The sequence below is a fragment of the Diceros bicornis genome, chromosome 7 (assembly GCF_020826845.1).
Source record: "Diceros bicornis minor isolate mBicDic1 chromosome 7, mDicBic1.mat.cur, whole genome shotgun sequence".
In the NCBI taxonomy this organism is placed as follows: domain Eukaryota; kingdom Metazoa; phylum Chordata; class Mammalia; order Perissodactyla; family Rhinocerotidae; genus Diceros; species Diceros bicornis.
In genome coordinates this window covers 83,150,963-83,295,141 of record NC_080746.1, presented here as the reverse complement: position 1 = coordinate 83,295,141, position 144,179 = coordinate 83,150,963, and the positions used below count along the sequence as shown (strand labels likewise).

Here is a 144,179-nt window from a genome sequence, read left to right as displayed (position 1 = left end):
CAAGGTGCAGGCTCAGATTGTGTGTTCCTAACCATCCCTCTCCTTACCCCTTTAGTGGGAGAAATATTTACTGCAAAGGGTATCATGAGGATTGAATGAGAGTTCATGGATAGTGCCAAAGCAGAGCTTGATCCATCCACATGCTTCACGTTTCTTTAAAAAGTTCTTAGAAAGCTTTCCTTTCTAAATTTTATCATCCTTGTCCTTCCATTATTTTTTTCTTTTTTTTTTGGTGAGGAAGATTAGCCCTGTGCTAAAATTTGCCAATCCTCCTCTTTTTGCTGAGGAAGACTAGCCTTAGGCTAACATCGAAGCCCATCTTTCTCTACTGTATATGGGATGCCTGTCACAGCATGGCCTGACAAGCAATGTGTAAGCCCACACCCAGGATCCGAACCTGCGAACCCTGGGCCACCAAAGTGGAGTGCACGAACTTGACCACTATGTCACCGGGCCGGCCCCTGTCCTTCCTTTTTTCGGGTAGGAAGTGCAAAAACTGGAATTTTAGGAATGCAAATGGTCTGTAAATTTTTAATGGCTGGGTCATAAAAACAATTGTAGAGTACATTTACTGTGTTCCTGGACTGTGCTAAGATCTCCCAGGAATGATCTTCCTAGTCCTCATGGTAGCCCGTGAGGTATGCACCGCAGGGGCCTCACCCTGTGGGTGCTAGGGTTCTGCTTGGTGATGTTAGGTGACCTGGCCAGGGTCACACAGGTGCTGATGGAGCCAGGGTTCAAACTGAGGCTGCTTTTCTTCAGAGCCTGGACGCTTAATCCCTCTTGCTAAAGGCTGTCATTCTTTGTGGTGTTAATGCCTTTCTTAGGGTGGAGGGTGGAGTCGGGCAGAGACAAAGGGGATCCTCTTTGGAAGAATGAGACATGGTCATCCAAAGAGGGACCCTGGGACAATGGCTCTGGCGCCTGTGGGTGGGGGGCACATTGCATAGCCTGAGTCATGGTGACATCAGGTCTAGAGCAGCCGAAGGGCCATGTGGGCTGGAAGCATCAGCAGACACTTGGCAGGGTGGGTCCCCGGCTTTCGCCTTGTGTCCACTGCAGAGCCCCTGAGAGACATGGGAGGAGAAGACCTTCAGACGCCCTGTCTCAGCATGGAGGCCGGAGTGGGGGCTTTAGGGCACAGCTGTGAGATGAGGAAATGACGGTGGAATCACACTAAATCTTGAGGGGTTTGAGCTGCATGGTTTTTCTTTTCTTTCCTTTCTTTTGTCTTTCATTAATTTAGGATTTCGTCTGTCGGGTGTGAGAAGGTGGAAGGAATTAAATATATAGAGCGCCTGCTATGTGTGAGATTCTTTCTACAGGTGTTATCTCTCTTGAGCCTTATAACCTTTTTCTAGATGGATGGTACTAGTCCCATTTTGCAGATGGGAAAACCAAGGCCCAGGAAGCGTAGGCAGCTTGTTTAGGATTGTGAAGAAATGAAATGGCTGAGCTGGGATGTGAAATTGGACCCTTGTGACTCCAAAGCCGGCTGTGTCTCCCGGGCCCGGAATGAACCTGTGAGTGTGAGTGAAGCCAATGAGTGGGTACCGGGCGATGTCCAGCTGTGTTGCAGGACAGTCGAGCCAACGCTTGGTGACCAGTGCAGCCCAAAACACACGGTGTGGGCTCAAGACTCATCCTCCTGCTGGCAAGAAATGGAACTCTTGCCAGGTCCACACTGTGAAAGTGGTTTCGTCCTCGAAGTTACTGTTTGTTTTAAATTTCAGTTGATAGAGTAAAGAAGGCTCTAAATGAATGTTGGAAACTGTTTTCAGGCAGCGAAGCCCAGAGCCATGTGGGGAACTTGGCGGTAGTGAGCGACCTCACAGAAAGGCATTCTTATTGGAAGGTTCTCCAGCTCCAATTCTGCTGACTTCCGGATGCTTCCCCCAAGAGCGTCCCTCAGCAGCTCTCCCTGATGGAGTCATGCTGGATTCCTGTCCTCTGATGGGGAGGAGTTCCATCCCTGGTCCTCTCTGCCATCAGCGGGGAGTACAGCCCGGAGGATTAGTGGGGTTTGTGCCCGGGCCAGCGCGCTCTGCCCTGGCGCGCAGGGCAGTGACTTCTGGATGACCCAGCGCCCTGAGACAAAGGGCCCCGGCCTCCAAAGCCTCTCCCTCCTCCCTGGAGAAGCCGGCTCCTCAGGCCAGGACTGCTTCCCACGGTTTCTCGGTTTCCCTGGTTTGGGGGAGAGCGGGGAGAGGACAGTTGGGCAGCTTGCAGGTTACCCGAGGAGAAAGCACTTGGGGTCACACAGTCCTTCACTGCAGGCCACCACCCGGGGAACTTCCTTGGAGTCTGCCTCCTCAAGTTTCCCAACCTGGTCACGCTGAGCGCTAGGAGTTGGCTTTTCAGCTCAGAGAAAACACTTGGGGCTGCCAGGCTGCCAGTTAAGCCTGGGGCTATGACTAAATAAATATAGGGGGCCCCTCCCTGACCTCAGTTTATTTTGAAAAATAGGGCTTTCTGCAATGTCACCATGGAGCCAACAGGAGGGACACTGGAGGCAGGGGGGAGCCCTCTCCTGACCTGGGTAAGTCACACGGTGACTGATGAGTGGGATGGAAGAAGCAGACGGACGGTGGGATAAGAGAAGACAGCAGAGCTGTTCCTGGGCCCGTCCCTGCTGAGGCAGAGGAGGCGCTGTCGGGAGGCCGCGGTGGGAAGCGTGGGCTTTGGAGTCAGATAAGTTGGGTTCAAATCCCGCCGACATCACTGATGGCCAGGTGACTTTGGGTGAGTTTGTATCACTGTTCGCAGTCCCAGTTCCCCGGAAGGGGGAGGGACTAGTAATCCCTGTCTCTCTGGCTTGTTCCGAGGAGTAAATGAGATAATACAGGGGAAAGTAGTTGCAGTGGAGCCCGGCAAGCAGCCAGTGCCCCATGAGCGTTAGCGGGGATGACGGTGGTTATGTAAAACGCTGGGCCCCGTACCTGGCACGGGAAATGCACACTAAATGGTAGCAGTTCATGGGATCCTGGAATGGTAGCGTTGGGAGGGATCTCGTCTGAAGCCAAATTAATTTTATCTTCTTCTTTTATAGGTGAGGATCCTGAGGACCAGAGAGGGACACTGGCCAGTCCCAGACCACACTCCCAGCTTGTGGCAAAGAGAGGGCCAACCACGCGGCCCTTCCTGCCTCCTCTCCCTTTGAAGAGCACCAGGCCCCTGCTTTGCTCGTCAGGCTTAGTTCGGGGTTTTAAAAGTTGGGCTTGCTGGGGGAAATGCCGTTTTGCAGTGTTGCTCTGAAAAAGTCCAGGCTGCCAGTTTTGTTTGGTGTGGGAGTCGGTGGCATGATAGGAGAACAAAAACCACTGGACTTGGCAGCTACAGAAATGGGTTCAAATTTTGCCTGCAACTCATCAATTCTGTGACCTTGGGCTAGCAACTAAACACTCAGAGACTCAGTTTCCACAGCCGCCACCGAGGTCTGCCTGCCTGTGCATTTTCAGCTGTACAGGTGGGCGAGAGTTCTTCTGGGTCCCTTGGCGTATGGTGCTGGGTCCCACAACTCGCAGAGGCACTCCTGTTGATGGGAGATGTGTAATTAGTTGTTTAAAAGATGGAATGTCTTATGTCACCGTGATGTTGATGTCACTCCCCCTGAGACTCAGTTTCTTCTTTTGTAAGATGGGGATATAAACACTATCTACCTCAAAGTATGTTGGTGAAGATTAAATGAGTTAATATAAAGATCTTTGAACAGTGCTGGGCACATGATACTCAATAAATGTCACTTATTGTTATTATTATTATTAAAGTTCAGGGACTAGGTACCTGGAAACTCTTCCCTGCTCCCAACCAATTTTGTGCCTTGGTGGCTGGGTTGGTGGCCTTGGTCACGAGATAAGGGGGTGGCAGAGCTGCTGCCAGGTGGAGGGTGGCATGGGAGTTCCCCAGGGTTCGTGGGAGCAGGAGGGTATTAGTTTGCAATCCTGGTGTGGATTTGGGGTAGAGATCTGGAAGCCCGGACTTTCCCCACGGCTGGTGGCCGTGAGAGACACATATTGCGTCATTCTTGTTACTGTTTGTGACTGCAGCAGAGCAGAGGCTTTTCTTGCTTCAAACCGGAGTCATGGGCAAGGCCGAGCCGAGAAGCAGAGCAGCTGTCCGGGGAATTCAGGCTGGAGCGGGCTCAGTGCCCAGGGAGCCAGAGGAATGCGGCGAAACAGGACATCTGCTGCCCAGCCACGTCCCCGCGCTGCCCTCCCCGCGCTGCCCTCCCTGTCCAGCTGCTTAGGAGGAAGGAAACCGGCATTTTCCCACCGCCATTGTGTACCTGACAGGTTCATCAATCTTAGCTCAGCCCATCCTCACCCTACAAGCTGGCTATCGCCCCCCTTTTAGGGGAGAGGAAGAGGAAGAGGAGATTCGAGGGCGCGGGGAGGGGCGGGCGCAGGGCCAGCCTGCGGGCCGGGGTCTCCGCTCTGAAGCCCAGCTCCTTTCCCGGCCCCCAGAGCTCTTGCTGGCCCAGCCGGGATCCCGGCTGGCCGCGGCTGGCTTCTCTCTCATCACCGCCCTGCTCGGCCAGGGCGACAGGCGGTAACCCAGAGGCAGGAGCTCCGGCACTAAGGGCCTGAGGGAAGGAGAAGCTCGGGCCCAGGGCTCGGCCTGGTTCTTGTGTCCCTCCTGACCCCCGCCTCTCACCTTCCTGCCCCAGTGCCCTGGACAGACCCTTGGCCTGGAGGGGCGGCCTGTCCCGGTGCCAGCCCAGCGGGCTCGGCTCTGACAACAATAGCTGGAAGGGCCTCTTGGAGCAAGTACTTCCTGAAGTGCCCAGGACAGCCAGTGTCCCCGCGGCTCAGGAACAATCACAGCTCACGCCAGCTTCCGTGCTCCGGCAGGGCCTCGGCACCCCCGGCAGAGCCCCCGGGCCTGCTGCGTGGCGCTCCCGGCTCCAAGAGGGCCAGGCCCCGCCTGCTCAAATGCCTGAGGGTCCAGGACAGAGCGACGGCTATATGGATGTCTTTTCACACTGAAGCCAGAGGAAAACTGGATTCTCACTTTTCTTCACCCTTTCTGTAAGGCAACGGCCTCATCCTTCATCTTTGTACTTCTGTCATCTTTCTTCAGGCTTTGTAAACAAAGAGGGAGAAAAAGAAAAAAAAAGCCAAAAGGAAAAATAAATTCTGGAATCAGAAGATACACTCAGTTAATCATTCAGCAACGTTGAATGAGGCCTGCTATGTGCCAGGCACAATGGGGTACAAAAAAGAATGATTCAGTCTCCACTCACTCACTCACATATTTATCTCCTCACTTCGTCATGATGATAGAGCTCCTGCCAAGTTCCAGGCATTGTGGATGTGGCGGTGCCTGGGTAGCGTGGGCCCTGCCACTGTGGGAGGGAGACAGCGGCCCAGCAGCTGAAACGCCCGGGTGATGTTGTGGGTGCCTGGAAGGGGAGTCCAGGACGATGAGGGCCATGCCCAGGAGAGCAGCCGACCCCACCAGGAGGCCTGGAGGGTGGAAGGAGGGAGCCTGAGGGAAGAGGAAGTCAGGGGCTGGGGTGATGAAGAGAGATGCACGTTTTCCACAAACGCAAATGAGGTCCAAGTGGCTAGATAGCGAAAGGGGTCATAGTCTCTAGTGTCACCACTCCAGCCTGCCTGTGTCCTCGCTGTGCCGCTTATTACTGTGTTCTTGGCCAAGCTATCAACCTTTCTGAAACCCATTTTTCTTGTCTGTAAAGTGGAGAGGATGAGAAGGACAGTGCCTCCTTCACAGGCTGTGGTGAAGATGAAAATGAGCCCGTACACGGGAAGTGCTGCAACAGCCCTGCGGCGGTAGGTGCTGTAGGAATGTCACTATGCGGGACGGGACGGGAAGCCCGCAGAAGGAAGCAGTTCCATCACCTGTAATGAGCTCGATCCTGGGCGGGTACCAGCAAACCAAGTGGAGTCAGAAAAACCCAGCTCCTGCTCGCGGGCAACTTAGAGTATTGAGTTGTTGCTAAAAACTTGGAATCAGAGACACCTGGGTTCCAATCCCGTCTCATCTGTGTGACCTTGGAGAAATTGTTTGTCCTCTTTGAGCCCCAATCTTCTCATCTATAAAATGGACATAAAGACAGGGTGAGGATTAACTGAGATACTGTACGTAAAGTAAATAGTATAGGAGACACAGCACTAGGAAAGAGGCAGCTAGTAGGACGGTCGGTAAAAAATGAAAGAGAGGGAGAATATTTTATAATAACCAGGAGGACAATGCCCTTGGATCCTCTGGCTACACCTCTTAGTGGCCTCCCCTTGCTCTAGAATGAAGATGTGCTTAGTTCACTGGGTCTCTCTTTACTCCACGTGTCCTGTTTGTATATACCCTGCCTAGAAGGTTCTGACCACAGGAGGGACGTCATTTGCTAGAGGAAGGCTTCCCCCACCCCAGACATGGTCAAGTTCACGTCTGCCTGCCTCACACTCTCACAACTCCCTTTATTGTGGTCAGTGTCTGTTACCCCATCTGAACTATCAGCTCCATGAAGCCAGAGGACGTATCTGTTTTAAGACCTGTTCCTAAGGACCAGGCACCACTCCGAGAGCAACTTTTCGGGGGCCCCTCTGCCTTCTCTGTCAAAGCAGTGGACTGAGACCCCATTCCTCCGCCTGCACAGCAGTGTGATGTATGTCACGCTGTAATGAACCGGAGGGCTCATTAAGAGCTTATGTAAATGTTGAAACCTTTGGCAATTCTTTTCCCTCAGATTTTGCCATGGGCCAAAACACAGGAATTTTTCAAAAGAGAGAGCTTTCTGAGAGTGCCCACGCCCAAGGGTGGAAACTTTAGGAGAATGGGGCGCAAGGAGGGGAAGGTCCCTCGGTGAGGGATTTTGCAGAGGCATATGCAGACAAGATGTCAGCGTGAGCTTGTTTCTCTGACAGAATCTGAAATGCTTTTTACCAGCAAGTTTCCAAGAGGCTTTTAAGTGAAGAGGTTAATGTTGTAGATTTATAAATGAATGGATGTTTGTGGTGACTTCATTGTGGTTCCTGCGACAGGGTGAACTGTGGGGAGAGGAGATTACGCCTCGCATCAACGGCTTAATGGCTTCTTCTGCCTCTTGGTTCAGTGAGTGGAAGGAGGACGAGTCTTGGTTGAGGGACCGGGAGGCCTTTGTTTCTAATCCGAGCCTGGCCTCCGGTGAGCTCTGCGATTGTGGGCATGATAGTGACCATTCTCTGCCTCAGTTCCTTCATTTGCCCCACAAGATTGAGAAGAACCTCATGGAAGTGTGGTCAGACTGGCTTGTATAATGGTCACTAGGGTTTATCGAGTACTTCCTATGAGTTACCATTTGTATGACCTCTGTGGATCTTGAGTGACCTAGGAGACAGATGACCATTATTGCCCCCATTTCAGAGATGAGGACACTGAGGTGCAGAAAAGCTAACTTCCTTGCTCAAGGTCACAGAGCAGTAAGTGGTGGAGCCAGGATTTGAACCCAGACTGCCTGGCTCTGGAATCAGTTTTAATGACTGTGCTACACTGTAGTCTTTCTAGGTAGGGGGGGTATGGGTTGGGAAGGGTTTTAAGAAGAATAAAGCCCAATTCTTTGCTAGCTGGCCAGGATTTCAACAGAGTCCTCAGTGGGAAGGAGAAGGGTGGGGTGGCTGCCAAGGAGAGACATGGTGTCTCTGTGGTCACTGCCCCTCCGGAAGGTGAGGTTGATCTTTTTATGGCTAGTATTGGGGAATGAGAGTGCTGAGACCCTGGGCTTGAAGGCAGATATGGACTTGATTCCAGGCTCAGCCCCTTATGTGTGACTGTTAGGGTAAATGACTAATCTGACCTGAGTTTCATAGTTCCCCTGAAAAACACGGCACGGTCAAGATTGTAGGGTGTTGTGTGGATTACAGGAGAGAAGTGCTGGCACGGAGTGGGCCCTCAATGAGTCTCTTCCCTCATCTTTTATCATGGTCCCAAGAAGACGGATTTGTTTAGTGTCAATCACACCCTGGAACTGTTCGGGGTATGTTTATTCTCTGAGTTCTTCAGATAAACTGCATTTTATGTTGCAAGTATTTTTCAGGTCAGGATAATTGGTAGATTTCAGGTTCACTTCCACACTCACATTTGTCGAGCAAAGAGCAATTTCCCTCTCCTTTGGTCTGAGGCAGATGACCATTTCCTGTGAGGTGTTAGCCATGTTGGGTATAGGGTCTCAGCTCCGCTCCAGTGGTGAGCTGGAAATGCACATGACACATGAGACTATTGGGTTCCATATACGTTTCCTTGGCACCATTTTAGCTCCAGGTGTCTGAACTCAGGGCTTTGGTTGTTCAACCAGGAAACCAGCTGGCTGGTTGGGGGCTGTGGCCTTGGTGGGGACTTGAGGACCTGACAAGGGCTTCCTCTTAAGGAAGCAGAAAGCCAGCAGAGCCGGCAGATAAACCCAAGCCAGAATCCATGGTGGCTACTTGGAGTCCTTCACCGGAGAGTCCAGATGCAAAGTCCAGTGGGGTCAGGAGGGATAGGGATTGTACCTAAAACCCGGCAAGATGGATTGGAGCTGGAGAAGGTCAAGGTCCAAGTGAGGAAGGTTCTAGAAAAGCCCGGGTAGATATATATGACCCGAATTTATGGAAGAGAGAGTCCGTGGTGTGTGAGAATGCCAGATGTTAGTTTAAAGACAGGGGTGGAGATGGAGCTCAGGTGATGCATTCAGCACTGGAAGACAGCCAGATGAAACCTGGAGTTCCCTGGCCACACCAGCCTGGGGGCAAACATTCCAGAGGGGATCACATGGTAACAGGAAGGGAAACTGGCATTGGTTCTCAGCCCCTACCTAGGTGGTGATAATAATATTTGCACGTTGAACAGTGACTGTGGGTCAGGGGCGGGATCATGCTATCTCCTTTAGTCTCCACAGTGAGCCTGTAACGTGAGGATCTATTTTCTCCATCTTGTAGACGAAGAACCTGGGGTTCAGGAATATGGAGTGACAAACTGCTGGTCAAATGGTTAGAAAACAGGAGGGACGGACCAACGATTTCTGATTCCTTGGCTTCCTCTCTTAGCACATTTTCTGGGATCCTGAGCTTCCTGCATCCACATCCCTTCTTTTCCCCTGGCAGGGTCCTGCAGACTTCTGTGGTGTAATTGGTAACCAGAAAATTTTGCTGGCTGTTGCCATTTCTCCCACCTGGGGGTTCATAACAAAGAGCTGGTGTGCCTTCTCTCCCTCTGCCGACTTTGGCCACCTGCACCTAAGGAGAGCTTCCTCCAGCAGCGTTAGGATTTCAAGAGGGGGCAAGTTTCCTGAGGTTAGGCTAGAGGACCCTAGAGGACCCTTGTGCAGCGCCATGCAGGGTCCTTCACAAACATGGCCAATCTGCTGACAATTAATGGCATTTCAGGACAGAGCCTTGAGACTTGAGCTTTCTCCTTCCATTGAATGATGTCCCTGCCCATTGAGGAGTTGTCCCCGTTGACACCTGTCTACCTACGTCCCACAACACTTATCCCAGGGCTCTGGAGGAAGCCTGTCTGTCCCAGGCTCCTTGCAACATTCTACTCAGGGTCTTGTGGGTCTTTGTGCAAATAGAACACGTCAGACAATGCTCTCACAGCCACTTAGAGGTGGGCAGGAAGATTAGACTAGCTTTTATTGGACAGAAAAATGTAAGACTTGGTCCATGTCCTCAAGGTGTTGATATTGTCATAGACACTGATGGATAGAACATCAGAAACATCCCTCTGGTCAGTCTTGTCCCCTATCATCTTTTTTAAGTTGAGGAGCCCAAAGGCCAGTTTTGGTCTTTGTTGATTGTAGAAGATGGTCCCTCCCTTCCACCTCATTCGCTCAATATATGTTACTTGAGGTGCTTACTATGTGTCAGGGAATGTTCTAGATGTTGGTGACATGAAATAAACCCTGCTTTCACAGACCTTGTAATCCTGTGGGGATGACTGACATGAGAATAGGCATCTGCCAGTATGATAAGTACTCTCATCCAGGAAGTAGCAGGTGTTATAGGCACTCATACATGGAGCACCACTTAATGAGATCAGGGAAGACTTCCTGAAATAAGTAACAACTAAGTTATGTCCACACTTGTGAGGGGTTGGTAAGGAGTGAAACTTTCCGTGAATTGTGTCATCAAAGCTTGAAAATTTTCTTACTCCAAAAGGGGTGGTCATATTCACTGCAAAAGTCGGGACTGAGCAGAAGTTCAAAAAAAAGATGAAAAATTCTGTTTAAAGACTCATGTCTAAAATAAAAAAAGGTCAGAGCTCCTCTCTTCCATCTCCCTCACCCTAAGCGCCAGGCAGATCCACTTGGGTATGGTTAAATTCTTTGAGTCTTGATTGACACTGACAAACCAGATGGTGTTTAAAAGAGGGGGTCACCAAAAGGCAGAGAGACTTGAGCTCTTGTCGTATAAGAAAAGGGTTGTATCTTGAAGGGGATACACTAAGGCAGATGCAGAGCCATGGGAAGCCTCACATCTTGCTGGGGACAGAGTAGACCCCCATCCTCCTCCTCCTCTTTACACACACACACTCCAGATGGAATGCCCTCAGTGATGACTCAGAGTCATTAATAACATGACCATTTGTGCAGCCCAGAGTTTAGATGCCAAAAGCCAAGAGTCTGTTGTGTTGAAGTGGCGCTGGGTGGGAAGAACTCTCTCCAGAGGCTGGGGCGGGGTATGACTTGCCAGAGGAGGGTTCATAGAATATTTAGACTGTGACTCATGAAGGTCCTAGATGAATAAATAGCTCTCTTTCTGCTGTGACTGTTGACAGGGCTGGTGACAGCTTAACTTTGCAGTTGCCAAGGAGAATCTGACTTTGATTTTTGACAAGTCTGACTTTCCTAACCAGCCAGGCCCTCCACAGGACCACTGTGAACAAAGACCTGGCCAGTGAGTGTCTAACAAGTGTTAGTGGAGTAGTAATGACTGACTTCAACCAATCATGAGCCAACCCCCTTGGGGCTGGACACCTTGCTGTCTTGAATAAAAATGATGTTGTGTTGGCAAGGAAGAACTTTATTGAGGGCAGGGAATGGTTTCTGTCATATACTCAGAAAGCTAGTTTAACATTACACTATGAAGGTATATCATTAATACAAAACAAAAAATCGGGGATAGAGGTGTGAATCTGCAGAATTTTCAAGATGGGAAGGTCTATAGGAATGTGATGGATCCCTAAGACTGTCAGTGTGTGCTAACAGAGGTTTGCAGAGAAAAATAACAAGTCACTAACATGCCTTTTGTTGTGCTCATTTGAGTCCCAGGTCTTCGCCTGCTCTGCGAACCTTCCCACCCCTCCAGGCAGAGCTGGCCGGTTCCTCCGCCTTGCCCCCATTGCGCTTCGCACACACCTTGATTACAGGAATCGCCATGCTGAATTCAGTCAACAGGAATTTATTGTGTCTCTACTCTATCCTGGCCCTGTGCTTGGTGTCTCTCTGCATCAGCTCAGGAGGGATCTTACATGGCTTCCCGTTGTCATCAGGTAATGGGCGTTTATGGAAGGTGAACTCAGGTGAATTTTTAACTTAGCTCACAAGGTCCCTTGTAATCACCCCGGCTTAGTTCTCTGGTCTCACATCTCCCCACCCTTTGAATCCTGTATTTTGTCCGTTCTCCGTTCGTGGAAGCTGCCTATTTCTTCCCTGCACACCTGTGCACTGCTATCCTTCTGCACAGAACGCTCCTCTCTTCCTTCTGGGCCTGGCCGACTTGCACTTGTCCTTCAGGTCTCAGCATAGGTGTCTTTTCCTCTGGAAAGTCTGTCCTGGCCCCCAGGCCTGGCCTAGGTAGTTTGTCTCTGTGCTCTTTCCCACTCTGCACATCACAGTTGTCACTGGTCACTCTGTGGTGTGACTCCTGGGTTTCCCCAGTGGTGGGACTGGGTTGCGTTCACCTCTCATCACCAATACCTCGTGTGTGTCTGATCCATCCTGGTGGGTATTTGTTGGATGGCTGAGAGACAAAAGGTTTTCATCAGACATTTGGTGCTGAGCCCGCAGTGGCAGCCCTGGTCCAGAGGAGATCTCTGGGCCCTCACTAGTGCTGAGGTGGGTTACTCGCTGTGCTGGGGGTCCTGTCGCTGTATGGCCGTGGGCAAAGCACGTCCTCTTTCTGGGCACCAGGATTTCTCTTCTGAAAAAAAATAGAGGGATAGAAGAATTAGTTTTCATCTTTTTTTTTTCCTTAGAGCAGGAGCATTCCCCTTTTTTTTTATTTCCCAAATGAAACAGCACACTGAAGTCTGATCTCAAAGACATCATAGTGGAGGGGCCCCGCCTGAAGCAGGGGTGTACTGGGTTTCCGTTGCTGCCATAACAAATTACCACAAAGCTAGTGGCTTAAAACAACATGAATTTATCATCTGACGTTCTGTGGGTTAGCAGTCAGAGGGGTCTCACTGGGCTGAAATTAAGGCGTGGGCAGGGCTGCCTTCCTTTCTGGAGGCTCTAGGGGATCATCCATTTCCTTGTCTTTTCCAGCTTTGAAAGATGACATTTCATGGCTCATGGCCCTTCCTCCATCTTCAAAACTAGCAAGGTTGCAGCTCTCTGACCGTTCCTCTGTAATCACAGGTCCTCTGACCGAAGCTGAGAGAGGGCCTTCACGTTTAAGGCCCTGTGTGATGAGACTGGGCCCACTGGGATAATCCTGGGTAATCTCCCCATCTCAAGGTCCTTAATCACGTCTGTACCATCCGTTTTGCAATGTCAGGCACCATATTCACAGGTTCTGGGGGTTAGAACATTGACATTTGGGGGCCATTGTTCTGCCCACCACAAGGGGGGAGAAAGTGGGGCAGGTAGGAGCATCTCTCTCTGGCTTTTCCTTTGTGGACAGCCCTTGCCCCCACAGCGGTCCCTGGAGCCCTAGAACAGAGTCGAAGACCTCCACGGTCCCTGAGGTCTCTTCTGGCTTTAACTACTGGGCTGACTAGCTCTGCGGCCTTGGAGGATTATTACCTCTCCATCCCTCCATTTTCCCAACTGCATGTTGGCTCCCTGATGGGCCTGTGCTGAGGTTAAAGGACACGATTATGCAAAGCGCTCAGCTGGGCGCCGGGCACACGGCAATGTCCAGCAGATGTCAGCTGTTTTCATTATTAGGAGCCCTTGGGTCCCTCGTTGTCCTAATGTCTGGCTCCATCACCCCAATTCAAAACATAACTGCAGCAGATGGGAGGAGAAGCTGGTCTTCCTGGGTCATTTAGCCACCACACTGAAATTTTTAAAAAGTTTCATTTATTCTACCTCAAGAACAAAGCATATTTTTGTGCCTCTTAGTTGAGAGACCTTTTTGTTCGAAAAAATGGGAAATACGGTGAATCCCAATGAGAAGGAAGAGGCTGGGAGACAGCAGGGGTCTGCTCACACCAGGAGGCAGTGTGCACGCCCCAGTGTTTATTCTGGAACATACAAAAAGGGCTGAGGCTATGGCTCTGAGACAGTTTGTGAAACACAAACACCTGGGAGGTTTACCAAATATCAGGCTCGAATTTTGTAGCTTCTGGAAGAAGCACTATATTCCGTACGACTGTAAAAAATCTGCTCTTCTAAAGGTAAACAGCCCCTCACGTCACTTATGAAGAAACTAAAGCACAGGAATGTTCACGGGAGGGGCCGTTTCTGTTCGGGAGATGTGTCTCCCTCCTCTGTCTCCAGAGCCCCACGGTGGCTTCTCTGAGGTGGAGCCGATGGGCATGGATGTCAGGAACCTTCAGTGCACTCATCCTCTTGGATTCAGTCATTTCACTTCGAGGATTCTGCCCTAAACTCGAAATGTGGAAATAACTTTATGCACAAAGACGCTAATTGCAGCTTTATTCATAATAGTCCTAATGGAAAGCGCCTCAAATTGTCTGTCTTAGGAGAAGGCCTAAGTAAATTATGGCACATCCGGATGATGGCATAAAAGGCGGCCAACGCTCACAAGGAGCTTTGAGTAACGTGAGAAACTGCTTCTAGCGTGTTAACTGAAAGAACAAACATGTGGATACACATTTGTGTATATGGTCTAATCTCTGTGTTGGCAGGAAATATATCACCAAGTTATTCGTGCTTGTTCCCAGGTGTTTGGGGTATGGAAAAGGATTGCCCCTGCTTCTCACTACTATTTTTCTCTATTTTCCATCTCTTACAAGTGAGTGAAGAGTATAGAGTTTGAGCACCTTGGCTGTGGAGCCACACTGCTTGCGTTTGAACCCTGCTGCCTGCTCACCTGCGTCTTCACCTCTCTGAGTCTCAGTGCCCTCCTCTGTCATGTGGGGGGAAGACCCGTCCCCGGCCCATAGGCTGGCTGTGCGCAGTAGGAGAGAATCAGGTGATGGTCTTGACACAACACTTTGTACACAGTAAGTGCTCAAGAGATGCCGACTGGTATTGGTATCTTCAGATGACAAAACCAGCTCCAACAAAGCTAAAAACTTTATAAGAGGAATAAATAGTCTGCTCTCCTACTTTTAGTTCAGTTAAAGATTCGCCTCAAAGGGTTATTTAACAAACTTTCTTTTTTGTAGTCCTTAACCACCTAACATCTTTCGGGAAACAGCTAAACGGTCAGCAGCTAAGAACCTTTTGAATGAGAACACTCAGTTGTTCTATCTGGAAAAATCGAAGACCTTGGCTTCCTCTTCATCTGCCGACGACCTCTGCTCTTCTACCTTCTTTAAGAGTCAATTCACATCCATCAACACTTTGGCGAGGGCTTCCTAGATGCTCATCTGTGTACTCATCAACTGTATATCAATTTGGCTGCACATAACGGAGAGCTGGCCAGAGCAGTGCAAAGGAGTGTATTTATTGCTATGTAACAAACGGCTGCAAACTTAGTGGCTTAAAACAACATGCATTTATTGTCTCCCGGTTTCTGTGGATCAAGAGTCTAGGCAAGGCTTAGCTGTGTCTCTGCTCAAGGTCTCACAAGGCTGCAGTGAAGGTATCAGCTGGGCTGCGTTCTCATCTGGAGGCTTGGCTGGGGAAGAATCTCCTTCCAAGTTCATTCAGGTTGTTGGCAGAATATATTCCTCTTGGCTCTATGACTGGGGGCCACAGCTTCTTGCTGACTGGAGGCCACCCTCATCTCCTAAAGGCTGCTCACAGTTCCTAGAAGCCTTCTTCCTGCAGTTTGTAGAGGCCACCTGCAGTTCCTTGCCATGGGGACTTTTCCAACATGGCTGCTTACTCTATGAAGTCAGCAAGGGCAGTCTCTAGAGCAAGTCTGCTCACAAGATGAAGCCTTATATGACATACTGCCATCACGGGAGTGACGTCCCCTCACCGTCGCCATATTCTGTTGGTTAGAAGCAAGTCACAGGTCTGACCAGTATTCCAGGGGAGTGGATCAGACAAAGACATGCCCACCAGGAGATGGGGATCATGGGGCCCACCTTCAAGTCTGCCCACCACAGCAAGGAAGGGGGTTATTTTCTCATGGTAACAAGAAGCCTGAGCAAAGGCAAGTGGAGGTTGAGGGAGCATCTCCGTGTTGCCATCCATGCCTGGGGCTCTTTACTTCTTTCTGTTTTACTGTCTTTCGTCCTTTTATCATAAGGTGGGTGCTACTCCTCTACCCTTCACATCTCATTCAAAGAAGGAAGAATGGGAAAGGGCAAAAGACACAGGCCAACTAAGTCTGACTCTTTTTATCAGTAACACAGTAGGTTCCCGGAAGCCTGCCCATACACATGTCCATTGCCTCTCACTGACCTCATCTGTATAACCTGGCCACATCTACTGCACCGGCCCCTAGAAAGTATATCTATTTTAATAAACAGTATCCACGCGACCCCAACAAAACTGACGATGTCTGCCACAAACATTTTCCATATGCGGGCACACGGGTTGAAGCTTCCAGTGAGGGCTAGCCTGTGAATAAGTTACAAAGCTTGAGTGAGAAGATGAATGAAAAGTCTTTTGCACAGTGCCTGGCATATAACAGCTCCTCAGTCAACGTGGCCTCTTGTCCCCTCTCGCCTCTTTTTCCTGCACAGCCCCGCCTCTGGGTTGAACGCTCGGAGCCCAGCGGCACCTCCAGAGCGGAGCCCCCGGCCCGAGGGCCAGTCTGGGTGTGGAGCTCAGAGGAAGGCTGCTGGGAGAGGAGTGGAAGAGCTGGCTGGAGCCCCGCCAGGGCACCAGCAATGGCGGCACCCTTGTTTGCTCTGGGGAGGAGCAGCTTGGAAACTTTTTATGAGATTCCAGAAGCAGCAAGGTCATCAGTTTTATGGCCATCCCGCTTCGTTTGTAAATACAGCCTTTGAATGAGAATGTTTGGGCTCCTGGACAAGAACAAGGCTGATGTTAGCTCCTTTGGAACAGGGGACGACAAAATAAATAAAAGATATTTCGTCCCACATGACTGCAAGGCGTTCCGAGCAACTTTAGACCCCCCAACAAACAACAGCAACTGGGTTAGACCTTCAGAGAGCTTAACCTGCGGGCTTAACCGGGGGCCGGCCCCCGGGGGTCTGAGGCGGGGGTCTGACTCCCAGGTCGCGGGCGGAGCAGCGTGTTGCCCGGCCCCCCGCTGGTTTTCCAGGCAGCTGCGAGTGTCTGGAGGGGCGCTCACATGGTGTGTTTGCTGTGATAAAGTCAAGGCCGGGAGGAGGGCGGCGTCCTCGCCAGCCTCCCGTGTTCCTGTAAATAGGAACCACCCCTCCAGGCACACCTGGGCCTTTCTCTTTGCTCACTGGCCCGCGGCTTTTATCGCAGGGGACTATTGACTAGGCCGGGCCCAGGAAACAGGCGGCCTCCCCTGTCTGGCCAGCGGCCAGGGCCGGCTCCGATAGGGACAGGGTCACCCTATCTTTGGATTTCTTTTCTTTGGGCCACAAGGCACAAAGGCCGAGCAGCCTGTGCGTGTCTGTTTGTGAGACGGAGTGGGAGTGTGGCCAGTGGAGGCAGGAAGTGGCAGAGAGGCAGGAAGATGTTTTTCATAAAGGGATGAAATTCCCTTTAAAGACACAACTCCCGACACCTAATACGCTTTTAATAAATCTTTGTTGAATGAAGAAATGAGTGATTTTATTCATTTAGCTAATAGTTATTGAATGTGGGTTGCCTAAGATCTGATGACACAATGCAAAACTTGATAAGATTGACATTCTCCCGGAACTTGATTTCTGGTGAGGGGACAATAACAAATGAATGAGCAGTGGATTACAGAGAGTGATCCATGCCATAGGAAGAATGGAAGGCAGGAGACAGGCAGAGGGGTTGCAGACAGAGGGCGGCTTCAGCCGGGGAGGCCCTCCTGCCTGAGGAGAGGATAGTAGGAGACCTGAATGATGAGCAGGCGCGAGTCACGAAATCTCTGGGAGTGTGCGTTCCTGGTGAGATAGAACATGGTCTGGAAGGGGAAGGGAGAGAGGAGGGGGCTTGTCTTTATTCTAGAACCTGAGTAAAGAAGAAGAAGTAAAAAAAGAACTATAAGGAGTGGGAGTGAGCGGTGGTGTTGACAACAAGGCGTTGATGGACACTCTGTCTGTTCAGAATAGGTGCCTCTCTGCCTGGGCACGGGACTCCTGGCAGCTCAGCATCCATCCCCAAGGCAAGCAAATGGAAGCGCTGTTCTCTGGAGACACTGGATGGCTCTAGAGAAATGACTTTTCTGTTGAGGAATTGAGGGGATCCCCCATGTGTTGGTAGCTCCCTGCCACATCTCCCCAAGGGGAAGCCTGCTTGTTGGTTCCAGACTCTCCGGGGCACACAGAGTGCCCCTGTTGATTGCCTTCTTTGTAAACAGGGACAATTAGCTTCACTAGACAGTGAACAACACTTGCAACATAAATGAACGAATAGTATTTCCACTGATTAAATCCCTGGCCTGTGAAAGTTTTGCTTCGGGCCTATCAGAGTTGGGGGAGCTTTGGGAGCCAGGGAGGTCATTTGCCTGAGCCTCACAGAGCCTGAATGCTTCAAAGTTGGGTTTTTATATTATCTAGAAATGCACAGACAGGACACTAGAGGAAGATGTTCCATATACATCTTTAAACTTATGTCCTATTACTGAACCACAGTGCTTGAAATACGGGATGAATTAATATATTACATAAATCCTGCAATTAATCTTTGAATAGCATAATTATATCGCATTGCATTTTTGAGCATTAAAAGCGTAACTTTGTTAAATATAAACATATCATAATTTTTAAAACTGTTTTGACTTTTTAAAAAATTTTGCCATGAGCCTCAAGAACTGGAAATGACCTGGACGCCTGACTCATCAGGACCAGAATCTGAGTGCACCCCAAAGTATCGCTGTACATTTGCAGCAGTTTCTTGGATGACTCTCTCTCACTGTGGCTAGTTCCACGTGCGTGTGAATTTTCCTAGTTCATCACTCAGAAGAAGTCCTTCTATCTGAGGTCACGAGAAATCCTCATGTTGGAGAGAGCTAACAATTTGGACAACGGTATCAGCCTACTGATGAGAGAGCATCGGCTGCCCTCAGCATTCTCCTGGAGCATTTTCTATGTGGTAAGAGATGTCTCAGGTAATAAAGACATGGAGTTAAAACTGTATTAAAATGTAGGAACCGAGAAGTCTAGAGGGTCAGAGAGATGGTGAATGGAGGAATAGTGCCGGGAGAGGCCCTGACTCTTTCCTGAAACTCCATGCCAGCTTCATGCTGAATGCCTTCTGTGAAGATTTCCAAATGGACATTTTTGTGCTTCCCAACAGTACTGCCAGTCACTTAAAATCCTACCCGTTTGTCAAGGTCCATCTAAATGATCCATGTTGTGTGAAGCTCTACTTGAATGTCCAGCTGGGTCTCATGATGTGACCAGGCCCCCTTTGAAGTTACAGAATCATTGACATAACCTCTAAAAATAGAGTTCAGTATGTTACACCAAGGTTACCAAAATCTCTGCTGATCACTAGTAATCCCAAGAATGCTGAAATGGCAACTCCCCATACTTCTTGGAATGATTTAATGGTTTTCTTAGTTTTTGTAAAAAACACCACCCAGGAAGCCTGGATTTCCTAATCTCATGTCCAGCCAAGAGGCTCTGTGCCAGCTAATTTGAGGGATGGTGGCTGTCTTTCCTACTGGGCAGGCATCTTTCATTTCCTGGAAGTTTTAGAGTACACATATACATGTTTAAAACAATCAAAACTATAATATAAATACTTTTGTATTAAGAAAGAGGCTGTATTTGATATTTCTATATACCTGTAATGTTTAAGAAAATTTGGCCTATTAAAATGATATTCTTGTGATTCTAATTTAAAACGTATAACTGACAAATTTAAGTGGAAATTCATGTCAATAACATTTATAAGTATAATTTATTAGATTAACTATTTGAGAACGTTTGGTGATCAGACAATTGATGTGCTTAAAATGAAAATTGAATTTATAATTGCAGTTTAAACTATTTGAAGGAATTCAACTACCTAAGTTTGCAAATGTAATCAAGTATTGGTTAAAGCCCCTTTAGAAGTGACCAAAAAAGTGATGGTTAAAATTTACTCCACTTGTAAGTAGAAAAATAAGATTTGTAAGCTGAATGTAAAACTCAAGGAGAAAATATAACTTTAAACGTGTAACTTTAACAAATCCACTATTAACTTAAAAAATCCAAGACAAACTACTTGCTAGTCTTCTCAGTACACAGAACTCACTTTTAGGGTCAAAATAACTTGGCTTCACAGAGGCGACCTGCCCAAGGTCACAGGGCTAGTAAGTGGCAAACCTGAGCCCAGGTCTGGATCCCGCCTCTTTCCATCAAACTCTGCTGCCCTTCTTGGCTGCATTGTTAGTGCCTCTTTTACAGCACCTGTAAGATTTGCCTTGGATTTGGGTTGTTTATCTTGTCTTATTTTGACTGCTACCTCTCCCCAGCTGCCAACACAGGGTCAGACATGGGCTAGAGGTGGAGGGACCTCAGTAAACGTGTCGGGTTCAAATGGTGATAGGTCATAAACAGCCCTGAGAAAGGGTGGCTGGTGCGCGGGTGCACGGAGACCGCTCTCTCTCTGTGATACTGTTTAGTGTAACGGGGTCTGAGTCTGGAGGCCTGGACTCCAGAGGCCCAAGCTTTGATGAAGTGGACATAAACCAGCTCAATGCTGTCTGCCTTATTTTAAGACTTAATTCCATGGATATCCTTCAATGTCTTCCCACTGTTCAAGGTAAAGACCAAAATCTTTTCTGTGCTTATTGAGACTGGGGTGGTCCAGCCCCTGCCTACCTCCCTGGATTCTGGCTCCACTTGCTCCGAGTCCATGACCTCCACTGGGTCCCTGAAGGAACCAAGCTCTTCCCCAAACAGAGTCAGGTGTCTACACAGGACACTCTTACGGCTCTCTGAGCCTTTCCTTCACAGCACTTGCTAGAGGTTGTGATTATATACTTTTATTTGTAGTTATTTGTTTACTATCTTCCTCCTGTGGAAAGCCTTTAGCTCTGTGCACCTTGTCTGTTTTGCTCACCATCGCGCTTGGTGCATAGAAGGGGCTAAACAGATGTAGGCTTTTATTGTTGGTATTATTAGCACTTAGTAAATTTCTGTTGTTGGGATGAATGAATGAATGAGTGAATGAATGAATGTGGGAGGATCGACTTGATGGTGATCTTTTAGACTGGCCTGATCTCCACTCAGCCGGGAAGGATCTTAGATGAAATCTTAGCAGACAGATAGGGGACACGACGTCTGAGATTACTTCCAGGACAGTGAGCCTTTTGCTCCAGGAAGGCTATTTGTCACTCTGCTTTAGCCATTGCTTTTATCATTCTCATGGGGAACTCTGTGTGTGTGTGTGTGTGTGTGTGTGTGTGTGTATGACAGAGACAGACAGACAAAGAGAGAGAGACACACACACACAGAGACAGAGACAGAGACGGACAGAGAGAGAAAGAGATTGCGCCAGCATGCAAGGTGATGGGAAATGACCCAGGGATGCCCCTGGAAACGAACTTGGACTCCCTTCTTGCCTCATTCAAGCAAGTGAGAGCTTATTTGGCAGGGAGGAGGCCAGCTGAAAGACGTCACGCCCCTGCACATCAGTGAGTTTTGCATTTCCAAATGATGGGTTTATGATTAAACTCCAATAACTCAAATGCACCATCCGTGAAGAACGCCAGTTTCAACTGGTAATTCTTGTTCTCTTTAATCCCTTCCCTCCTTTACTTTTTAATCTATACCTCAAAAATCCCTCCAAGCCACAGCCATGAGTAGGGGTTTGGTGAAATTTTCTGGTGCTTACAAATGATGGTAAACCCATCCTGAAAATCGCAGGAAAAGACACCAAAGAGCATGAGGCCGGAAATTAGACAGATTCTCTAAAAATAGGCTGTGAGATCCCTGCTTTCTCCCTCAGGGAGGCTGGAGTAACACTGACCTCTAGCTGGATGGAGAGAGCAAGGCCAGCTGGGCCTTCCACTCTGGGTGTTGGATGTTAACTGATCTGAAATTAAAAGAATATTTGGAAATCCTCTCTTCCCTAGAAATGTTTCCTTTATTACACCTGACTTCTCTTTTCCTCCTCAAATAATAATATCAGCATTTGTCTTGTATGTGCGATGTGCTGGGCGTGCTATCCTTGATTAGCTCGATTATTCCGCATGACCCTGTGAGGTGGGTGTTACTGCACCCACTTTCCTGGCGGGAGAGCTCAGGCTCAGAGGGTTGCGTAACTCGTCCAGCACATCCTATGAGGTGGCTGCACCAGTCTTCTAAATTGGTTTTGTCACCTCTTTGGAGTTGTCTGTCCTCCTTCTCCTAACTCTGAGTCTGGCAGAAGGGAGGGATTGGGTGTCTGGTCCTCCCCCGTCCCTTGCAGGGGCCTACTCTTCGGGGAAGGTCTCTCAGTCACTGTGCTTATTTGTTCTGTGTCTACCTTACTAATTCCTGTTTATATTCAGAAGCCAGGCTGAGTCTCCTTCCAGATATGTCAGTGCCTGTAAAAGCAACCAGCTGTCTCCAAGGTCCTTCACTATCGTGCTGATAACATCTTCATTTTTGCAGACAGAGAGCTCTGCTTTAAGCCATCGGATGACTGGTTAGCAGTGAATCAAGGAAGCTACCCAATAAGGACAGAAAATGGAATTTGAAAAACCACTGGGGGGTTGAAATGTCCAAGAAAGCATAATTCAGTTTTCTATTTATCTTTCTCTGTGTGTTTTTAAGATGTTCTAGTTGAGATTTTTTTTCTGATTGAAGAATGAGTTTCAAGCTAATTCTGTTAAAATGGCATGGAGGGTAGGATGTAGGAAAACAGTTTTATTCTCGCTTTGATGCAATAACTGAGCTGAGCTTGTGGGTGCTGAGATGGGCACAATAAGAGGAGGAGTTCTGAAAAAAGCAATAAAAATTCCGGTTCTTTTAAAAACGCATTAGCTGCTGTAAGGATTGTTATTGCTTATGCAGTGGGGTGTCCCAGCTTTCCACGGTGGGGAGTCTTCTGGCCTGTGTCTAGGGTGTCCCACTGATGTGGCTAAGACTTTCAGTGGCTTGAAAGCTATGAGACATTATGCTAATGGCCGTTTTCTGGATTGCTTCATTCAGATGGAAGCTTGCCCGCAGCAGTTTCATGTGCTCCTATTAAGGTACTGTGTTTACCTGACTTCACACTATCTTGCTTTTTTGTTTTAAACTCTCATAGTTACCCAACTAATTAAAAGTAATCACAGGTTCTTTTAGACATTTTCTATGAATAAAACACATTTCTTTTGTTTAAAAAATTTGATTATAATATGCAGATTACATTTTTTATTTATTATATAACATTACCATCTTTCCACGGCTGAAAATACTTCTATTTCATTTACCTTTCATTGCCCCACATTTACTGAGTACACACTCTCCCATGGCTAGATCTCATTCCATTCCGATGTATGAATGAGCCATAATTTAGTTAATGAATCTCTCATTGTTGGGAATGTTGATATTTTTTATAACATTTTGATATTATAAACATTGCTGTGATAAACTTACTTGTATGTATAGATAGTTTCCCTAGAACAAATTTTCAGAAGTGGGGTTGCCAGGTCAAGAGTGACAACCCCACTTGTGAAAACATATGTTTAAATTCCTCTTTTGAAAAGTTACACTAATTTACATTTTATCCACGAGTGTGCATTTCCCCCATGCTGTAGCCTACACATAGCAATTTCTTAACCTACTACTAAGTAACTAACAAAGTTGGAGACTTTAAATTTTATTTATTTATTTATTTTTGCCCCAAAGCCCAAGTAGATAGTTGTATGCCATAGCTGCACATCCTTCTAGTTGCTGTATGTGGGATGCGGCCTCAGCATGGTCGGAGAAGCGGTGCGTCGGTGCACGCCCGGGATCCGAACCCGGGCCGCCAGCAGCGGAGCCGTACACTTAACCGCTAAGCCACAGGGCTGGCCCAGTTGGAGACTTTAAATACTGTCCAGGAAACTCAATTTAATAAATGCTCATAGCTGATGATCATGAGTGAGGCATTCTGCAAACTGGCCAGAATACAAATACTGTTAAGAACAGCCGTTGTCTGTAAGGACCCACCGATAGTGGGAGGCTTGGACACAGAAGAGTAGAGCGCATCTGGAGAAACGGTGGCCGACTGGTGTGGCTGGAGCGAAGCACGCGGTGGGAGATGAGACCTGATGTGTGATGGGAGATGAGACATGGTAGGAAGGATAAGTGTGCGGCTCTTGAATCCCTCTCTAAGGAGCAGGGCCGTTCTGTTGGCTGTGGCTAGGCATGAAGGCTTTTGAGGAGGAGAATATTATGAGTAGATTTGACTTTGAAAGTCGTCCTGGTTCTCTTTGCTCTTAGCCTTTCCCCCTTTTTCATCCTGCTGCCGCTTCCTTTGGGAAGTGAGAAGAGAGGGCTGAGAGAGTACATAGTTGTCTGTGTCTGCATGCATTATGTACTTCCTAAAATTAAAGTTGGGAGAAGAGAGGGTTTTTCTTGTGTTGGTGTTCATGTGAAAAACCAGGGCAGCTTAGGAATAAAACAGACGGCCAGTGAGAAGTGCTGATGACCTCATAATGCAAAATTAACTGCATATTCCCTTTCTTTGGCTTTGGGACCCCGGAAAATGGAAATTGATTTTGGAAAAAAATTACTAGTTGAGCTTTTTTTTTTAAAAAAAGACTCATTTTTCTATTTGCATTTCAAATTCGTCAGTTTAAAAAAATGTTAGATGAATAATAATAGTCTGACCTTATGTTTCAGGAAATTAAATATTATGCATTGCATTCTGGTTAAAAATAACACTACAGCTCAGTTCTGCAAAGGATGTTATATTGGAAAACCTAACAAGTTAGAGATATGGATGTTGATGGAGAAAGGGCAAATCAAAGGAAAGAAAGAAGAGAGAGAGGTGAAGGAGAAAGAAGGGAAATTGAAAGCTTGAGCATGGTTTTTCAAGGCCTTTTTCTGAAGCAAAGGCCCCTTTGAGCATTTTTTTTCACCTCTCTGCATAAGCTGTTAGAAACAAAATGAAAATTATAGCAATCTCATAATTACATTAAATCTGGTGTCTGTATCTTTGTATTCCCTTCTTTGGGATTGTGTAGAAGGCAACACAAGAGCCGAAAAACTCTGGTCTCTAACGTGATACGTGACCAGAGTGGGCCCACCTGAAAGCAGGAGCCTCACTCTTGGTCCTTCAGTTCACAGGCAGGTCTCCTCCTGGGCTCTGGAGAGGAGACGACAGACGAGAACAGACATGGAACTGCTTGGGAAGGTGAAAAGAAAATTCCTTACAAACACAAACCTTTCAAAAAGTTGTTGCTCTCTTTTGGATTAATTTAGCATTACAAATTGAGAGACACACAAGACTCAGTGAACCAGTAATCCGTTGTCAGGACGGAAACTTCCTGGTGACATATGACATCCCTTTCACATTGTCACCAACATGGAATGACTCCCAAATGTTGTGCCAATGTCCCTGTGCAGTTGACAATTGGTTTTCCTTGACTCTCTCTGTTTCCAATTCTTCTAGAGCTACAGAACATGATTGTTTTGTTTCACAAGTGTGCATTTTTCCCCTTACTAACTGAAACCAGATTTATCCATGACTCTCCTGGTACAGATAATTTTCACTAACTGGTCTTATAATTTCTTACACATTAACCAGGAGTTTTATTGACTCTCTTGTTTAAAAATGAAGACTAATAAAAACAGGAGTGATATAATTATTGTATTAAAGAGTTTCTGATATGATTAGCGTTGTGTTTGGTCAATGACCTGTAATCTGCTAGCATAAATCTCTCATTTGTAGAGTGGAAGGGTCATTCTTTACTTTCTGTTATTTTATAACTAGTTCATTTGTACAGATTTGCAGTATCAGTTAATTAGGGAACTTGAAGGAATATCCAGGAATCTTCTCTGGGCTCCTGCTTTAGACATTTGTATCCCTGTACTGTTACTCCTTAAAAATGTTCAATAAATTTTCCCAAAGAGACCTACTTCTCCTCTGCATTTTTATCTCCCATATTGTAAAGATGCTGTTTTCTATGTATAGCTGGAAACTCCCCAACTTTCCGTAAATCCTGCTGGTTTTGGATAGGCCCAGATGTTCTGTCTGGGGCTAATCTAGTAAGGGAAAGAATGTTAGACCATCCGGGGCCATTGGCTCTGCCTCCAATGGAGTGATCATTGGTCTTGTTTGAGATGAAGGGAATTGATGATCCTGTCCTGGATGGAGTTATTGATGGAGGACTCGAGTTGCCCAAGCTGACCCTTTGGACTTCAAATCTGGTGTAATGTGGAAAACCCCTCCCAGAGTCATCCTTCTTCATGGCAGTGTCAGGAACCTTCTGTTTGAATATCTGACTTGTTTGGAGCCCTACAAGAGAGACAAGGCGCACTCTGAGAGAGATGATGTTTACCATGAGCAGGACAGAAGACTGATGCAAAGTCCCAGCTTATCTAAAACCCAGGGGCCAGGCCTTGAGATAACAACATACCATGTTGAAAGCATTTACGTCAAGAAAGGGGAATTTTGCAAGGCACCAAAGCATGGTCACTGTGGCATGAATAGGGTAAGGCTCAAAATTGAGTTGAGAGGATGTGGCATGAAGGTCTGTATGGGGCTAATATTAAAGGAGAAATAGAGGTAACAGAAATGGCACCAGGCTGATTAAGTAGAATTTCTCTCTGTTGACTTTGCCGACCCACACGATCTCTCGGTGCTGCATCTCCTCTGTCAACTCTGCCAAACGAGGGAGGTGGTTTCTTTGATTCTGATTCAATTCAGTTGACTGAAATCGAAGTTGTGAGCAAGAGACCTAAAACCCAGGAGGATATTTTACAACCAAGCACTGCACGCCCTCCAGTGGTAGAAAACCAATAACTCAGGTGAAAATGGAGAACTCTCAATTTTTGCCTAAACTAGATTTTGGAAAGTATTGTAATTTCTTTTCTTTTGCTCTCAACTGGATACTTAGGACTCTACACAGATTTTAAAAATGCTGTGAAGGAGTGTTATGTAATGTTACCAATACATAGAATGTCAGAGCTGAAATTAATCATAGAAATAATTTATCCTAATTTTCATTACACCTAAGAAATGCAAGTTCGGAGAGAGAGAGGGACAGGGCTGATACCGTGACCTCTATCTTCTGGCTCGCAGCTCAGCGCTTGCTCCCCTCTGTGTCTTAGCTTCCCATCCAGTAGTGGGGTTTGAACACTTGTCAGGGGCATGGCGCTGTGCTGAGCAATCCTGGGAGTAATAATAACAGTTATGGATTACCGAATCTTACTCTTCGCAGAGCGCTATTCTAAGTGCTTCACATTTACCTCTTATTCTCACAACAACCTTATGAGATAGTATTATCCTTATTTTGTAGGTGAAGAAACTGAGGCTCAAAGTGACATTAAGGGAGTTACTAAAAGAGGCAAATGATATGTCCCCACCCTCAAGCCATTTACAGCCTCGTTGGAAAGACAAGCTTGCTCATCTTTGCCGGAAGGAAAGGTACATCTGTAATTAACTGGCTGATTTGTCTGGGACACAGAGTTTTGGAGCTAGGACGCTAAGGCCTGAGAAAGGAAGTGGGTTTTCTGAGTGGATTTCTTGTCATTTTGATGGATGGGACTCAACTCAGCACTGAAGGTTGTGGGTGTCCAATAGGTTTTGTCTCCCGTAATCCCTCCTATGGAGTGGCACCTGCCCTCTACAGTGCTCTATCCAATGGTCACATCTGGGCTCAGGAGGAAAATGTGTTTGAACAATTAGTCATCTCTGCTATGGGGAAGGAATAGGGGTGGTTATTTGCTATAATTGCTCCAAATGAACTAACTTCTACGGAGCTCACATGTTGTACAGCGCTGACTGCAGGTACAGAAGCAAGGGCATCACTTAGGAGCTTCATGGAAATGCAGAAACTCAGGCTCCATCCTGGCCCTGCTGAATGAGGATCTCCATTGGAGCTATAGCATGAAGTGACTTGCGTGCCCCTGAAGGTTAGGAAAGTGCTGTCACAGAGCTTGTTTACAAGCACGGCTGTGACATTCAGAGGGCAAGGCCTGTGTTCTGCTGCGTGATTCAGTGATGGGATTGTTTTTTCTCTTTATTCCTTTATTGGTTTTATTTTTAAACCATCATATAGTAAAAGTGACTTATTTTTGGTGTACAGTTCTATAAATTTTAACATGTGTATACATTTGTGAACCACCATCACAGTCAGGATGCAATCTAGTTTAACCACCTCAAAACTCTCTCATGCTGTCCCTCGCCGGGCACCCCCTGCCCTATCTGGAACCCCTGGTGAGCACGGATCTGTCCTGTCAGTATAGCTCTGTCTTTTCGAGAATGTCACATAAAAGGAGCCGTACCATGTGCAACTTTTTGAGACTGCTTCTTTCACTCAGCATAATTCCTTTCATAACTGTGTTTTAATAGCATTTTTCCTTCTCTGTTTTCTGGCTGTAAAGAAAATACTGTCTAGTAAAATTCTGTGACTCCATAGAAAAATGGTGATTTCTCATATAAATGTTGAGAGTCTAAATTATTCTAGGAATATATTAATATATTTATGTCTATGATCTTCCAAGTGTGACACCGTGTACTGAGTTTACTTCCCAGACACTCTCGACCTGACGTCTTGCGTTAAATTGTCACTTGGTATGTGCTGTACTTCATAAAATGCTTATTCATATTCCCTTTATTAGGCTAACATGTCTTTATTTTTCTTTGTTTATAATAACGCTTTTAGCGGATGGTATTTTTTAACTGTCTTTGCAAGTCACGGTGGATGGAACCCTTAAGTACATATCTTCCCCGTGCCACCAGACGTTGCAAAATGGAACGAAATTCAACAACTTATTTCAAAGAAAGTGTTTGGAAACAAAGAGCTCTAAAGGCTCCTCATAAGGAGGAAAACAACAAGAAGACTTCTAAAACTTCCCCCTTGAATATAATCTTCACCATCATACTCCCCCTTCACGTTTGTAGATCAGTTTCCCGTCCATCCTCTGTTAGAGTCAACAGTCCTGGGAAGGGAAGGAGCCAGGCCAGGTGTTGTCACCATCATTTTGCAGATGAAGAAGGTGAAGAGTGGACAGCGAGGGGCGTAGGGAAAGCTCACCCGGCTGGCTGGTGATGGATCCGGAATTAGAAGGCGGCCCTTCGGCCTCTGCTGTGCTCAGCAGGCGTCTGGTACCGCAAGGCTTGTTTTCTCTTCTATTAGATAATCACAAAGACTTCATTAGCTCTATTGTGTTCCAAAAGATAGGAACTATCTCTTTTCTTACGAAAACCAAAGTTTTTTCTTTTCATGGTAATCTTCTAAAACTTCATGAGTATTTTGATAGTGATTCTGTGCCGTCCTGTTATTTTTTTTGACTCTCCTCACACAGAGCATCGTGGTTTGAGAATACTATTCATTTGCCGTTACGATCACACAGATAGACATTTTTGTTTCCAGAAAATAAAACTATAAAGACTGAGGCCATTTTCTAGTTTAATTTCTAGAGCTTTCCAAGGATGGGGTCTATTACAAAGCAGCACTTTTTAGAAAATGAGACAGCTTTCTCTTCTCCCTTAGATCTGCTGTGGGATCTGGTAGCTGCTTCTTTACACCCTTCTGATCAGGTTATTGGGACATTTCTTGTTATTCAGGAAATAAGTGCTATTTCAGTGGAAGTGGCTATAATGTTAGCTCCCACCTTCACAGACGCTCCATGGCATTTAATCTGAAATGTGTGTACGTTTGTAACTCGGGAGGCGATGTTTTCGAAGGCATGGAAACTGAAGCTGAGAACCTCTTTGAACTTGATGAGGGTTCACAGAATGGGAGGAGCCAATGGTTCGCCCTCCTGCGTAAAGCTTGCTTCCTCTTCTCTCAGCCACCTTTTGCCCGTCCTCATGGCACGCCCTGCGCTCTCCCCAGCTAAGCACAGTGCCCAGACGCGGGGAGCTCTCACGCAGGGCTAACCTGCCGCCGTCCCACGCTGCAGAAGTCTGCTCAGGGTGAGCACCAGGCCCGGAGTTCCGTCACTAACGGGGTTGATGGAAGTGGTAAACACAGCTGCCGGCTGCCAGCTGCGCAGACCCGCCCGCATAGGGCGAGTGAAGAAATGTGGGGTGGTAACACAGCGTCATTGTCAGCGCCTTCTTAACCGAACTGGACAGCAGGTCCTCGGCAGGGGAGCCAACAGCAACATGCCTGCCTCTCCAGAGGTGCCCAGAGGCAGGCTCCTTTCTGCCTGGAGTTTCTCTCCTCAGAGCCAACCTGTGGGTGGAAAAGTCTGGGAGAAGAGTGGGGGTAAAGCAGCAACCTGTTTACAAAAGGGCATATTTTCCAGTCATTGAGCGCTTATGTCTTTAGAGAGTCCCTAGGGGAGAGTTAGTATTGACCTTTATTCCCAGCTGTCTTTTCATAGTGGTTACGTATCCTTCACCCTAAACTGGACTGTGGCAATTTTCTTTCTCAGAGAGACATTCATCCCTTTAGCAGACAAAGTTGTTTGATAGATGGGAATGATAGCACCTTATTTGCCAGAAAGCCAGAGTCTACAAAATTATTTCCATACCTGCCTTTTCATAAGAACTCGTTTAATCCTCATCAGTCCCAGTTTACAGAGGAAGAAACTGAGGTTCAGAGAGGTCAGGCAACTTGCACAAGGTCATATAAGAAGCCAGTGACGGGGCTAAAACTTGAATGGAATCTTCAGTGTCCACACCCTGTGTTCTTTCCACTACCTCCTGGAAGCCCCGCCAGGCCTTCTGAGAGAAGCAGGAGCTCCTGATGAAGTCTGACTGTTGGCTGGGGGGTTGGAATCCCTCAGCATACCTCCGGAACCAGGGCCCGACTAGCTGACTAGCCCTTCCTGTGCCGGTATTTGGGCCAACACTCAAAGATCATTGGCAGTGTGTTCCTGTAGCAGAAAAAGGAAACACATGATGCAGCTTGTTTGTAATTAAAAATGAGAGGAAAACAGGAAAATGAGTGGACTCACAGGCAGGCCAAAGACCATGGTTGCTTTGATGAGTTCCTTCCTGCTCCTGGCAGAGTGGTTTCCATTCATGCTTCAAAAGGCCCACAAGATGTCCATTGCCCTAGAATTTCTAATACTGGGTTCTTTAACAATCGCACTGGACCAATGTATATATTGATCAAGCACTATATATATATGTGTGTGTGTAGATATATATATATATATATATATATATATATAAATTGTTCTTTGCAAACAACTGATACACCATATATATAATATAATATATGTGTTATTATATTAATTATATATGTTATATAATTCTTCTGATCAGGATTCTTGGAACATTATTGGGCTCCCAAATTACAGTATATTATTGTGCACCTGTGGTTTGCAAAGCACAATGGTAGAGGCTGAGGGGTATCAGAAATGACTAAACCAGGCTCCCTGCTTTGGAGTTGCTTCTAGTATTCTGGGAAAGACTGACTTGCTGTAAACAACTTCTTGGAACGTGAGGCAGAATGAAGTAAGCGCTGTAACAGAATAAAGAATTAAGTGCTACATAAGCCAGAGGAAGGAGGACTCTCTGACAAGGCTAATGGGAGACTTCAGGTAAAGGAGAGATGTGTGGGGTCCTCGAAGGATGGTAGGATTTATAAATGAAAGCTGGGGAAAGACATTGTGGGTTCAGGGCCTGGAGGAACATAGGCTGGGGTGTCTGCAATGTTCTGTTCACCAGGGGATGACTGTAGGACGAGGGACCTGGGAATGTCTGGGAGCAGTAAAGGGGCCAGGCCTAAATAAGGAAGGTCACAGAGGTGTCAGGAGTTGAGGTGGGATTTTTAATGGTTTTCTGTCCAGGGACCTGAGAAGGCTTAGATGTACCCCCACCAGTCACTTCTCCTCTCATTGATTTCCCAGTGGGAATAGAATCAAGGTATAGCAGCTACATGGGAATCTAATTGGTCCTAGGAGTACCCAGGAACCCTCATTGTGGAGTTCGGGGGAAAGCACTGACTTTACCTTGAAGACTAAGTTGGGCTTTAAATCTCACAAAAACTGGAATCTGAATCTTTCTGACCTGCTCGGTTGTATAGAGAGGCCAGGGCCAGCTGCTTAGCAGGCACGTGGAGGTACATTTGGTTCCTGGATGTATACTCTCAGCCACATGGAGAACTTAAAGGGATAGACGCTTTGTACCTTTAACACAGAGCGATCTGACCCCAAAGAAAATGTGACATGAAAAACATTCTAGAACTTTGATCAATCAGATTAGAAACTCCTCCTCCCTTGAAAGGGCAGGGAGGGGGCGAGGAAGGGTGGCAGAAGTTTGCCTGGTGTGAGTAGGGGTGGAAGCATCAGCTCATCCACAGGCAGCGGTGGGAAGTGCGTGAGCCTCCACGAACCCAAAGGACACAGATTTCAGAACAAAATGCCTAGCAAACAGGTCCTAGAAAACAGTCAGGAAGGTCAAGTGGATGGAGTTCACGATCCAGAAGCAGGCAGATGGTCACAGGACCGAGAGATTGACAGGAAGTGCAGGGCAGTGCAAGACCAGCAGGAGGAGGAACACGTGGCTCTGGCAACGAGGCAAATGGAAGCAGCGTTGTCCACCTGTCCTCTGCACTCGCTGAGATCAAGTCCCTGCTGAATTTCAGGCAATGGTGACTGCAAGCAGCCAACCTGGTGGTCATGCAGTGGGGGTGTGGGGGACGTTGTCTGTGGTGGGGCAAGTGGGGAAATGGGGCAGATCCCTCCTCTAGTTCTAAGAAGAGCACTTCTGCTGTTTTACATGCTCATGTGCCGGGTAAGATATTATTTTCTTACAGAGGGATTTCAGTGCTTTGAAATGTTTCAAAACTACTGGTATGGCAGAAAATGTTAGATTGGAATTCAGCAAACAGGAGTTTTAGTCTGGATTCTGCTGTTTCAGCTATATGACCTTGAGCAATAATGAAAGCTATAGTATTGACTGTGATGATCACTCACTGGAGGTGTGTTAAGCTGTGTGTTAGACAGGGTATGTAGTAAGCGCCTTGTAGGAACAACTTCATTTAATCCTCACAACAACTCTGAGAGGTAGGCATATCACACCCATTTCACAGATGAGGAAAATGAGATGCAAAACAGTAACCTGCTGAAGGAGATACACAAGTGGTGTCAGACTCAGGCCTCAAAGCTGAGCCAGTCTGATAGCAAGGACTGTGATCTTACGTACTCACTCTGCGGCTCTCTGTGACTTTCCCTCTCACCTCTGATAGATAGGAGTAAGGATCCTTGTCTATTTTCACTGAGTATGGTCGGGGATCAAATCAATGAATGCTTGTGAAAAAAACCTTGTAGGCTAAAAGTGCTTTTAAGAGGAAGCAATTACTACCCTATTCAGAGTCTCGTGCTTTTAAATGTTTGTTGAATGAATACATGCTTAATTGGGAATGAAATTTATCTCTCTCTCCATCCATCTATCTCTTAACACTTTTTTTTTTTGGTCCTGATTATGTGGAGAGGAGTTGTTCTAAGTCACAGAAAAACACTCTTCTAGAAATCTTTTAGAAGAAGAGCTTTCTCCCAAAATTTGGTTGGTTTTAGAGGATCTAAAATGATTGACCTTGGGGTACCCTTTATGAAAGGAATCATAAAAGAGCTCCCTCTTATTAGGCACGCCATGTGTTAGATGTGCGTGTTATTTCATTTAAACTTCAAGTGTGGGCATTATTATTTTCATTTTATAGGTGACAGGACTTAAGCTTTAAAATGTTGAGCAATTCACTCAAATTTATCCAGCTCAAAGTGCGATCGTGAGGCCTGAACATATCGGATGCTTTGGAATAGGAATACAGCTTTGGAGGCACAGCTTGGGGATGGCTTACCGTGACCTTTCACTCCTTATTCAGCCAAGAGAAGAAAGCAGGTCCCCCTAACTGTTAGAAAACCTTCCCCAAAGGTTGGGATAAACGTGAGTGGTTTCAGGTGCCCTGTGACCCTGCAGGGGAGGCTGGTATGTGGCTCCCCCACCCATCAAGAGAGAATCTTCTTTCCTCCCTGGCAGAGCTGGGCTGGGGTTTCTGAAGTGTCTGCCTTCAGCAAGTCTCCACACGAGCCTCTGATCTGGGCTGGAGCAAAGCAGCGGCGGAGGGCGGCCCAGCGTGGAGTGAGTCAGGCGGAGACCATGCCTTGCTCCTTGTTAGACACTGTCCCCTCCAGCTACGTGCTTTTCCCTAACTGCCAAACTCTGTCCACACAAGTCTGGGCTGCATCTTCCCACCCAGCAAACACGGTGGATGGCAGGAAAGGAGAGAGGTCTGCGGCCGAGTGTGAAAACCTGTGCTTTCAGGCGGAGGATCAAGAGCCCTTCACCCTGCCAAACACTGTTTGCATTTTGTAGAGCAAACACTGGAGTTTAAGTTACATCCTCGAATTCAATATTTGGCGTAGGATAATAATCGCTGGTGACTTCACGTAGTGTACGTACCTGTTAATCGCTCTCAGATGAAGCGACAGATCCTAGCAGAGGATTTTAAGCGTTTATTGGCATTACCCCACTCTTCTTTAACCAGTGAGGAAACTGAGGCCCAGAGAAGTTAAGCGATTCACCCAGGGTTAAACAGCTACCTGCAGAGGGGGACGTGTGGAACCCATGGCTCCCGGCTCCTTTTAGAGGGCCTTTTCCACTACACCAGCCTTAATTCTGATTTTGTTGGTGCTAATATCCACTGAAATAAAGCTATTTGTCTTGAATCAACTTGAAATCACATTCTTAAGATGTGATCTGCTGGTAACTAATAGTATTTATATTGCTAAGTATTCTGAGTCAATTTACCAGCATCCGTAATGTTGTGGTTGAGGCTGAAGCTTCTCAAGTCTGCCTGGGTTTGTGTCTCAGCTGCGCCACTTATTAGCTCTGTTATCTTAAGAAATCTGACCTCTTTATACCCCACTTCCCTTTTCATAAAGGGGTAATACTAGTAACACCCAGCTAACAGAGTTGCTTCGAGAATTAAGTGAGACAGCACCTATGCAGAGGTGAGAACCGCGCCAGGCACACAGACAAGGCCCAGGACATATCAGGGGTCACTACTGTGACATGGCACCTGAAGAATTTTAGTTTTGGCTCTGTCACTAACTAGCCTCTTACTTTCTGCTTCAGTTTCCACATCTATGAGATAAATTCTCACTGCTTCACAGTTTAAAATTGCACGAGTTTGTTTGTGTGCTGTGCAATGGAGGCACTTATCCACGTGTGGATTTATTTATTGCTAAATGAAAATGGATTGCGGGCCAACTGGGCCAGGTACCAGGTGAGCAAGACAGGGGAGTTCCCTGTTTTCAAGGAGTTTATAGCCTGTGGGGGAGTCAGAAAATCATCCAAGCAGTTGGAGTCAAGGATGGTCACTGCTATGAGATGGAGGGTGGAGGCTATGGAGGTACAGAGTGGGTGACTCACAGAGTCTGAGGGTGGGGGAGATTAAAGAAGTCTTCTTGGAGGTGATAATTAAGCTGAAACCCAGAGGATGGGTAGGAGTTAACCAGGCAAAGAGAGAGAAGAGTGTTCCAGGAAGGGAGAGTGAAGATACAAAAGTCCAGTGACTGGAGAGAGCAGGAGAATAAAGAGGCGCTGCCATATTTCATCTATCTTGAGATACCGTTCATTTTAAGATGGGCCCTTATTTTACATAACCCTAAGAAAGAAAACACGTTGATAGTTAAACTGCCATAAGGTTTTTTTTTTTTTTTTATCACTTAGGGTTTTAATACCTTTTGAAAGAGCATTTTTAATTTTTAATTGGACATATTTCATATGTATATACATACGCATATATAACACTCTATCAAATATAGCAAAATATAAATATGTGTGAAATAATTTGCTTTCAGTATTCTTGAAACTTTTAGGGTCAGATTCTTCTGAAAGTCATTTCTGATTCAAAGGCATGGACGTTAAGCTTTTCTACACAGTATGATCAAGAGCATTGGTGACACAGCGTTTCTTAGAGAATTCACGGGTGAGCTGATGGCTGCTGTGGCCGGGCTCTTAGGCAGGGCTGTGAGTGTGTGGGATTAGCCTACTCTGATTCCAGCTTGGGTAACGTTGCTAAGTGTCTCTGATTCAGCACCTCCCCACCACGTTTGGTGCCTGGGGGTTAAAAGGGTGGCCACTACTGTTTCTGGGATTTTCTTCCAGGCCAACACCCATCCAGACAGTTTTGAAGCTGGTGCTCTCCATATATGTGTGCACAGGCCAGAGCAATTAGCTAACAACTGTTGCCTTCTCTACAGTGACGTTCAGATGTAGGGGTGTTATGATGTGAGGAAGACGTGCGCCTCCAAGGATGATGAGATATGACTGAAGCAGAGTGGGGTGTGTGTGTCTGTGTGTCTGTGTGTGTTGCAAGGAGCAGGGTGAGGTGGGCAAGTGGTAGCCTGTGGTCAGATCAAATATCTTCTGCTGTTTCAACTGTATCCTAAAAGTTAGTTAAACCACTAAGGGCGTCAAGCAGAACTACGCTAAGTCTTGCAGCCAAATGTAGAAGAAACGGAGTGGGAGCCAGACGAGACCTGGCGGATGCAGGGAAGAGGCAGACCGTGGAGGGTTCCTGCTCTGGGGGTTATCTTAGTAAGAACAGGGATGGTCCTCCTCACCTGGGGAGACCCTAGTGGGGGCTTTAGCCGCAAAGACTATTCATCCAGGGTAGTCAGCTCTCCTCCAATTCCCGGGAAAATGTGGTGTCCCAGGGAGAAGATCAAACACAGAAACTCTCCTAAATTTTACCTTGAATGAAAATCCCAGATAACTGAAACTTAGCCCTTTAAGAGCTAAATTCTCTTTTGGATGAAAATCTCTTTTAATTTAATATAAACTTAGATGCTTTCTTACATTGGGGCCTATTAAATATAATATGACCTTTTTTTCCTTTACTGAGCACTGTTAAGAGTATCGATATTCTTTGATTGAATGAAGAACAATGAAAAAGAGCGTCAATATTAATTAATGAACTGGGCAGCAATGCAATGAGTTCCAAAAGGCTATTGAGTTGTATAAAACAATTTTCCCCTGTATTTTTTTAAAAAATGATGATACCTAATACTTGTTTCTTGTGCTGTGGTTTTCAAAGGATGTTTGCGTCCATGATCTCCCTTGATCCTGAGTGTCAAGCGAGGTCCTCCTGGAAGCAGATGCTAAGATGAAATGAAAAGTGCGTGAGATCTACTGTGGGACACGCCTGTGACAGGTAAAGAGGAGATGGAGCCGGAGCAGGCAGGGCCGGCCCTCGCGTCAAGGCAGGTCTGACAGCCACGCAAGGACAGGAGGCGGCGGGAGACGGGCGGGCAGAGCCTCACACTGCAGCGCAGCGTGAGGAAGTCTCTACCGGGCTGATGGGGAGCTCCCGAGCAGCACCTCCCCTTAGAGGAATCCTGGTTCCCTGGCTAGAAGCAGCCTGAGGAGGTGTGGCCCTGGCATGGTTGCTCTGGAAGATCCTGAAATGTGGCAGCTGGGAGTGGCTGGCCAGCTGTACTCCTCTGGGCAGGTTTTCCCTTGTAAGGGAGATCTTAGCGGCCACTGTCATGGCTGCCGCACACTGTGCAGTAGGCAGAACAGGCACCATTAGCCCTATTCGAAAGAAGTTTCAGATCATTAAAAATGTTCAGTGTGATAGTGGCAGATTCCCAGGCTTCACAGTTGTCATGTTAAGTCGGTTTTTAAAGTGTTGTTGAAAACCCAGTTGTGGTAGATGATAGTCTTCACAGATGGCCCCCATCTAGTTCTTCCATTCTGTAGGTCAATCTGTCCCTCACGCCCAGAGGTGGAATCTCGCTCCTCCCCTTGAATCTGGGCCGGCCCTATGCTGGGTTTGACCCAGAGGACACAGCCGAAGTGTTGCTCTTGGGGCTTTTGGAGGGCAGGCGGCTTCCCCCCTTCTCTATTTGGCCCCAGACATCCTGGAAGTAGTGTGACTATAACCTCATTCCAATTATGAGAAAACATCAGATAGAACCAAATTGAGAGACATTCTACAAAATAACTGACTAGTACTTGTTGAGTGTCAAGATCATGAAAGACAAGGCTGATGAACTGTTAAGGACTGGAAGAGACTAGGAGAAATAACAACCGAATACCATATGGGCTCCTGTAGAGGATCTTGGGATAGAAAAGATCATTATTAGATCAACTGGTGAAGTGTAATAGTGTCTATAATTTAGTGAATAGTGTTGTACCATGTTAACCTAGCTCTGATGATGTATTAAGGTTGTGTAGGAAGTTAACACTGGGGAACCTGGGTAGTGGGTAAATAGGAACTCTCTGTATCATTTTTGTAACACTAAATTTCAGGGTGATTTGAAATACATCAAATGTGGAACATCAGAACAGAGGTAGAAGCTCAGATAATCCCTGCAGGTTTCCTCTTGAGGTGGGGCTCTTGGAAAGGACTGCTCTCAAGATTGGGGAGTTGGTGGCCTTTTCTGTGATGTTAACCAAATGACCTTTGGTTTCCAAACAACATCTTCACTGGTCTATTTTGAAGCTGAAATTCCCACTCTTCTGGTAATCCATTAATTTAAGGCAAGTACCATAAAAGGTACCTCAGGTAACAGTAATTCTTGGAGATCCACCACAAAAGAAAAATGTTTGGTTAAATGTTTGGGAAATCATTGTGCAGTTTATCTACTTTTTGAAGATTGTCTATTAACATCAGTATGTGAAAGACTCTGAGAAGTTCTGCAGTAAAGAAGTCTATGTAACTTTATTTAACTTAGCATTTATTCCCCAAATTTATTCAACCACAGAACCCTAAATGCACGTATGCAAAAAATTTCCCATGAAAGACACTTTAGGGAATGCCAGACGAAATCATCATGAACTGCAAAGGATTTCCAGCAGCAGAAGTAAATCACCCTTCCCTAGAAGGGATATAAAAAGGAGGCTGAGTGTCAAGATTACTCTAAAAAGTTCTCTCCCGTTAGGAGATAGTTCAAAGTCAATAATTTCTAAATATCCTTTCCTACTAAAACAGTCGGTCAGTCAGTGGAAGGGTGTGTATCAGTCAAGATTCTTAGTTATAAATGACAGAATCCACCCTAGCAAGGGATTTATTTTAGGACATTAGTAAGTTTATTAAATTTAAGTGAAGGCCAGGAAAATTGTGTTGATGTTACACAGCTAGAAGAACACAGCAAAGAGAAACTCCCAACTTCAATATGAAGTCATCTAGAAGAAATCCCATTGCCAGTGATGTCCGGCTCTCACCAGCTGTGGTGCCAGACCCTTAGTCATAGTTACCCAGAAGAACCAAGTGCCCCAGAAGATCCAGTCTCACAGAGTGTGGCCACTACATCACGATATTCTACCTGTGGCACTTCTGCTTTCCAAGGACTGAGTGGATGTGTCTCTTCACAGATTGTATGTCATACGAGTAGCCTAGGTGCAAAGGATTCTGGGAAACATTGTTTTCCCCACTTTCTAGCACTTACCGTATAGAAAGGCAAACAAGAAGGGTTTTTGAACAGATCTTGGGTCAACCAATTTGCAGCATCACCACATGGTGCTCCATTCACCCATTCTTCACTTGATACATGCAAATAGGAGATTGGTTTCATACCATGATTGTCATTTTTTTCCACTTCTACCCAGGCCATGAAACTATTACTAAAATGCTAAATATGGTGGCAATGATAAAATCTAGAACTCTTATAACAATAATCATCATCACCATAAAACCCAGTACCAAAATAATACATGTAATATAGTATTAATAATATGCCAAGTGTTATACTAAAATTCAAAACTACGGTAATAAAACTCAAAGCTAGTAAAATTCATTACTAGAGTAAAATAAAATTCAGTATTGTAATGGCAATCAAACAATATTCCCCCTTATTTGAACTTCGTTCCTTTCCTCTTAGTGGTTGCGGAATTGGGTTCTGGAATCCGACTGCCTGGCTCCACCTTGACCTTCTGACATTAGGTGAGTTATAAGCAATTTAGTTCTCAGTTTCTCATTATGGTCGACGGTAACAGTGGTATCTCCCTCATAGAGCTGCTGTGAGAATTAAATGAAAAAAAGCAGGAAAGTACCCTGCCCACAGTAAGCACCCAGTAAATGTTAGGTTACACTCAGGGCAGGACTGGAGAACGTGGCAAGGAAACTCACGCTCTGCATCCCCAGAGCCAGGAAACCTGCCTCTCAAGTCTGGCCTTCCATGACAGGTTCCCTGAGATCTTCCTATTTACCTATTTCCCGCGGGTTCTCCATCACTACCTAGAGGGCTGTGGCATCCATTTCCAGTTTTGGATTGATCCCTACTGACGAACGTGGAGTTTGGAACCTGCATTCTGTTACAGAGCCATGAGGTCCTTTCTGGATGTCTGTCATTAGGGCCTAGCCTTCCCTAGAGCTCGGGGGTCTGCCAATAACCCTCGCTGCCCTTCCTTGGTTATGGTTTTATAAAGAGAGACAAGGGCTTAGGAGTCAGTCACAGTTGGACTTAAATATGATCTTCATCTCATATTAGCTGTGTGAACTTAGGCAACTTATTCACTTCTCTGAACCTTGGGTTCACATATGAAATAACGTTAATAATACCTTTCTCAGAAGGTTGCTATGAGAAACAATACACGGTGGTGTCCGGCACAGTTCTTGGCACACAGCAGGGCCTTTGTACCTCACGTCCACCACTCTCCACTGCCTGCTCTCTGCTGTGCCCCACGGTGCCATTATTCTGGGTTCTAATAACGTGTGCATTGGTAGGGGCTGGAGGCTAGACCTTGAGTTTGTTCTGACCCCAGAAAACCCCTGGATCTTGTTGTGATTTTTATTTTTGTTCAAGAAAAAGTAACTCAGCTTGTTCCCTTGTGTGTTTCTTCTTCTAGAAGTGGAACTCAGCTAAAGTTCTGGAGCGGAGAGTTCGGGTGAGCTGGGTCCCCCTTGGGAGGTTTCGCCGTGTTGCTCCAGGGAGCCCGAGGTCAAGGTCTCTCGCTGGGGCAGATATTTACTTACTCTCTACTTAATAGGTTGCCGCTGACATTTTCCTCAGGGCCCTTAGAGATTCGGGACAATTCTGAGACTTGACACTGAATTTCAGTATAATTGTGTGATCTTAGTATAATCTCAATATTATTATTATCACAGGGCTGGCCTCTATCATTGTGATTGTAGGGCAGAAACAGAGACTGTAGGGTGTTAGATAGACCTAGGTTTAAGTCCTAGGCTGTGGGACGCTGAGAAAATTATATCAGAGCCTCTTGGTGTGCCTGAAAGATTCACTAACGCCCCCACTCCTGGGTGGCTGGATGGTTTTTTAGGGCTGCGGTACCCACAGTGCGCTGTACAAATGGTTTCCTTTTCTGTTTGTGCCCTGACGTGACAAGCCTTGGGTTCCTCCTCTGTAAAGTGTTGATAACAATAGTCCTACCCCATAGGGTGCTGTAAGGTTAAAATAATGAATATTTACAAAGTGTTTGGAACAGGACCTGTCACATAGTATGTAATATATGTAAGCTATTATTGTTATTAATGACAGTTGTTGTGTAACTATTATCTATAAAAGGGGGGCTCATGAATATTCATTTTGTACTTTGGGTAATAATCTAACACTATGTTATTTTGTTGCTCGAATTGTTCCGGCCTTGGCCGTTGGGAGCTCTTTCAGGTTGACCCCGGTTTCCCTTGGTCACGCCTCCATTCTTTTGTTTTTTGAGCACTTCCTTGCTTTCTGGAACTGCAAGATTCTCCAGACACACTCTGCGTTTTCCCTGCCCCCGCTCTGGAATTGGCTGTTCCCCAAGGAGCCCTGGTTTCTTTTATGGAAGAATGCTGTTAGAAACCAAGATGGGGGCGCTGGGCAAGCCACTGGATTTTGGTCCAAATACTTCTGCTGTTAAGCTAATGTCTGTTAGATGAGACAGAACTGAGTTAGGCAGAGAGGCTCTGAAGGCAGGGTGTAAGATAGTAGTATCAAGCCAGGGCCACTCAAAGAAAGAGAGTGCTTGCTGGAGCTTTCGTGCACCTGAAGGGAAGCCTGCCGAGGGAGCCTGCGGGAGAACTTGAGTGTGTTTTTACAGACCGTGTGAGACAAGATGACTCTGTAGTGATGATTGAATTCTAGTGATTCCTAATTTGTTCAGTATTGTTTTAAGTCTTTCATTCTGTTCCAACTCTCTACTGCTGTGCAAAAAATTCCTCCAAACTTAGTGGTTTGAAAGGACAATGATTTTATTCTTTCTCTTCCTTTCTGTGGGTTAGTGATTTGGGGAAAAGCTCTGCTGCGTGGTGTCATCTATTGGTGGCTGCATCCAGAGCAGTAGGGGTCTGTAGCAGCTGGGGACCAGCCAGGGGTCTCCCTTTCTTGTATCTCTCCTTCACATGGTCTCAGGGCTTCTCCACGTGCTCTCTCCATGGAAACTCGTTGGACTTCTTCATGGCATGGAGGCCTCAGAGCCGTTGGGCTGCTCACACGGTGGCCCAGGGCCCCAGTGTAGGCATTTCAGTGGACAAGGCAGAGGAACCCTCACCCTTTCTGACCGAGCTTGGGAATTTACTTCCACTGCATTCTCCTGCTGCTATGTGAGCCACAGACCACTCAGATTCAAGGAGAGGGGAGACAGACCCACCTCTCAACGGGTGGAGTGCCAGAGTCACATTTTAAGAAGAGTCTGTGGAACGAGATACATTGTGTCGATCATCTTTGGGAAAAAAAAATTCCGCCACACAATTGCCACAGCTATGCTGCCGAGATTTCTAGCATTTGAAAATGTGCCATGAACTCACAGAAGCTGACAGCTGCTGTCCTAAAAGCGACAGGTCTTTGTCTGGTGTCTTTCTGTATCTCTCCCTCTCTCTTCATACTCTCCTGGCTTCATAGAGCCCCGTTCCCACCCACCAGCATTCATCTGCTTCCCATGTCGTGTTGTCTGATTTTCCCTTGATGGAGATCAATATTTCCTTTAAAAACACTGTTTTCAGTGTGGCTGAAAGGAGACATATCAAATAAAGGAAGCACATAGATAAAGAGAAAAGACACAAACGAATAATGGAAAACACGAGTGGGTGTGAACAATGATGGGGAAAACAGTCAGTGGCATTGCGTGACAGCACCCAGAGGGGACTGGAACACATCTAAGAGAGGAAGCAAGGAAATATTACAAATGGGGATTTCTGCACGGGTGCTAGGAATTGTCACAGGCTTATTTTTTTATGGAATGGTAAACCCAGAGATCAGGGAGGGGTTTGGGGGACATCCTTAAACCATCAAAATTGTGTGTCAAATTAGGTAAGTGAGAGAAGAGGGTCCATAGAACTTATTAGATCTGCAAAGGGGTATGTGGCCAGAGAAGCCTTAAAATACTCTGATTAAGAATGTCAGGGGGCCGGCCCCGTGGCTTAGTGGTTAAGTGCATGTGCTCCGCTGTTGGCAGCCCGGGTTCGGATCCCGGGCGCGCACCGACGCACCGCTTCTCAGGCCATGCTGTGCCGGTGTCCCACATCAAGTGGAGGAAGATGGTCACAGATGTTAGCCCAGGGCCAATCTTTCCCAGCAAAAATAGAGAAGGATTGGCATGGGTGTTAGCTCAGGGCTGATCTCCCTCCCAAAAGAAAAAAGAAAAGAATGTCAGAAGCTCAGAGGGAGGACTTGGTCAGTCACAAGCTGGCAGCAGCAGGGAGCCCGGCAGCCTGAGGTCACTTGTTCAGGGCCGTGAACTATGTGTGTCCAGTTGATATCTGCCTCATTTTGGCCACACTCTGCTTCCCAGTCCTGTGAGGCAGCATGCTGTCCCTCTCCTGCGAGTTTGTGCATCTGCTTTTATCTCATTGTCCATTCATTTGTTCTCATTCATTCATTCTCCTGTTGTTCTTGCTATGTATCCTCTGTCCCCACCTTTAGCAATTGCCTTTGTCCACTCTATTCCACAACCGGGCTCTTTCTCGGCACCCCCCACCCAACACACACACACACACACACACACACACACTACACACCACAGACACAGTTTGGTTCCTTTTGGTCATTGGAAATCATTTTTCTTCTATAAGTAACGAGATAAACTGGATATGAGATCTCCACGAATGGAGAGGGCATGGCAAAACCTAGAGGTTAAGAAATTGGCAGTTCTTGGGGACAGAGGGACAGGGTTCAGCAGATTTGAGGGGGAGAGACTCTGACAGGCAGCAAGAGGAAACTCTGTTTTACTATTTTCATAAAGTTTGTTTAAGGAAATGTGTGAGTGTGTGTAACAAAGGCTGTGGGATAATTTCCAGCACAAACCACTAGATGGAGGTCCTGCCTAAAGAACACGCTAGAAGTCTCCAGCACTCCAGTCTACAAGTTTCTGCCTCTAGATGAAAATGTGAATTGGGGGCACCAGGTGAGACCCCTTCTATCCAAAGGGCTCTGTAAGCTTGTCTTGTTGTGGAACACACTCCCTCTCGAACTGCTTCGGCAACTGTCTTCCTCGGGAACTGCCCCCAATACGGTCATCGGTGCCCCGTGGTTCATTCCAGCCAGATGGCTACAGGAATGTTTACTCTCTTCCTGTGAATGCCAGATGGCCAGCTTTGTCTTTTATTCTCCATTTCATGGGCTTTAAGTGCTGCCTGTGCTGTGAAGAGTTCTTTGTTCCTTGAAAGGAAACCTTGCAAACACAGGTAATTCTCCCAGTATGGGATTTTGAGCGCAAGCAAGACGGTAAATAACCCTAGACAAACCCTAGACAACTACCCTCTCTTTCTGCGGGTTGTGTTGAGTTTTTCTGACTGATACCAATTACCCCATAGCTAAGAAACCTGGCAGACTTTATTTTTATTGCGAGGATTACTAGAGGCAAGTGTGCATTTATTCTGCAAGTAAAACTCCATTAATTTAAACATACTATAGATCGATTTAATAAGCTATAAACTCACAAATATTTGACATTTTCTCCAACAAAAAGCTTCACACTTGAGATTTATAAGTGAACTGACAATTCATAGGGTTTGCCTGTTTCCTTTTTGCCAGTAAGAAAGCAACAACTTTGCATCTGACAAAGAGTGACTTGTTTTCTAGCTCAGCCAGATGAAGAATTAGGCGACACTAATGTTACCTTTGGGAAATCTTGATACTGAGTAGCCTCTGAGTTCCTTCTTGCTAGGCTGGCCGAGGTCATGGTGGCTGAAAGAAAACCGGGGGGCTGAAGACGTTCCTGTCCAGTGTCGTCAATGCTCAGTGAGGGTCCCTGCTGCTCTCTGGCCCCCTGCCCCCTGCACCCCTTGAGTCCATAGCAGGGCCACTTTTGCCAGTTTGCTGCTTACACCACCCTTGGCCAAGATTGGGAAGAGGGCAAATTATCCTACCACCCCAGCCAGCTTCCATAAAGGATCTACCAGGGTATCCTCAACTACTCTGAGTATTTAGAACACGGGAAATTTAATGAGGTAATTGTTTACTCAAGCGATGGAAGAGCTGTGGAGCCTAAGAGGGCAGGAGGGCAACCCAAGATTAACACTAGCAAGAAGTCCTTGCTACTCCTAGGTGGGAAGGGACAAAGAGGGAAGATGGTGTTACCTGAGCCCGGGGGCTGGGATCACCAGTCAGAACCCGGAACCAGGGGAAGCCTGACAGTAGGAACCGGAGCCACGGGGAAGAAGCGTTCCCTACTCGAGATGCACTCCTCACCCCATCCTAATTCTTGGAAGAAAACATTGGATAGTTTTACTTGGTGAGGAAGTTCACCCATTCTGCTTTCCCTCGACCTGTTTGCCTTTGGGTGAATCCCTTCCTCTGCTTTGCTCTGTAGCCCAGGGCCTGCCCCTGTGGGAACGTTTTCCTGATCCCCGTGGGCTGGTTTCTGGTGAGTTCAGCCAATGGGAGGCATTATTAGGAGATTGGAGAGCCAATGAAGGAAAAGGCCAGGGTATTTCCCCCTCCTGCTCTGCCCGGGAGTGGTGGGGGGATTAGGATTGGTTAAGGAAACTAGTGTCGGTTACTTTTGGGTGTTGTAACTGGAAGGTCATATAGAAGAGCTGTGGTTTCCTGTTATGTTTTTGCTAAAAAGGAGAAAACCAGTATGGAAGGAGTGAAGGAGAGAGGGAGAAGGGGAGGAGGAGGGAGAGGGGCAGGGGTGTTGGGGGACTGGGGAGAGAGGGAGGAGCTGGGGGATGGGCGAGAGAGATAGAGATAGGAGGAGGAGGAAGGGGAAAATAAGGAGGTGGACATGGAGAAGGATGGAGATGGAGGAGGAGGAGGAGAAAGGATGAGAGAGAAGAGTGAAATAGACCCAGATGGAGAAGCAGAAGGAGGAGATGATGCCATCCTGGAGGGAGAAACTGTGTAAGCACAGTTTCTAAAGTTCTGAGTCACGGTTCCCCCCTCTTGAGATAGTCTGACTTCCTGCTTAGCTTCTGTGAGATATACCTAGATTCTTCTTGAGTCAATTGAATCAATTTTGTTACTTGGCATTTTTTGAGCCCTAGACTACATATCCTCGCCTTGATCCTCTGTCCCGCGCTGCACAGAACCTCTCCCTTGAGTCTCCCCTCAGACCTTGCCCATGGTGTTCTTTTCCTTCTCCCCATTCTCATAACAAGTCTGATCTCTTTGTGACCTGAAGGGTACGAGGGGGTCACATGGGTGAGTTAGATGCTGTGATCGGGGGTGTGTGTTACCTCCTTCTAAATAAGCATGCTTTAAGCCAGGTGCTGGCTAACATTTTCTGTAAAGGTCTGATAGTGAGCATTTTTGGCTTTACGGGCCCTATATCTCTGTTGCAATTACTCCTCTGCCACTATAAGAGAATGAGTGTGGCTGTGTTCCAATAAAAATTTCTTTATAAAAACAGGTGGATGGGATTTGGCCCATGGCTGTAGTTTGCAGACCTCTATTTTAAGCTCGTAGGGGTAGATTATTTGCTTCTTTGGATATTTTCTCCCCACCCTCCCAAAAGAAGGTTTGCCTCACTGTGTGATAGGGAAACATGTGACTCTTCCCCACATGGTTGCAAGCTCTGGAGGACATGGAGCCTGTGACAGGGTTCATTTTCTAGCCCCTCCGTCTGTCCACTGACACTGCCTCTGACCCTAGTCCCACTGGGGACCTGATATTCTCTGGCTCCTTGCATGCCCCTAAACATGGTGTTTCCTTGAGTTCTGTCCTAGGCCACCTTCTCTTTCTCTTCGTCATCCACTGTCACACTTGTTGCGTAAAGCCAGGACAGTAGGACCACCTTGTTTTTAGAATCTGAAATTCTTGTTGCCTTTATAAAGGTGAGCAGCTACCGTGTGCTGGAAATAGTGCTGGACCTGAAGTCTGGAGACCGGAGACCCAGGTTTTTACTCCAGTTCTGCTTATCAGCTGTGTGACGCCAGACAAGTAGTCGAATCATTCTGAATCTAAAGTCCCTCACCTGTTGTGTGGGGACAGTAATTAGAGTTGTGAGAATTAATCGAGGGACTGCTCCTGGCATAGTTCCAACTAAGCTTTTTAAGACTTTTTCTCTTCTCAGGAGTCCTTCCCTTCAGTTAAGAAAGTCTCGCTGTTTCTCGAACATGCCTCATGCTGTCTTGGGGCCCCTTGAAGTCTCAGTGCTCATACCCACATTCCTAAGCTTGAGTAGAACCTAGTCTCCTAGAGGCACAGGGTGAGGACTGTGCCTCCGGGTCTGAGTTTAAGCACTTCCCTAGTCTTCAATCTCTGCTGATCAAAAATGCATGCTTTTTATCCCAGGCCGAGGTCCATTTCTCCTAGACGATGATGGGTTCCCTTACCACAGACGAAACTTCCTGCAAAAATACTAGAAAGGGTGGAAAACGTTTTAAAAGTTTGTTTGAAGTCATCATATTGTTACTAAGGCAGTCGGGACCCAAGGAGCCCAGATCCCAGAGAGAAAGGAAACTCATGAGGTAGCCCAGCATTCTCCAACGCCTTTCCCCTTGAGGTATTCGCTGATCTCTAAGTGGCCGGGTGGAGACGTAGAGAAGGCAAGAGAAAGGTGCATGTAAGAGAATGGGGAGAGAAGCAGGACAGCTGGCAGTCTCACAGGGCTGGAGAGGCAAGAAGTGGGAATCAGGGCCTGCCGAGGACGACCTACTCCAAATAAAAGGCAAAACCATAGGGGGAACTGCAGGATGCTCAGGAATATTTCCACTTAGGGAAGAGCCTTTTGATGGAGCTCCTAATTTTAATTGGGTATGTTTATATTCTGGTCCAGAATGGAAGGAAAACAAGAAGGCCTACAATTTTGTAGCATCAAAATTTGGTGACACATTCAAAAGAATCCTAGAGACGACCTTCTTGATAGCTGTTGCCTTGTAATAAAATATTTATCAAATAAAGATATTTTAAATAGAGTCAAAAAGACAGTGTTTTGGGGCATATTTGGGTGGAATTGTTATAGATTTAATCCAAAAAATATAGAAAATGCTAATATCCTCCGTTTAGAAGATTTTGTTCTGAGTTTTCTAGGAAACTCAGTACCTGAAAGAAAGTATTTTTTAGTTAAATATGTAATGGCCTATTGAAAAGAGTCAATTAAAAGTGTCAACAGTTTATTAACCACAAAACGAACTTCGAAGTTTGCAGACAGTTTTATTAAAAAATCCAAAATAAGATTATGTAAACAATGTGTTCAGAAGCATCCCAGTGACACAGTAGGAGACCCAGGTACATGTTCCAAGATAGTCTGCTCAGTTGTTTTAGTATTCACATTATCAATTTAAAGAAGCTTTAAAATTGTTTAACGTACACAGACATATGTCATTTTAACTTTTTTTAAACAAATTAAAAGAAGTTTAAAAATTAATCTATTTTACAGATTCAGTAAATAAATATACAATAAAACCAATTTGCTGATCCATAAATAAGTATTAAAAAAATACTCAGACTCACTTTTCCCAAGAAGGCCCCGCGACTGTCAGGCTCTGAAGTACTCTCTGCTGACTCTCAGCTCCCCAGCAGCAGCCGTGGGGGGCGCATAGCTCCTCATCCACACGCCCCCGATTCTACCCACTGTGGACATTTCGTCTGCCCAGCAGGGCAGGAAGCCCCCGGTTCTCAGAGAGACTCTGTAGGATACTCCGTTCCCTGCCCTGAGAGCAGACTGCTAGCAATTCTCACTAACATCTCAGAAGTTACCCACACAACAAACTGGCAGGTCCCTGGAGGAGAAAAGACCCCCTTTTCTTGCTTGACTCTGAGTCATTCCTACAGACGACAGCCTGTGCTTTCTGGTTATAGAACTTAGATAACCAGGAAAGATAATACACAGCATCACTTGACTAGAAAATGAAAAAGCATGCTGAAGCAATTAAAGTTAGAATAAAAACAGACAGGAGAAAACAATAAAATCAAATGGAATCACGTAAGACCCTAAAAAGAATGAAGGTAAGAAAGCAGTGTAAATAATAACAAAAAGGCAAAGTAGATCAAGAACAATTAAAATACAGTAAAAGAGTAAAAATGAAAAGAATAAAAGATTTAAAGAATAAAGCAAGCTAAAAAGAGATGAAAGGCAGTACAAGTTTAGGTTTACAAAAACGAAATCAAAGAGCATGTGGGCTCGGCTGCATGCGGGGTTCTTTGTCTCACCCCGTCAGGTGAGGACAATCTTGGCCGTACTGGTGAAGCCAGACTTGTAAATTCTAGATGCCTCGCAGGACTGTGGGAAGAACTCTAGGGCGGAGGGCCCGGGGTGCTGGGCGGTGAAGGCCGGAGTGCGGCCTAAATCTATTAAGAGAAAGCTCGGCTATTTAGGTCACAGACCACAGTGCAGTGGATGGTTCCTTAGAAAAACCATCTGGTCCAATCTCCTTCCTATAGATTTGTGGACTAAGGCCTATATTGAAGAAAGAAGTGTAACTCCAGTGATGGGGGTGGAGAGGTGTTGTCACACGGAAGCTGTCTGGGCAACACCGTCTGATGAGAAGGCCTGTCCAATTAAAGATCTCATGATGGGCATCTTCTTAAGTAACCGTTTCTCTTGTTCCTGAGATTTTGGAATGGACACAAGTGTGTTTGCCAGTGGTCGGTTAGCCCCCTTGGAGTCTATTCCCCAGGCTGTCTAGTGTGCTTGTGTTGAGCTGAGCTGTGCTGCTGAGACGTGTCCAAGAACAGTGGTCTCTCGTCAGGGACACAGAAAACCCTGCTGGCCCTGGTGAGCCAAAGTTGATTCAGGGGTCGGGAGCTGGGGAGGACAGGCCTGCAGAAGCCTTGGCTGGGTTTGGTGGAGCAGCTGGAGAAAACTCCCCAAGGGGGAAGAAAGATGCAGAGCAGCCCATGGTCCTGGGCTGGCCCCAGCTTCGCCCCGACTCTCAGATGGTCTGGGAATCTCTGCACAGCTGCCTCTGGAAAAGGGGCCCCAAGCATGGAGCTGGTGCCAGTCAAGGCATCTGTGGAAATACCCAAAGGGCCTGCAGGCCTCTTCAGTTGTGCCGCTTCTAGAGTGAGGGCCTATATTAGTTTTCTATTATCGCTGTAACAAATTACCACAAACTTAGTGGCTTAAAACAGCACAAATGTTATATCTTACAGTTCTGGAGGTCGGAAGTCTGAAGTGAGTCTTACGGGAGTAAAATCGAGGTGTTGGCAGGGTGAGTTCCTTCTGGAGGCTCTAGGGGAGAATATATTTCTTGCCTTTTCTAGCTTCTAGGGACCGCCTGCATTCCTTGGCTCCTGGCTCCTTTCTCCGTCTTCCAGCAACCTAGTATCTTCATGTCTCTCTGCCACCCAGCTCTCTCGATGCGCCTTTTCTCTCCTACGTCTACTTCCTACTCTGACTCTCCTGCATCACTCTTACAGGGGCCTTTGTGATGATATTGGGCCCACTTGGATAATCAAGGATAATCTCCCCATCTCAAAATCCTCAGCTTAATCACGTCTGTACAGTCCCCTTTGCCATGCTAGATAACACTTGCACAGATTCAGGGGATTAAGATGTGGGCATCTTTGGGGGGCCATTATTCAGCCTACCACAGGAGCTTTTCAGTAGATGGCACAGTGTCCTTGCAGAATCACTCACCCTGGAGATCCTGTTCTGCAGCTCCTGGTCCTCACCACTCTCCTGGTGGGAGCTGCAGGCAAGTGCTGCCTTGTGGACTCATTAAATGATGAATGAGTGAGCCAGCTGCGTTAGGGCTGGCTTGGGACTCCACTTTCTGTTGGAATTCTCAGCAGCTTAGGCCTCTGATTCTTTAGGAAGAAGGGAGCTGAAGGTTGGGTGTAAATTTCATAGTACCAGACATGTTTATTGAACAAATGTATGCTTGGTACTTATTGGGTACTGAACACTAGGTTGGGCAGCAGAACCTCATTGGTGAATAAGACTGATTGCTCTCAGATTTTATTGATTTTGCTTATGTACTGTCTTCCCATTTGATAGAATCTAAGCTACATTAAAGCATAGATTTTGTCTTATTTGTACTAAACCCTTAATGCACACTTTTTCAAGGTTGTTGGTAAATTCTCAATAAATTTTTGCTGAATTAGGGAAAGATATGATCTTTGCCCTCAGTGAGCTTATAGTTTAATATACTGAACTAGGGGTTGGAAAATTCCAGCTCTTGGGCCAAATCTGGCCCACCACTTGTGCTTGTAAGTAAAGTTTTATTGGAACGCTCATACCCATTCATTTACATATTGCCTTTGGCTGTTTTGTGCTACAATGGCAGAGTTGAATGGCTGTGACAGACTGCAATTTGGGGCTAAGATATTTACTATCTGGCACTTTACAGAAAAAGTTGGCCATCCCCTGAACTGACAAATAAATGTTGACTGTGTTGAGTATAATAAGATCTATGATAGGAAATATACTATAGAATGCCTTAGGAGCACATGAGAGAGGCAGGCAACACTGGTTATCCTTGGAACTTCCCATGCTCCCACAGTCACGTCTTTGGAGAGGCCCCATATGGTATTAGTCGTCAACAGTGCTTGCATGGAGAACTCATTGTTCCAGTCTTTGTGGCCCATGCAGGTTTGCTGCTCTCCAGTCACCTGTGAGAATCTTTGTTGAGGTGGAAACTCTAGTGTCTAGGATCTAGATTCCCTGGATAGGCCATTCGGCCTTCCCTTCCAAGGTATCTCCACCCTCCTGCTGTACCGTTGAGGTGTAGCGCGTGGATCCCTACTGTTCATAAACTTCTCCCTTTTCCCTCAACGTCCTACGTTGTTTCCTATCACCTCATCACTTCTCTCTTTCTCTTACCTTCAGGAAGTCTAACACAATCTAATTTCTTCAAAAGATTTAGACATTTACAGAATACTTGAGCTTCTGATTTTTCCCTATCAGGATCCCTAAGACAAGAAACTACAAAGCTTGGTTACCAGTTTAGAGTAGGCATTAGGTAGAAATGGTGATAACAAACAAAAATTGATATTTTAGGAAATTATCTTGCCTTATTTGCATTACTAACAATTTTGGACTATATCCTGAAAGCAATAAAGTTTAAGTAAGAGAATGGTTTTAAGGAAGAGAGTGACAGGATTAGCAATCAGGATGCTATTCCATATTTAACAACTGGTATATGCAACGACCACTCAGCTGGTAAATGCAATGACCGCTCAATCTTAAACAGCTGTTATGACAATATGGGTACGTAACAGCTGAGGATGAGCTGGTTCTGTGTGCTGGAAGTTGGTCTAGCTGTCAAGGGCAGAAAAGAAGGGAGATGCCCCACAAGATTAGTGGGAGGCTAGGGAGGAGAGTATTATGCTAGTCTAGGAAAGACATGATGGGTCCTCTACTTGGAAAGTGACAGTGGGAATGGAGAGGAGTGTGCAGAATCTAACTCTATTTTACATGAAGAATCAAAGGCTTTAGGTGAGCAATTGGATGCCGAGACTGAGGGAGAGGCACGGATTGCTCCTAGGTTATGGGCTGGGGCAATGGGATGGATGGCGGAGCCCTTCACTGAGTGAAGAGACAGGGTGGAGAAGCGAGGAAGACGTGGAACTCACTTGGCTGGGGGCTGAACCTCAGGAGTCTCTTTTAATTGCTTAGTCAACAGCTTAGGCACCCCAGGAAAGAGAAGTCCCCTTAGGCAGGAATGGAGAACGTCTCTGCATCCAGGAACCATTCTGTTTTGTGCAAGCCCAGCTCTTGCATAAGGGTGCATATTGTGATGGGGACATATATGTTTACTGAGTCACTTTCTGCTAGCCTGCCAGCATTTCTGTATGTGGATATCTATTAAATTTGGAGCCCTCTAGTCTGATCTCTTTCTCCTCTGTTTTAGGTCCAGATAGTTCTATGTGACATTTAAGATCACATAAAATCACAAAAAAACCTTTCCATTATGTTCTATTAAGAGTTATATTTTCTTTATTTTTTTTCCTTCAAAATAAGTTTTATAAACTCCATAAAATACAGCCCATGCTGGTTCCATTTACTGCACTTGTAGAGAGAGTTTTCCTGACAGGACAACACAGATAAGGCATGTGGCAAAATTGACATTGGGCCTATATTTTTTTCTAACCTCAAATATCATGAGAAAGCCATCTCCCATAAGGACAGGATCTGACAATAGTAAGAGGTCATTTTTAGGCTATCAAATCATAAGCTGCCATAGAAGCAGAGGATGAAGTTATAAAGTGTTTCAAATGACTTCTTCCCCTCTCTTCCCTCTCCTTCCCCCTCCTGTCCTTCTCTTCCTCCCTCTGTTCTTCCTCCTCCTCCTTTGCTTCTTCTCATATTAGTAAGCACCAATGACCATACAGTAGCCTAAATACCCTCCCTGCCTAGAATTCCCAAAATAGAAAGTAAGGGAGAGGTTAAGGGATGCATTTATAAAGAATCAAGTGATGGAAACAGCTCAAAAATTTTCCAAATAAAATTTAGTTTCTGATTCAGTCCAGATTCTTTTTCATTTAAGTGTTTGGATCCAACTTAGGATTTCTTCGGACGGTAAAATAAAATATTAAAAAGAAAAATCTTTCTGGTGATTTAACACTACTGGAGCCTGCTGTTTCTGTCTTTCTATTAGAGCCACAGTCAGAGGAGAACAGACGTGCTGAACATGCAAATGTGCTTTTAGAGACAGTTTTTTTATGTTTAATTTTTTAAATTAATAAAAAAATTGTTTAGAGTAGTTTTAGGTTCACAGCAAAATGGAGCAGAAAGTACAGAGAATTCCTGTATACTCCCTTACACATGAACAACCACCCACACCACAATGGTACATTTGTTATAATCCATAAACCTACATGGACTCATCGTTCTCATGCAGAGTCCATAGTTACATCAGGGCTCACTCTTGGTGCTGTACATTCCATGGATTTTGGCAAGTGTATAACGACACACATCCACCACCATGGTGTATGGAAAACTTTCACTGCCATAAAAATCCTCTTCCAGAAACACCTTCACAGATTCACCCAGAAGTATTGCCTTTCTAGTTATCTGGGCATCCTGCAGCCCAGTCAAGTGGACACACACCATTAACCAACACAACAATATTTGCTTTAAATATTTCTATGTATTTTAAAGACATTAAGGAAGGAACTCATTTTTTAATTTACTCATTTTTTACTATTTTGGATGCTTTTTGCTCATTCTTAAAGAGCTGTGTTTACTATGCCATCAGATCCATTCAGTCTGAAGAACTTCCTTTAGCATTTCTTTTAATGTGGATTGGCGTGCAATCAATTGTCTTTGTTTATTTTATATAAAAGTGTCTTTTTTCACTTTCATTTTTGCAGGATGTGTTTATTGAACATAGAATTCTAGGTTGACAGTTATCTTTCTGTCTTTCCATTAGATTTAAGGATTAAATTTAAGGATGTCGTTCTGTTGTTTTTTGGTTCCATGATTTTTGTTAAGAAGTTCATGGTAATTTGAATCTTTTCTCCTTTATGTAATGTGTCCATCTCTGGTTGCTTTCGAGTTCTCTTTCTGTTTGGTTTCAGCAGATTGACTATGATACGCAAGATGTGGTTTTATTCATGTGTCGCCTGTTTGGTGTTTGCTGAGGGTCTTGCATCTGTGGATCAGTGTACACGTCCTTCCCTATCTTTGGGAATTTTTCAGAATCCTTTTTTAAATAGTTTTTTCCTCTCCATTCTCTCTTTTCTTCTTTTGGACTAAAATTACCCATATGCTAGATATTTTGAGATTTTTCTACAAGTTTCTGAGGTTCTGTGTGTTTTTTTCCCCAATCTCTTTCTCTTCTTCAGATTTGATAATTTCTATTGATTTAATTTCAAGCTTACTGAATATTTCCTTTGTTATTTCCATTATGATCATAAACCCATTCAGCTAATTTTATTGCAGATATTATATATTTTACTTCTAAAATTTCAGTCTGGTTCATTTTTTATTTTCTGTTTCTCTGCTGAGATTTCCTCTCTTTTGATTCATTAAAGTACTTCCCTTTATCTCATGAGCATAGTTATAATAGCTTCTTTAAAGTCATTGTTGAACAATCTCCAAATCTGGGTCGTTTTGAGGTTGACTTCTGATGTTTGTCTGTCCCCTTGAGAATGGCTCACAATGTCTGGGTCTAGATATTTTGAATAACTTTGGATTGTACCTTGCACATTGGGAATTTACGTGTCAGGACTCTGGATTTTGTTTTAATCCTCCCAAGACTGTTGACATTTTTGTTCTAGCAGGCAACTAACTTGGTTAAACTCAACCTGGAATGTCTGTCTTAACTGTGGTGGAAGTTTAAATTTCAGATTAGTTCTTTTAGTTTTAGGTGAGTTGTTTGAGTGTATCCAACACACGTAGTTCCAGGATCTTCTCCATGATTTGGGGACCTCCTTCTGTAGATTTCCCCCATCTGAGACTGCCCATCCCTTTCTGGTGATGGTGACTTCTGCAGGCGCCCTGCTCAGTTCCCCAGGGGAGTGGGATGGAGAGCTTTCTGGCAGATGGCTAGCCACCCCACATCATATCACGACTGCAGCTTGACCTCAGGCCAAAGGAGCAAAAATGGAAAAACTCATCCTATTCCAGTTTCTTCTCCCAAGTTTTGATATCCCTTCAGATTTTGCCCATCTTGTTCACTCTCCAGAGACCTCAGGTAGTTTTTCCTTTGTTCTTTCTCTGTTTTCTCCAGTGTTTATAGTCATCCGTTAGAGGATCATTTTGTTAAGGGCTTACTCCACCATCCAGAAATGTCTCCTCCCTCTATTTTGACTACATTATGTTTTTTATTTCTTTCCTCAAGTACTTACTAAATGCTGAAGCAGGTTCTGGGAACACCATGATGCACAAGGCATAGAAATTGAAATATGGGCTTTGGGGTAGGAAGACTGGGTTTGTATAATGGCTTTCCACCTTAGTTACCCAATGACCTTGGGCAAGACTTTAGCATCTGTTTCTTTACCCCTTAAGGAATAATTGAATAATGTGGAATGCTAAGCAGTGCCTTTTGTATTGGAGGTACTTAGTATACACTAATTTCTCTCATTTTGTGTGGCTTCATTAACTGAGGGAGATTATATATATTAGATAAATATGATGCAAAGTGAAACAGCTTTTCACAGAGGGTTATACAGAGGAGCAATGAAGAAGGACCATCTCTCACATATGGAAAGACATGGGAGAGCCTCCTGGAGGAGGTAATGTCCAAGATGAGCCCTAGAGGATGAGTAGGAAGGACAAGCTCAAAAGCACAGAGGTTCCAAAGCATATGACATATTTGGGGGACTGGAAATTGTTGTAGTTACAGTGAAGAGGTCATAAGGTGGCAGTAGAGAATGTGGCTTGGATGTCTCATTCAGGATTTTGGACTTCATCTCAGATATAATAAAGAACCATCAGATTTTAAAATATGGAATTGACATAACTCTTATTTTGGAAATATAATTTTGTCATAGTGAGACTCTAGGTGGTGAGATTGGAAGTAGGGATATCAGTTAGGAATTTCTTATAGTATCAATAGCTACCATACATTGATTATTAAGTATAGTATATTAATATAAGTATAGAAGATTTGTATTAATCTTTAGTATTAAGTATTAAATATCTGCATTAATCATAAGTATTAAGACACTGGGCTAGTTTTTAAGCATAATATAATTTGTTTCTTGCATTATATTTAATCATCATAATACTCTCTAGAGGCCAATACGGCTATCTTAGCCTCATTTTTCAAATGAGGAAATTTAGGCTCAGAAATGCTAAGTAACTTGCCCAAGATCACCCAGCCAATAACAAACCAGGGTAAAGAGCTGAGTGAAGTTCTGTTTGACTCTAACAGATCAGGTGAGAAATGATGAGCGCACGAATTAGGACAGAAGCAGGATGGAATCTTTCTTTCTTTGGTTTTTGAATAAGATCTGGTTTTGTTAGTCTCAGGATCATTCTTCCTTTCAGGTAGGTGTCAATTCATTATGCAGATCCCTGATGCCACAGAATTAAGTTGCTGCTGTTTAGGAACAATTGGGTAAGAACTACTCTTGAAAGAGATGTACCATTTATGAGAATTCCCATCTGTCTACTTCCTTCTCCAGAGGAACCCTCTGGCAACAATTTAGGTGTATCTTTCTAGTCCTATATATAAATATATATATACACACATACACACATATACACACATACATACATATATTGTTTACATATATGTATTTATATATATATAGTGGTTAACAAGCATAACTCATAGATATAATCATAAAGCAATTTTATCTTTTAGTCTTTTGTGGGGAGCTCATTCTTCCTCCACCCTGCATGAAAACAGTTTTAGGTCGTATACCCTCTCTAGCCACTTCAAGTCACAAAATGCCATCTCAGTGAACTAATGTCATATAAAGTCCTAAGCAATAATAAAAACATCTAGATTTGATTTAAAGTTGAGGCTTTGTCCCTATTTCATTTTGGCTTTGCTTCAGGAAAAGAGAAATGATTGTTTTTCTTCATCTTTCCTCATCTAGAACTTCTGCTTGTCCTCCTTCGTCTCACCTACCTGGTCTTTCTGACTCCTCTGGGTAGAGGATCTTTTCCCCACCTCTGCCTCATCATTTGATATCAGTCTTTTAAAAATTTCTTCCAATCTGATAGATAAAAATATCTCATTGTTTTTTATTTTTATTTTTTAAATTTATTTTATCTTTACTGTGGTAACATTGGTTTATAACATTATATAAATTTCAGGTGTACATCATTATACTTCTATTTCTGCATACATTACATCATGTTTACCACCCAAAGACTAATTACAACCCATCACCACACACATGGGTCTAATCATCCCTTTCACCCTCCTCCTTCCCCCATTCCCCTCTGGTAACCACCAATCCAATCTCTGTCTCTATTTGTTTGTTTTTTGTTGCTTTTATCTTCTACTTATGAGTCTTATTGTTTTTTAACTTATAATTTCCTGATTGCTAGTGAGAGAGAGCATCTTCTCATATATTTATTGGCCAGTCACATCTCGTCTTTGGTGAGTTACCTGACGTATAGAAGTTTTGCACTTTTGTGAGATCCAATTTCTCCTTTATCTTCTAGGTTTTGTGTCTTGTCTAGGGAGGTCTTCCCTACTCCATGATTATAAAATATTCTCCTAGAGTTCTTATTATATTTTCATATTTTGTGCATTTATCTTAACTCTATAATCTATCTGGAGTCTATTTTTGTATATGGAGTGAGGTGGGGGGATCTAAATTTAATGCTTTCAAAATGAATGGGCAATAGTTTTCAATGCTATTTATTGGAAAGAATATCTTTTCCCCAATGATATAAAATGTCACTTTTATCATAAATAAAGTTATAGATATGTTTCTGGACTCTATCTTATACCACAAGAGTCTTCTCTTCTTGAGCCAATACCATGGTTTCTGTGACTACGACCTGGTTTTCTTTGACAGCTGGTAGAGTGGAAGCCCTTTGTTCTCCTTCCTCTACTTTCTGTCCAATGTTCTTGGCTATTCTTGTACATTTTGACTTTTACATGAAAATTAGAATTAGCTTGTCATAGTTCATAAATGAACCAGTTGGAATTATGGTTCCAATTTCATTTTAGTATGAATTAATTGGAACAGAACTGATGTTTTTATAACATTGAACTTTTCCATCCACGACCGTGGTATCTCTACATTGTTTAGATCTCTGTAAGTGCTTTTGTAAAGTTAACATTGTTTTTCATCTAAATCTCTCAATTTTGTTGCTAGATTTACTTATTCTTGTATATTCCAAGTTTCTTTTAAAAGTGCCTTCTCTAACTGGTATTGGCCAGTCTTATTTTGGAAAGATTTTACTCATCTCAGAGGAACTAATTTGTTTGAGTCATAATAGATTCTGTCATGCTGAATAATATGGTAACATTAATTCTAAGTAGAAGAAAATGTACTAGTTTTAGATCTAAGATCACCTATTGAACTTAGTTGTGATCTTTTTAGTCCCTTTCAATCTGGAGGAGTTTCTCATTTTTTCCTTGTCATTCATGACCTTGACACTTTTGAGAAGTAAAGGCAAGTTACTTTGTAGAATGTTCCTCAGTTTGAGTTATCTGATATTTTCTTATGTTTAGATTATTGTTATGCATTTTTTTCCCTTTGGCAAGAATAGCACAAAATGATGCTGTGTTCTTCTCAATTCTTCATACAAGGAGGCACATCGTGTCTATCTGAACTTTTAGTACTTGGTTGAGATGGTGCCTGTAAGATTTCTCTGTATTAAAGTCCACTTATAAGTACTTTGTACTTATTCATTAATAAGTAATTATATTAATAAGTAATTAATAAGTATTTTAGGGGAAGCTACTTTGAGTCTGTGTAAATATCCAGTTCCCCAATAAACTTCCACCCACTAGTTTCAATATTTATTGATGATTTTTATCTGAATCAGTTATTACTATCACAGTATTTTTTTAATTCCATTATTCTTTCTATGTTATAAATTGGCATTCTACTGAAAGATCTAGCTTTCCATTCACCTCCATCTATCTGGACTCAAGAAGTACTCTTTATGCAATCTGTTGCCATAGTCATTTATTTAATGCTCAATTGTCCCATATTTGGGACAGTTCCAGTGGAACCTCTTCAAGCTGGCTCTTATGTCCTCTGACATGACTATGCTTCTGAAGGCACATCTTTCTGTCTGGCACAAGATATTCTAGCTTAACCTGTACTTTCCCTCTGAATCTGTAATGATCCTCTTTTGATGACTCCGTAATCAACCACTTTTCCTAGAATCCCTAATTCCTTTTAGTGGATAATGGTACTCAGCTGTGAGATGTCAGCAGCCAATACTCTTGGTAACTGGGCAAATGAATGCCTTTTTCCTGAAGGGGGACATTAATGGCCGTCCACAGTGTCCATTATAGATAGTAGAGTATAGTACAACGTTCCTCTTAGTGTCTTGTGATTTTTTTTGTCTTAAATACTATTTTGACAGATTGCTGCCCCATTTTATTTTGTCTCATATGTTCTTCATACATATTTTTTCATCCTTTCTCTATTTTTTCCTTTTAAGTGTCTTTGATAAATAGCATACTGTTAGGTTAAAAAAAATCTTTTAAAATTCCCTTTTGAGAGTCCCTTTCTTTTAATTTGTGAGCTTAATCTCTTTATATTTATTGTAATTGCAGTTATATTTACCATTCTATTAGTTTAAAAAAAGTTTACCATGTTGTCTTTTTGTTTCTTTTCTTTTCTTTTTTTTTTGTGAGGAAGATCAGCTCTGAGCTAACATCCATGCCAATCCTCCTCTTTTTGCTGAGGAAGACCGGCCCTGAGCTAACATCTAGTGCCAATCCTCCTCCTTTTTTTTTTTTCTTCCTTTTTTCTCCCCAGAGCCCCAGTAGATAGTTGTATGTCATGGTTGCACATCCTTCTAGTTGCTGTATGTGGGACACTGCCTCAGCATGGCCGGACAAGCGGTGCGTTGGTGAACGCCTGGATCCAAACCCGGGCCGCCAGTAGTGGAGCACGTGCACTTAATTGCTAAGCCACGGGGCTGGCCCCCTTTTGGTTTCTTTTTAATCTGATCTTCCTAATGATGAGTTCTCTAATTCATTCTTAGCTGAATTCATCCTGCTTTTTATCTCATATATTATGTTCTTTATTTCGGCTATTGTGTTTTTCATATCTGTTATTTTCACTAATTTCTTTTTTATGAATTTTTATTATTGCCTCGTATTACTACTATCTTCCTTTATCTCCTTAAATACATATTTTCCACTATTGGCTCATCTTTTCTGGCTGGTTCTTTAGTGGCTGCCTTTCTTTTATAGTGGCCACATCCTCAGGTAACTTGTTAATTTGTCTTGAGATCACATTGCCCCATGGGTAACAGTTACTCTGGAAATGAGTATCAATGAAGGGCCAAAGGCCAGGCCCTTGTCTCTGTTCACCTCAGTGAGTTTGAGGAGAGAAGAACGAGGCCTAGCACCACTGAAGATCAGTCTTGTTTACTGTCAATCCACACGGTGACCTCTCTTTTAACTCTTAGGAAAAAATAGCACGGTGAGGAGGGAATTGCTGTAGGTTGTAATATTGCCAGTCCTGGGAGTTTTGGAAGTAAAAGGGTAGGATCTGGGCAGCTGTACCCATTTCCAACAATTCTTGTGAAGGCTTTTGAGCCGCCTTGGTTTTACCTCGCTGACGCCTGCGACGCTGAATATTGCTGTTGATTTGGGTGCTGATGGGACAGGCCACGATTTCCCCAAGGTAACAAGCCTGAGACAAGAAGAACATTTGAAAGATTGTCTCCAGTTTGTCTTCTCACTGCTTTTCAGACCATCTTCAGCCCCATGCTGCATTCACCCATTTCCTGCTCAACTTGGTCGACAGTCATCCTTCTCTCAAGGGTTTCTCACATTTTCTTGATGGTTCTGAGAATCCATATTTCCCTCTTGTGTCTGTGATTTTATCAGATTTGACATTTGGCAGGGAGCCAGCAACAGCCCCTGCTGATTTGCTCTTCAGACAAAAAACTTGCAAAAAATTTCTATACACTCGAATGGCTATAGTTTTTATTTCATAACTTCCAGGGTTTCAATGCAGATTGAACATGCAGCCTCCTAGGTTTATTTTCAAGATTTTATTCTTTTTAGAAAATTTAAGTAATTCTTTCATCTATATTTTATTTTTGTGGATGATGTAAGACCAGGATAAGGAGGTGTCTGTTTTGATTTTTCCAGAAGGATAGCCAGTTGTGTCATCATTATTTAAAAAATAATTCATTCTTTTACTTCAGAATTGAACGTCCTTTTTTGTCATACAATAAATTCTTTTACATAGTGGGTTTTATTTCTAGATTCTCTGTTCCTTTTCACTGATCTGTTTGGCAGTTTTATCAACAATCCCATAATAAACGGATTAATGTGACTTTGTATTAAGCTCTTGAATCATTAGTGGTTCGGTTAAAGTTACTCTCAGGACAGTTCTGTCAACAGAGTCCAGAGTCACCTGCTGGCTATGGCTCCCTACTTTAATTGGAAATCCTTACTGAATCACTTTTTTTCGTGTGCCAAAATGTAAAAGGTAAAATTTGCCAAAAATCAGCATTTGATGTAAGGGTCATCTAGTTTGCTTGGATTATTAAATAAGAAAATCATACCTTTTCCTGTTTTTCTTTTTAAATACCACATTGTTTTTTAAAGTTAATTTAAAAGGCTACATAATTAGTGGTTGCTGCTAAGGGAAAGCAAATGGCATCTTAGATTGTCTTACTTAAGAGGTTTTCCAGTTGGATCCTGGTTCAGTTTCTTCAGCAGGTAATTCCAGTGGGGAACAACTTGGTGACGGCTTCCAATGTGGGCTTCAAATTTGAGATCAGGTCTTCCTTTCGTTCCTGGGAGAGAAGGTACATTATTTGTCACTACCAATGCTTTCAGTTGTATCCAAGAAAAAGCGCAGGACTTTCCAGAGATCATTAAATGCTAATTTTCCCGGAGGTTTCATTTTAATTCTGGTTGAATGCAATATTTCAAAGATACTGCCTAAAATTTGAAAGGAAATTGTATAGGAGGAAAAGCAGAAACCACTAACTAAGTTTTCTTTTCATGTGCATATTTATATTCATTGCATCTTTTTTCCCATCTGGCCCTGCCCCACCACCGGTCCAAGAATTAGGTCTTTCTATGTATGGCTTAACTCAAAACAACTAAGACTGCAATTTTGCCTAAGTGTATTAAAAATAAAATTCTGTGATTTACGTCTTAAAATGAAACCGCATACATATCTGCATTGCATCTTCTGTACCCTGCTTCCCCACCACCAGTCGAAGAATTAGGTCTCCCTGCGTATGACTTAACCCAGAACAGCTAAATGGTAAGATCTGTAATTTTGCATAAGTGTATTAGAAGGGAAGCCTTCTGATTTATGTCTTTAAATATATAACGGACACTAAGCAGCTGGGTCAGCACACTGATATTTCTTGGAGAGAAACCATAGCAATATTTAGGTTCATCAAGCATCACTGACAGTGATATTTTCCATATGGCTTTCGGGGAATGTAAAACTTAGCTCAGGGCCACTGCTTACATCATACATTAACAAGCCAAAAGCACCATTTTTGCACTCATTGTTAATGTTTTCTCATTATATTGATTTCAGCAATTTGGGAACATTTATAACCAGCATCTTCCTGGTCACATCATAGGATGACCATTGGAAATGCCTCTTTTTCCAAAAATAAAGGGGAGGGAAAAATTTCCTCTCTTCTACCTACCAAATGTGACATTTGGATCATTTTCAAAAGACTTCTGCACCCAAAAGTGATACTTTGCTTGTTTATTCAGCAACTATTCATTGAGTATCTCTTGGGTCCTGTGTGTGCTGTGCATTGTGAATATAACAATGCCCAGGGAGTAAAACCCTGGATGGTTAATTATGCAGAAACCCTTTGATTACAATTACGTAAATGCGTCCAAGGAAATGTTCAGTTTATAAGGACAGGGTGTGCCAGGCAAGCGGCTGAGGAATATATATGACTTCCTGGGGCTGACGGATGGATCTAGTAGCGAACCCCTAATAATACAGACCAGGGTAAGAAGACCCTCTTGGGGATGCCTCTTTTTGCTGCTGGGGCACCAAAGGAAAAGAAGGGCGATCTTTGCTCGAGGAGAGTGAAGCAGGCATGGACAACATGTGGCTATTAAGAGCCCAGAGGCCTTTTCGTCAGGATGCAATGCTTCCTTGAATCATGTGGTCGGAACATTGTTTATTAAAGTGTGGTCCATGCACCACCTACAGCGAAGTCCGTGGATGCTTCTTAGATATCAAGGTTCCTAGACCTAGGCCCACTGTATCCAAATGGGGGTGGATTGGGAGTCAGCATTCTAAATGAGCTTCCCGGCGATTTTTACACACTCCACAATTTGAGAACTTTTGCACTAATTTAGAATCTTGTGTTTACTAGACCTTCGAATGACCTTTGTGCCCTTTCACTATTGTCTCTGAATCAAATCTGGGGTTACTTCTCAGGGAATGTAAACTAAAGCCGTTGGTCAGGCATTTGGGAGCAGCAAGGAGCCAGCCTAATTCCATGTGAAATTGAAACCCTCACAGTGTGGCAAAGTGGAAAGAGAACTGACCTGGAAACCAAAGCTTGTGTTTGAATTTGGCTCAGTCACTCACTATATATGGCTGTGGAAAGTAGTTTTTCCTCTCTCGTTTGCTTGTTCATAAAACTACCAGCATTTTCCAAACTTCAGTCAATGGAGTACCACCTTCAAAATTGTATCACCTGTGCTATTAGAAATATTTTTCTTTTAATACTTACCTGAGTTTAATTTGACAAGGAACTTTATATCATTACTATAAATGGAGAACCAATCATCATCACTTGCTATAATCAGAAAGTCATAACTATAAAATATATAACAATTAAAAAATTTAAGAAGTCTATCCCTGAAGCTCTAAAATAATCTTATCTACTGTTAATGATATTGTTATCATACTTTAGGAAACAGGAAATTAAATACTATTTATGACCATTTTCTGTTTTATAAATCTAAGTATTTATTGGAGTATCACGCAAATGGTTATTTCATTATTTCTGGGAGAAAAACAGTCCAAATTTATGAAGCAATTTCTGAAAAATCAACCTTGGATATTATTAGGCAAAAATTCCATAATAAAAGGTATGAAAAAACAATGACATTTTTTCCTCAAGAAAAACCAAAAAAGCATTTAATGCTACTCAAATATTTAATTAAATGTTTATTTCAGGTATATAGTATTAAGACAAGAAATATTTTCCTTAATTACATCTGCTAACTTCATCTGTTTCTTTTTTCAAATCATTAAAACCAGAATGGAATTAGAAAAAAATTACAGTTTTAGCAGAAATGAAATTCCAAATCTATTCACAGTATACATATTGTGCATCATTTTTTCCCAGCTTTATTGAGATATAATTGACATATAACATCGTGTAAGTTTAAGGTGTACAATGTGTTGATTTGATATACTTACATATTGCAATATGGTACCAATATGCAATAACTACCAGAGTGTTAACTACCACCTCCATCATGTCACATAGGTACCATTTCTTTTTGTGGTGAGAACATTTAAGATGTAATTTCTTAGCAACTTTTGAGTATATAGTACGGTATTGTTATCTATAATCACCATGCTGTACATTACATCCCCAGAACTTGTTCATCTCCTAACTAGAGGTTTGTACCGTTTGACCAGCATCTCCTCATTTCCCCCACACCCCCAGCCCTTGATAACCAACATTCTACTCTCTGTTTCTATGAGCTTGGCTTTTTTAGATTCCACATATAAGTGAGATCATAGTATTTTTCCTTCTCTTTCTGACTTATTTCACTTAGCATAATGCTCTCATGGTCCATCGATGTTGTCACAAATGGTAGGATTTCTTTTTTTCTCATGCTGAATAATATTCCGTTAATATTATGGGATAATGATATCCCATAATATTTCATGTGTTATATATATATAACACATCATCTTTATATTTTTATCTGTGGACAGGCGCTTATTTCCATATTTTGGCTGTTGTAAGTAATGCTGGAATGAACATAGGAGTGCAGATATCTCCTTGAGATCCTGTTTTTATTTCCTTTGGATATATACCCAGAAATGAGACTGCTGAATCATATGGTAGTTCTATTTTTAATTTTTTGAGGAGACTCTATACTATTTTCCATAATGTGTATACCAATTTACATTCCCACCAACAGTGCACAAGTGTTCCTTTTTCTCCACTTCCTCACCACCACTTGTTTCTTGTTTTTTTTATGAAAGCCATTCTAACAGGTGTGAGGTGATATCTCATTGCGGTTTTGGTTTGCATTTCCCTGATGATTAGTGATGTTGAGCACCTTTTCATGTACCTGTTGGCCATTTGTATGTCTTCTTTGGAAAATGTCTATTTAGTTCCTTTAACCATATTTTAATTAGATTTCTTTGGTGTTATTTTTATTGAGTTGTATGAGTTCTTTATACATTTTGGATATTAACCCCTTATCAGATATATGATTCAGAGCACCAAAAAATATTAAGCAGATACTAAAAGGTTTGAGGGGAGAAACAGACAAAAATAATGGTGGGGGACTTCAATATCCCACTTTCAGCAATGGATAGATCATTCAGACAGAAATCAACAATGAAACATTGGGCTTGAACCGTACTTTAGACCAAATGTGCCTAACAGACATATATAGAACATGCCATCCAACAGCAGCAGAATACACATACACATGGGGTCAGAACTTGTTCACAGTCTCCTGTAGGTTCCACAGCTGGTACTGAAGTCTGCCGGCCTATTACTCCATGCACAGGTGGGCAAGACTCCTCCCAGGTCCCTTGGCCTCTGGTACTGGGTCCCACAGCTCCCCCAGAGGCACTTCTGTTCATGAATGGATGCTGAAGGCTTGTTGTTGAAGCGGGGGACAAACTGAGGGACGTCTGACGCCACTAGGATGCTGACACCACCCCTCATTGTGCTTTCTTTAGGTGACTGGGTGCTAGGGACAACTCCAACACTCTTGTCATATCTGACTCTAGATCTGATTCTTGCTTATCTTTTCAAACTGTATCTTTTGCCTTTTAGTATGCCTTGCAATTTCTTGTTGAAAGGTGGACATGACCTACAAGGTAAAATGAACTGAGGTCAATAGGTCTTTAATAATGTAGTGGTGAGGTGTGGAGGAAGGGACGTATTCTATGGTGCTGTGATTAGGTCCCAGTCTTTTGGTGAGCCTGCGCCCCTGGACTGTGGGCTTCACCAGTGCTTCTCGGTTTGTTCCCCGCCGCCCCGCTAGGTGGGACAGGATGGCTGCAGGGGCCTGGAGTTGTGTTTCTCCCTTCCCCCAGGTAGGTTAGGCTCTGATATAACCCAAGCAGATTAGGCTCTGGTAAAGTAGTTTCTCCTGAGGGCAGGCCTTGTTAAGAACAGAATAATCTGGTACGTTTCAAAATAACTCATTTTCCCCTCCCCTGCTGGAAGCACAGGGAATTTTTCTCTGATACTCACTTTGAGGGCCTGGTAGAGCTCCTGGAGGTAACACTCACAGAAGTGTGGAGGCCTCCCTATGACTGGGTCCCCCCCGGTGTTGTTTTCTCTCAGGCTTGTCCACACTGAGCCTCCAGCAATTTGCCGATTATAATTCAGGTTTTCCTACCCTGATGGTGGTCCCCGTGGAGACTCTGCTCTGAGGAGTTGTGATTCTCTGTGTCTGCCTTTCTGTCTCTACAATTTTGGGAGCAGCTATTTGCCCAGTGACCTCACTTATCTGACGGATCTAAGAAGAGTTGTTGATTTTTCAGTTTGTTCAGGTATTTACTTGCTGTTAGGATGGAGTGAGGACTTCGAAGCTCCTAACATAGTGGCCTGGAAACTGGAAGTTCCCTGCTAAAATGTCTTGAATAAATGAATGGACTGGTCTTGGTAGACAATGGGGAAGCTTTTGAGGCAAAAATTGGGTATATGCATAGATAAAATGTGTTATACAAGTGGAAGAGGGAAAAGAAATGAGGTCCTGCCTGGCACAGAAATTAGGACTTTTCTAGATGACCGAGACCCTGGGGATGTGACCTGGTTTCATCCAGGATGTAAAATGGAGAGTACTCAAAGAAACAGCCACCAGATCCACTCATTTATTCCACAGACATTTAGACACTGGGGAGACACAAATGAAAATATCTCTTCCTAAAGAATTCACAATCTCTCAGACACTGTTGGTTGACTACCCTGCTTCTAGACTCATGGCCTCCATTGATTTCTTCGAGGGCACCCTCTCGCCTCCACATCAGAGCCCTTTCTCTGTTTGTTCTGCCTGGCACACTCTCCCTGCTTGTGTCCCCCCTTCACCTAGACTGGTCTCTCCTATCTAGAGCAGACACGAGTGGCTGCCTACATATCATCTAATATTCATCTTCCTCCTAATGTTTTAGTTATCCACTTCTTCACACAGCCATGTGTACCAGGAGTAGAGACCACCTCCCCAACCTGAGGGCAGATCCTAACTCATTTAAATTAATGATGGAAATCTCATTTCCTTTTGCCAGTTATTAGTTTAGGAGACTGTATTTGACATAATTCTGGATGAAGAGGCATGAGAGGAAGCCTGTAGAAGGAATTCTAGGAAAGGTTTCTCTGTTTCCAAAAAGAGACATAGGAAAAGTCAATCTCTTCCTTCCTCCCTATGTAGCCATGTCTGGATGTGCTACTGGAACGTCTGAGGCCATTTCACCAGCTTGAGGGTGATACACACACGTGAAGGAAGACAGAACCAAGAGAGCTACAGAGAGGCAAGACTGGGGATACATGATGTGGGGATCCTGCCTTATTCCTGGACCTCATGTTTTGTTAGATAAAAAATTTTCTCACTGTTAGATTCAGAGTTTCTGTTAATTGAGGCCAAAAGTATCATCACTGTATATCATTCTTCATCAAACAGTTCAAAAGTCAGTTTCCCAGGGAAGCCTTCCTTGAGCCCCACTCCCCACAGATTAGTCCTGTCCTCTTCCTTTATGCTCTTGCAGCCTCCTGGACGTTCTCTCTATTGCATTTACTACTCTTCAGAATTATTTATTTCTGTGATTATTTGATCAATGTCTGATATTCCCGCTAGCTCTGTGAGGGCCCTTGTCTGTCTTGCTCACTGCTATATTACTAGAGCACTGACTAGTGTCTGGCGCATAGTAGGTGCTCATGAATATTGCTAGGATGAATGGGTGAACACAAACTTGTAGGTAAGGCTCAGTGGGAGCAGAGGAAAGGCTGCTTCAGCCTGACTGGCAGAATCAGGAAGGTTTCACAGTGTAGGTGAGGCTTATGCTGAATTTTGAAGGAGGAGGATGAGGAGAAGGAGTTTTCCAGGCATAAAGGTGGTAGAGAAGTGTACTCAAGACAGCTGGAAAAATGCGTGCAGAGACCCAGAGGTGAGCTGCTAGCCATGAGTCCAACCAAATCACATTTTCATTGCAAGAACTTTCAGTTGAAATCTATCCTCAAGATGATATTTAACATAAAGGAGTATTTTTGTTTATAAAATGTCTCCTGATTCTTAGTTTAAATTCCTGAACAGAGAAATTACCTTCAGTGTCACTTGGTTTCTCCATAGAAATCTTTCTTTTGCATCAATTCCCTCTACCGATACTCATTTGCTCACCTTTTAGTGGTCGGCGAGGGGGAGAAATAGAGACCAAGGAAGACACTTTGTGACACACATGTCATTCTGGTGACCTGTGGAGTTATTCTGCTTAACCAGCCAAGCAGCTAATATTCTCCAAGTCAAATCAGAGAAGTGGAACAGACAGTAAGAGTCCACACTGCCAAATAGGGGTAAATTCCAATCCAAGTTACATCAGATCTATTATGAGTTTGGGGGAAAGTCAAATCTTGAGACTCTTACATCCAGGAAACCTAATCATATTCAGTCGGCACCCGCTGCTGTGGCCCACAATATGTCATGTCCTATATAACACCTCAGAAATTGTTGCAACTGCATCCAGTCCTGCTGTCCCTCCTCTCCAGGGCAGACATAATTTTTTAACCGAGAAGGAAACAGCCAGGACATGGGGTGCTGGCTTGCAATGCTGTCCTCTAGGACAAAAAACAATATTTAAGAGGTCTAGCTGATTTTGAATATAAGCCACTGCTGATTCTTTATGTTCTGAGTGTAACTGATTCCACAAACTAGGCCAATATCATTAGGTTATCGTTATACCACGAGGCTTTTGACCTTGGTCACAATCACTAAATGTCTCCAGAAAAACACGTGGTGATTTCATCCGCTATCTATATACTTTCCAAATGGAGATCTCCAATCCAGGTCTCTGTCCTGAGCTGTATGTGTTCATATATCCAACTGCCAAATGGACTAGCTCAGGGGCAATTCAAGTTCAGTCTGCTCAAAAATGAATTCATTTTCTTGCTCACAAGCTTGCTTCTGCTATTGTGGCTTCTCTCCTCGTGCATGGAATGACCATTAATCCATTTCTTCTAACTAGAAACCCAGGAGACAGCCTAGACATCTCCCTCAGTCTTTACGTGCATCAAGCCCTCTAGATTTAGCCTTTTAAGTATCTCTCCATTTCCTCTTGCTCTCCCAGCATTCTAATCCAATCCTTCTTAATTTCCCATCTGGCTTCCTGCAGTAAGTACATTTACAACCTCATAAGTGGATTTATGGCCTCTAGTCTCGTTCATTTACAATTCCCTCCACAATGTAGCCAGATGGATCTTTGAAAAATGAATATCTGATCAAGGCACTGTATTGTTTAAAAACCTTTAGATGGCTCCTCATTGCTCTCAAGATGAAACATCAGCCCTCTAGTGCAACATACATTTCAACATTTCATGACTTGGCCCCCTTCTCTATCTCCAGCCTCATATATCTCTTCTCACCCTGATGCACCCTCTCCCTCTGCAACTTCTGTTATTATAACTAAGAAGACTTAACATCTATTGAGTACTTACCCTCAGCTAGGAACTATGCTAAACGCTTTACATCAATATTTTCCAGACTGCTCTGATGATGCACATCACCTGGGATCCTTGCTAAAAATACGGTTCCTGGTTCTTATCCCAGACCTGTTGAATCATGATCTTCAGGGAATGGGTCTGGGAAATTGTATTAGAAAAAAAACACCCACAGAAACACCATAGTGACTCTTGTCATCTGAGAAGGTTGGGAAAACACTGCTTTACGTGAACTTGCATTTAATCCTCATAAAAATTTAATCAGATAAGAACTGTTACTAGTCTCATTTATAGATTGAAAAACTGAGGCTTAAGGGAAGAAGTTATTTGTCCAAAGACACACAGTTAACTGACTGTCATTATGATTTGAACCTCGGCATCCAATGCCAGAATTTCCAGCACTGCTCTGCTCTACTCTCTCTTACTTGTAAGTCAACACATGTGCTGTGTTTACTCTCATTTCTCTTCTTTTGCTCTTTGACTTGGAAAATCATTTTCCCATCTTTGCCAGGAAAACTATGATTACTCCTCATTCAACTCAGACTGAGTGTTCATTACACTCAGTTCATTACACTCCCCAGTCTAGCTTGGTCACCTTCCTTTGAACCATTCTGTTAACAAAACACATCTTTATCTATATTCTTATCTGTTCCCCTACCAGACTGTAAGCTGGCACATCTCAAGCCCTTCTGTGTCCTTAGTCTAGCAGAGTGCCTGACGTATATCCCCTGTGTGATAAATATCTGCCGAATGAATGAAAGCTTAAGAAGTCATTGTAGCTTGGCAAGTGCCTAGGGTTTAGATGCTGTGAATGGATGGAGCTAGGGTCACTGCACCAATTTATTTAAGTATTGAATGCTGCCTCTTCGAACCAGACCATGCCCCTATTGAACTCACTTGTTTTCATTCTAGGACTGTCTTAGGAGCGATGAGGTGGAGAACCCAACCTGTTCCTCCTAAGTTCAAAGGAATCAAACGAGTGATGTACCGCAGTAGCCCTGATCAAGACCGGATGACAGGAAAGCACGAGGAAGTCCCCAGAAAGTGGTAGTGGTATAAGGGGCAGTGGAGTCTGGCTGGTGGTGTAGACCCAATACCAGAGTTCAGAGCATGAGAAGGGTATGCTGACACGGGCTAGGGCACTCTTGATCCAGATTCCCAGTGTCACAGGCACACTGCGGTTTCACTTCCGTGGGTGGAAGCAGTGTTTTCACTTGGTCTTAAGGCAACAGGTAGAGCTCTGCAGTGGTGGCAGTGATTAAGACTTTCAACATAGGAGGCATGCTTAGCTCCCAAAGCATACAGACTGAAAATCTAGGTCCTACCAGGATTTTGGCACATGATAATGCTGCGACTCTCCTTTTTGCCAAGGGTAGGGAAGGATGGGGCTCAGCAAGAACGGGACTTCCATGGCTAGCAGTGACACCTGTGTTCCGCCACTGGGGATAAGGCAGTGGCCATAGAGGAAGCCAAGACCAGCAGATGAAGCTGTCCAGAGGTTAGCAGACATCGTGTCTGTTTATGAGTGGTGCATGCATCTTCATTCTGCCTTTCCCAGTTGTTAACTGAAGGCGAGGATTGACGAGAACTGATTCACAGACAGGCGTAAGGTATGCTGGCTGTCCTCGGGAGTATTTAATTGGGGCAAGACAAACTTAAGGAGAAAAATTAAGATTTTTCTCTTAATTTGGCTTGCTTGAGTTTCTTGTCATAATTTATGCATTAAAGGGAATGTTGAGATCACCAGGTTGTTGAGGTCTGGAAATTTGGGTTGCTACAATAAAAGTGAATAAAACAGATCTTTGAAAATATGAATGCTTTTCCCAAGCATGTTAAAGACAGTCATATACAGTCATGAAAAATGAGACTGTACAGGCAACAGAGCAGAAACATGTTTTATTTGAGACAAGTTTTATTTGAAACATAAGCTTTATTTGAAACAAAAGCTCTATTTAAAAAAAGGCTATTTGAAGAAAGGTTTTATTGATACAAAACTATTTGTAGGCATTCTGGAGACTCATATACGTGCAATAGAACAGAAAGGATGCTTTATGTGGAAAGGATAGAACAGTGCTACAACATCTGAAAAGTTGGCATTGTTTGTGATTACAAAGAAAGGAAAACTCTTGTGAGAAAGGTGACATGTTCAATGTTAAAGAAATTAATATGTAAATGACATGGATCATGGTCTGTGAAGACAATAACCTTGCAATTATCTTACAAGATACACTCGCTGGAATCTCACTGAAATTATGGACAGGAGATTCAGTTTCTGTTCTGGACACGCTGCCTTAGGATACGAAGCCTTGACATAACCACATCCCAGTCAGCATAAGCTCCTTCTAGATGGCGGGATATCTCAGTTCCTGCTTCGTAGCTCCGACGGCCGTGGAGTAAGCGCCAGTTATCAAAAGTGATCACATCACCTAGACAAAAGACTTTTTCAGTATGAATAACCATGTGTTTAAATGATTTGCAGAGCTTGAAAGTGTAAAATGCAAAAAGTCGTTGCTACGTGGTTCACGTCAAGAAAACAGTACGTCTGTTTCTTGACATAAAGCTGTACCTTTACTCTTTCACACAAACTGCTTTAGACCGATTGACATTCAAACCTCATAGCCTGACAGGCTCCTATAGACACTTTTGTAATTCTTGCTTAAAAAATTATCTCTGGGGGCCGGCCTGGTGGCACAAGCGGTTAAGTGCGCGTGCTCAGCTGTGGCCGCCCTCGGTTCGCCGGTTGGGTTCCCGGGCGCCCACTGATGCACCACTTGGCAAGCCATGCTGTGGCGGCGTCCCATATAAAGTGGAGGAAGATGGGCACAGATGTTAGCCCAGGACCAGTCTTCCTCAGCAAAAAACGAGGAGGATTGGCAGATGTCAGCACAGGGCTGATCTTCCTCACAAAAAAAAAAAATTATCTCTGCGTAAGACTTTCGAATTGTTCTTCCTGATGTTACTTATCTCTTAATTAGAAATGTCTGTTTCCCGTTAAACAACTTCAAATAACTATAAGGATAGTGACGTTCTTCTATGTGTCTAGTGTTTTATGCACATTATTTCTAAGACTTAAAAAAATCCTGAAAAGAGAATATTATATCATCTTTTCGTACACGAGAAAACTGAGTCTTTGAGAAGTTAAGGGATGTGCCTAAAGCTACACAGTCATGAAATGGTGGAGCTTGGACTCCAACTCCTATTTGTTTGGTACTTTTTTTTCATAGTATTTCCGTTTTACATGTTGCTGCTCTTAAAATCAACCTTCTGTGACTGCATAGCAGTGATTTATCTGATTTCTAGATTTTATCTGATTTTATTATGTCAAAGATCAATTCAAAAAATAATCACGAGTGAAAAGACTCTTCCACTTGGTCAAAGTGGCAGCAAAGAGAAATTCTGCTTTTTACTATATATATCAAAAATTTTGAGTTTGATGTCATTTTACCAAGTAGATATACTCCAGAAAAAACACAGTGCTTTCTGCCCCTTTATTCTAAGTAGCTAGAATACTTCAAGTACTAGTTGATTTCAGGTAGCACTGTGCCTGCCAGATCAGATAAACTAAATGAGTAAACATTACTCCTGTGTTTTAGAGTGAGAATCGTGGGGATGATTTTATTTGGTACCAGGAGAGAAGAATTAAGTACCAGCTTCAGTTTACACAGATTGGCTATCAGGACAGAAAATATAAATCACCAGTCTTGGTATCAGACGTGAGATTTCACTTGGCCTATAGCTTGTCTTTCATGTATTTATTCTCTAGATGGGAAGTTATTAAATTTTGGTGTGCTTAAGGATTACCTAGGAGCTTGTTAAAAATGAATATTTTTAAGTCTGGAGAGTCAAGAGAGGTGGGGGCCAGGAGTCTGCTATTTAAGCAAATTGGCTGCTTCCCAAGATTCTGCTGTAAGGGCTCTACATGCCGTACTTGAGAAAAACTGCTCTCGATATTGCTCTAAGTGGCTAAGGTTGAGGAAAACCCACCCTTTTAGTTGTTTGAGAAAATGTGTTCACTGACCTGGATTCATCTTGAAAGTAAACTTGAATTCTTTACAGTTCATGAGGTCAACAAACTCCCTCAGAGCAGCGTAGAAGGGCTGCACTCTTCCAACAGGTACATCAAACAGCGTGTCTCTAGTTGCATTATTGAAGTTGATGCGAACCACTTGGCCTTTATCATCCAATCTATTTTTTTTAAAGAGAAAAAGTTAAAATATGTGTCATGAAATATCTATTTACATTTCTAAGGGTCAATTCACCTTGGAAGACGTTCACGAAATACAGTGTTAAAGAATTCAAACACGTATACAGAAGATATTAAAGTTATTTGTGGTACAAGGTATTCATTTGTTTTTCATTCATTCATTTAGCAAATATTTTTTGAAATCTTACTACATAAGTGCCAGAATGATTCAAGTTAATTTAAGATAAATATTACTGAGAGATTCCAGATTTTTTTTTTTATGCTTATGCTTAGGGAAATGAATTCATTCTTCATTCTTTAAATCTTTGGCAAATCAGCCAAAGCAAAACATCATCAGTGATGCGAACAAAAGAACCCAAGGAATGGACTGTGGAACTGCCTCCTATAATCAGGGTTGATGCCGTGAATACTCCTCCTTAGTTTCAGTAGTATGTCTCATTGAAAAATGTGAAGTGTGATGAGACTTTTTGAATTTGTTGGGAGGATGTCACTGTGGTGTTGCCTGCCACATCTTATTTTATGAAGATCCACAGGAAAAATTTATTGCAGACTTTGGAAGCATCTTGAATCTTGCAAATTGATTATGTTCCCTCCTTGCTTTGGTCTCTAGAAACCCTCAGTGCTGAAATTGAAATCTATCACCAGTAAATGTGTTGGACTTGACGGAAATTACAGCTAGCTAAAATATATTCTGCTCTTTCTGAGCCAGGCACTGTGGTAGGAGCATCCATATGTCCTCTCTACAGTTCCCACTTCAACTGTATGTAGTAGGCATTATTATTACTCCCTTTTTACTGGCTCCCTTTTTACCACGGCTTAGCAAGTGTTAAGTCACTTGACCAAGATGGCCCTGCTAACGAGCGCAGGAGCTGTCTTCATGTGATTGAACTTGTAACCACTAGTATGCACTGCTATGGCTTAATCTCACCCTTGTTATTTTTGTCCTAGTTTCTTTCTTTGCTCATTTTTTATTGTACTGCATTATACCTAACTCTGCCATCAGCCTCCAAGATCTTTTAACACTAGATAGGACATAAACATCTCAAAAGGGTTAAAAAAATTGAACCACGAGGAAAATTAAATTAACTCAAACACTCAGGAGACTGAGGTCCTCAATTAACTGAAAATCTTCTTTGTTTCATCTCCTGTTGTTAAAAGTAAATTTTTAAGTGGATTAATGTTAGCTGCTTGATATTCTCTAGGGATATCCTCGAGACCTTGAAAATGGCCAAATTCTGGAATTTTACTACAAAAAAATAATAAAGCCAAATCATGATTCAGATGATGGACTTTCTGTTAGTCTCTCTCAATAGCTAAGGTGTTTTGGCCTCTGTTCACTAGCTTTGCAGAATTTACAATCACATCGCACCACAACAAAATTGCAATTGGGGTTTTAAGGTAACTTTTAAATAGTTAAAATTGTCATGTTAAAACTTGGAATCTCAGGAGTCATTTCTTCTATTTCCCATCTCGATGACTGACCTCTCGGAGAACGTCTCCGGTTTATTCTGAACTAGTTTTTATTTTTGATGTCTGTCTTTCTCACACCCCTCATACAATCTATGAGGAAAGGATGCTGTTTCTACCTGCAATCATGTCTAAAAACAGACCCTTCTCCACACTGCCACTGCCACCTCTTGGCCACTCATGTTCAAGGCCCCTGGCCCCAGCCTGCAGTCCTGCAGTCCCTTCCTACTTGCTCTTCTACGCTCTATTCAGCACAGCAGCCAGGGTGATCCATTTAAAATGTAAATAAATCTATATAAATATAAATGTCTCTCCTTTGGTCAAAATCTTGCAGCAGCTCCCTGTGTCACTGCAAGTGAAGACCAGTGTTCTTACGATGGCTAACAAGCCTCCTCATGAACGTCCCCTGTTTGACCTCCTCTCTTAATACCCTGCTCCACACTAGCCTCCTTGCTTCCCCTTGAACACACCAGACATGTTCTCAGGGTCTTCTCAGGACCTTTGCTCCGGCTGTTTCTGGAAACTGCTTCTCTTCTGGGCTAACTCCTTCAGTCCTTCAGGTTTTTGCTAAAACATCACCTACTCAACAAGGCTTTTCCTCCCCACACTATATAATAATACCAGTCTCGTCTTCTCTAAGGCTTCTGATCCACAGAGTCCCTTCATCTTGACTTGCTTTTCCTTTTCTCTTAAGCACTTAAAAAATGTTTTAGCAGTCACTGTAACTGACTCATTTGTTTTAAAATTTCTAATTCTCCCCTCCCTGGTTACAGTGGAGGCTGCATGAGGGCAGAGGTCTTTGTTTTGTCCGCTGATATCCCAACCACCAAGCAGAGTGGCTTGCCTCAATACATATTTGTTGAATGAATGAATGAAGACCACATGTGTATATAAGAAAGCTGAGTTAGGATACTGGGGATTTGCTTATTTAGTAAATGAATTTATTTTCATGTTATTTGGGTAATTCTTCTAAAAGGAGAATACAAATTCAACTAAAAAACTGAAAGCACTCAACAGTTCATTAACTGACGTCTGATTAAATAAACCACATCCTTTGTGGCCTTTGCAGGTACTTGGGAAAATTATGATAAATAATGTTAAATGATAGAACACAAAATGTTCTATGTAGGGAACATACAATTTTTGTTGGCATCATTTTGGGGAGACATCCCTGTTTCATTCTCAGGACATTGGTTCAGATGAGGCTGACCTTGCTCCAGAGATGAACATGTGACCCAGGAATGGCCAATCAGAATTCTCTGACTTCCTGGCCATGGGGATTGCTCCAAGGATAGACTTGGACACATATTGGGCAGTGAGCCATTTAGCTTTGTTGTAGCCACTGGGAAATATATGCTTTTTGTGTGCTGTGATTATCAGCTCTATGGACAATAAAAACTTGGAGCTTCTATTGATCATCTTTGAAAATGAAGCCAACAGAGAGGACAGCAAAGCTAAGAGATGAAGAAAAAAGAGATCAATTTCAGATGACATTGTTTAACTCTTGGATCTACCTAATTTGAGTTAGATTCTTTCACTTCTGGCTGAAAGAGTTCTGACTGGTACAATCACACTGATTATAACTATGTAGAACTTATATATGTATTTTTTGCTGGTGAGGAAGATTGGCCCTGAGCTAACATCTGTACCATCTTGCTCTATTTTGTATATGGGATGCCATCACAGCATGGCTTGACTAGCGGTGTGTACGTCGGCACCCAGGATCCGAACCCGCAAACCCCAGGCCGCTGAAGCAGAGCCCATGAGCTTAACCACTATGCCACCGGGCGGGCCCCAAGAACTTATATTTTAAAGATGAAGGGTACATGAAGTCTTAGTTACTTCTCTTATATTAAGAACAGAGATTTAATGGAATTTGATAAAGAATTTTTTTATGGTGAAAGGGTTCTTTTTTCTCTTTCACTCTAAAATTGGATTAAACAATTAAAAGTAAAGCTCTGGAGTTAAAGCTTTCTGCTGTTTAAGCTTTAGGTTAATGAAACTTTTGCTGTCAACTGTTTATTGCTATGAGAAATTTATAAATAGTACTTACTCTATAATTTTGTGTTTGGATTGTACAGAGAAATCGCAGTAATCCACTCCAATGTCTGTAAAGTCCACAAAGGTGGAGGACAAAATCTGGAATGCCTGAGGATTCTGTTCCTTGAGCTTTCGGCACACGTTAAATCCATCTACAATCTCTGATTCACCCCCAGTGACTGTTTGTTTTATGCAATGCAGAAACTGAACCTATAAAAAGAAGTAGAGAAATATCTTTTAAAATGAGATGCCCTTACGTTTTTTGACACTGTGAGCAAGAGAGATTAAGAAAGATAAATGAACTAAGATCAAGAAACCTTTTTTTATCTGTCTTTTTCGTGTCAGCAGAGAAAGGGGTTGGGGAGAAAAGGTTGCTTGTAATCAATACTTCACTGTTCAAACGTTGTCACTGTTGAAGACAGGGCACAGGCATGAGGATGCACATTAGTGAACCAAAGGCCCAGATCACAGGGCTGCAGAGAGTGACAATTTCCTGTCGGCTTGACGGAGGAGGTGGGACTTAATCTGGGCAAAGGAGGATGGATAAGATTTTGGATATGTAGAAGAGAATGGAGAGAGCAAATCAGGTGGCAGTGAGAAAGTGCGCAAAATGCACACTTCACTGGGTGTCACACAGTCTGGCTGCAGTAGAAGATCACAACATGAGAATAGTAGATCCAACTGGAGAGGGAATTTGGGACCTCGTCAGGGAGAGTCTTGAATGTCAGATGAAGGCTATTGGCCTTCCTTTTGTGCACAGAGGGGAATCGTTAAAGGCTTTTGAATATGGAAGTAATGTAGTCAAGACTGAGTTGAAGAATATTAGTCCAGTGGTGGTATAGAGGATAACTTTTTTTAAAGGAGGGAACTAGTGAAAGTAACTTCTTGGGAGTCTAAAAGGATGGGTCATGTGTGAGGATAAGAAGGGAATGATGTTGGGCAGGGCCATGAGAGTGGGTAACACAAGAGACACTGGGAATGAGAAATCAAAAGGATAGTAAGTATTAGTTATTTTTACTAAGATTTAGAGAAAAATGAAATAACATTATTTCATTTTGAAAAGCAAAACATGGTAAAATTTAAAAAACATTCTTTTGAATGGAGTTTGTTTGTTCTCCTTGGTTATGTGACTCCTTTTGGTAAGTCAGCATGGGTGGGTGATTTTGAATACCTAAATTTAGACCCTGATTTTTTGCTGTCAAAACTTCATTCTTACAGAGTTAAATAAAAATAAAAACCAATGTCTGACAATTCTTATAGAAAGGAAGAGGCAAATATCAAATACCGAGCCTAGGGGGATATCAATGAGTGGGAAAACTATCCGTTTAGCTTAGTTATCTCCGTAGATGGCGTAGAACAGTGCTGTCTGTTAGAACTTTCTGCGATGACGGAAATGTTCTCCTATGCTGCCCAGTACAGTAGCCACTAGTCCCCCATGGCTACTGTGCACTCCAAATGTGGCTAGTGTGACTGAGGAACTGAATATTAAATTTTACATAATCTTAATTAATTTAAATTAAAAGTTAAATAATCATTTGTGGCTAGTGACTACTATGTTGGGTAGTGCAGGTCTAGAACACAAATCCTGCCTCCCTCCCAAAACCGCACAAATTTTCTCAATATTTTAAATCTTATACATACTTGCTCTCAAATTATGATTGTGTCATGTACATGTATTAATTTCTTACTGCAGTCCTTAGAAAATGATACTTTCATCTCTATTTTATAGATGAAGAAACTGAGACCCAGAGGTGAAAAAATTGGCCGGCTAGTAAGAACTCATCTAAAACATGGTAAAACTGATATTCAAACCTTGACCTGTTTGCCTCGAAATCTTCATAAGCAAGTTCCTTTCCTCTAAAGGGAGAAATCCCTTTACAGTGCTCTTACTAATTCAGTGTTGTGTGGTGTGTATGTATGTGCTTTGTAAACTTACACTTCCATTTCAGGTTGATGATGCCTTGTTTTCTGATGTTAGGAGACAACTGGTCTAAATTAATAATGACTCGATCATTAAATTGATGCCAGTTTTTTTTAAGCTCGAAAAAATATTTGCATAAGCTGACCAAGTCATTGTAGAAAATCGTCTCATCGCCAGGGCAATGAAGGGTGAAGCAGCATGATTAGAAAGAAGCTGTGATAAAGACGTCAATCTCCAATTTACCAAACTCCAAGAAGGCAAAACAGTAGCATAACTTTGTCTGTGGGAGACTCGAAGTGTTCTTTAAACCCTTTTAGATTTTACCACGATGAAGTCACAGAATATTTCAAATATAAATCTTTAAAAGAGATAACTGATGTCTTTTGCATATGGCAAGGCCAAGTAATAATCTCCTTTTTTTAATTTACATTTTAGTGTAATCTTATGAAAGAAAAAGAGATGATGGAGCCAGACGACGCTTTCACCACTAACTCAAAAAGTAAATACTTGCCCGATGTGTATAAAACCCAATTTTATTTCATGTTAAGTCATTCGGAACCAAAAATATGTTCTTTCTGAGTGTTCCTTTATGGCAGCACGTGACATCTGGCCCAGACAAAGACAGCAAGTAAAGCAGCGTCTGTGTTTCATTAAAGATGAATGTGTCTCCTTAACTCTGCCCCACAGGATCCCACTGGATCGCACCGAACTCCCACCAGGTAACTCATTATCCAGATCATTCCATCTGTGCTGCAAAGAACACTGACTTATTCTCTTTGTTATAAAAAAGTTCAAACTTTGGTTGAAAAACCCCTGAATAATTCAGAATAGAAACTTGAACAATAGCACAAACAGGTGCCTACATTTTCATTATTCTTCTACCAGAACCTAGACATTTCAAGAATCATCCTTTATTTAAAAATCTCCTTCCAGGTCATGTACCCTCGCATATTTCATTTGTGGATTGGATGGAGATCGGTACAACTTTGTGGAATTTCCTTGCCTCTTTTTTTCTGACTCTTTACAGACTTTTATTAATCTAAAGAGCATTTTCAGTTATGTTATCTATACGTGGGATAGTATTTGGATTTTAAATAAATTATCACAGAAGTAATTTAATTAGTGTGCATAAATTTACACATATACATAACCGCATGTGTAGTTTAACAATGCATACAGGAACTGACAATTTGCAAGTGTTTTAGTGGTTATATAACTTGTCTTCATTAAGTCATGATGTTTATTTTCTTTTTTTAATTCAATTTATTTAAACTAAAAGCAAAAACAACACAAAAACAGTTCACCCATTTCTCCCACACTCTTACTCCCTCCTTCTGGTAACTACTAATCTGTTCTCTGTATCTATGAGCTTGGTTTATTTCTTTATTTATTTTCTAAATTCCACATATAAGAGAGATTGTGAGGTATGTGTCTTTCTCTGTCTGACTTATTTCATTTAGTGTAATGCTCTTGAGGTCCATCCATATTGTTGCAAATGGCAAAATTTCATTCTTAGTTTATGGCTGAATAATTGTATATTCATACCATTTGTGTGAATTCATACCATTGTGTATACATAACACTTTTTCTTTATCCATTCATCCATCAGTGGACACTTAGATTGTTTCCATATCTCGGCTATTGTAAATAATGCTGCAATGAACATAGAGGTGCGCATATCTTTTCGAGTTAGTGTTTTTGTTTTCTTTGAATAAATACCCAGAAGTGGAATTGCTGGATCAAATGGTAATTCTGTTTTTGATTTTTTGAGGAACCTTCATACTGTTTTCCATAGTGACTACACCAATTTACATTCCCACCAGCAGTGAGTAAGTGTTCCCTTTTCTCCACATCCTCGTCAACACTTGTTATTTCTAGTCTTTCTGGTAATAGCCATTCTAACAGGTGTGAGGTGATATCTCACTGTGATTTTGACTTGCATTTCCCTGATGATTAGTGATGCAGAGCATTTTTTCATGTACCTGTTGGCCTTTGCCTCTTTATAGCATATCTGTTAAGTCTCTATTACATGCAAGGTGCTGGGTTAAGTCTTGAAATACAGAGAAATATAAGATTCAGTACCTGTGTTTAAAGAGTTGGTAATGTATGACAATGTCAATAAATAATCATTACATTATATAAATTACAGTAATTAGAAAGTCCAACTCAAGACCAGGGTGTGGTGTGGTGAAAAAACTACCTGGAGGCCTGGTTTCAAGTTCAAGTTCCCCGTTAATCAAATATCATCCTGTGAAAGTATTTAACCTTGCTGTGTGCCGTTTCCTCTTCTAACATAAAAAGACAGGATCACTCCTGTCTACCTTAAAGGAATGTTAAGAGAGATCAAATAAAGTAATATAAGTAAAAATGCTTTGAAAGAATATAAAATGCTATGAAAATGTCAAGCTTTATACTATACTTCAGGAATATTTATGATGTCATTTAATCACTTTTCCATAGGTTTTCAATTTTAACCCAGAACCCAAACCTAAACTCATAACAAACAGCAGATAATTTTAAAATTCAAATAGAATCTTTAGTTTTCTAGTCTAATTTTTTAAGCTTTATTTCATCTAACTTCTCCAATCCATCTTTGGCAGATGAACTGAGCTGATTAATTTGGCTTTTAACCCCCAGGGTTTTAGAAAATTTCTGGACCACATTTAGAACAAATCACATCGTTTCTCTTCGTCCCAATCCCCACCCAAAAAGGTGACTATAGGGGTCACTTCACTGTCATCATTTAGTTCAAAGAAATCATGTGGTATTTTACAATCAACAAAATAATTTAAACCATGTGAAGTCAAATGTTAGACTAGCTTAGTTACCGCTGGCAAGGACAATGGGTAACAAGGAGGGCGTGGAGAAGACGTCAACATGATGAAAAAAACAGACTAATTTTGATTTTGGACTATTTCACCTTCATTAACTAGAGAGTTGCTCAAAATTTACACTTCCATTTACCTTTGAAGATACAGATTTCTGTGTGGCTTTTCATTTAGTCCTGTTTAGCTCTAAAAATAGGAACAGAATATCTTTTTGAAGGTAATGTCCTGACCATTTATTTCTTGGTTTAGCAAATAATGCTTTTGTAAAAATATGGCTATTTTAGTAAAATGACAATTTTGTAATAATGTGATGGAAGAGGGTCCTCGCAGAAATTCTCATGGAGGATTTGTGGCTCCATGCTGAGCATCTTCCTCCTTGATTAGGAATCTGATGGATGGGAAAGTAGATGGTTTCCAAAAACAGCCAAGGTTATCTGCTCCTTGCATTCCCACCCTTTGTAGTGCACCTTGGCAGCTTCTCCCATAAAAGGTGGAGTTTACTTCCTTACCTCTTGAATCTGGGCTAAACTTATGACTTGCTTTGACCAATAAAACATGGTAGAAGTGACATTGTGTGGGTCACTAGCCTAGGTCTCAAGAGGCCTTGTATGCTTTGGCTTGTTCTCTGGAAATTCTGCCAGCTGCCATGTGCACAAGCCTGGTCTAGCCTGCTGGGGGATGATAGGTCAAGTGGAGCAGAGAAAAGCCATCTTAGCAGAAGTCCACCTAGGTCAACCAGTCCCTAGCCGACTCAGCAGCAGAGGAACTTCCCAGCTGAACACAGCACAAAGTGTGAAAACATGTGCTAAGTACACGGCTATTCTTTTAAGCCATTAAGTTGTGGAGTGGGTTTTTATGCAGCAAGAGCTAACTGACATAAGTCATGGCCATGTGACTTTGTGGGAAAAACCCTACATTATATTCTCTGGTTTCATTTTCTCTTTTAACTCTCTTGGAAATGGGAAATGTGCAAAAAGACCTCAAAATGCACTGCTATTGTAAAATCTGTCTTGGCAAAGCAAAAAGTGCCAATAGTTATTTCTAGAAAGACACAAAGAAATGTTTAAAAAAAAAACAATGAAAATCTTCTATTCCTTGAGAATGTGAAGCTATTCAGGATTTAGGTACAGAGATTTTGTGTTTGAATTGTGTTTGGAGAAAGAAGATCTACATAAAATTAGCTAAGGAAACATATAGTTTTCTAGACTCAAAATAGAGGAGGATATTGGTCCTTGGCCTGCCTTGCGGAAAATATGTTGAGGCTCACCTTACCCCAGGTGGATGACGGAGGGCTGGATAATCAGTGTGGAAGCTTAGCTTCCCCGTTGTGTAGGCCACATTGTTTGCATCAATTTTGTCTTGCACTTGCCAAGTATGTCTGTAGAATACAAGAAACATATGTTTAAACGGGCTGTCACTAAGCCAGAAGAAATGTGTTAGAATGAACTTGATACATGGGGGAAATAGAGACTTTTCATTTTATGAAATAATTACCATAGTGATTATGAGCCAGGAAGAGAGTTTGACCTTTCTTTGTCCAAAGTAACATTTCAGAATCAGTATCTCCTCATTTCTCTTCTTCTCTCCAGAAAAGAGTACATTTACAATCACACATTAGTCTATGCTACAGAGTTCATAGAGAGGTGTATATCGGATTGTAGGTTATATTTTTAATAGCTTAGTGTGTTTTTAAAAAATGATTTATTAAAGTGAAATTCATGTAACATAAAATGAACCATTTTAAAGTCAACAATTCAGTGGTATTTAGTACATTCACAATGTTGGTAACCACTACCTCCATCGATCTAGTTTCAAAATATTTTCATCACTCCAAATTAAAACCTCAGGAAGCGTGACTCTTCCAACTTTGTCCTTCTTTTTCAGTATTGTTTTGGCTCTTCAGAGGCCCCTGCAATTTCATATGAATTTGAGGATTGGCTTTTCCATTTCTACAGAAAGGCCGTTGGAGTTTTGCATTGAATCTGTGGAGCACTTTGGGTAGTATTGACATCTTAACAATATTAAGTCTTCCAATCCATGAACACAGGATGTCCTTCCATTTGTTAGGTCTTTAATTTCTTTCAGCGATGTTTTATAGTTTTCACTTTACAAGTTTTCACTTTCTTGGTTAAATTTATTCCTAAGTATTTTATTCTTCTGGATGCTGTTATAAATGGATTTGTTTTCTTAATTTCCTTTTCAGATTGTTCATTGCTGGTGTATATAAACACAACTGATTTTTGTGTATTGATGTTGTATCCTGCAACTTTGCTGAATTCATTTATTAGCTCTAGTAGCTTTTTTGTGTATTCTATGGGTTTTCTGTACATAGGATCATGCCATCTGTGAATAGAGAAAGATTTACTTCTTCCTCTCTTATTTGGATGCCTTTATTTCTATTTCTTGCCGAATTGCTCTGGCTGGAACTTCCAGTACAATGTTGAGTAGCACCAGTGAAAACCAGCAGTCTTGACTTGTTCCTGATCTTAGGGGGAACTTAATGAATTTTTCAATTATACTCTTGTAACTATTATTGAGGTCAAGAAATAAAACTTTAAGCTCATACACATGCCCTATCTCAGTCACAATCCCTTGTCTCTTCTCCAAGGTGACCATGACCATCGCTTCTATATTTATCATTTCCTTGCGTTTCTTTATCTTTTTACCCCTTAAGGTGCAGCCTTAGACACCATGTTTAATCTCGCCCATTAAAAACAACTGTTATATCTTCTAAGTCTCTTAATCTGCAAGTATCGCTTCCAACCTGTCCTTCTTACAATTTATTGTTTGAAGAACTTCGGGAATTTGACCTGTAGTGTTCCTCACAGTCTGGACTTTGCCGATTGCATACTTAGGGTGTAGTTCTACGTGTTTCTTTGCCCTCTGTGTTTCTGGAAAATTGGCAGCTGAATGTGGAGGTTTGGACAAACTCTATTTCCTCTCTTTGGCAAAACTATAGATGACATTGTGTTTTTTTATTACAGGACACAGAATGTCTAGATCTCTTTCTTTTTGTGATGTTTGTACTTGTTCATGCTCAATGGTTAGATCCACTAATTCATTGGGGGTTCCAAATAGTGAAATACCACATTAATAATTTCTTTTTTATTTATCATTTGGAATATTTTTAAAAAGATCCACTTTCTCTCATCTATTATTTGATTACTCCATATAATAGCTTACGTAGGGATGCTGAGATAAATTCTTGATCCTTTATTTACCATTTTGCAATGCAATGGACTAGTTTTCTACCATTCCAAGATGAGTAGTTTTTTAAGAAATAATGTTATTGATGAAAATTTATTAAAACTAGATAGAGGTGATGGTTTCACAACATTGTCAATGCACCAACTGACACAGAATTTTCACTTTAAAATGGTTAATTTTATGTTATGTCAATTTTACCTCCATTACCAAAAATATCTTGGCTTAAACATTAACAAAAGTTAATTAAAAAAAGAACTAGGGATTACTTGTAACTCTGTGGCAAGAAAAGAAACCATTACTCAGATTCTGTAAGGCTTTTCCCTCAGAAGACTGAGACAATGGGTAATTGGAAGGAAGCCGTGTTTCCTAATAAACCAAAGCCAGTGTGAAAAAATGTCACTAGATACGCATGTCATTTGATTGCTGTTACAATGTCTGTGTGTTAATTAAAGTTCAAGTTCACCAGGTCATTTTTCAATAATTATATATTGAACATCGATTCTATTCCAGGCATTGTTTTAGCATTATAGATATAGTAGAGAACAAAAAAGACAAACCAATAAGTAATTACCAAATCCAATCTCAGGTAGAGAGAAGTGCTGTAAAGAAAATAAAGCCCGGTAACAGATAAGGATTGGGGGCCATGGGAATATCGTGGCGGAGACGATGCTGTGGGAAGTGCTCTAGAAAGAGCTAGGATTTTTCATAAAAACCTGAATAAAATAAGAGAAGGAGAAATGTGAATTACTGAGAGATGTACTTTAGGCAGAGGAATCTAAAAGTGAAAAGGTAGGGCTTCTTCCCTGTTCTCTGGGATTGAGGATGAAACTATCTATTTTGCTCTGTTTTTTTCTCATTTGAATTCAGGACGGAAAGCCTGGCATATATTTCACTAAAAGTTAAAAAGCCATCCGTAGGTGGCCATGAACTGGAAAGAGAGCCAGTGAAAGGAGACGAGAAGTATATAAAGCCCGCTGCAACCCATTTCAAGTATGAGTCAGGCAATCCATTATATTGTAGCGACTGAGGCCAAGAAATACATGTTCTCTGTGAAGTTCACATCACTCCATGGCCCATATATAGTACAGATTCAGATGATTGTCAACATCGGCATTCCAAGAATAATCGATATGTAGGAACGGATTTAAGGAGAAAAAAAGAAATTCTATCAAGTTGTTGAATATTATCTTCTGACTAAGAAGATGGTGCTGTTGACACTGTCAGTAGGAAATGAATACATTCCGATTTTCTTTTCAAGAATGCTGATGGTTTTTCATGGATCCACCTACATTCCTTTTCCTAGTTCCTCCTCTGATCCAGGGTAAACTAACTGAGTTTTGCTGCAGCCAAGAGCTGGCTGAGCTCTAAGGTGCAAGCTGTAGCCGAGGAACAGATCTTTTCTTTGTTTGACATTAACTGGCTTCTACAGGGATGGGGCCTATGACTTGGCTTCATCAGAGCAGGTCTCTGACCCTCTGAGCTAACTGGCAGGGGACGATAAACATTTTTTAGCCCTAAAGTGTCTTAGGCACGGTATGGGATGTGTAGCCTAAAAGTCTGTGCTCACACATCATGATAAATCCCAGGAAAGCAGCTCGCCAATTTTACTCATAAAACATTCTCCTAATAGTTATAGCATAAGTCTGGAAAAATCCTAGAAATGTCATTTGGTTTACCTTTCCACCTCCTTATAGAAATGAATCATGCCAAGAAGGCTGCTGCTGATTGTCTATGATTCTAAGCTTTCATTTGTCATTCTCAAATCCAAATCTCCAATAAAGCACAGCAGAAATAAATGCAAATGTGACCCATTGGCTTGTGTAGGAACTATTTTTTAAAAGCCCACTTGTGGAGCCTTAGTGAGATGAGGGTGTATTTACATGCACTTCTCCTTAGAGACGTATTCTAATGTTGTTCTAAGTAAGGCAACGACTCAAGCGGATTATCAAGAACTGTCATGACTGCAGCAGAGCTGCAGGACCAGATTCTTCTAAAACTGAAGAGGCCGGCTCAGCACAGCGTCTGAATCCAGTGGTAGAGGCTTGCCAGGTATTGTGCTGGAGTAGGTCATTGAAACTGTACAAATAATCCTGCTTTTGCCAAAGACGCTATTTTAAACCAACCTAAGTATTTCCACTGAGCTATTCGTGTCATCCTCAACATTTAATTAGAACTTTCCCTTGTATATTTTTTTCTATTTAAGGGTTTTGTCAAAAGCTCCTGTGGATTAAGATCATGACTTGTAGAGATATTTTATGAGCTTGGTTTGAATGCTAATTCACTAGATCCACCCAAATCTAGATAGCCAGTCATAGATATTCATGATATTTCATGATATCAATAGTGTTTTGTGACAAATTTGAATCCTTCAGTGTTTATGGAATGCTTAAATATTGTTTTTGCTAGATTTGTTCTTTATACTCTTGGTGATAGTTTTTATACTCTTTTAGTTAGTGGCTTGCACTTGGAAAATCATGCTGGATTTATCTGTAATCTTTTTCATTTTTGAAGTTCTACTTTACATAAAGATGATCCACTACTGCAGACTAGATTTATTATCTCCAGCAGCTACAATCTCCAACCTGCTGCAAACTTTTCTCATCAGATTACGGAAGAATGCCTTCTTTTGAATAGCATTACTTGCCTTATTGGATCCAAAACACAATGCTCATATGTTATTTTTATTTTTTAAATTTTAACATGGAAAATGATCTGCTAGCTAATATAAACAAATTCTACAGTTAACCATCCAAAAGAATATTATATTGCATATTATTTCTAACTATAGTTGTGACACTTCCACATATGACTTCCTGGAGGCCATCACTCACCAGAGTGCCAGATATTTATTTTTCCATTATCTCTTGTTCAACACATACAATGGGCCAGCAGCTGAGGATGCAGAAGTGAATAGAATAGACAAGGTACTTGCTCCTTGTGGAACTTACAGTCTATGGGGAAGACCAATTAGTGTGATTTATCTTCCAAAGCTAAAGTACAAGGTGTTATAAGAGTAAAGAAGTGAAGATTAAATGGAGAATTGAAGATTGAGTAGGATTTACCTAGAAGGGTAAAGGTCATTGCAAGCAGAAGAAGTAGCATATGAGAAGGCCCAGTGGAGGGAGAGAACATGGCCCATCAGAAGCCATGAGAGAAGTCTAGTCTGGGCTGGAGTGGGGAAGCTTTGCCCTATGACTCTTCTTGGCTTCCCTTCAAATTTCTGCTTCCCTTATTGTCTTGTAAAGTCTTACAAAAAAAATCTTATCACATTAGGGAACAGAGTTAAAACATATTCTTTATCTTGTAGCATTTAAGCCATTGCCAAAAATGTTTGTTGAATGAAGACATGGACCCTAGAATAGTAACCTGTGTTTGTTTCCTGATTGTCTGTTAACTTTAGTCCTGGCCTAAGCTATATAGTTTAGGTATATTTAAATCACAAACACTTTAGTCATCAATCATTGTTGTCGTCTTATTTCTAGGGGAAGTGTTACAGTTATCTGAAGACAATACTTTGCAAAATTGCTGGAGTTGTGTTTTAAAAAGTCATTATCTTTTCAAGTTTACTTGTATTATAGACACTCATTTATATTGCATTCATTCCTGAAAATGAAAAATTTCATGTCATTTTTTGGTGAGAATTAATATCCCCAAACACAAACTAGAAAGACCGTAGTAATCTTTCTGATATCTAGTATTGCTCTTACTTAGCCCACCAAACTAATACGGAGATCTCTGTGAGGCATAAGGGTATGAAGTAAACAAGGAGGATTCTGAGATGATGGCAGCGACATAGTTTTTAATCTCTTTGAATTCTCCCCGCAGGACATCTAAAGTGCAAACCCAAAAACTCAGGGACAACATCTAATCAAAATTAAGTGATAAGATATGTCCACGAAGCCCCCAAAATGAGTGAATATAGAGATAGACCTTCCAAAGCCATAGTATGTGGTATCAGAACTACACAGGAAGAAGTAGAGGGAAGCGAGTAGGTACCTTATGGAGCTGGAAAATTCCCACATCACTAACAGATATCCACTGGAAAGTGCATCAGGGCAATTTGAGAATGGCAGTTAAACCTGGGAGAGGATTTTCACATTCCGATATAGCTGAGTACAAGAGGTCCATGGTAAGGGATTGGAATAGTCTGGGTCCCATGAACTCCCAAAACTTACCGGGCAAACTCCCTTCCATAAGAAAGCTTCCTTCTGAGAAAAAGACTTAGACTGAGCATTACAAGGACAAAGGAAAATGAAGGTCTAGATGAAAGGGAAGGAGAGGAACCAGGAGGTCTTAGAATGTTCTCAGCCACGGTTTTGAAATATAGCTTAAAACCATACGTTACAACAGGTTTCTGAATCATATCCTCCTTTAATAGTTAAGAAAATAAATTGCACATAGAAGTTAGCAACATAAAATGATTAGGGTTTAGTCTCATAAAAGAAAAAGAGAATAAATAGCAAAAGAGCACACTTACAGACATTACATTCCAGAAGGATGTGTCCCCAAAAGATGAAAAATATTCTATTTTTCTATTTCTAACTTCTGTTTCTATTTAAAACTTCTGTTTTAGCTACTTCTAATGAATCCAAAAGACTTTAATGAAATGATACAATGTATGAACGAATAACTTACATCAGAATTCGATACTAAAAAATTGGGTGATATCTTCAGGAAAGAAAAAAACAAGAAAATTATTAAAAAATGAAGACTAAGCTAGAAAGAATGCAAGATCCAATAAACGTTATTTGTATGCCTTTAGATAACTAGAAAATAAAAAGGAAAAAATTTAAATATCAAAAAAAGCAAGAGATAAGAAGGATTTGAGAGGAAGTAGCAAATTAAGAGAGTAGGTAAAGAAGATTTAATGTATGCATAATAGGGGGTCCTCAAAAGAAGAAACTCAAAGAGCAGAACAAATACCAAAAATTACAACTAAAAAATTTTTTTTTTTTTTTTTTTTTTTTTTGTGAGGAGATCAGCCCTGAGCTAACATCCGCCAATTCTCCTCTTTTTTTGCTGAGGAAGACGGCCCTGGGCTAACATCTGTGCCTATCTTCCTCCACTTTATATGGGACGCCGCTACAGCATGGCTTACCAAGCAGTGCGTCGGTGCGCGCCGGGGATCCGAACCAGCGAACCCCGGGCCGCCGCAGCGGAGCGCGCGCACTTAACCGCTTACGCCACCGGGCCGGCCCCTAAAAAATTTTTTGAAATTAAAAAAAAAATTTGAAAGTGCAGCGAAAGACCGAACCATATACTCCCTGAAAAGCTGCCCCAAAAGAACCAACACCAAGACAGTCTGTAAAATTACTGGTCTGGAAAGAAAAAATCTTTTGGCATCCAGGTAAAAATACCAAATTACTTACAAGGAGGAGAAAATCAGATTACCAAGGGAACTGGAGTGACATTAAAGATGCTGTGATCCAAGAATTTTCTATTTAGCCAAGCTGATTTTCAAGTATAAAGGCCTTAAATTGCTGTCAACATGCAAGAATTCAGAGAATATTGTTCCCACGCGTCCTTCCTGAGGAATTTACAAGAGAATGGGCTTCAGACAACCAAAATGAATAGATATATTGACACAGCACTGCTGCTGAGTAGTAAATTTATATTTACTTATAGAACTAATCGTATGGGAGAAAAAAGGACATCGAAAAACTAAAAAGTTGGGAAACCAAATTGTAGTGCTAAGGGATGCACACTTGGGGGGATGATACTTTGAACCAGGAAAATAAGGTAGTGAATATTATGAAATTCTGGAGAGATGTTACATTGGGGAGGAAAGAGAGCTTTGTGATTGGTTACAATATGTGTGTGGGTTCTGGAGCTGCTGGCAAGTTTCCGTTTCTTGACCTGGATGGTGATGAAGAGTGTTTGCCTTACAAGAATTCATTAAGCTATACATTTGTTTTATGTGATTTCTCTGTATCTGTATTATGATTTACCATGAGAACTGCTTTTTTTTCCACTTATTTTCAAAGGTTAATAATACTCCCAATAATAAAAATAAAGACAAGTAGTGACAGAAAGATGACAACTACCTCTAAAAGCATAAAGAAGAAAGTTATAGCGATTTGCTCCAAAGTCCCAAAGACCTTCATCATGAAAAACTAAGAATGCAGTGCTTTGTACAGTAATAAAAAAAGTAATTTACAAGAATTCCACATTAAACGTATTTAGTAGTTTTTTTGGGTGGAAGGTCAAATTGTGCTTAATTTATTTCATCAGAACAGGAATTGGATGCTAGTTTAGATTTTTAATGTGAAACATTATTTTCTTTTGCGACAAGTTATCTGATTCTTTGTCAAATGTCATTTTGCCTTTGCATAAACAGTTGGCTATGATTTGAAATTAATGGAGGGGAAGGGAATGAATATTCTGGTGCTGTTGTTATGATTTAGGGAGAAATTTCCATAGAATCCTGTCAAATCACTCTGTTGCGTCTGAGCTATAAATATGAACAGAAGCACATTTGACAATTGACAGTTGTGATGGCCTTAGGAGCTATGGGGAGACATCAGAGAACAACACATGGCCACAGTAGCTGATGTGCAAGGGAGACTGCAAACTGCTGGTCCAGCAGACCTGGTTTCATAGCCTGATTTCTGCCTCACTTTCCTTACCTTTAAAATGGGGATAATGATTCTTATCAGAATTGTGAAGATTCAAGAGAACGACTGTAAAGCCCTGAGCTCAATATTTAGCATATAAAACGTGCTGAATAGAGAATTACCTCCTCCCATCCCTATGATAACAGCTGCCTGTCATGGCTGCACAGAGCACAGCCAAGGAGACAAGGGGATCGGGGGCTTGTGGAGAAGCAACCGACTGCTTAGGGTCTCATAAATTTCCTCAAGGGATTTCTAGAGGAGCATGAGACAGAAATTATTTTTCCTTTCATTCATGAGATGACCTCAGACTCAAGTGGTTTTGTTGGCAGCAACTTTAATTACTATGAAAGTTAATATTACAAAGGGAACCCCAGGGACCGGATCTTGGCTGATAACAAGCTGGGGTTTACAATGGCCCAAAGAACATGGCTTGTTACTCTGCTCAGGAAACCCTAACACTCACAAGAACACACATTTTAAAGGTCCCCCCCCCGGAACACTGTGATCAGTACTAAATCTAAAACAATTCATTAAGAGATACCAGTGTGATTTTTTACAAAGCAGGATGGAATTACAACTAAATTCAGAACTCAGACAAATTTTCTTTGTTTTCTTCCCAAGTCTGAATTGCTTCTATGTTGGTTTTTCATAACTCAGAAGCCATTTTTATTTAAGAAGTGCTGTGTGGTTTCTCCAGCAATTTCTTGGCTAGAAACTTCAACTAAACGGGTAAACTTGTTTTTCTTTCCCTGTTCAGTCCCCACATGTCACAAATGTTTTCTGGTAATGTGTACATCAAGTGAGTAGCTGTTTCAAAGTCAGATTTGGAGGCAGTGCTAATGGTAGGAGCAATTTCTAGTGGGCCAGATGCCAAAGAATAATAATATTGTTCACTCATATACTCTCAATCTCTAATACAATCTAATGTGTGAAATGCTGCTGGGCTGGCTTACAGAAATGCGAGCAGAAATCCAGAGAATGCTGGAACGGACATATACTTGAGCTCCCCAGAGGCCATTTCAATATTGTTAATTCCTAACTGGCCTGGCTGGTGTATTTGACAAACAGCCCGCCAGAAACATTTTCTGTTTGACATTATTTTATTCATGCAACGAAGCTGCATGCAAGGCACTCAGGCAGATGCAAAACTGGGCAGTAGTAGTAGCATTTTACATTTTTCCAGCAAATTTTCCTCCAAAGGCCTCAAAGGACATGATGAGTATTAAAACACTCCTGTAGAAAGAGGGAAGCCAGTACTTGTAGAGGAGAACCACAGAACTCCGTGACATTACATGAAAATTTAGACCCACGTGTCACCTCCAAAGAGCTGATGGTGCAGCCAGGGTTAAACTCTGTTTCCCTGTTGGTCCTGAGGGCAGCTCTCTGGGCAGTAATGCAGTACGGATGCTCTGGGGCGTTGGGTCCTCAATGCTCTTCTCAACTCTTTGTAACGAAGTGTTCTACAGTATTTATCTAGATTTTTTCACTACAGTTTATAGCCGTATAAGTTTTATTCAGCAATTATACAGCTTCCATGCTTGTCTCCACAGGATAAAATTTGCCTGGCACCAAAATCCATAAGTTTCTTTTCTTTTACCCCTTTTCCTCATTGTCTCTCACCATCTTTATTTTATTTCTGATGTTATTGTTTCAGAAAAGTATATTTTTTCATTTTCACTTCATTATTTTTACTAGTTTAATTCTTGCTATATGTATTAATGCAACTTGCTTATGCCAGCAAATGAAACATTCTTAGAAAGATGAAAACCCGAACTTCTGGGCTCTATTCTAGAAAGCAGGCCGTCTTTCTAGCCAATGTTGAAATCTGTACTCTCTTCTCTTTGACTTTCTGATGAAGAAACGTCACTTAGAGGTGCCCATGAGGTTAATTTTCTAACTAAAGACTGATAAATGTGGACAACGCTAAGAAAGGATTTTTGATGTCTTGACCAAATGGAAGTCCTCAATATCTTAGCATGTATTCTTTTTCGTTAAAATTTCCTGAGAGGTCACTGCGTGGGAGGCAGTGAGCTGGTACTGAAGATACCATCCCGATTCGGCCACCGTTTCTGCCTGCACGGAGCTCAGTGTGACAGTGGCAATGGCAATGAGATACACGTGCCTTATTTTCAAAGGTTATTCTGGCTGGTAGTTACTAGTTAGCAGGATACCTAGTTAATACACAATACCAGAGCTAAACATTTTTTAAAAAATATGCTGCTGAATCTTCCTCCCTCTCCCGCCCTCTGTGTCACACACACACACACACACACACACACACACACACACACACACACAAAGGAGCTCATATAACTAATAATATCCTAACCTAGCCAGTTTATTTAGTTGTCCAATAAATTAGAAAAGGAATTCTTAGAGTATGATTTTGCCTTTTTAGGAAAGACCATCTGAATTCTCAGTGTTGTCCTACAATTACAGTCTGACAGGACCAAGACGAGCAAACATGACCACGACACAGCAACAAACAGTTGTGCAGAGCTGTGCATTTTCTTCCACACTGCATGCATTACCAGTAAAAGCAGAATCTTCCTCAGAAAATGAAATTGCCTTACTAGATATTATGAATATGTGGGAGAGAGGAGAATTTCCACCTCTTTCTGGATAGGCCATTCAGAATGCAAAACTGGCTCGTTTGGGTGAGGAGTCAAATACTTAGGTTGTTTTGCTGTAATGCCTGAGCTTGCGGATGAGGTGCCGGTGGTGATCTCACAGAGCACAGGCTGGGAGGGGGTTCTCCTCCTGAGAGGCAGAGGCTGCCAAATGGAGGGAGGATACAGCAGGGGTGAGGGTTGCAAGGGAGGAGGAAAGCGGTTAGTAGGTCAAGTGAGAAGGGCAAGAAAGGCCAAAAAGCAGCCAAAAGCAGAGGAGGACTTGGGTCGGGCTGTCTGTAGGCAGAATAAAGCCTGGGAGATGGAAAAGCAGGGGAGATGCTTGCAGGAAAGAAGGTGTTGAGTAGGAAGGGAGGGAAGCAACCCTGAGCAGCAACTGAGAAAGCAACTGAGCTGTGGGTGTCCCGTACCAGCCCTCTTGGGGGGATAAAATGCCTTGTGTTTGAGTTGGATTAGCTTGGAATGGGGAGGAGGGGCTGCATGGCATACGTAGTCTTAATTAAATATGTATTGATTAATGCCACATCTATTTGCACAGTGGCAGCCTGCGTAAATTTTGAGCAGTCTGGTTTCGTTCTCTCTGGTGGCCATATTGTTAGCTGGATATGGCCCCTCTTGACCATGCTGTCACCATGTGGAGAGCATCACCCTTCCGGTATGCACTGGCTCTTTCACTGCTGTTGGTATGTATTAACTGTCATGTTGCCCTATTTGCAATGCCAAAAATCCAGACTTACTTTTAGTTTGTTCTTGGTTTCATGAAATTTTTATTGGTCCAGATTATTTAGATGAAGTCAACTCGAGTATTTACATTCACCCATATACAAAAATCACCAAAGATAGTTTTCCGTAAAGTAGAAACCTACATCTAGTTCAGAACAAAATGCCCAGCAGGGTGCTTTGCACTGAGTAGAATTGAAGGAACAGTTGTCGCATAGCTGAGTAAAGCCATGATTCCACCGATCAAGACCTTCTGTTTGACGCACAGCAATTGCACTTTCTTTCATATTTACTCTGTGGGAGGCATGCTTGAAAACATCCTAATTTGGGACAATCATTAAAGATGGCAGTATACAGGTAGAGTATAGTTTACAATGACTATTTCCCATTGGGTTAATTATGCCATAAAATTCAGATAATTTCTTTAATAAAGAAATGATCCGGGGGCCAGCATAGTCATTAAGTTCGTGTGCTCTGCTTCGGCAGCCCAGGGTTCGCGAGTTCAGATCTCGGGCGCAGACCTACCCACTGCTTATCAAGCCATGCTGTGGTGGCACCCCACATATAAGGTAGAGGAAGATGGGCATGGATGTTAGCCCAGGGCCAATCTTCCTCAGCAAAAAGAGAAGGATTGGCAACAAATGTTAGCTCAGGGCTAATCTTTCTCAAAAAAAAAAAAAAAAAGACAGAAAGCTATTTTTATGGATTTTGTGTGGGGGGTTCAGAGATACAGGATGAGGCTTTTGGCCCCACTCTGTAAAAACTACATTGCTCCATATCAGAGGTTTAAATCTTCCTGAAAAGGTTATCTTTTTACATACTGCTCCACATGTATGTACATTTGACAAAATTGACAATACGAGTTTCTTTGCCAACTCTTATTCTTTTCTCCCAGGAAATCTTTCACCATCAAGGCAGTAAGGCTTGCGTGAAAGCCTTGATTGCGTGAAAAAATATCATCTAGATGATTTACCAACAAAATAATGACAAGCATCTGAGAAAATACAGATGTGGAAAACGATGTGTACTTTTGTCCTCAAAGCTATTACCATTTTGATTTAGTAGCTGAGCATAATTTTATAGTTATGAAATGCTCTAATGATTATTACATTCATCTGCTGCCTTATCGTCCTTTAAAAACATCTAGGTGTGCATTTATTCATCAAACATTTATTCCTTGCCTCCTATATACCAAGACTACACACAGTGCTGGAATCGACTGTTTTTGTTTATCCAACCAACTGTTTAACAATGGAGATGACAGCCAAGAACCAAAAGTAGATATTATAATTCTCATTTTAGACTCATGCAATTCAAATTCTCCAAACTAGTGACTCTATTTGAATGGAAAAGTACTAGGTGGGGATTAGTTTCCCAGGGGAGGCATGTGTAAAGCAGCCCCAAGCTATTATTGTTTTTGGCATCTCACTAAGCAAGAGCGGAAGCCAGGCTCCTTGAAAAATCTACATGGTAAGCAAAGCTTCCCTTTAACCTCCCCCACTCTCCTTTCTCTATCCCCCTCCTGTTTTTGGCAGTCCCTCTTCTCCATTATTTATGGCCTTCATTTATTCATTCCATTCACTCACTCACCAACCAATTATTTTCAAACAAGAGTAAGGTGCTTTGCCAGTGGAGAAACAAAGATATGAATGAGACGGACCCTGTTGAAGGCAGCGACTGGTTCTGTTGTGAAGCTGTCACAGCCAGGCTTTAGCACAGCACAAAGAGGAGCATTTAGTTCACGTGATAGTGAGGGTTCAGAGGATGTAAAGCACCCAAGTTCTACGCCAGTCAAGACCTGCCTTGTCTGGAACTACCCGTTCCTCTCAACCAGAGCCGCAGGGGAGAATCACCTGCAGTTTTTCAAGGTCCTGATCCTCGGGCCAAATCCAAGTCCTGTTAAAAAAAAATCTCTGAAGATGGGACCCAGATGTCAGTATTTTTTAAATTGGCTATTCCAGTGTGCAGCCTAGGTTGAGAAGCATTGTTCTAAATATGCTTTTTTCTTTTAAATCTCATGTTACCCAAACTTTAATATCACTTTTCCACATTACTGTGGAAAGGAGCAGAAAAGGAAAATAACATCAGGGAAAAGATTCACTTTTCTCTTTCCTTAACAAACAAACAAACAACAAACCAAATCAGCAGACAAATGAAAATAAAGCAACAACAACAACAAAACTGTTCTCTTCTGGAAGTTCTTGAGGTAGGGAGTTGAAAATTACCAAAATAAAGGAGAGCTCTTGGTAATCAGTGGTGCAAGCAGCAGTGGATAGTTTGAGAGATTTAGGGAAGAAATGGGATCGTCTGAGGACGGTGAGTTGGGTGGGTTAAACCTCCTGGTCAGATGCAAAGGTATAGGACAAAGACAATGGAACAGCAACAGGACATCTGATTTGTTTTAACAACAAACCTTTAGTATTTATTCCAATAAATTTCACAATATTAGATCCATGGCCAAATTGTTAGCCTTTTTAGGACTTGAGAAAACAAAACACAACAAAACACAAGTCATAAATCAGGACAAAGATTGTGACCTTTAATGTGATGGATGGCGGTGGGAGTTAGGGAATTACAACAAAGAGCCCCCAAATTTGGCCACCAGTATAAATTGTGAAATGAGCGGGCATAGATACAAAAAGTCTGTTGTCAGCAAGTAAAAACTAAGTAAAACATCGTAGAGGAGATTTAGTTGAAGTCTCCTGTTTTCCTCTGGTGCCTGAAGGAATCTTCTCCATGTTCCTCCGTCATATCACTGATAGTGAGGGGGATTAGGAAGCCCACCAAGGAGACAGACCCAGATTCCAAGTTTCACTACCTGTGGGAACTTGAGTTATAGTCAGTTCTCTGGGCTTCAGATTCCTTATCAGAACTGGTGGATAATATCTATTTCAGAAAGCTGTGAAAATTAAATAAAGAACTAATAATACAGTTAAGGCTCTTAAGAATTTCAAGATTTTTCCTCCTTTTTCCTTTGTTGTTACTGCTGTAATCTCTAAGGCAGCTTAAATTCTTACAGATAGGGGAGATAAAAATTTTGTACGACACAAATTTGCCAATGGTGAAAGTAAGTTCTTAGGGTGTTAGGGGGGAGCTGGGTCATCCTAGGCTAAACAGGAAGGAGTCTTCCGCCCTGAATAAACTTGCTCAAATCACTGGGGGCAAGTGACTCGATATTTCTGATTCTCTCGTTATCTAGAGACACGTCTTACTCTGGATTAGTGGTGGCGAACCCAGAGGCGAGCAGGGCGTTGCAGGTGTGAGGCAGGGGTGGGGGTGGGATTTGTGGAGCAGAGATGGAGAATATGCTCTCTTCCCGGGGCAGCCACTGCTTACGTCCAGCAGACTGTTAGCATGCAGGCTAGATTCAGGCTCAGTTGTTGCCAGATTTGATTTTTCAAGAAAAGTCAGATCCACATTTAATGGAAGATCTTCCAGTTTTTAAGTGTTGACAACTAATCCCATTTTCTTTCTACACCATGTGGGCCAAACAAAACATATCTGAATGTAGCCTTTGTGTCATCAGTTTGCAACCTTTGGGTTTTGAAGGTCTTTTTCACCTCCAGTGCCCTCTACCCTATGAGCCTGAGAATAATTGTATCTATCTCGCAGGAGGGCCTCACCCTAAAGACTAGAAATGTAGTCATAGCTCCACTGCCGGTTAAGTGTTTCCTGTTGTTAGTGTTTCATTATTCATAATTAATGTTACCTCCAGGCAATTCTTATGCAAACAGCTTCTTTCCAAAGTTAAAATCAATTGTATTTCCTGTTACTTGCTAAAGTGCACAGATTTTATTTTCTGCATGTTAGTTTTACCTTTTTTAACACATCTAGTGCCTGGTTTCAATTCCCCAGGGCCCAACTTTATTTTGCGCCAACTCTTGGGAGGTAAATCTTTAACGAACTTTAACGTTTGTAAACCTGAATATGTTATAAAAGTCTTGGGGAAACACAGTCTTCCATCCTACCTGTTATCAACTGTCTTGTGTACCCCCAAATTCATATGATAAAGCACTAACCCCCAACATAACTGTATTTGGAGAAGGGGCCTTTAAGGAAGTAATTAGGGTTAAATAGTCATAAGGGTGGGGCCCTAATCTAACAGCACTGGTGTCCTTATAAGAAAAGGAAGAGATACCAGGAGTGCAGGTACCCAGCGGAAACGCCGTGTGAGGACACAGTGAGAGGGTGGCCATCTGCAAGTCAGGAACAGCTCTCCCCAGAAACCAAACCTGCTGGCACCTTGGTCTTGGATTTCTGGCCCTCAGAACTGTGAGGAAGTAAATGTCTATCGTTGAAGCCGCCCAGTCTGCAGTATTCTGTTATGGCAGCCCTAGCAAACCCACATAACACCTATAACTAGCCTGTCTTTTGTGTTTGATGTCTCGGGGCTTTTAGGTTCCTTAAAAATTCCAGTCATTCTCAGAGAAATCCCACTTTTAAACTCATCTTCCCATCTGACTTCCTGCTCAAGACATGATAGAAATTTCTGTATCTCCAGTCAAAAGAGTCCCCCTTCTGGGAAACATATCAAACTGTGTATATAATGGCAGAACACAAACTACTTGGTGACTCACCCGTAAAATGTGAGATAAAGGAAACCGATTCTTTTCCCTAGTTTGAGAACTTCTCCACATCTGTCAGCAGCTCCCGTGAGTCGCACTATGCCGACTTTCTTGAGGCTGGAGAGCCACTTATACGCGTGCTCATCGTTTATTAAAACATCCTCAAAATCCAGCGTCGGGAGCTGGAGCTCCGAACCCCAGTACTGACATTCTGTGAATCAAGAAAGGAGAAACCAGAGTGGGTTACGGTGTTTTCACATGCAATGAGAACCTCAGAGAAGGGGCAAATTTGGTGAAGCTGACCTTTGATTTATCACAGAATTCAGCAATATTAGAACTGCCCATGTTACCGGCTTTTCTTCCCTGGAGCCAAGCCAGTCTGCTTCCTGCCTACACCTGCGCCTGACCCGCGACAGCTATTCGATACCCCGTGTTTGTTGAGAGAATGCTGTTTAGATTATGGATGGCTCTTGACCTGTACGTTTTAGGGCTTCTCTGCCTGGACGCTGCTTAGAAACGAGGCCGAGACCTTGTGTGTTTTAACAGCCAAGTTATATTGCTCAACTCCGAACAGATGATGCAATCAGAATGGTGGACTAGAACAGCATATGCCTGTGTGTGTGTGTGGGGGGGGGGGGCGTGTCTGCCGTGGCAGGTACAGCTCCTTCTTTCTCTTATTTCTCCCAATAAGAAGTTTCTCTGGGGTCAAATCGTTCTCTGGAATCAGCAAAAGCTGTCTACGGGAAAGAAAAGATGAAAGGCATGGCCCTGGGAGGCGTAGACCCTTTGGTGACAATGCCACAGCAGATCAAGTCAAATGCCTTCCTTGGCTCTGATTCCTCATGATTAAATGCTCATAAAAGCCTTCATTTGAGAAAACAGAAAGGAAAACAAATGTAAAAAATAATTTGCTTGCAAACCAGGGTCTTCCAAAGGAGATGGAACACAGAGGAAATATAATTTTGCCAAGGGCAATAACTCCGATATTAACAACTGCGTTCAGGAAAGACCTAACTCTAGCTAATCCATTTCATTTCTTCAGATTTTGGGAAAGAATTTGCCTTAGGAAGGCAAACCTTCCTAACAACTGACAGAAGGAGGTCTTACGACCCCAATAGCATCCTGAGCAATGCCCACTTTTCTAACTGGGGAATAGATGTCGTGTTATAGAAAACAACCCCAGATCCCCCAGTTTTAGAATGAGGAATGGGTCAATGTTCCCTTGTAGTAGTTGTAGACTGGAAATCATTCCCTCTTGGGTGTCAACATGGCTGTTTCTGTAGAAAAAGATTTCTTAGCAGTCAGATAGTGGCTTTAGTGGTAGAAAGGTACGTGTGGCGCAGGAAGCCATGTCCTCCTTTTCACCAGCTTGTTGCATAAGGACATTTGCAGAAGTGAGTAGGTGTGTGTGTGTCAGAAGATCTAATCAGGCTATAAATGCATATATTGCCCAAGTTTCTGGGTTATTAAGCATAACAGCTTGCATAATGAGGCAGACTTTCCAGGGCCTAAATTGCAAACTGTAAATTAGGCCTCCCTAGTGGCTGCATTAATTCCTTTGGACTAGGTTAATATTCTTTAGTGTTGAATACATTCCACAAGCCCAAGTGACTTATTGTACCTTCTCAGGAAGTCGAGCTTACATTCAGTGACTGGCTCCTAATTTCTCATCTTAACTCTTCTCTCTCTGTGGGACTAACCAGAACTGAAAAAAACTATAGCCTTTCCTGCTCCTTTTTTCTGGCAATGCTTATTAAGTGCTCTCTACATTTGAGAAAACCTTAGAATTTAATATTAACCAAGTCACCTTGGCAAAGGGAAGCAGCTCAGCATACGGACCATATTGTATTATGCCAGAGCAAGTGGCTAAAGCCAGGACAGACAATGAGATGTGAAGGTTTTGGGATACAATTATAGTTTTTTTTTGCAGGGGGGAATGGTGTAAGATACTTGTTCGTGGTATTCTTTGATTATAGTAGCTACCCAATAATTATTTGCTGGTTTATTTTTTCAATAAGCCTAATATTTCACCATGTCGCGAGGCACTGTAGTAGGCAGTAGGTTTTAAAGAGCTCATAGTCTTTGGAGAATTGGCCCAGGAAGCAGACAACTAAAACACAATATGATAGATGCCAGTGTTGAAGTACATGCAGGGTACCATGAGGTAGCAGAACTTCTGATCCCTTATCTAATGATCCTCTGACGACGCCAGCTACACTTTCTCTTGCCTGCAGTTCCCCAGGTCTGTCCCTCATGTCTTGACTATTTCTTCTCAAGTCAAGCAGGATTGGTTTCATATGAAAGAGCCTCTTTTCTGAGAGGCAATCCGCTTGGCTGTGTTTAGAATATTGGGTGATGTGGTTGTTTGCTTTGCCACTCCCATTTATCTCTCCTCTTTGCTCTTTGCATTTAAAACCTCCAGATTGTAATACCTGATACCAACCAAAAAGGTCTGCACAAAGAAAGGATAAGGGTCATAAAGATTGCTGATTGGCTCCCTAACTAGAAAAGTCATTTGGCTTCCAGTTAGGAAAAAAATTTCCTCGGCAAAATATCAATGTTAAGGTCATAACTAACAAGTCACTGTCTCCTCTTTCCAAAGCTTACGCCTAAGTAGACTACATCCAGAAACTCAAAAATTATTGAAAACAGCTTTAAGCTTATTGAGCCCCAAATGAAACTTATCAGCCCATTGAGAATTAGAGGTGGATGCGATGTTAGAGACTCGTCTGGCATTTTCACATCAGCTTTAGGATTTCCCAACAGCTTCAGTTCTTATTATTGAGTAAAAAGATTGTCTAAACCACAGCTGAAGATTCTCCTAGGTCTTGGGCACTGTGGTGATCTGGCCAAGGCCGTGTTTTTTGTTTCTGTAGAGACTGTCAGATGGATTAGCCATTGTCTACATGGCCATCTACAGCAAATGTTGTCTTTATTACAAAGGTTAAGTAATTTATTGATGAACCTCTGTTACAGTATTTAAAAGAAAAATCTTATATCCTGTTGAGAGCAAACCAGCCTGGAGAGATAGTGTGATCTAAACCACAATATTGTCAAATTGAGCTTTCAGAGGTGATGGAAATATTCTGTCTGCACATCCAGTACCATAGTTCCTAGCAACATGTGGCTATTGAGACTTGGCATGTGGCTAGTGGAACCGAGGTAGTACATTTTTCGCTTCATTTAATTTCAACTTAAATTTAAATAGCCACATGTAACTGGTACTGTATGAAACAGGACATGAATAAAGAACACAGAGGCAGAGAGGCCGAGTGTGAATCGCTGTCCTGCCTCTCACCAGCTAGTTTCTTGGTCTCCTCTCTGAGCCTCCATCTCTTAATTTGTAAAATAGGCATAATTATGGTTACCTTGCAGGTTATTTGTTGACCTTGCAATGAGATTATGGTGAGTAATCTAGTACAGTGCCTGCTAGTAGTACAGTGCCTGCACACAGTAGACCAATAATAATATAATAATAGTCAAAATTTGCTGACACTTTCTAGGTGTCAGGCGCAGTGCTAGGTGCTTTCCATATATTATTCCTTTTCATGCTCACAATAAATATGTGCGACAGAGGCCTTCAGCGCTCCCGTGTTATAGAGAAGGGAACAGAGAGCCGAGTCACGCAGCTCACAGTTTGCAGAGCCGGTTAGTCCAACCCAGGCAACTGATTCCAAAGTCTGTAATTTTAACAACTACACATAAAATAAACATTTGAGGCCTTGGAAGACTGTTGTCACATGTATTTTTACGTCCTATGTCTGAATGTCCATAGCATATTCTGTCCCTTATAAAGGAAATCTACCAGATAAAAGAGAAGGCAGGGCGAGTTACAATTAGGAACACTTTGTCTGGAATTGTTCAAGGTAACCTTGGCTCCCAGTCAGGACTGTCAATGCAGGAGAAACACTGTGATGTATTTCACTGCACAACACTCCAACAACACGGCTATTCACCTTTTGTGAGATGAACCAAGGCTTAACAATTGGCTAGCTTCTCTTCTTTAATCTACGCCGGTGTATTTCAGTGATCCATGATTGTTTGGTTTTACTTAAGGCCATTATCACTTTCCACAGAGTTTTGGTGACTGTGTGGCAGGGAAATATAATAAATAGAGATTGAAAAAACATTTTCATGAGATGTAAATGTTTGCAAACTTTGAGTTCGTATTTTGACTATTTTGTGGATTCAAGACGGATCTGCTTGGGGCACACACTACATACAGCTATATGCGTTTATAGCATGTTTTAGTGAATTTTTGTTTTTACGTGAGTCATTTTCCCATTATAGAATAATGCATACACATGCACACACACACTACTTTTTGTTTTAAAAATACAGAATGAGTTAGATTCTTTCAATAAATGTGTTACTCTTTACAGGTGTAAAATTAACTATATTCACACAGAGATTCCAGTGTAAGGCAAGGCTGTCAATACTATAGACAGCATAATCTATACTATAAATAATTTCAAATTTACAAGATTTTACTATCAGAGGGTGGTTACAATGCCTTTTAAGTTCTGCAAAGTTTACAATTTTCCAACTATAGCTTGCATTTTGGCGTGCCCTAGCAGGAGCTTTGCAAAAATCAGCCACCAAGGTCCACGGCCCATCACAGCACCTGTGTCCTAACACAAGCTGCTCATACACTCGGTTGTTCTGTGTGTGACTTTCAAAGACAACGCTGTGACTAACCAGTTTCCAACTTCATCATAACATCCTGAGTATAAAATACTCTAATTTTCTGGGAGAAATAAACTACGTTTCAATAAATCCACAAGTAAAATCATTCTATGACACCTGCATAGAAACTTTAACACTGGAAAAGTAATTTAAAAGCATTTTCCCAAGTCTCATCCGGGTGCAAAACACAACTACTGGGGGCCCAAAAGAAAACACGCTGACCAGAGTAAATCATTTGTCAGATGGATACATTAAAAGAAAATCTAAATTTCACACTAGCGTCTGGATACATAAACAGTATGGAAAATGATGGAATATTTAAGGCATGAACCACCCTTTCTAATTTAACTTACAGCCTTACTAATAAATACATCCTTGAACATGTGCTTCACACACCATAAAATTTATGAACAGGCTACATGCTGGCTTTCAAGGAACCATTTGTACAAGGTCTCCTTTGCAGGGTTAAGCATCACATTCCTGGATCCTGACTTGTATTTCAAAAAAGGAAAAGACACAAAGAAGCTCTTCAGTGATGGCTTCATGGGGGCAGCATGCTGGGTTGCAATGTTATTTCAAGAGTTTAGGCCTTCTGTCCACCTGCATGGAGCTTGCTGGGGCTCTGAAATAGTCATCAAATGTGCTTAGGATCAGCCAGGCTCTTACTGTGTTTTCCTGTAAACACCTGTAGGGGCCCAGCCCAAACCAAAATCTGACCCCTAGTAAAGGAAAGACACCTGGGTGGAAATAAAGCCCGATTGCCTCTTCTGCCCTGAGGGGCCCTGCCCTCTTGGATATTCCTTTACTTCTTGCCTAGTGAACTCGACATGTCTTTCAAGATTCTGGCCACTTGTCCTCGCTGAGACTGAGATCTTCCAGAAGCTGACCCTGAGACGAGGATTTGAACGCAAGCAGTTTATGAAGGAGGTGTCCCTGGAAGCACTCACAGGAGGGGGGAAGAAAGCCTCTGGGAGGTGTTTTAACGAACCGGTGACTGCTTTTGGCAGCAGGGGCTCAGCACTGCTAGACCGTGCAGCAGCACTGTAGACTCCTCCAGAGTTGTCCCAGCCAAGGGCAAGGATGCTGAGATGCACAGGCCACCCGTGCCCTCATTGGTTGAGGGCTGCTTCTCTGGGCATTCAGCCCTGTGTGTTGGCCAAGCCTGCTCCCTCAGGCAGGGAGGCCCTCCAGCGGAGTGGCAGTCTTGCAACAGGAAGCTGCTGGCACGTATGGGAGGAGTGCTGAGGGCTCTGGGGGGCGCCGACAGCCTCTGCAATGCCCTCCTTCAGGATCTGCAATAGTGGGTGAGATGGCTGTCCTCTGGTCCCCCAGCACCCATACACACCTAAGTGGCAGTGCTTACCACATTACGTGAAAGGATCTTTCACTTATTCAACACACACTTGGTGAAAGCCTTGCTATGCAAGAGAGATCACATTAGTGAATCAAAATAGATGTGATTGCTGCCCTCGTGAAGGAAAAAGTGAATAAAGAAGGAAGCAAACAAATAAATACATAAAAATAAACATTGTAGCAAATGCTATAGGGGTAACAAATAGGTTGTATTGACAAACAATTATTGGAAGTGGGATGGGGAACCAGTTTAGACATGGCAGTTAGGAAAAGTCTAGCTGAAGAGATGCTATTGAAGCCAACTCCCGAGGGAAGAGAATAGCCAGTCATGCAAAGGGCAGGGAGAAGAGTGTCCATGGGGGAGGGACAATAGGAAGAGGGGGACTCTCATTTGTTGGAGGAACTCAAAGTCACTGAGGCAAAGAGGGTGTGTAGCAGACGAAGGGGAAAAGTGAGCAAGGGTGGGTCAGCAGTGCCTCCTCTCGCCCTTCCACTGGACTGTAAGTTCCTTGCAAACTATGGAGAGTGTGTCATTTGTCTTTATTTCCTCAACAATACTGCCCCTTTCTCTCCCTTCCCTGGGTATATAGCCCAGGGTGGGCACCAGTAGGTTAGTACATTAGTAGTATATTAATAGAACTAATACGTCCTGTATCCTAAACAAATCTTTGCTTATTTCCTAATGACTAGAGACTAGAAGCAATGCTTGAAAAAAGAGGTTGTGTCTGAGCACACTTTGTATTTTAAAAGATGGAGAAATCCTTAAAACATTTTCTCTGGGTGATAATCCCACCAAACTCAAAAAGTCTCCCTGAGATTGTGTAAAAGACATTTCTAAACAAGTTCAAGTTGCTTGAAAGGAGAGAAACCCATTTTCATCTTGGACTGGTAGGTACCTGGTATATTCTAAATGCTCAGCCCTATGACGAGAATGAACATCTAGTTGGAGAAAACAAGAATGCCTGAAACAGTGAAGCGATGCTAAATGGTGGTGTGTGATAAATATCGAAAAAATAAGAGGTAATGTTTATTGAGCACTTATGATTCCAGGCACTCTTCTGAGCACTGTATAGGGATTAATTCATGTAATCCTCATGATAACTCCATAACAGAGGTTCTATTGTTTCCATTTTAGAGATGAGGAGATAGGCACAAGGGTCTCGGAAAATTTGCGCAACGTCACACAGCTAATACATGTCAGAGCTGGGATACCCACTCAAATAACTTGACTCCAGATATTCAGGAAAAAACGTTGTATGTTGGAGGAAAACAAGCAAGAAAGGATGTCAGGAAGGGTGATTATTAGCTCAGGCTTCCTTAGAGTTGGCAGGGCAAACCGAAGATTCAGTTTTCCCTCTGTTCTTGCTGTGACTGTCCCCTGTGACATCCATGAAAAGGTCACAGAACAGCTTCATCATCACCCTCAACTGCACAGCACACGTCTCACTGTGGAGCGGCCCATACTGTTTAAGAGGGTTGTATCTTAACCCTCCAATTGTCACAAGCTTCTTTCTGATGCTAAGGCACAATCAACCTTTGTCACCCTTCTTTTAGGCCTGATTCTGTGCTCCAGAATCACACAGAATGTGACAGTCTTGGAGATATGTATAAAGACAGCTACCCTGCTAAGTGTTTCTTTCTAAGGCTAAATAGCCTCTTTCTTCCCCACATTTTTCATGTTTTATGGCTCCCAAGCCCTGCGCAACCCTCTCTGCTCTCCTTCGGGTGATGTGTTTAAGTTTGCTGATGCCCCAGAACAGCACTGATGGCTTGCATCAGACGTAATACTCTAGGTGTGGTCTGGCCCATGCCTGCACAGTGGGCTCGCTACTACATTTTTATTCATGTGGCCCAAATCTAATTAATCTTTTTTGGCAGTCTCAACTCTGTTGACTCATATTAACTTTTCAGTCAACCAAAATGTGTAAGAATTGCCTGTCACCCAAGCCTTCATTTCCGAAGCTAGTTCATTGAGAACGTATTAAGCACATATAGAGATGAGGATGCAGGTCCAATTTGATAGAGACATTGTGTCAAAATTAATAACTCAAGGTTTGAAGGTGACAGATCTGGATTCACATGTGAATTCTGATACTTCCCACCCGTGTGACCTTCAGAAAGTGGCACGTTCTCTCAGTTCAGTGTCTTTATCTGGAAAACACAGGATGAAAACAACCTGCAGAGTTGTTGTGAAATTTAGATGAGGTGATATCTGTAAAGAACTTGACATCTGCACTTGAAGCAGGCAGCTGAACGTGGCTGGAGAAAAACACACTGTGATGGCTAATCTTGCTGCACGCGCACTGGTCTCCAGTGAACTCTGTCCTGTACCCACCGGTGACTGTCTCACATTCTGTCCTCACGCCTCCCACATTGCCTCCTCCTACTCATGCTCAGCTGATGACTTTGCTTCTTATTTCAGTGAAAAAATAGAAGGACTCAGAAGAGAAATTCCATACGCTTCCACCACATCTCCCAGCTACCTGTGTCAGTGTTCTTTTCGCCACTCAATGTATGGTAGATATATTTGTAAATGTATTGCTTCCTTTCCCCACCAAAATGTAAACTCCTTAGGGACAGAGTCTTTCTCTATTTTGTTCACCACTGCACCCCACACCTAGAAGAGTGCCTGGTCCACAGCAGACACTCGTTAAGCATTTGCTGGATAAATTCATAGTGCATGGTAGATGACCAATAAATGATATCTGTTACTAATATAAGTAATTTCCCTAGATTCCAGCTGTCTAGTGGGCAAGACAGTCAAATACACAGCACTGACTATTCAGTGTGCTAATTGCAGTGACAGAGAAAGGAGCCCACACACATTGCTGCGACCACATAGGGGAGGGGGAGGACGACAGAATCATGTTTAACGGAGCAGATGCTCTTTAGTCAAATCTTGGCTCTGCTACTTCTTGTCTCTTTGATTTTGAACCAGTTACTTAATTTCTATCAGCCTCATTTTTCTCATGTGTAGAATGGTTATAATAATAAATAATGCTGCCTTTGTGATGTTGTTGTTAGGATTAAATAGAGCAATAAATATTCAGCACTGAGCTCAGTGCCTGGCATAAAGCAATGCTTTAAAAGACGTGAAGAAGGAAGATTGGAGAAGGAGCAGGAGAAGAGATAGAGGGAGAAGGGGGTACCTGATGTTGGCCGTGCAGACAGAGGGGTGATGGAGGTGGTGAGATGTGGATGGATTCTAGGTTCTTTTGACAACAGTGCTAACCGATTTTCTTGATACACTGGATGTGTAGTCTGAGAGATAAAGAGGAGTCAAGGATGATTCTGATGCCGGAGAGATGGAGTTGTCATCAACTAAGATGGGAAAGACTGTGTGTGGAGCGGGATTATCTAAGACTGTCTGCTTCCATCAGAGGGTTCATCTTTCCTCTGGTTTTCCTCATTTTTTCTTACTGCTCCAAGTAAGTCATTTTATAAATTCTTTTTTTGGTTGTCCATTATGTATTTTGCTTGATAATTTACTCTGGGCTAGAAACTTCCATTATGCCCTATTGAAGTTAGAGGTTAGAGACTCTGCTTCCTCCTTGTATGAGCACACTGATCTCTTTAGATATCTTAACTTTATCTTCCTTACTGGGATTATCTGCTTTTATATGGTCATGAGATTGTACCTAGCTGGGGTCTGGAGTTTTTTTCACCCAAGTATCTAGCTCATCCATGAAATCTAACATGTGTGCTGGTTGCTGGTATTTTCATCTGTAGTGACCCTTAACAGAGTAATAGCGTAGCCACTTCCGCCCCGGCGTGCTGATCACCTCAGCTTCAGCAAACATTTCCAAGTTGCTGATTGGAATTGGGTTCATAGTTGACCAGTCTCTTCACTGCCTTCCTTAATTTTATTTAAATGAAACTAACTGCCAGGTAGGTCAAATTTTGGCCCAGACTTCAAACCAATGTCTGAGTGGCTAAAATCCTTTTCATGGCAATAATTCACCTCTAAGCCACTCTTGTGTTTTCAGCCAGGAATATAACATGATTACTCTCTGTGCAAGGGGAACTCAAGCACAAGGTATGCTGCTGTCTCTCTCCTTCTGTCCTTACCACATGTTCTTCACTATGCCTCTGCTCCTGTGTTCACAGCTCTCTGAACAGGAGGAAAAGGGGAGGAGAAAGGATCCAACAGGCTTCGAGCGTCCACAGAGGGCCGGGCACTGTGCCAAGCACAGCGCTTACGATTTACCATTTATTCTTCATTCCACAGCTGAGAGGCACTGCCTCTTTTACATATGGAAAAAGTCAGGCTCAGATCACTTATGAAAGGAAGTCAGGTTCACAGAGCAGAGAGTCGAAGCCAGCTCTGCTGACTCGAAGCCTGTTCTCCTTTCATAACACGATGCTGTGGCACAGGTAAAGAGCTTCCTTGACATACCACACTCTTCCACTTTCTCTCCTGACAAATTCCAACAAAATCCTTTTTGAAAAATGTATATGCGCCCATTGTTGTATTACAACCTTGCATTTTAGTGTTACCAGTGAAATTGTGTCTATTTCCTGGGCTTACTTTCTTTCTTGCCTGTATTTTGTAGTTTGGCTTAGAGATAAATATAACTATGGGGTGAAATTGTTGGTAAAGGGCTTCACTGGGATGTGAGTTGGATCTTGCAGGATGCATAGGTGAAGTTTGGCCAGACAGAGAGAATAGAATGAGTGATCTGGGAAAAGGCAGAGCTTGGACAAAAGTAGGAATCTACCTGCTTGTGGATGGGGCACCAGGTCGTGGGATGATTGGAAAGCCCAGTGAAGACTTGGGACTTTATCATGCTGCAGCGAGACACCAAAAGCAAGGGGGAAGAGAGATGACAGTGGGCATTGGGAAGATCACCCCGCAGAGCTGTACAAGCTGTGTGTGAACAGAGGCCATGTTATTTCAGAAATCTAGACAGGAGATGATAAAAGGCTCCAACTAGGATGTTGGCAAGAGGGACAATCTGTGCAGTCTCTTCCCCCTATAACCTGTTGAATACCAGTATTCTCTGGGCAAACGGACGATGTGCATGGAGGCTTGACAGCCAGTGGGAAACAAGGAGAAGGGATTGTGCCTATTGGTTTAAACTGATATACTGTTCCACAAGGTCAAGAAGCCTCTCGGTGCTGTTCTCTATGTTTATTGACAACTACTTGCAAGGGAACCTTGTGACGATGAAGTGAGTTAATACGTGACATGTGACATTGCTCTTCACCCAACGTGGCCCTCCTCCAGAAGGTAAGTAGATACTGTCTCTATCGCGCAGATGAAGAATTTGGGGGCATATAGGGGTAAGTAAGTTGCTCAAGATCACAGACGTTGCAAGGCTTAGGGTCAAGAGCACTCAATTTCGGTGCTATACTGCTCTTTTGATTAAGAGCAAAGTTACAGATTGAGAAAAATACAGCATTTTGAACAAAAGAATACAGTAAAGTTAGAGAATTCCTTGAATGGAGTAGAGTTTAAACATTATTTATGTAACTTGCTCAGCTAGAAATTAGGGAAATCAACAGAATGTAAAAATAGCAACGTCAACATTTTTTTTTTTTAAATAATTTTTTTCGACAAGCATATAAAAAGTTTCTGAAAATTGGAAAAAAAAAATCAATTTTTTTCCATGGGCACATTTGAAAGTTGGGGACTGGAATTTAAAAGAAGAAATTTAAGTATGCTGAAGATATTTACTTCCCCAAAACTAAAGTTGTGTAGTTCTACGTTCTGCCATGTCGAAGAAGCCCAGTGGAACCGGAAGTGAGAAGTGATAATGTTTTAGTCAGCTGTCTTCTGTCTTTGGCTGGTGAATCTCCTGATGTGTAGGCACTAGCAAAAATGGCAGGCTAAATTTATAACTTATGTGTAGGTTTGGGGAAAATGAAGCCAGCATATGCAGCAATCCAACTTTACTTTTTGAAATTGCCACACTTTGGAATTTTCTAAATTTATAAATTCTAAATTTGCAGTCCAACTGCCAATGTTATAAAACTCATTCCTGGGCTGTAAGAAAAAGTAAGCCTAGTCTGTGAGAAACGGAAGCTTTTACTCATTGAAGAAAGTTCTCTCTGCTTTTATCCTATTTGGAAAAAAAAAAATAGAAAAGAAATAAATTTACTTTAGTGTAACTACAGAAAATTGCTTTCCAAGAGTAAAGAAAAGTTAGTATATTTTCCCTAATTTTTGATGTGGCAAGCATACTGAAAAAAATAGGAAAAGAGAATGGGCTATAATAATTTTTCCTTGAAGTAGATTTGCTTTAGGTTCTCAAAAATATCCTCAAACTTTTTCAAGGCTTTTAAAGATGCCAGCTTTTTAAAGACACCAGATTTTCAAAGTCCTATTTAGCACTAACATTGGATGATGCTATGATACTTTGTTTCATGAAGTTGTTAAGTAATAAAAAATTATTTTTAAAAAAGAATATAATTAATGTCTCTTACCTAAGAATTTTTTAAAGTAATAGATGTAGTATACAGGCTTTTTTTTTTTTTTATTTCTATAATGTATCCAGTTGTAAATTAGACTTAGCTTTAATATTTACCTTTGAGTATGTGGTTATGAGTCTACCAAGTACAAAACAGAAATTGAGTGGGATAATAAATGATATGTAATTCAGAAAAGAATAGGACATGGAATACGACACAGAGGAAAAATGAAGCAAAATATGCACTCATAAACTCACAGGCATTTAAGATACCCGTCTTCATTTCGTCAAAACCCCAAAGACATTTCTCTGAAAGTCGATATGTCTGTTTCACATACGATAGGCAAAACAGAATAGAGACTTGCTTTTTAAACATGCTTTGAGCTTTTCTCCCACCTGTGCATCAGAGTGTGAGCCTGGCTGACCTCAGGGAAGGAATCTTGATTAGGTCTTTCTTGGGAAGGGAAAACATTTGGGTGCATGATGTGGTAGCTTGATTGCTCTGATGCAGCTGTTTTGACAGAGCTGTTCTGAAGCTATTTGACCTGGCAGCCCCAATACAGTTGGGACATTCTAAGACAGCCTGAAGAAAACGACATCCCAGCCCATTTATAATTACCATTTAATATGCGAGACAGACACCCTGACTCCATCCCTGACGTGCATTGCAGACTGCCACCTCTGGGGGTTCAAGAATGGCTGAGGGATGGGGCACGGCTTAGAGACAGGGCCGAAATATTCGTGGGAGTGAGGCATATTTATTGTGTGCATTACTTGCTAATTAAAAAAAAATAGTGATTTTTTTTCTTTTTGATAAATCTCTGTAAAAATAACCTCTATGCCAAACCAGTTCTGTTCTTTGCACTATAACAAAATCTCCATCTTTAAGTAAACACATGGCCCTCTGCAAGAAAGGGGGAGCTCTCTTTTTTCTTGCCGTGTGCAGGGCACAGAGACTTAGACGGCCCTGATGGTCACTGGAGAGTTTTTCTCCCTCTCGTGCCATGTTCCTTTTGAAACAAAGGAGGGGGTTATAGCCCTGGACTGAAGGGTCGCATATCCGATTAGGAGACAGGTGAAGACTTGCTCCTCTATAGGAAGGGTATATTGAATTGAGGGTAGATGTTCTTTTCTGACTGTGCAATTTCTCAGACCCTGAATTGCTGAGAAAACCAAGCAGACTGCTTCCGTGGAAAAAAGATTTTCTTCAAAGTACAACTATTAAATCTTAATTTGCAATAACAAATACTACTAAAGTCAGAGAATAGTATAGAAATATGTCAGTACCAATTCAAAGAGACAGAGAGAAAAACAAGCATTCATTCTGAGACTGAGTGTTAATAAAAAGAACCATATTTAGGTTCATATGTACAAGATCATATTGTGTGTTGATTTTTTTCCATTTTAGTCCTATTAGTTATATTATGGGAATTATTCATCTTGAAGTTAGTCACAAAAATGAGTGTATAATTATATCAGTTTCACATGGAAATTAAAATGCAATTACATAAAAAATCTTCATATTTCCAATATTTTTGAAAGTCTGCGATTTTCATCCATATGTTTGGAAACGTTCGCATGCTAGTCTTCAATGGTCAGGTCTTAGGTTGGTAGAGGTTGGAGAGCAGGGCCAGCAGCCTCCTGTCCTACTGTAAATAGATGTTTCCCTTGAATATGACTTCTATTCCCACCCTCTCTGCTCCTTTCCCGGTTCACGCGTTTAGTGTCTCTTGCAGGACAATTTCTAGGCCACGCTACGGTCACCCTGCTCCCAGCCACTCTGAACGCCAGCCAGTCCATCCAACACAGATGGCCGTGACCAAGACCTTCCTACAACACAGACCAGTCACTTCACTCTCTTTTGTAAAATAAATACAAACTAAGAGCCAAAGGAGTGTGCTGGAGGAGGAGGGAATGCAACAAGAGAAAAACAAAGCTAAGGAGACATTCACAAACTTGTAGTCATTTGAGAAATTACATGCATTTGGTCAAAATCAGAAAGACACAACTCTGAAAATGTAAAATGCACTCTAAAAAAAATAAAGCAATCTTCTTCCTAAACGCATAATGATCTTAAACTCGTTTCCCTGGCCTGGCAGACTCAGCCCGGGATCTGATGGCCGGGATCGTCCCTGAGCTCTGGGCTGAGAAGGCTTCCTTGCCCAAGGCTGCAGAACTGAGCCTCCTAGGATGGCCCTCCAGCCCCTTCCTGCTTTGGCCCCTTCCTTCTCCTCTGTTGCCTAACCAGTTTATCCTCAGCAGTATTAACCACCTGCAGCTTCCCGAACCCACCCTACTATTTTACACTTCTGTGACTTTCTACCAACTTTTTTCTCTGTTGAGAATTTCCTTACTTTCTCTTTGCCTGACAAACTGATTCTTCAAAACCCAGCTCAAGTGTTACTTCCCTTCTGAGGACATTTTCCTGATCGCCTCAGACTCCCTCCTCCGTGTTATAATTAACCTTCTAGGCATGCGTTAATGTACTTAGAATAATGTATTATGCTTATTTGTTTTCATGGTTAATGTCCCCTCCTAGACTTGATAAATCCTTGAGGACAGAATCCATGTCTTTTTTTTTTAACATGGTATTTTCTTACAGACTTTCCAGCACAAAATGGGTGCCCACTATATGTGCAACTGAATAGAAATTTATGAGGGCGTGATTATTGCCCATGTCTTCCTTCCAGCTGTGACCGTCCCATGACAAGAGTTTCTTCTGGCTGATTATCATTTGTCCGTTCATCTCTGAGTTCAACATGTAGTGCCAAGGGAAGATCCAGGGAAAGTGGCCTGCCTCTCGACACCAGGTTTTAAAAGGCTTTCCTCGCTCTCAGGAAAGAGCAGAAAAGGAAATATTGCCACTGAGGACTAAAAACAAAACCCTTTCACAAATGTGACTGAGTTTATTTACATGTTCTGGAGTATAAATGTTTGAAAATATGCAATGGCAGTGAAAGAAGGTATCAAATTCTGCAGGCAAAAAGCCATAAAAACAGTATTCCAAAAATGGCCCATTAATCTCTTCTTTAACCCACCAACTGCACAGCTTGAGAATATATTTTAAAAATCTGATCTTGTTTTAAACCATTAAAATATTTTCCAGTGTCTAAATAGCAGCCAGTTCTCCTCATGTTCTTCATGCCTGCTGCTTAGGAGTGTGACCAGATTTTTCCACTACTTAACTGAATGTGGTACCACTGCCGTTTTGCTACTGCCTGATAGTACTGAGCAATGTAAGCTATAAACTGCAATCATGGAGAAATGTTAATGGAGGGGTGGCCATATCCTTTTACAATGCTTAAAAGCTTAAGCCGTAATACTAAAAAGTTGGCTTTTATTCCCTGAAATAATCAAAAGAAGAAACTGAAGGAAATTAAAGTAAAATCCAACAGGATTACAAAATTAGGGCAGAGCTAAGGAAAAATATTTTGAGTATCAGAAGAAATCTAAAATAAATAAAAAATAATAATACATTCGTGATACCACTTTTTGACCTGGACAGTTGCTACTCAGTCATGTAATTGGAGACTCCTTCAAGAATCTAGCAATCATTCACGGGGGGAAGGCAGGGAAAATGTCTTCCCTGGATACCCCTCTGGATCCCACCAGCTAGCGGGGCTAGAGAAAGAGGAAAATGGGTGCTGGTGGTTTAGACAGAAAGCACTGGAGCAAAACCTTGTCCCTGTCAGAATGGTAAGAGTCAGGGAGTGGAGGAACCCAGTTCTTGACGAGACTGGCCTCTGCTTGGGCAGGAAGGGGACAATATCATACCCTGTTGATAGCTGTAGGACACGGTGCACCTGTGTGGTTCAAGCTGATTAACTAGTAACATCTCCACACCCAGTGAACTGCTGTACATCTAGCATTTAAAACCGTGCAGAGTCACTACACGTGTTTGAGAATTTCAGATTTGAAAGAAGTAAGGTAAATCTCTGTCTTGCTGTATGACCCAGAATTCTCAGAAGAGGTGTGACAAAATTCAACAAGGTTGCCCAGTTGCTCAAAGGGACAGTGGTCCAGGATGTCTGGTTAACAGACAAGAAAATTCAGGGAAACTTGCCTTGTGGGTGTGTTTATAGAAGTCCAGGTTCGAATAAATGCATAAGAATCATCTTGTTTTTTAGAATTTACATTTGACCCACATAATATTACATTAGAAATCTTCAAACTGCACATGGGGACAATGAACACTTCCCACTTTTCCCCAGCACCTCCACTTGGGCTCTGTTATTGCCTAGCTCCTAAAAGTCATATTTTAAAAATAACTTTCTACCTGTCTCTAGTATTCATTTTATTTTGTCTCTCAGCTCAAGAATAGACTCTTCTTTTTCTGCAGAATCCATCTATTGCAGATTTTCTGAACATTTTTGTGGTCACAGATTTCCTAAAGATCCATATAAACTCTCCCCAAGCAAATGTGCTCGTGTGCACGCGCACACACATGCATGCACACATGCATATGCACACACATGCGCACGCACGGGCACACACATACACCCATGCACTCTCAGTGCTGTGTATATCGTTTCGTGGGGTTCATGGATCACATAATTTAATCTGTGGATGCCAGGTTAGGAGTTCCTGCTGTGTTGACTGGGTGTTGTTGTGGCCTCAGAGAAAACCATTAAGTAGGGCTGGTCTGCCTCTGGTTTGACCTGCTCTTTTGCAGCGAACACTTCTGGAGTGCCTGCCGTGTGCCAGGTTTCACGTCAGATGACAAGGACACATTTCTTTTGATGCGCTTCTTTTCTTCCTATCTCTTTAGAATGTCTAGAACTGCTCTATATTTCTTTTCATCTCCACCCAAATGATCTGTGTTGGTAAATCATTAAACATTACACATAAATTACAGTAATATTTTAACCAATGCACAAGGGTTTGAATTTGCTTCTGAGCAAATTTCTTACCATAGGAGTTTTAAAAGACATTGAAGACCATGGCAAAGTTACCTGGCAAAAACAATTCTCTTTGGAGACTTTCTCTGGCTTGCTGAGAAAAACATCTTTTCTTCAGCCAATCAGCTTCGAATTCACTGTAATGTTCATTTGGCCACGTGATATGAACCTTATAACACAGAAAGCAAATATCACCTATATGTATATATGCTTTTATATACTTCAGTTCTCCACTGTTGCTCAGTTTCTGAATGTTATTTAAGATAATCAGGGAATCCTATTAGTAACTGCTTTTTTTTTTTGCTTACGTACTCACAAGCATAGAATAAGTTTTTGGAAAACAAGGAAATTGAAAGCCAAGGGGATCCATCTGAGGTCTGAGGCCCCTCAAATTTCACACAAGAAAGAAAATCTTACTAGATCTGTAGTTCTTGTTCTATATCCTCAAAACCTGTGGTCCCCAAACTTTCTGTGATGACTTGAAGTTACCTGTCAATTAAGATTCCTGCCAAGAGTATCAGAAACAGTAATGATGATGAAGAGGTGGATAATAATAAAAATAATGCCATTTTGAGAGTATACTGTATAACAAGCCCTACAAACACAGCTCATTTAGGCCCCACACAGCTCTAGGGAGAAGGTACTCCTAACATTCACATTTTCCAGGTGAGGAATGGAAGAATAAACACCATTTCTAAGGTCACACAGCTAGCAAGCTGTCCCCAGGAGTAAAGTCCTGGAGTCGAGAAGACCAAAGAGTGGGGAGAGGATGACCTTGCTCTTCTGATAACTATCCTAGCAAATTCAGAAGAGAGAAGCACAGGGCGGAGGCCACATCTGGTCTGGTTTTGAGAGCTACACTTTTGGGAATCCCAGAAAAAGCTTTGCACATCTACTCATAATTTGACTAAAAAATATTAATCAATACGAGTTTTTGAATGCTCACTGCATGGCTGGCACCACGTTAAACCTTTTTTACCCAGAGTATCTCATTGAATCCTCATATCATCTCTTTGAACAAGTTCTGTAGCAGCTCTACTTCACAGATGAGTAAACCGAGGCCCAGAACATTCCTTTTATTATAGAAACAGTTTGATTGTGTCTCCAGGGCTGCCACTCACTGAGGGAATAATGAACAACACTGTGTATTTTACTAAAAATAGTAGGAATGGTAATAAAAATAGTAATAATAACAGCAGAAGCTTCCGTCTACTGAGCACGCTTACTTTGCACCAAGCACTCTACACGCATGGTTATATATATATATATATATATATATATATATATATATAGTTGTATATGATCAAATGAAAAATCATTCATTATGTAAATTATTGGAGACCAGCCCTTTATGTAACTTGAGAGAGAAGGGAGAGAGACTTTGGAGATAATTACCTTTTTTCTGTCAAACTCCAAGCCTTTGATACCAATGTTCACATCCAGCGCTTCCACGAGAAGTTTCCGTGCTTTTGCAGAATCCAGGTAGCAATCAGGGCACTGGCAATTGTCCCTGAGCCACACGGCGGGGTAGAGCGACTCTGCGCCGTCCTGCCAGAGGACTCGCATCAAGTGAGCCCCGTCCAGCGCTTCTGCCTTTTGGATGGCACAGTGCATGTTTTCGGTCCTCGCAGGTAAGTCTCGTCAGCCACCTGCCACGACAAACCAGCGTTAAAAGGAGCCTCAGGCAGATCGGGCCTGAACTTGACCTCTAGGAGTGTGAGCGATTCAAGTGGACTCTGGCTTCTGCTGTTCCCGGAGCTGCCAGTCTGCCGTCTGATTTATCAGCGCTGGGACCTTTGCTCTGGTGAGAGTGTTTCAAATGCTGTAAACAGAAACACAGTGACTAAAGGTACATAAGACAAATGTGCTGCGCCAGGATCCAGAGGAAAAGAATTCCTTGTCTTTCTCACAGAAATTTTCCATACTAAGTTCAGAGCCAAGGACATAAGCACTTTTATAATTATGTTTGCATGAAAGCTCTGTAATTTTTTTTTTTTTTGTGAGGAAGATCAGCCCTAAGCTAACAACATCTGTCACCAATCCTCCTCTTTTTGCTGAGGAAGACTGGCCCTGGGCTAACATCCATGCCCATCTTCCTCCACTTTATATGGGACGCCGCCACAGCATGGCTTGACAAGCGGTGCGTTGATGCGCACCCAGGATCCGAACCTGTGAACCCGGGGCCGCGGAAGCAGAGCGTGCACACTTAACTGCTATGCCATTGGGTGGGCCCCGGCTCTGGAATTTTTTGAGGGAGAAAAACGCTCTACCAATTGAAAGTATAATAGTCACACCTGTGCTGTTTTAGCTGGTGCCCAACTGCACGCGCCTGTTGAAAAAAAAATGCTTCCACGACACTCGGTTAGTAAACTTGCTCTAGTGAGAGGAATACTAATGCAATTTCTTCTTTTTAAGAGGTACTGTACATTGGGCTATTTCTAGTCTACCCTTTACTGTTTTACATATACAGTGCATTTGCTCCAGGCTATATAAGAGTTTCCGGGCTCTGCGAGGAACTTGTCGGGTTCTTTCTCTGAGCTTTTCTGTTTTAATAGAGTGTGCCTTGATATTTCAGTTAGTTTACTCTAAACCTTTACCGAGTACTTTTATGAAACTTCACTTTACTTGGGAATACATGACGTCTTTTTGTTAAGAAATCCATGAAATGTGAGGACCTGCTATGTTTATAGGACAGGAATCGAGTGAAGAGAGGCACCTTGGTGTTACTGACCGAGCACTTCAGTGTCGATTTTGATTCCACTAATGACTGTCTATTTGACCTTCAGAAATCGTGTCAATGTTGTAAATCTTACTTTCTTCATATATCATTTTGCAGGACTCTGAACTTATATGGAAGAAGTAGAACTTATACGGAAAAAGTAGAATTTATATGGAAGCAGTAGAACTTCTTAACTTCTTCTATATAAAGATTAGCTCACCATTAATAGAAGGTGACATGTGTGAATAGAAACAAGACCTAATTGTCTTGGGGCGAAGAGGAGGCAGGTGCGCACGCGCGCAGACACACACACGCACAGTGACTGCTGACAAATCCCATCTCCGTACGAGGCCCTGCAACAGGCATGCAGCATTCAGTGACGAGCAAGACAAAACAGCTTCCTGTCTTTCTTGCACTTATAGGTAGGAAGATTTTATACGTTGTTATAATAACTTTAAAAAATACTTGACACAACATTAAAAGAAAATAGCTTTTAGGTGACTGTTTTGCATACACTTGCTCAAATCATTAGCTTGGATGATTTAATCACATTATGAAGCAGAGTCAAGAAAAAAAAGATCGCTTTCTCCATTTCGCTCAATCGCGCTCAAGTTATCTAATGAAGAGAGGAGAAATACAAATCACTGGGCCTCATGCTTATTTCTACTTGGGAACTCCCATCTATTTTGTCCTAATAATTTATATAGCAATGAGAGAGCACTATTACCTAAAAAAAATCACCCAAAATATAATTTAGTTCCAAGCTGGGCATCTAGCTCGCAGATTCGAGTCCGGGGCCCTGGGGAGGGGCCCCAGGATGTCTGCGAGGTGGGGAGGGCACTCCGTCTTCCTGACAGGAGAACGGATGCTGCCGGGGTTTCTTGTGCGTGTGGTTTCAAAGGACAGTGATGGTTCCAGGAAGTCTGGGATAATATAACCAGACCCTAAATAACATATGACATGCAAGGACCGACAGCACAAAGGTACTAAGTTTTTATCTAAGTCAGGGGTTGGCAAATATTTTCTGTAAAAGGGCAGACAGTACCTATTTTAGGCTTTGCAGGCTATATATAGCCCCTGTCATATTTTCTTATTTTTTTTAACCCTATAAGAATGTAAAAACTATGCTCGCTTTCTGGGCTGCACAGAAGCCGGCTGTGGGCCATACCCGGCCCCTTGGCAGTAGTTTGCTTGCCTGGATCAGGTTATCTGGGACACGCTGTGCTACAGTGGAGCACAATCACACCTAAACACAGAAGGTCGTTCTCCTGTTCCTCCTGGTGTATCAGGTTGTCATTCAAATATATACTAAGGATCTTCTTCGTGCCTGCTGCACTGGAGGGTACAGAAATCACTGTGAAGTTCCAGACTTCGGTGAAAAGTGAGATAATCCTAAAAGTGAACCAGGAATAAGGCTGTGCAAGAACGGCATTGATAGCTGCCTGGGGGGCTCTGGGGACCTCCTTAGAGAAGATGGCTATTTGAAGAAGTCTTAAAGGATGTGATCAATGCTGCTGAATGTGTATTGATTCCATCTTATTTTCCGTCCTCACTAATACAACACTGATCTCTTCAGAGCAAGCACGTGACTAGTAAACAGCTATGTCTTCCAGCTTTACTTGTAGCTAAGATTAGAGTGTGATATAACCCTGGCCAATGAAATATATTTGGAAATTGCTAGATGGGGAGATTTTCAAAAAGGAGGTAGACTTAGCTGCCACATGACATTTTGCCTTTTCTTTTCTGCCTGCCTGGAATGTAGAGGTGGTAATGGCGATGGAGCAGTCATTTTGCAAACATTTGGCAACGAGCAGAAGGATAAAATCTAAAAGAAGCCTGGGCTCCCCGTGGTTCTGTGAGATCTCACTGCCAGTACTGGACAGTGATGTTGGGACTTCTTTCTACATGAGAAGAGTAAGCCCCTTAAACCTCTATTTGCCAGCTCATCTGGGTACAGATAGGTTAGATCACAGGAGGAAAATGTTGTGAAAGGTCATTCCAAGGAGAGGGGGCGGAACGAGCCAAGGAACTCCGCTTTGAACGCATGGAATGTGAACAAGAGAAGATATTTGGTTTGGCTGGAGTAAAGGCTATGAGGGAGGATACTGGTTGAGAGAAGTTAGAAGGCATGTTGAGACCAGATCAGGAAGCACCCTGCATAGCAGGATAAGGGGTTTGGGTTTCCCTCTGCTATAAATGGGATATTTTTTATTTTTTTTTTTAGGCAGGAGATTAACAAGGAAGATGGTACTGACAGTGTGTATGGGGTATTGGAAGCGGGTGAAAGGACTGGGATTAGAGACACTGTGTGGAGTTTTTGTAGTAATCTAGTTGAGAGGATCAGTGGGAGTGAAGTGTGGAAGGAGAGGTGGGAGAAGAGAGGGAGTGAGCAATGCTGCAAAGATGTATTTGAGATTTCCCTCAGTTTTCTTTGGTTCCTTCAGTAAAGACCATTTCATGAAAGAGAATGACTTTGTTCCCTGTTTTCACAAAAAACCAATTCTTTTATGAGCTTACTTAAAAAGAGCAATTACTGTACTCTATTAAAGATAATCAGGAGATGCCGTACAGAACGCAGTTGCTCATATGGACACCCATATGGGAGTGCGGATGTGTTTACCAGGCATGCAGCTCAACCAAGTTTTCCTCTTAGTACAAGGCTATGCTTTTTCAGTGGGTGGCAAGCAGACAGAGAGATAGGGAAGATTCTGCTTTCAACGCAAGTAAATGTCATCACAGATGATGGACAGCCCACAAGCAAAATAGAAGCAAGAAAAAATTATATACATGTATCCCATTTTGTTCATCTTGTTATTCTTTGTGGTACTTGACTTGATCTATTTATAAACTGATGGATTATTCACTTGCTAAAACTACTTGCCAAGAATCAAAGGCAAAAGATGCCTCAAAATATCAACACACACAAAATAAACATATGAAGCTTGAAAGCTCGTCTTCTTTCTGCTGAGAACATATCTACCTTTTATTTTTTTATTTATTATTATTATTATTATTTATTTATTTATTTTTTGTGAGGAAGATCATCCCTGAGCTAACATCCATGCTAATCCTCCTCTTTTTGCTAAAGAAGACCAGCTCTGAGCTAACATCTATTGCCAATCCTCCTCCTTTTTTTTTTCCCCAAAGCCCCAGTAGATAGTTGTATGTCATGGCTGCACATCCTCCTAGTTGCTGTACGTGGGATGTGGCCTCAGCATGGCCGGAGAAGCGGTGCGTCGGTGCGCGCCCGGGATCCGAACCAGGGCCGCCAGCAGCGGAGCGCGCGCACTTAAACGCTAAGCCACGGGGCCGGCGCATATCTACCTTTTAAAATACAATTTACATATTGGTCCTGGCTTGACTTTTCAAATGAACATAGGATGATTTATCCCACGATACTGGTCCTTCAGTTATTGTAGACATAATCATGTGTCCCCTTCATTCTCTCTCTGCTCTAAATTACCCAGTTTTTTTGACTGTTCTTCATGAGATGTGACCTCTAGATTCTGCACTTTTCAGAATGCATGGTTACTTCCCAGTTTACAAGTACCTTTCAAAACATGAGGCTCTGAATTATATAAGATACCATAGATGTAACATTTCTAGTATAAAAAATAGAAAAATTAGTACCTTATATGAAGGAAAAGTAAAGAAATATCTAGATTTTTGACTTTTTTTTTTTTTTTAGCTTGAGAGTTTGGAAGAATAGTGGTACCTGCTTATGGGATCTTGTGAAAGAGCAGCTGGTTTGGTTCTAAAATCAGAACATTGGTTTTAATTACCTTGACGGTAAGGTGAGTAGTAGGGGTAGTAGAAGTGTAGTAATAGTGAGAGTTTACATTTACCGAATGCCTTCTTCATGCCACTCGCTGTTCTAAGTGCTTCATACACAGTAACGCATTGAATCTTCATTGCAACTCAGTGAAAAATCTACGGCAATTACCCAAATAAGCAGCAGACAAGAGAGGCTAGGGGAGACCAGAATAAAGATGATAGTAGGATCCATCTTAAGTTCTCCAAGGGAGTAAGACAATGAAGAAAAACTAAATCCTTCTTATCTATTTATTTATTTACTTATTTGTTGGTGAGGGAGATTGGGCCTGAGCTAACATCTGTGCCAGTCTTCCTCTACTGTGTATGTGGGACGCCACCACAGCATGGCTTGATAAGTGGTGAGCAGGTCCGTGCCTGGGATCCAAACCCTTGAACCCCGGGCCACCAAAGCAGATTGGGCAAACTTAACTACTACGCTGCCTGCCGGTCCCTCATTTATTTTTATCATCAAAGTTCCATGTGTGTCAGTGTATATTCTAAGCTCAACTCATTTTCAATAATGTCTTTATTAAAGGGTTTGAAACTGTTCAATAATGTATTCTTTAATGGGTTTGAAATTGTTTCGGTTGAAAGGATTTTTATAAAACTTGAAATTGGACACATTGATTCTTAATTGATACATTGTTTGAAGGGTGCATTTCCACCGCCATTAAACAGTGTTCCTGTACTTAATGATGGCACTGTGCCTCTGTCCCACTTACTGTTGAAGTGGCCACACCTACAGATGTCTACACCAACAAACACTAATTACATTCCAACCTGCCATTTTAAGTTTTCCATTTCTCTCTTTCTTCCCCTTCCTCTACCTAGCAGATTTGAACTGGAGAGAGAAAGCACATTTCCACTATTAGGGCAACTTGAGACTCTTGCTCCCAACCTGCCTGGCCAAATGGACATCCTGAGGAGGGTATTCTGAGACAGGCGGTGATGTCAGGACCTGGCCAGGGGAAGGCTGCCCCAGGGCCCTGGGAGAGCGTGGAAGAACTGGAAAGACTGGGTGTTGCTGAGGTTAAATTGTTTGGGTATCTAGGAAGGAATGGGGAGGAGCCTTTCTACTCTCCACAATCCCTGTCTCAGCTGTATGACAAACACAAACAGACTCCAAACTAAACCATGGAGAAACAGGAAAAGAGTTCCCCTCTTCAAATTTTCTTGGTTTATTTAAAGCTCTACTGGGGCAAATGTGATAAAAATTTAAAAAGAAAAACATCAAGGACCATCAGTATTTGAAAGCAAATGCTTTCTGAAAATTTATAGGCTTGTACATGACTATGATTTGTTGAGTCTGTTTTTCAATTTAGCCCACTTGACTTGTTAAAATTGAGCCCTGTTGAAGCATCATAGCCATTTCGTTATTTGATAAACTATTGTGTTTCTCTGAAGAAAAGAAAAAAAAAAAGAAAAATAAAAAAGTAAATACTCCTAGCTATACATATATATATATATATATGTATATATCAGTGGGACATTTTTGCTCAATTAAAAAGCACATATAAAATGGAAATGTTTATTTACTTTACACTAATAATTTTGCTTCTCCTTAGCCACAATTATAACTTAGTTTATAAAATATCAGATTGGTTTTGGTGGGAGGGAGGAGTTTTGCCTGTCCTGAAAAACAGACTGTGGATGGGGAGGATTCCTATCTGATGGGATCGATTTCTTTTAATTTAATCCCATCACTCGTGTGTGTGTGTGTGTGTGTGTGTGTGTGTGTGTGTGTGTGTGTCCTTCCTAGCTCACTCGCCACATTTTTCCCCTTCAGAGTTACAGAAGTTTGTTTAGGACTCCTGTTTGGCACAGCTAAACTGTTTTAGAAATTATCCTGCTTCAGTGATGAGTGTGGTTTGGTTTTTGTCTTTTTAAAATTTTATAAATTCAAATTTTGTCAGTTGGTTTCTCCAGCAGTGTTTGGAAAATCAAGAAAGTGGCTCTGAAAGTTAGTTTATGCATTGATCTTGGAAATAAAAAGAACTTAGAACTAGAACTCTCAGAGCCAGAAAGAAACAAGCTGCAGTATCACTGGGTTCAGTACCCTTATCTGATGTGCAAGGAAAGGGAAGCTCAGAGCGGGTGGGTGTGACTTGGCCAAGCCCACTTTGCTGGTTAGCGGGAGAGGTAGCCCCAAAGCTAGGTTTACCAGTCCAGTGCATGCATGTAAAGTGAATATTTGCTAGTTCTAATAAAAGAGAGTGCAAAAATTCCTCAAATGCTAATTACAACAAATCTGAATCATAGGTTTCGGATGAGATTCTTAGGAAGTTGATGTGGAAACTTCGTAGTTATTATATATTAAATTAAAATTGATGGAGATTAATAATATACACCTGAGAAGGCTTATTCATCTACTGGATTACTCACATCTCAAAACAAAAGGCTGTCATTTCTTAACTGTTTTTTGTAATGGAAGACAAGAATAGAGTGGACTCACAGTAGAGAATGTCAGGACCTGTTGGTTCCCGTCGTCTTCTCCTTAGGTGAGCCATCAGCCCGCTGTCACACAGCAGGGCCCTCTACTGTCTTTGACCTCCTGCTTTTAGATGGTGGGATCAGAAAACAATCAAAATACAAGAAAAATGCAAATTGTGTGGCTGCATGTGTGCGAGGTATGTATAAAACCATTTATTGAGCACTGACGATGTTCTAGTCATTTTGTTAGTGCTTTCTATCATGCTAACCATATTTAATCCTCTAGAAAACTCTAAGAGAGCAATGCTATCACTTTCATTTTACAAATGATCTTGAGCTTGGACAGGTGAAGTACCTGACTTGGAAGCAGAGGAAATAGGAATCTTGACCAGTATATAGTACTACATCGTGGAGAATCTATGGCTGAATAATTTTCTAGGCAGTAATTTCAATTTACCAAAAACATACGATTAACCTAGCAGCTAAATCTCAAGATTGTTGGCGGTAAATTGACTTCACCATCTGACATTTCGTCGTTGGAGGGAGAGGCCAGGAAGAAGTTTTCCAGACATTACACCATACATGATTAAAAAATTACTATTCTTTTATATTTCAAACTTTAAATCATAAAAATCAATTAATTTCCACTTGGTAAGGTAGAGGTTGGCCAGACTGTATTTGTAGTGTCTGAACTTTAATATCATTTGAATACATACACACTCTACTCACTACCCTATCTACCCAAGGCCCTTCAACTTAGAGGTTGTTTTTTCTTTTTTTAACTTGATTTAAAGTTAAAAAAACTTGGCTGAGCTGCTTAATAATTCATGAATATATTCTCATGTGAACAATGAATTCTATAAAACCGTTAGAAAAACCAGTCTAATCTCTTGAACAGTTTCACTATTCCGTCTGCTGTCTTGTTTAAAGTATCAGGGGCCAGCCTGGTGGTGTAGTGGTTAAGTTTGCCTGCTCCACTTTGGTGGCCCCGGGGTTCACAGGTTCAGATCCCAAGCGCAGACCTACGCACCGCTTGTCAAGCCATGCTGTGGTGGCATCTCATATACAGAAAGATGGGCGTAGAAGTTAGCCCAGGGCCAGTCTTCCTCAGCAAAAAGAGGAGGATTGGCAACATGTTAGCTCAGGGTTAATCTTCCTCACCAAAAAAAAAAAAAAGTATCAAATTTTGTCAAATACTTTCTTCCTACATTACAAAAAGGAAAACAACTTCACTCTGATGGAATTACCACATTCAGATTGGAACTCAAATGATCAAGACATTTGTTTACTGAGGTAATACAGAGTACTGGGTCTAGATTTTAAGATTTCTGTATCTTTGAATCAGAACCTATATTCATTACAAGAAATCCTATGTTTTTAATAAAATCAATTCAAAATACCTGTCATGTCTCTTCTTGAGCTACATTCAGGGAGCAAAACAACTGAAAGGGTGCACATGGTCTTAATTGACCAGTGTTCTAAAGAGCCTGTTCCCTTCAGTTTTGGGCTGAACAAAGGGCCAATGTGTATTGGATTGGGTTGTGGATTATTCAGGGAACATTTCCAGAATCCAGCCAGAACCCTCCCTCCCCCACCACCCAGGCTCCTTTTTAGACAGTATCCTCTCCGTCCTTTCTGTATGCTTTCAGGATCAGCTGAGGGACTGCAAAGTAATTTGACTACTAGATTAAGCCAAGCATAATTGGGAAAGGGAAGCTGCCAAGAAGAAATCAGATCCACTGCATTCCAAAATCAAGCCTCTTCCAAATGCCTGATGGGCCATCCCCGTCGCAGCCCACATGGCTGTGAGGTACATGCGACTGGATTTCCAATTGGATGCTACCCCCTCCCGATCCATAGACCTGAATCCACAAGCTCTTCCAATAAGGGAAAATCGAGATCAATCATACCTGTTCTCAGATGTGCTTTAGTTTCCAAACCACGCAAAATACACCAAGGAAAGAAAACGTTGGCTTTGATCTTAAATATCCTTTGGGGAAGGTGCCTCCTGGTGCCCGTCACATCCCAGATCGACCTGCCCCCGGTTCCCTTCGGCTGTTGTAGTGCTATTACTCAGAAGCCTTTCTTTCTGCTCCTGGCAGCTCCACTGCAGCCCTGCCCCCACACACAGCTGAGGTTTGCAAATGAGGAAGGATGTCCCAACCTGAAGGTGTAGCCGTTCCTGAAGGGAGATGGAGGTTAAAGAAAAGAAAAGAAAAAAAAAAGAAAAGAAAAGAGCTTTTATGGCCTAGAGGAGAAGCAGTTAGAAAGAGAAAATACTTGACCTACTACAAGCGCCTGGAGCCACGAAACCCCAGGACTCACTGCAAGGCACTACCTTAGTGCAGAATCTTTCCTGATGGAAGGAAGGCCAGTCTTCCCCTGTCCCGTCCCCTGTCCCTGAGCCAGCAGAGCAACAGAAGCAAGTGAAGGAGCTCGTTCCCTCCTGTCCCACCTGTTCACAGCCCTGGCTCTTTTCCTTCAAGTCTCACTTGGAGAAAATGCGTTGAGATGCGCATTTAACAGGGAGGAGCTACCAGCTCCCACCTGAGCAGAGGTGAGCTGGGATCCATTTGCCCATAGAATATTCCATGTGAGCCTCTTTGGAGGGAGCTTGCCTAGTTGTCAGGGGCTGGTAGGAAGGTTGGGATGGGTCCCCCTGAGCCCAGTGCCCTCCTTTCTCTGCAGCTTTGGCTGGAATACACAGAAGCTGCCAGAGAGTGTGGGGCTTTTCGGAAGGCCCCTGGTTGCCCAGTGACTTGACTCGCAACACACAGCCCTCAGGGCGACAAAAGGGAAAGGCCAGGGTGGGCCGTGTGCCAGGGCCCCAGAGCCTGGCTACCTGGCACTCTGCTGGGGAGTGCCCGCTCAGGGGCGGGGCTGGTGGACAAGGCTCAAGTCCTAGTTCCTAACGGGGTCCAGATCCCGTTAAAAGAAAGTCTGCAGGTGGCAACTAAAGCCCAGGAAAGAGATGCATGAGCCCTCCGGCCTCTTCCCACCCACACCACCCTTCCTGGGAAGACACAGATGCGACCTCTGCCTGCAACTTATTACTTCTTGCCGCAAGGACTCGCACAGCCGTGAGGCTCAGACAGGCAGGAGCAGAAGAGCTGACCGTGGAGAGAAATGCAGGCTGATTCTCCTGCGGCCTCCAGGGTTCTTGCCCAGGACAACTCTCCCTTCCAGAACTGCTTCGGCCCCTCCCTCCATGAGGCCCATCAGCTCCTTTCACAGTAAAATTTAAACCATGTCCCTTCATCTGTGGTCCCCTCCTCCATCTTCCACCTTCCTTCCTCCAAGTTCCCAGGTCAAATTACTGACACCCAGTGTCCAGGGACAATAGCACCAGGTTTTGTTTCCCATGTGTGGGGGCTGGTGTGTGTATGCGGGGTGTCCTCAGGAATGTTGCCGGCATTTTAAACTCACAGTAACTAAGGTTATAGGTATTCCAGAAGCAGTCAGTTAATTATACTTAAGAAATTCAGAGGACATAGCAGAAATGCACTCAACTAATTTTTATTTCACACCTTGTGCTTTACTCACAAGTACTGGAATAAATTAAGTAAATTCTGCTTCAATTTTAAGAAAGTTGTTGAAAAAAATGTGTTGCATGTACATGGTTTCTAATAGAAGAGTGAAACAAAACGAGAACAACAAACAAACCTGTCAATAGTTAAAGCTTAAAAACCTGCAAATAAGGAATTAATTCTCACATTGAAAACAAACAACAGACAAACAAATCCTGCTCTTGACTTTGAGAAGCCTTTTTAAGATTGAAAACAAATGGGCCTTTCCCTGAGGGTCCTCTGCCGTCTGTTAGCCCTTCACAGGTTCGGCTTGCCTTCACTAGCGGCCTCTCAGTGCCCTGTCCTGGACGTGACAAACATTGTGGTATTCTGGATGTCAGATGGAGCAAAGGAGACCATAGTGGTGCATGAATGACAGAAGGCGTCAGTACCAGAGCCAGAAATGTTGACATTCTGCCGGTGTGTTTCTTTTTTTTTTTTTTTTTGGTTTAAGACAAATTTGTTCCCAAAAATAATTCCGTGTTAAATACAGCTAACTGAACTTAAGTACAGCCGATGCGTTAGACATTAGAAACACATTGAAACTCAGTTTTCATTTTAAACAGAAATATAGTGATACCCTCATTCTGGGTGAGCATGCACGAATGAAAGATGCTCTGGATCACGCGAGAGACTTCTTCCGTACTGTCTGAACAGCAGGATCTGGAGAGATTGAGCAAGATCTCACTCCGAGATCTGAAGGTGGGCTGTGTTTCCAGAGCAGGAGGCCGTTGGAGCCTGCTGACTCCAGGGGCAGTGCGTTTGTATTGCATCGTGTTTAGCTCACGGTGATGCTCAGGGTTGTCCTGGGCTAAGAAGATATTCAGACGGCAGGACTGTTTAGCTTGAGTGAAATCTAGTACCTATGGAAAGATCTGCTGCTTACACCATTTCCTAGTTTGAAGACGGAAAAATAGGATTTGCAAAGGATACTTGCCATATACAAACAGTTGATAGACAGTAGTACTCTTTTTGTTTAAATTTTAGTAATTTTACAAAGGTTTAAAAAATACAAAAAAAATTTTTAATGATATTAAAAAGACTATAATTTATACATACCTCTATACTAAGAAGAAAAACGAAATAGCCCATAATCCCACTGCCCTCATATTATCAGAAATAATATAGAAAGATATTAAATGAAAAGTTGTCTTTCTCCTCCCTCTTTTGAATTCCTTTTCCCAAAGGTAATTGCCATTAGTAATTTTTTTTTGCCTATACTGAAGTATTTACTATACACATGTGCAACTCGGTGGTGTGCTGGTAAACGTTGAACAACCAGCTCTCTGTGCCCATGAGTTTCTAATTCTCAGGTAAATAATGAAAGTGCTTTTATTACCCATGGCGGCAAGACCCATGAGCAAGGAGCGAACCAGTCCAGAATTTGCAAAAGGATTTGTCTGGGTATAGAAGGAGCACTTGCATTAGCAGGAAGCTGGCCTGAGTCCTTCTGATAGCAAATGTTGTGATGACAAATAAATATGAGTAGTCATTTTGCTAGCTAAATTCAGTAGTCAAACTCTGAATATTGTCCTTCAGTCGCCAAGAACTTAGTAATTTCTTAGTAAATAACAAGCTGTCAATAAACAGTAATTATTAATATTATTTTACTTAGGCTGAAAAGAGGGGTGGTAATATAGCCCATGTAATCTTGAAAATAATGTGTTTTAAACGTTTAATATTTAAACTATTGTATCTCCTCTTAGTGGAATGTGAGCTCCGTAAGGGCTTTGGGGCTTCTGCATTGTGTGCTGTTCTTAGAATAGGCAGTGGAGGCCGGTCTCCTGAGCCCTGCATTTTAGGGACTCTACTCTGGCCATCCTCCATCTGTGCCACCCCCATGGGAGATTTATCTATGCGACCGAGGCACCCACCCAGAGCCTACGCCGTCCCTCCACTCTGGATAATGCCCTGCGAGCCCAGACCCTGACATTTCAGACATCTCAGACCGGCAGAGACTTGTGTCTGCTTCCAGGGTGTGTGCATGTTCTCTTTCCTTCCTCCAGGACACTGAGGTTGTGCTGCACCCCTGGTACGTACACCCGTAAGCCCAAGGGGTGGTCCAGGGGTAGCTCTTGATGTGTGTGTGGAATGTAAAAAGATGAAGCTTAGAGGTGTGTTCTGGAGTGTCCACATGGTCTCCCTCCCAGTGCAGGATGAAACACGGGTGGGATGAGAAGTGGAGAGAGCTGTGGGCCTCGAGCTGCAAGCTGGGGGCTGGAGTCTAGGTTCTGGCTCTCCCTTCCCTGCCAAATTCTGGTGTAGAACAGCAAGGAAGCTGGGAATTCTAAATTCAAACTTGTCCTTCTAGGTTATTATGAAGGTATACTTTTCAAGGTTGGGGGATAGAACATATTTTATTCAACAGTCAGGTTGTTATAAGCATTGGTGTGCTGGTAAATATTTAACTCTGAAAAACTCTCTGAAAAAACAACAGCAACAACGACGGCCCAGTTTGTAGTGTTTGCCATTTGCAGTGGTGTAAATGCTCCCACCATGGCCAATTTCAAGCCAACAGTGCAACATTACTGAATGTGAATTTGGGAAGAGATGCATACAGTTGGCTCTCCTGAGCTGGTAACAGCTGGATCCAGCACACCATTGTTTATAATTTTAAATATTGAGACATGTCATATAGGGGCCTCAATTTGTACTCTCATTCTTGGCACCCTGAGGTTCATGACACATACCCTAGTGTGTAGAAAAGTGCTGGCATGTAGTAGACCCTCAATAAATACCTCTTGAATAAAAACCCCTACTAGTTACATGACTTCGGGTAAGTCATTCATCTAGAAATTAATCTGTACTTTACAGAGTTCTTGACCAAATGACACAGTTTGTGTGAAAGCTAGAGCACAGTTATTGGCACCTTATATACAATCAGTAAATGTTCTTGAAAGAATGAACAATAGACATTCAACAAATTTGAATATCTTTTATTATATTTGGGAAAAATTCAAGTTTTTAGTTTAAGCCATTCTTAGGTGTTTGTATGTTTCTGCAGTTGTCTCTAGGTAAAGACAAATGCCCATTTCTTTTAGAATTTTTCCTGGAGGACCCTTTGTGATAGACATCTCATTTTCATTCAGTTCCCAAGGGAACAGTGCTCACACAATGTTACTCATTTTAGAAAGTTTGGTAAAATTCCATTTGGCTGCAAGTCTGTTGTCTGAGCCTAGGGGAGGAAAGGCTGTGTTTTATGCTCCAACTTTGTTCTCAGCTGTATTTTGTATCCTGGGACAGTGGAGAGAAAAATGGCTTTGAATTAATACTTGAGATTTAGTCATTCCATATGTTACCCTCTGTGAGGAATGTGTTGAGTTTTCAAGATGAACACGTGAGAAATATGGAAGTGTAAAAGATTCAGCTGTGGCATTCTCCCTCTCATTTGCTTGGCTAATTGAATAAAGCTTGGTGCTGAGTGATAATTTCTGCTCGAGATAGTTGTTACTTACAAACATATTCCGTTGGTGGGTAACTGATACACTTAGTATAAGCGTTGTTTTTCCTCAGTAATTCCTAATAGCAGATATTTTACTTCTCATGACCATGTTTCTTTCTCCCAAAGTATTTCAATGTTGCTACCATGTGCTCAATGAGCCATTTTTTCCCTCCTCAATATCTTTTCAGCAGTGAGAAACATTTCTCCTCACAGTGCCACATAGCTCTCTGTTTTACCTACCAATTTCTAAGAAAAAGCTGCATGGCCAAGCTTAGTTTCCATAAAATCAAAGCCCTAGGGTAGAAATCTCTTGTAAACATAGCAAAGATCTTGTCTAGGAATCTTCCTTTATACTATCAAAAAACAGTTCTTTCTCCAAAAGATCTCCAAAAAGGAGTATCCTATGATCACATCACAAAAGTGTTGAAAACTCATCTGAACAGGCTGCTGAGTGAAAACACAGATTCATCGATATGGACATCAAGTTGAGGTCAGAGCTCAGGAAAATTAGCAGTAAACGTAGAAGTGTAAGTTGCAGTTTGGAAGAAACTTAGACATCTTCTGATCCAACAATCTAATTTCATAGATGGTGAATATGGAATACTTCCAAACTGAAGAAACACCAAATATCATCCAGGGACACTCTAGAGATTTTCATTTCTATACCAGTGAGAACAGTTTGGGTTCTGGTGCATAAATAAATAACGGCAGAAGCTTAGTGGTTTAAGACAGCTGAGGGGTATTTCTCACACACATGGTATGCCTATCATGTGTGGACAGTGGGATCTACTCCATGAGCTTGGGGATCAAGACTGATGAAGTCTCTACTGCTTGGAACATTTCCAGATGCTGTGGCAGAGGAAAGTAAGCATGGCTAATCATGCCTGGAATTTAAAGACCCCATCTGTAAACATCACATATCACTTCCACTCATTTCATTAGTCAAGCAAGTCAATGTCATGCGTCCCTTCATGGAGTCAGGAAACTGCAATCCAATCATGTTATTGGAAGGAGGAAACTAGAATATTTTTGAACAGTCCCAATGTGTGCAAATCCTTATTACTCCTACAGTCATTAACAATTTTCAATGCGTAAACTCACAGACATAGATAGTAAACATGGAATAGACACAGAAAGTAAACATGGAATATACTAAGGCATAATAAGACCTTAAAAATAAGATGTTTTGAGAATGCAATTACAGAAAATTCGTACTAGAAAGTGATCATGGAACTGAGTGGCTGAAGTTTCTTCCATCTCTCACCTGGCTGAATTAGTAGGACCCCAGCAGCTACAGGATAAATGATATTAAGATATCTAAGGAAAGAATCAGCTGGAAGGCGAAGAAACATTAGAAAACAGGGGTTAGAAGAAGAAAGCTGGTAGCATCCCTTCAGCTCCATCCAAGGATTTGGCAGACAGACGGATGCACTCGTGTTTGATAGCACATATCCAATAACATTTGAGAACCACAAATAGTTCTTGCTCACCAAGCCGTTTTCACATCAAAATTTGGCTTCCATGCATTTTTTTTTTTCTTAGTGGGAGAGAATAGACTGCTCAGGCTAATATGAATATTTGACATTTGAAAGTTAAAAGTTCTTATACTAATTCAACAAATTAGTCTCCAGTTTCTATGCTTCAGTTTGGACTTTGCAAGGCAACCTGACTGAGTTATCAACTCTGGGAGACTGACATTTTCTGGGTCTGCATGGCCAATACTTGACTGTGGTAAATTCACCCAGGTAAATGCTTCTGGAGAAGACTTTTAACTCATCAGTCAGAATACCTTCTGGCATTATCTGACCTCCTGTCTCAACCATCTCTCACCATCCAAAAGACAGTTCTTGGCTTCTCCATTGGGAACGTTATCTTCAAAGTGTGATGTGAAGGGTGCTAGTTCACTTCCCTTCTTAGTATGACCTCTTCTCTGCCCAAAGAAAGTACACCAGTTGTAGGTGTCCCCTTGATTGCGAGACACAGCATCTCCCGGTTAACATTTAGTCTCTTCCTGAGACCTTTTAAAATGTAAATGTCCTTTGAGAGAAGCACTACTTTGTTACTAAGGATTACTGAGCATTTCTTATGGAGCAGACACTCTAATCAGTGTTTTCTACTTTATTTTGTTTAATCTTCACAAAACCCAATGAAGTAGATACTATCATTCCTACTTTACAGATGAGGAAACCGAAGCTCAGAGAAGTACAGTAAGTTGCCCAAGTTTATTAAGCTAGTAGATAGCAAAGCCGGGGTTCAGATGCAGTTCTGACTTCAAAACCTGAGCTCCTCATCACTAAGTAGCAATGAAGAGACCAAAAGTGACTGCATTTACTCATTTATTCAACAAGAATTTTTAAGGGCCCACTATGAACTCTTTAAGATGCTCCTCAATGAGCTATTATTCCTTTGAGGCACACAGACAACAAATAAATATGTTAATGAGATAATTTCAGTTATTGGTAAGTGCTGTGAAAAACACTACACAGGGTAACAAGATGGAGAGAAATTGAGTGAAAGGATAGTTGTGTTGGTCAGGAAAAGCTCATTTTTTAAAAATTTTATGGAGAAAATGCTCCAGCTGAGACCTGCATGATGAGACAGAGCCAGCCTTTGGGAGAGGGTGAGAAACATTCCAGGCAGAGAAAACAGAAGGACTGGAGACAGTGTAAGAACATTCCAGGCAGGGAGAAGAGCAAGGCAAAAATGTGTGAGAGAGGGGTGAGTGTGGTTCACTTGAGGAACAGACAGGCCCTGGGATGCCCCCGGGAGAAGGGGAGAAGGGAGGAGACGAGGTGAGACAGATGGGCAGGAGTCATTCAGAGCAGAACATGAAAAGCGGAGCACAACATCTACTCTTGGATGAGAGTAACTAGAGTTTTGGAAAAGTTGAGGCATCTAGGAAGACAGAAGCTTTTTTATATACATATTTCTTTCCAGTGGCCAGACCTGCTCCCAGCAATTCCTAGCTTTAACCTCCAAGACCCGGTGACGTGTACTACCGATTTGGTTACAGGTGTGCACACCATTGTATTCCTTCAAGCACCTGTTGAACACAAGACACGAGGTGGTCTATAGCACTAACCTCAGTTATGTCAAACACGCATTATTACAAAAGGCTGGGCCTCTGCCACCTCCGCCCCCACCAGAAGTTAGTGTTTACATTTAGAAAGATGTATAACAAACTGATGGTGGCTGAGGTTAACTCAAACAGCTGGAAATGGGACAAAATGAATGTTACCTGCGGATTTGAGGATATAAACTAACTGACGCTTTCCTAAGATTATCAAGTGGTTTTCAAATCAACACCAAATCCTATAGGTCCACCTTGAAATCCTGGGTTTCTTCTGAGTCTCAAGGCAAAGGTTCAAGAGATTGCAAAGACGGAAGATTTTCTTTGGCTAAATTCTAGGACATTCAGTGGGAGTCAAGAGAACCCTCCTGGCTGTTTTCTTGTGAGTGTTTCTCTTGCCTGAACCTTGTCACCAAGCCAGTGATCAAATTACTTCAAAAAAGTAACAGATAATTCTGTTTGCTGATTTGTAGTTTAACAAATGAAGTGCTCTCCAGGCTGTTTGAATAACTCAACAAAAGACTTAAACATATGCCTGGGCAAGTGGGTTTAGGATTTGATAACATGCTGTGGAAGATGAATTTAGAATGTGACGGGAAGAAAATATGTGCTACACTGAAATCTCTTCAAGATCATGGCGCATTTTGTGCAGTTTGTGGGCAAACTTGCATTTGGGAAATTATACTAACGTATTTTGCTCACTTGAAACTAGATCCTAAATCTCACATTCCTTTCTTATCCAGATGTATTTACAATACTTTTTATTTGTTCTTAGCTTTATGGGGTTCTATAACATGCTTTGTTTTTCTTTCATGATTATTTCTCCAATTAGCTCACAAGTTTCTGATTCTACTTTTGGCATAAAGAGAGTAACTCAGTCACGACATGATTTGAACAGTGGGAGAAGAGAGTTAATACACCGTTTATATAAAGCATTTGAGAAACAATAATTTGTGGGCTCACTATTTGTCTAGCCAAATCTCAATTCCTCAAAATGCTCTTTTTTTCCTACTTCAGAAAATATGTCATCTTGAATATCAAAAGCCACTAAAAAATGCTTCATCCAGACATGTGTACTTGATTTGCAAATGTAGGAGTGAATTTTAATTTTGAGATGCTTTAGATAAACTGGAGATATAAAAACATCTCAATGGAAAAGTTACTTTACCCTTCTACTAGATTACTTAAAAGAGTTAGGCTGGCCCATTAACGGCTTAAAAAAAATTGATAAACACAGAGCACTGAGATGGAAAGCCTCATGTAATACAAATGGAAATCTGGAACTCATTTGTTTTGTAGTACATTAGCATTACTTGGTTAGTTTCATGAGCCCAATCACGGATATATGTAGAATGAGATTTTTTAAAAAATTTCATCCCTCTTTAATTAATAACAAGATTACTATTATTGACTGCCTTATCAATAAATGATATTTAAAATATTTTTTATTTAAACTTACCATATTTGATATATTACTAAGTTAACATTAATGATAAATGTCAGGCACACAAGAATTGTGACATATGCCATGAATGTACTAATTTATTTATTTCTCAGTGAGGTTGCAAATAAATCATTAAAGGAAGATTATGGCTACATAATTCTGGGTAATGAAGATCTTTGTTTTATATTTAAAGAAATATTTTTATCTGTATCACTTTCTTTTATTACAAAATCTTACATGATCATAAAATTTTAAACAATAGAACTGTATAAAGTACACAACTAAAGTTCTCTCCCTACTCCCCTGTCTCCAAACAAATTTGTCAGAGAGAATCGGGGTAACAGTTTGGAGAATATCTTTCCAGATTTTTAATGTTTGTATAGACTTGCATAAAAGTTTGCCTACACACACACACTCACACACACACACATTTATACATGAAACTTTTGTAAGTTCATACGCATGCACACGAAATGAGATCATATTACATACAGTTCACAACTTTTTCTCTTATATTGTAGAAACATTTCCATGAATTCATATATAGTAATAGTTACTATTTTCAACCACTGACGTTAAAACAATGAGATTCTGTTTTTTATTTTCAGTTTGGTAAAATTAGAAAAGATTGTTAAGGCCTGTCTTTAGGAGGACAAGGATAAACAGGTCCTCGTGTCTAGTAGACAGGAATGTAAATAGTGACCACATAAATGGTTACTTTCCAGGGAATTTAGGCAATATATAATGGGATTTTAATGTGCAGTATCTTTGGCCCAGAAATTCCTCTTCTAGTTTTCTAGGTTTAGAAATAATTTCTCATATGCACAACGATATATGCAAAGACATGTTCATTGCAGCGCTCTCTGAATTTAAAAATCTGGAAAGGTTAACAACCTAATACCTATCAATACAGTAGAATGGCTAAATTAATTCGTACCTATCCATTTATTTCTCTTGTTGTGACAGTTGGCTGGGCTCCAGCTGTTCTGGTCTGGGCTTGGCTGTAGTTCATGAGTCACGTTCATGTCCTCTCCGTGTGTCTCCCATCCTCTTTGGACCAGTGACCACCTAAGACATGTTCTTCTCATGGTGAAAGCTGCAAGTGCAAAAGGGACAGCCAATCCACACGAGTGCTGTTTAAGTCCTTGCTTATATCAGGTCTGCGGACATCCTATATGCTGAAGCAAGTCCCATAGCCGAGCCCAACACGGATGGGCAGGGCTCATGCCGTTCTCCTCCAGTCTACGGAGGAGGTCAAGGGGGAGGGAGTGACCATTTGCAAATAATCTAATGACATCTAATATATAGTAATCTAAACTATTTTAGACAGATTCCATAGGTTTCCAGTAAATTTTAGGGACAAAGAAGTCCAGTCTGGTCTAGTTGAATTTAAAGCTTCATTGTCATATTCAGTTTACTGCTTATGTCTGACACTTCTGCATCAAACTTCAGCTTGACCCAGGGCTGGGGCACCTGCAAAGATCTCTCTTTTCCTTTTCTTGGTCTCTCAAGTATGGAGGAAGCGTCTCTAAGTTAGCAGTTCTCAGCAGTTCTACACGTCTCTTGGCAGTCTTTGTGTCTCTGGCTGAGAAGGACTGGCTGCTGCTGCCCCTGCGTGGAAACGTGCACTAGCTGGCTCTATTGTGGGATGAAAGAGAGTCCTTCAAGGTTTCCTAACTACCTAGTTTTCTAATAGGAGATTCTTTCTAGTGTAACTTTTTTTTTTTGAGGAAGATTGGCCCTGCGCTAACATCAGTTGCCAATCTTCCTCTTTTTTTTTTTCTCCCCAAAGCCCCAGTACATAGTTGTGTATCATAGTTGTAGAGTAGTAGAGCTTCTATATGGGATGCCACCTCATCATGGCTTGATGAGCAGTGAGTATGTCCGCGCCCAAGATCAGAACTGGAGAACCCTAGGCCACCGAAGCCGAACGCAGGAACTTATCCGCTACACCTCCAGGCCGGCCCCCTAGTGTAACTTTCTTGAACCCATTCAGTTTGTACTCTTGGCAGTTTATCCCACAGCTTCTTGATGCTCTTGACAACTCACTGGGTGCCCAGCCTTCTTGGGTGTGTTACCAGCAAGATATTTCCTGTTCAACTACCTTTTGCAATGTTTACTTAACCTTGAAAATTTCACACGCCTTTGCCAAGTCTTACCATCAATGCCCCCATCTCCAGGCTGCCATCTCTCTCTTGTGCCTTCCCCATGCTTAAATAGGCAGATCAGCATGTATATTACCTAAGCAAAGATCTAACCAGGGAATGAGATGGCAAGTCCATCTGTTGCAGGCACACCGAGGCTTGCAAGTGGTTCTCTGAGTGCCCTCCTCACTCAGGTGGGGTGAAGTTCGGGGCCTCTTTCCCTTCTCCACAGGAAGCCCGAGTTGGGGAGGAGGTATAGCACTCTTGCTAGGGTCAATGACTCCCTACTCCTACACACCTCTGGCTCTATAACTTTCTCTTTATTTAGGCTGGAGGTTGTAGTGGGGAGGGGAAGGAAGGTGATCCAGGTAGCTAAGAACAGTTGAGTTTGGAAGAGCCAAGTCTACTGCTTCTAAATACGCCTTGCAGAGTCTGGCTCACCTTTGTTTTTTGCTCTTTTTAAAATATGGGGTACAGTTGGTTCTTGGTATCCACGGGTTCCACATCTGTGGATTTGACCAACTGCAGATGGAAAGGCCTGCAATGGTTATGTCTGTACTGAATATGTACAGACCTTTTTTTTTCTTGTCATTATTCCCTAAACAACACAGTATAGCAACTATTTATATAGCATTTACGTTGTATTAGGTATTATCTAGAGATGATTCACAGTATATGGGAGGATGTGCCTAGGTTATGTGCAAATACTGTACCACTTTACATAAAGGACTTGAGCATCTGCTGATTTTGGAATGAGGGGAGGTCCTGGAACCAAGCCCCCGGAGATACTGAGGGATGACCATACTCGTCACTTCTTTCCCATCAGCATTGGGTCCTAAGAGTCAATTCTAAGGATTGGTTCCAAAGATCCTGTCTTGGTTAAAATGCACACTTTAAAATTCTAAACTGGTGGGAGCCTGGGGATAACCATTATTTCCACAAGGACTAAACCAAGGGAATATCTTAATCTCTTCTATTATCTGTTCAGCTTTCTGGCACCCCGTGTCCTGGTGGACCAGCACTGGGTGGATAATTGGAACCATCCTGAGGTACAGGGTGCAGGGATATCACTTATGCTTACCATACGTACCAGCTGTAGCCCTCCAGGTAGATACAGTAATCAAAATAAGGAAGTCCTCATTCTTTTCGACACATTGTGAATAACATTATTGACTCTGAATAACATTATAGACTTCTGGCTGCTTATTTTGATGGGAAAGAAAAAGGGTGTTGGAATCATAGAGATCTGCATTCTCATCCTGATCTGCTGCTTCCTAGCTGTGTGACCTCAGGCAGTTAAACTCTATAAGTTCAGTGTCTTCATCTGAAAATTGGGAATTCTAATAACTTGCTGATGACATCATTGGAATTAAATGATATAATGTATATAAAGCAATTGGCACACACTATGTGGCTAATAAATGGTCACCATTGTTTACAAAAGTATGAAAGCAGGTAACCGATTGAGTTAGTGTGACACATGCATGGTTGGCTAGAGAATATCTGCTACTGTCTCCTGATAACTTAGTCACACTTGGCAGAAAGTTTTAATTTTGTTTAAAAAACCCTCCTTTTACAAGTCCTCAGTTTGAAGAATCTACAGATATTGATTATTCTTGAATATATTAGACTCTAATTGACTATCTGGCCAAAATCAAAAATAAAGAAAAGAAAAAAGCTATATTTTGTGAAGCAAGACTTAGGAAAGGTGGTCTTGGATGACAACCAACATGTACTGATTTCCAACGTTATGATTGTTTCCATTATTTCCCTGCATCGGTTCCAATGTGCATGCACATGCACAAATAGACACACACATGCACAAACACACACACTACACCAGTCAGTGTAGTTTCTCCTCCATAGTTACCAATTGAAGGATGGCCAGCTCTTTGTATAATGTAGTCGTTTAGTGGGCATCCATGGATTCGAGTATAATGAGGAATCATCTCACATGGCTTTGGTTGGGATATGTTTTTTATGCTCCAGCAAAATCAGACCAGGGAGCACTTGTGCCCTAGCATCACAGAACTTGTTGCTCATGGCCTACCATTATGTCATATTCCAAAGTCATTTTTGATCTTTGGCATTTGTCTTCACAGGAAGCAACCTGTTACATTGGAAAGAGCATGAGATTTGGAGCCCATGGTGGAAGTCACCATCTGTCCACCCAGATTCATTCTTCCCACATTTCCCGGCCACCTTCATGGTTAAGTATGCTCATGTGACTTCGATTTTTCTAATGCAATTTGAGTAGGAATAATGAGTGTCATTCTGAACCTGGCCTATACAACTCTCCTAAAGTGTTCTTCCATGTTCTTTCCTATACTCAATGATGAGGATCTAGAGAGTTATAGAGCCACAAGATGGAAGGAGTTTAGGCCACTGGGTGTCCACAGAGAGGACAGTTAATCCACTGACTCAAGTGATGCTCCTGGGACCCTTATGTGAATGAGAAGTAAACTTCTATTGTGTTAAGCCACTGAGAGTGTAGGGGCTAGCGTTACTGCAGCTTAATCAAACTAATACATAATCAGATAGACTTAGGTTCAAATCTGATATTTAATTTTTATTAGATGCTTAGTGTTGGGCTATTCACTTATTATCTCTGAGCCTGTTATTTTGTGTGAAATATGGATATGAAAATAGCCACATCACAAATTATTGTTAAGATTTTAGATAAGGTATGTAAACCACCTAAGTTAAAGCTATAAAGCCATTTTTCCTTTTGTTTTGGACCCAGGAGCACAGGATTGGATTAATCATAGTCTTTAGCCATGATGCACCCTTATTACAGGCTCATGAATGGTCATATTTGTTTTGTTGTTTTTTTATTTGTTTATAATTATTTATTTTCAATAATGCAGCAAACACTTGAGGACTCACCACCCAGTATAAGAACTAGAATATTGCTTGAAATTTCTCTTCATCCACCCCATTATGGGGTAGGTCACAGTTATCTAGCATAGCCAGATGTCAGACTATAGAAGAAGACCCTGGTTCTTGGGTTGTGGGCTATTAATCTGTATGATTAAGAATATTCCAGCTTCTCTCCTGATGTGATCACAGCCCAGAGTAAAACAGCAAAGTGACATAGCATAACTTTTAGTCCAGCCCTATCCTGCTAGTTGAAGTTTCTTAGTAGAGGGTACCAGAATTTGCACATGACATGGGTATTCATGTTTGCGGAAGCACCAGTCCATCATGGGGCATAATCAGGGTGTTGGGGTCTAAATCCTGAGGTTAACTAGAATTTATTTCAGTATTTGACCACTGCTCGTTTTCATGGAGCTTTGCAGGAGGCCAGCTCCTCTCCTGGGAGATCAGCCTGCAGTGGATTGGTCTTGGAAAGTTCATCTTTACCTCTCAATCCTATTCATCTAAATTCTTTCCAACACTTGGTAATTTTCAAACATTATTGTTATAATTTTTATTATTTTTCCAATTGAAAGGGTCTAAAATCGTATCTTATGATGTAATTTGTATTTTCCAGAATCTGATGCAATGGGTCTTTCTTTGTGTGTGTGTTGGCCACACGCATTTCCTTTACCTCCAAGTGTTTGCTCAGGCCTGTGATTGTTCGTTATTGTGCTGTTTGTACTTTCTTTATGATTTCCAAACGTTCTTTATATATTGTTATTAATCTTTTATTGGTTGTACATGTTGAAATTATCTTCTTCCAGTTCATACCATGTATCTTCATTTTCTTTAATGTGTCTTCAGATTAGCAAGTGGTCTTAATTTTAATAGAGTTAAATTCATCAATTTTTTCACTTACATTGGCACATTTTGTGTTTTAAGAAATCCTTTTCTACCTTAAGGTCATAAAGAAATTCA

General features: G+C 42.3%; 1 protein-coding gene across 1 annotated transcript; it reads right to left on the bottom strand.

Annotated features, from left to right (window-relative positions):
• Positions 1-72,135: 72,135 nt before the first annotated feature.
• Positions 72,136-129,204, bottom strand: BBOX1 (gamma-butyrobetaine hydroxylase 1). Its single transcript, XM_058546156.1, has 8 exons — positions 128,587-129,204; positions 119,110-119,363; positions 117,769-117,883; positions 100,380-100,578; positions 83,904-84,009; positions 77,896-78,092; positions 74,190-74,356; positions 72,136-72,597 (listed from the first exon to the last, which is right to left on the bottom strand). The coding sequence occupies exons 2-8, from the start codon at positions 119,326-119,328 to the stop codon at positions 72,437-72,439; spliced, it is 1,164 nt and encodes a 387-aa protein (XP_058402139.1). The 5' UTR covers positions 119,329-119,363; positions 128,587-129,204; the 3' UTR covers positions 72,136-72,436.
• Between the last annotated feature and the right edge of the window lie 14,975 nt (positions 129,205-144,179).

What these genes read in the sequence shown, in the direction of transcription:
- BBOX1 (XM_058546156.1), bottom strand. Translation starts at nt 119,328, where the DNA reads ATGCACTGTGCCATCCAAAAGGCAGAAGCGCTGGACGGGGCTCACTTG. An exon ending in TGGAGTTTGACAGAAAAAAG is followed by an intron (nt 117,884 to 119,109) that starts GTAATTATCTCC and finishes CTGTGTTATAAG; the next exon opens with GTTCATATCACGTGGCCAAA. An exon ending in CTTTATCTCACATTTTACGG is followed by an intron (nt 84,010 to 100,379) that starts GTGAGTCACCAA and finishes TGTATTCTACAG; the next exon opens with ACATACTTGGCAAGTGCAAG.